This window comes from Condylostylus longicornis, unplaced genomic scaffold, assembly GCF_029603195.1.
Source record: "Condylostylus longicornis isolate FDR11 unplaced genomic scaffold, ASM2960319v2 ptg000077l, whole genome shotgun sequence".
Taxonomy (NCBI): domain Eukaryota; kingdom Metazoa; phylum Arthropoda; class Insecta; order Diptera; family Dolichopodidae; genus Condylostylus; species Condylostylus longicornis.
This window is the reverse complement of record NW_026578045.1, coordinates 106,741-211,068: the sequence shown is the minus strand read 5'-3', so window position 1 is coordinate 211,068 and position 104,328 is coordinate 106,741. Positions and strand designations below refer to the sequence as shown.

The 104,328-nt window shown below is 24.0% G+C and overlaps 4 protein-coding genes across 4 annotated transcripts; 3 read left to right on the top strand and 1 right to left on the bottom strand.

Annotated features, from left to right (window-relative positions):
• Positions 1 to 8,292: 8,292 nt before the first annotated feature.
• Positions 8,293 to 59,786, top strand: LOC129612820 (bestrophin-3). Its single transcript, XM_055526603.1, has 11 exons — positions 8,293 to 8,547; positions 8,720 to 8,946; positions 31,741 to 31,851; positions 32,098 to 32,278; positions 32,359 to 32,727; positions 33,436 to 33,549; positions 39,343 to 39,450; positions 57,006 to 57,245; positions 57,332 to 57,650; positions 57,782 to 58,207; positions 58,262 to 59,786. The coding sequence occupies exons 2-11, from the start codon at positions 8,876 to 8,878 to the stop codon at positions 58,885 to 58,887; spliced, it is 2,565 nt and encodes an 854-aa protein (XP_055382578.1). The 5' UTR covers positions 8,293 to 8,547; positions 8,720 to 8,875; the 3' UTR covers positions 58,888 to 59,786.
• Positions 59,787 to 65,977: 6,191 nt separating this feature from the next.
• Positions 65,978 to 77,055, top strand: LOC129612804 (multidrug resistance protein homolog 65-like). Its single transcript, XM_055526581.1, has 12 exons — positions 65,978 to 66,233; positions 71,583 to 71,840; positions 72,543 to 72,788; positions 72,866 to 73,037; positions 73,110 to 73,424; positions 73,478 to 73,934; positions 74,002 to 74,102; positions 74,187 to 75,019; positions 75,083 to 75,643; positions 75,865 to 76,225; positions 76,301 to 76,657; positions 76,724 to 77,055. Coding segments are annotated over exons 1-12 (3,864 nt in total). The 5' UTR covers positions 65,978 to 66,231; the 3' UTR covers positions 76,925 to 77,055.
• A 2,398-nt stretch (positions 77,056 to 79,453) lies between these two features.
• On the top strand, positions 79,454 to 87,180 carry LOC129612813 (multidrug resistance protein homolog 65). Its single transcript, XM_055526591.1, has 13 exons — positions 79,454 to 79,660; positions 82,369 to 82,647; positions 82,702 to 82,947; positions 83,039 to 83,210; positions 83,265 to 83,579; positions 83,647 to 84,103; positions 84,169 to 84,269; positions 84,329 to 84,701; positions 84,770 to 85,505; positions 85,574 to 85,870; positions 85,943 to 86,303; positions 86,369 to 86,725; positions 86,808 to 87,180. Coding segments are annotated over exons 1-13 (3,897 nt in total). The 5' UTR covers positions 79,454 to 79,658; the 3' UTR covers positions 87,009 to 87,180.
• An 855-nt stretch (positions 87,181 to 88,035) lies between these two features.
• On the bottom strand, positions 88,036 to 91,825 carry LOC129612841 (transmembrane 9 superfamily member 3). Its single transcript, XM_055526625.1, has 8 exons — positions 91,627 to 91,825; positions 91,186 to 91,381; positions 90,738 to 91,099; positions 90,535 to 90,666; positions 89,933 to 90,099; positions 89,434 to 89,868; positions 89,134 to 89,364; positions 88,036 to 89,055 (listed from the first exon to the last, which is right to left on the bottom strand). Exons 1-8 carry the CDS (start codon positions 91,702 to 91,704, stop codon positions 88,911 to 88,913), a joined length of 1,746 nt encoding a protein of 581 aa, XP_055382600.1. The 5' UTR covers positions 91,705 to 91,825; the 3' UTR covers positions 88,036 to 88,910.
• Between the last annotated feature and the right edge of the window lie 12,503 nt (positions 91,826 to 104,328).

Sequence of the window (104,328 nt, the reverse complement as noted above, 5' to 3'; positions counted from 1 at the left end):
TTTCTTTAAAGGAAATTAACATTAAGGTACAGTAAGCCTTTGGCATTAGTTACTCTACAATTTTTATTTAAATTTTTAAACAAGCTTGAGGATTATTGCGATGAATTATTCGAAAAATACTTTTACAATATTGATGCTTTCTCCTTACAGAAATATAACTAATTGTTTTCGGAGTAGTAATAGAGGATTTAGTTCGTAAAAAAATATAAAATTATTCGTGAAATTTGATGTGTCCAAATACATAGTACGAGCTCCGTGAAATTTAAAAATGTTGTTCCAATACGTAGTGCGCCATTTGAAAATTCTCTTTAAAAAGGTTGTAAAACACGATTATAAAATACGAATTTTTAACTCTGAGTGCTTTGTGATAATAAAAGGACATGAATCTATTTTTTGATAATACTGAATCAGCTGTGATGTAACAATCAAATATGGCCTTTGTTTAATCTGGTGTAGTATGCGTTTAAAGTATTTTTTTTTCGCACAAGATAAACACAGTAAATATATATACAAACTGCTAGAGGAAAGCTGTAGTAACTCAGTATCCAACGAGGAGTAATTGCAATTTTTAATTGGTATTATTCTTTTTATTATGCTGAGAAATTTATTTGGATTTTCCTGTTTTATATTGAATACACCTATATTAATTCATGAAAATAACATAATATTCTGAGAATTACGCTATATGAATAATTCAAAAAGCTAAAAAGATAGTCAAATATTTTTTTTAATAATTAAGATATTTTTCGCATATTATAGTAAATTGGAATTCTAATATGGTTCTAAATGCATATAATGGATAATAATGTAGGTACTTACGAATATTTTGTGCGGTTTGTGATTTTAACTTATTAAAAATTCATGTTTTTATTAATAAAATTGATTTACATTAAAAAATATAGCTATGACAATGCACAACATAAGGATTTAAAATTAAAATAAATTACAGTTGACAATCAATAGTAATAAAAATTAAAGTGTTGCCGCATAAATACAATAACAAGCAGTAAATTAAAGATGTAAATCAACAATAATTTTTTGATATGATTTGACATTAGAAACATTTAACTGTTATATTAAATGAAATATAAATTTATAAAAATTATTTAAGGATTTATTATAAAGACAAGCACGTTAGTGGATTAAAACAAAAATTTTCCTTATTTTATAATAAAATATTTTATTAATTTAATATTCAATTATGAAAATAAATATAATAATGAATAATTATAAATTAATAATGATTGACAGATTGAAGTATGTAGAGACTAATTTCTTTAACAGAATATTTAAGATTAAAAGCACGTACATACAATCATTATTTCTAGGTATGTTAATAAATTTTACAAGGGAGTGGACTTACCAAAAACTCATTTTATATCTCAATATTACACCTAAATATGAATGAAAAATTTAAATATTTTAATAGAAAAATTAAAAACAAATAGAGTATAAAAAATTTTTTAAAAAATTTATTCAGAAATTTTATTTTTATTATTATTTTTATTCTTTTCTTATTAAGGCGCTTAAGTCGACGCGTCAATCTTATTAAATTTCACTTAAAATCACGTATGTAATTTCATGATGTCAAAATAAGTTCTCGCATTTGCTCTAATATTGTGCGTATACTTATATTTATGTGTTTAAGTATATTATATAATACCAAATACTAATTATAAATTTAAATTAAAAAATTATATGGGTTAGCTGTTAATTCCATATTTTACCTATTATTTTTTTCTTTTTTTTACTTTTCAAATAGTTCAAAGTCTGTAGTCTATACTTTTTTTGGCGACATTATTAATTAATACTTTGAATAGCAGTGAAGTGAGAATTGAATATATTCATATATACATATAATCTTATATACATATATATTTTGATAGATAGTGCATAGCATATGAATGCGCTTTAAACGCATTTTTGACATCGCATAAAAAAAACGTGTTTTTAAATAATTTTTATGCAATAATAAGTTCTATAATTTCTTTATATAATACATTGCTTTACGGATATCTATTAATAACTAGGTGAGGTATTGCGTCAAACTTGACGCTTGACGAATAAAATTAAATTATAAGTTATATGCAAAGATAATAATGGGTGTGTTTCTTTCAGGGATATGTAATAATTCTAATGTATAACACTTTAAGAGCGTATAACCATTTTAAACATTTTCCCGAAATGTCTAATTAGCACAAATCACTTAATAATCATACTTTGATTGATGCTCTAATTAATCGATTAAAGGTTTTTAGTATAACAAACTTGAAAAACTAGATTGATAGACGTGAAAGTTAGATTTATAGACTTATTTTCTGTAAATATATTTGAAAAAAATTCTTAAATATATTTGAAAAAAATTCTTAAGTTATGAGTCAATATAACAGCTATTTTCAGGCTTGTATAATTAATTATAATCAAAGTGAATAAAATAAGTTATACGACATGTTTAAACACTTTTAAAATAACTTCAAATAAAATGTGTTAAGTAACAGAACTATTAACATTTTAACCTAAATTAATTTTACTATTTTAATTTAAAATTTCTTAGAAAATTATCAGTCATACAAATAGCTTGATGCAAAAATTTAAAATATCAAAATTACAAAAATAAAATGTATTTTTCTTAAAATGAAAACGTCATTAAAATGAAAATTATTACGAAACGGGTTTTACTCTTTCAAAACAAGTGAATTTTTTTTTATAAAGTTAAAAATTGTCACCTTATTTTAAAATTTATTAGTAAATTATTAAAAAAGCGTATTAATAATATTTTATAAATAAATTTGCTAAAAATAAATAATTCGTTTTTATGAACTAAGAAAAAAAGACCAATTAACACTAAAATTATTAACTCTAAATACATTTTTTGTAGTAATTAAAATGCTATATATAATATATTCATGTGAAAAAATATTTATTTGAATTATACTTGAAAAATTATCATAAATAATTTCATTTTAGCACTTCGTAATTGCTAAATTCTTTATTATCGCAAGGCATTGTTGTCAAAATATATTACGTCAAGGTAATATGATGGTTAACTGTCAAAATATGTTCCGTCACGTTAACGGAATTAATATTTAAACGGAAAGAATTTTTGCGTGTGTTCGGTTTTGTTTGTTATTTAAGGTGCAAATATCGTTTTTAACTTGAATTTGAGAAGCGTTTCTTATTCACAATAAATCATTAAATTTTTACTTAAATTTTTAATATTTTTTATAAAAGTCAAAAAAATTTCATTTCAAATTCTTTGTTTGATTCGTGGTTTACAGACCCATCATTCGTACATGTGAAATTTTGCATTAAAACTATTGGTTTGAATATTTTTAAAAGCCTTAATTTTCCTATGACAGCGTTTGAAATTATATTAAAGAATGATATTACGTAATATTATGTAAAAACAAAAAACATATTTTTTATTGTAATTATACTTGTAATCAATCTTTTAAATCTTTAAAATAATAGTTATATGGCATCATTTTAATAATATAATTATAAGAAATCTGTTCAAATGAATGAAATATATAAATATAATGTGATCATATTACATGCATACATGTTTCGTAAGTTTCATTCATCAAAAGAAAAAATAAAACACTGAAATAAAAGTGAGAATTAAAATATACTGTAGTGACGTTCAGTCTCTGTTTTATAAACAGCACATATTAAAATATATATGTGTATATGGATGTGTTGAGAATTGAGCTATTCATAATTTGATACAGTAGTGACGTTTTGTTTTCGTTGTATAAGATCACGGAATTATCCCAATTTTTATCTTGTACGGAATAAACGTGAAATTTATTTATTAATTGCAAAAAAAGCCATAAATGCACATGCATAGCCGATTTTTATTAAAAATAATTTTTTTTGCATATTAATTATTAATATTATTAATAATAATTATACTAGTTATTCAATTTTTAAATAATGACAATTAATAAAAATAATTTTTATAATGACGTCGTATAAAAGATTTGACAGATATTGTTAAAAATTTTGGTTTTACCATTTATGTATTAATTGCATATATTTAGGGGAAATTTTAGTTTCTTTTGCATTTTGAATACATTTTGTATGCACGTACATTTTGTATGTATTAATAATTCAGAACTGTGAGCAAAAAAAAAATGTACTATACACAAAATAGCGCAAAGAGTGGTATGTAAAAATTATTTGCTTACAACGCTTATAATGGATCTGTTATACGCTTTTTTATTATACGAAATAAGAATATTCTTATATGGAATTAAAATTAATCCAAATAATTCCAAGGGAAACCCAAATAATAATTTTTATTTTTTTAAATTTAATTATTTTTAAATTAATGATTCTTAAATTTTCAACATAATTTGATTCTGTATGTGTGTACCAACACTGTGATGTCGCTATTATCGATACTGTATAGTAAAAAACTAAAAGGGAAGATTTGTTTTCGTATCGAATTCGATATTTAATACGAACTCTTATTTTTGTATAACAAATAAAAATTCGTATCAAATATCTCGTAAAATCAAAGTTCTTTCATGCAGACAAAAAAGGCCCTCTTCTGGACCATATTCATTAGACCAAAGTTAAAATCTCTATGTTAGAAAATTTTCAATATGGTGGTCGACATTGTGTCGCTCACATCAAAATTTTTTTCCTCATTTTTCAGTTTTTAAAATAATTGTGAATTTTGTTTTTTTTAATTATCATGCGAATTTTTATATAGGTTTTTTCATTAACAAAAAAGCAAAAAAATCGAGATAAATATTACGTTGGAAATTTGTATTTAAAATATATTCTGAAATTACAATAAAAGTTTATAGATGAATCAAAAAAGTTGAATGTAAATACAAAAAAAAGAACACAATATGGAGACATAAAAAAACGAAAAAAAAAACGACTCTTAATTTAGCATTGAATTTGCATTTAATTGTGTTTCAATTGTTAATTAAAATCGTAAAAAAAAACCTTCTAAAAAGGTGCCATATTGTGTTCACGAAGTATTTACTATTTATTTACGGTTATCGTCATGTATTTTGCTTTTCGAAAACTTTTTATTTATTTATTGTAATTATTGTGAATAAAAAAAAAAGAAATTAAATCATCATACTTCTTGGAAAATTTTTATTTATTTTGCAAGTTTCCTAATTTTTATAATGTATAAAATAAGAAGGACGACCATACTGTTTTTGTATTTAAGGTAAATTTTTTACTTTACAATGTAAATTAACTCAAACGTAGTTTTTAATCCGGCTTTTAGCTACTCGTATTTTCTCAAAGTTTTAAACAGTATATTTCATTTAAATTCAGTAGAAATCGGTCCTGATATCCCCAAAATTGCAGTCATTTAGCATGGAAATTTGAAAATTTTGAAAATGCATCTTGAGTACTGTCATAAGAAACCTTTTTCATTTTGTTTAATCAACAGAAAATACACGAGAGCGTTCTATGGAAAGGAAACGGATATTCAAAAGCTTAACCAGCCTTGTATTCCTTATAAAAAATGTGATTTAACAAAATCATTAATAAAAATAATTAACTACAGTAATTGTAGTAAATAAATTTATTGTCAAATTTGCCAAAATTTTAAAGAGTAGTGTATGTAAGCATTTGTTGCGATAATAAATATTTGGATATAGAATATAAATGAATACTGAATAAAATTTTTATTATGTAATTTTAAAATTTAATCAATAAAACTTTTTAGCAGATTACAATTTTCATTCAAAATTTTTTCACCATCCCTTGTAAATGTACAACAATATTTAATTTCAAAACATATAATACTTTCTACAATTAATGCATCCGGTCAATATGTTTATATAGTGTTAATTTAATAAATAAGAAAATTAGAAAATATACATACATATTGAATTAAAATTCGAGATTTTACATACATAAATAATATTATAAAATATGCAAAAAATTTTTTTTAAAATAAATTTACACATTTTGAGAAAGTGTGAAAAGATAATAATAAATTTTGAAATAAATTTTCCTAAAACTTTTATGAGTTATGTAGGTTCATATTCTACCGTTACCAATATACCTTATATACTGAATCATTTCATTTCAATTATTTAATTATAGTAAAAATATTAATTAATTATTGTTGAGTAAAAATTTGAATCATTCAATTTTTCATACGAATAAATGTGAAAAGTTAAAAATAGAAAAAACAAAATTAAATTATTTACAAATTAATTAGAGTTTTTTTCTTTCTTTCTATTCAAAATAATACATTTGAAATAATTAAAAATTTCTTTATAAAAATTTTTATATTAATTTGTTAATTAAATTCAATAATTATCATTTAAACAATTATTGTTTAAACAATTCATATAAAATTTTAATTTTTAATATTTTTTTAATTGAATTTTTGTAATTTATGTTTATTGAGAATAATTTAAAATCAATTGGGAAATAAAATATAAAATAGAATGATTAATTAATATTTTAGGATAAATTTTTGCTGAAATTGACGTTGCAATTGTAAATTTTATGCTGGGATTTAAAAATCTACTGGAAATACTTAAATGCTGGCAAAATGTAGATTTGGAAAATCTAAAAAAAAATCATTGAATAATTCAAATTAAAGTAAATTTAATGAATTTTAGCAAACGACTCTTATTCATTTTAGTTATCCTGCATTATAATATGTTATTCAGTAAATTATTGGATTTTTCTGAATCTTTTTCGGAATTTCATTTAAATTTATAGGATATTCAAGGATTCTTCTTTGTCTTTTGTTTAAACTCTGCAAATAGTTAAGATACTCAATATTTAACTCCGTTTTCAAAATTTTGTTGGAATAATGAAGATGGTATAGATATTTTTTCAGAAATTGCAGTTTTAATCACAGCTCTCTTAATTTTTTTCTTTTTCAAAAACCATCATCCATTTTCAATACAGATAGATATGCATCCTCATTGTAAATCTAAAATTAATTAAAAACTTTAGTACAAAGTATAAATAATAATTAATAATAATGTTTTTGTAAAAAAATATTTGTAATTTCAATATTATTAAAAAATTTACATCCGTTTTTATGTCTCATTTCATAATTTTAATTACCCAAATAGATTGTTTACAGTCACGAATTCATTTTAATAATTTAATGGTGCGATAAATTGAAATTCATCAAAATTTATATGAAGAAATTTTATTAAATTAAAATTTTGTAATTTATATTTAAAATTATAATCAAAAAAATTTTCATTAGTTATTTTATGACGATATTGTATTATTAAATTTTCTCAAATTCCTTGATTATTCTGTAGCACAAAACTAATTCATTTTCTGAATTTTATCATATATAAGTCACATTTAATTCAAATTTTTTTATATAGAGGGGACAATTAACAGTATTAACCACATGAATATTCTTTGAATATCCACAATTAATGACAATATTCACCATGATAATTATTTAAAGAATTCACAATCACTAAAATAAAATTGTAATAAATCAAATTCTTCATTTTAATGGTTTTCTTTAAATATTGGAGTGCAGAATGAGCGTTTGTTCTTTAAAAAATGATTAATAATTTATTAAAAGCTTAATTATACATTTTATATTTTGTAATTATTTTGAAATTAAATAATAATTTATTTATTAATATTTTGTTTTTATATTTATTTATAGAACATTGACTTCATATATACACATATATTTATTTTGGAATTTTTTTGAATTAAAAATTGTAGATTATTCATTCATTTGAAATTTAAATTACAAAATGGGTATTTTGCTCTTAAAAAATATTTTTTATTTTTTTTTTTATTATATTGTATATTTAGTTAAGATTTTTATATATAGGACGGGAACAGTTTGTTTTATGAATACTTAAGCACGTATGCGAATAAAATATGAAATTATTACTCTTACAAAAATATAAATAATTAAGAAATACGGAAAGAAATGCGACTCCTATAATACTAATTAATATTCTGCTCATTAATTATATTATACTTTTTGTTTAAAAAATTGTTAAAAATTAAATAAATTTTAAAAAATTTTACGATTCATAATAATTTGTTTAATAATTTTTCTTATTATATTTTGCAGATGAATTTGCATATTTAATAATGAGATAACTAATATGAGAATTAAAAAAAATTTTAAAATGAAATTGTACTCATGACGAATTGAATTGAAAGAATTAAGCAAAAAATTAAAACAAAGTTAATTTTAAAATTAGTGAAATTTATTTAAAAAAAATTATAATAATAAATAATTTAATTTTTAAATAAAATAATTACTTTTTAAAATAAATAATAAAATTTTAAGTGAATTTTTAAATTGTGTAAATAATTCAAAAAATAAAAAACAAATTTAGTGATTTAAAAAAATAAAATTTTTTAATTATTTTACAAAAAAAAAAATTATTGTGATCTTTATTTTTTGTGAATTATTTTGTGAATTCAACAAAATTATAAATTGAAGAATATTTCCTTACCTCAATAAAATAAAATTGTAATAATGTCAACAAAAGGATTTGATACTCGATAATCGATCGAGAATGTGTTAAACATACTCAATTTATTTAAGTTGTAAAAAGCATTAAAATTATTCTGAAAAAAAAAAATATGAATTCTGATTTGAAAAACAAAATAAAATGTGATTTAGTTTAAATAAATTAAAATTAAAATATAATTAAAATTAACAATAATTAATTTTTGCAATAAAACAAAATTAAATTAATTTTTCAAATATATTTTTTAGGTGTTTATAATTTACCAAATTAGTAAAAAAATAAAATTAATTAAATCATTGAATTAATATAAAAAATAAAGAAAAAAATAATTGAATTTCAAAATTCTTAATTAATTTAATAAAAACCGTACTATATTGGGATTAAAGTACCTATATTAAAATAAAATGACAATTTCATATTCCTGTGAAGTACCAAATGGTAGTAGTTTTGGATGTTTTTGGAAAATATTATGGAAGTAAGTATAAAATTTATTTAATTATTAAAAAAAATGGGAAATATTTTATTAAGTCCGATATGATAAGTTATTGTGAATATAATAATTTATTAAAAATTTAGAGTGGAAATTGTGGACAATATTCTAAAATACGTGCATTATTTTAGACAATTTAGGCAATTTTTATATTTTAAATTTGAGCAATTAATAAAGTAGATTGAAGCCTCTTGAGTTTTTATATTTTAAATTTGAGCAGTTAATCAAAGTAGATTCAGGAGATTTTGAGTTCTATAATACGATGTAAACGGTTTTTATTTTTGGAAACTGATGCTTTCGAGCTGAAATGAAAATTATTAACAAGGATTAATTTAATTATTAAAGAGAAATTTTATTAATATTTATTGAAGAAATTTTATTAATATTAATTAATAAAATTTCTTTTAATTAATAAATTTTATTAATATTAATTTGAAAACTATTAATTGTCATAAGAGTCTCTCTTTACAGTCTCTATTTTATAAATTCCGAAGTATGTAAATGCAACACTGTAATTTGTTTTTTTTTACAATCTTATGCAATAAATGAATTTTTCCTTATAAATCACTACTTAATTTATGCAATTCAAAAATAAAAAATTATATCATAAAATATTTATCATAATTGTTGTAAATTTTGAAAATTTCTTCCGCATAAATTAAAAGAGTAACTAAATACTATATTTTGTAATTTATAGCAATAAGTGAGCCAAAAATTTGTTGATTTCTGCTCCAATTAATTTTATAATTTAATTGAAGTCTTAAAGCATACATAAAATGTCAATGCCAAAAATCAAGACTCTTTTGATATTTTTTTCTTGTTTTTTGCTTATAAAATAACAGGTTGTTTACATGATCTTCTTGAATTTCATTGAGTTCAAGTATAAATATATATATAAGTAATTATAGCTTTAAATTTAAGGATTAAAAATTTTTCAAAGACAACTTTATTTTCTTGCCTGTTGAGGTTCCAATAAAATATTGTTTAAATTATAAAAAATCATCAGTGCTCTACATATGATGGTTATTTGTGTAGATGAATATACCAAACTATATGAAGTATTAATACGTCATCATGCGTTAACAATGCAAGATAAAATTAAATTGAGATTTACAAAAAAAAAAAAAATCAATAAATTAAGCAATAAACTAGCACATTTTATGTATTTGTATAACAGGAAAAAAGAAATGATAAAAGTAACCATGAAAACCTGTGTACAATTTAAAAAAAAAACCGAGAAAAAAAACATGCTTCATGTCAAATAAATTTTAGGTTATGAATTTCTTAAAATTTATATTAAATAAATCCCGTTTTTTTTTTTTTCAGTTTTTGACGTTAACAAAATTTTTCAAGGTTTTGTTTAATCATAATTTTTTTTAATTGCTTTTGGGTAAAATTACTTTAGTATATATACCTGCACCTCTTATTTCTGATGAATTCCTGTTAAATTCTGATGAATTTCTAGGGGAAAAATTTTAAAAGATAAAAACTATTTATTATTTAAACTTGATTTATGAAAAATTGAATTAAACTTTGGCTTTTAAAAGCTGCAATCTAAAATAAAATTATTTTTTGTCCTTCAACTTTTGTGATTATCAATTTTTTACGAATTTTAAGTAGTTTACATTTATTTTTTATTTGAGAGTCTTGAATATAATTAATTTATATAATTTTGAAAAGCTTGTTCTTATATTTTTTCTGAAAAATGTTTTGGGTAAATTTATTCCGAATTTGACATATGTATGTAAATTTATAAAATCAATTAAAAATTCCCATATTAATGACGTATATATGTAATCATTAAATTATATTTACAAATTTTAATGAAATCATTCGGATGACGTAAATGTTGTGCATATTATATATTGTAAATATACATACATAAATAGATTATTAATTGACATTTCTTTGTGTACACGTTTAAAGATCATCGAAATTTAACAATTATAATTTAAATTTAAATTCAAAATAAATTGTTAAGTTTGCCAATTATGGCTAAATCATTTGATTACACTTATAAAACCACAGTAACTCAATTAGATATATTTGTGATGTGGGTTGCAAGGGTTAATAATTTTGTATGTAATTCGTAACAATAGGACTCTATTAAAATAACTCCCAAAATATGAATAATTATTTTGATAAAAGCACATTGTACGTATACAAATTTCGATTTCATGGTAAAAATATTAAAAAAAAAAATTCCTATTAAAAAACTCTCACCTTCCTTGATTTATTGCCACCTAAATTTAATTTTTTTTTTTGCGAGTTATGCGAGTTATTCACATTTTGTGCAAACCAACTGATTCCGGAAACTTTCATTTTTTAAGATGATTGTTTTTTTTTTTTGCTTACTTTGTTTTGCTATACGAAATCATCCATATTTCACGTTTATTTTGTATTTTTTTACCTTAAAATTTTTAGTTATATTTGCTAAACGATTACTTATTTGTTTTTTTTTTTCTTATTTAATTTATTAATTTTTAAAGATTCACTTGAGTTAAAAGTGTATAATGATTAAATTTTTATTGATTTTTAGCACATTTCAATTTATTACCTTGATTTGGATATTTTTTTTTTTTCTTATCGTAATTTGAATATTAAAATTTATATAAACTTTAAAAGCAATTGGAAACAAATTTAATTTTATATAAAAAATTTGTTATATTAAGTATTTGTTATATTAGGTATTTGTTTATTATTGCTATATTATAAAATAGGTAGAATTATTAAATTGTATTTAAAAAATTCAGTAAAATAATTATGAATTGTGCATATTTCAAATGTGTGAGTGCGTTTTGACTATAAAAGTTAAAATTTTTTAAAAAAAGAATAAGTAAAAATTATAAAAAACTTTTATATATTTTTAACTATAACAAAAAGTTTGGTGCCAATATTGTTGCATAATTAGCATAAAATTAAAATTTAATTTAAAATAAATTTGCTTATATTTCGAGTTTTATTTTATGAACTCCTGTTAAATGAAAGTTCAAGGTCTTGTTTCTTTACTACTCGTATAATGAAAACGAATGACATTCGAACAAAAATAATAATTACAATTTGATGAATTTTAACGTTAATAACTATAATAATTAACGATATTATTAACGAAATTTTTTAAAATATTTTAAACTTAAAATATTTGCTAGTGTTTTATGTTAACCTATTACTAAAAAGTTTTGAGTTTTTTTTTTTGTATTAAGTTTATTTTGAGTTTTAACTTTAAACGTACATGCAAAATTATTTTTGCAGAGAGAAAGTAGCTCAATACAAAAATTTTTCTCTGAAAAAGTTGATCACTTGACAATTTAAATTCTCTCAAAATATGATAACAGAGTATGAAAAATGAGTAAGAAATACGAGTTGTTTCAACACGCTCAACTCAATCAATTTCAACTTCATTTAATTATTATAATCAATTATCTTTATCATTAATTGATTATTTATGTAAAATATTTAAAAATAATCAGTGCATTCCTTTATTATAAAAAAATAATAAATAATTTGGTTTTGTTTTTAACATTTTGTACTTGCAGTATGACAAATTTAAACACCGGAACAAAAATTATGTAATATAATTGAATATTTACAAAAATTTATAATGACTCGTTGAATAATAATTATATTGATTGTTTGATTTATTTTAAGATAATAGGTAATTAATTTTATTCTCATAAAATTATTGTTTTGGAAGCATAAAATTCATTATTGGGTCCTATATTTGGGTGGTCAGTTTATTACTTATAATTAACTACTATAAAAAATTTATTTGACATATTAATATTGTCAAAAATGGAAATATTCAATTCTAAGTAAACATAAAAATTAAAGAGAGAATAATTATTAAAAAAAAACATTAAGAATTTTTATTTTGTACTTAAATTTTAAAGTAATTACAAATAAAACTTTTGCTATGGAAGCAAGAAGAGAAGAGAATCAAAAATAGGTTTATCAACTCGATTATCTGTCATATTTCATGATTTCTACGGAAAAATGACAAAGACGGAGAAATGACAAATTCAAAATATTTTTAAGAAGGAATGCAGTGTAAAATTTATATTAGTTTCTCATTCTGTTTACTGGTGTGTGCTACCTAGGCTGTTTAGCAAAGCTTACTGATTTTATAATAAATTTTTAAATTATTTCATGAAGACAGCGCTTGTGTATTATATAAAACAATATTGTTCATGTAATAAATTATTTAATGTCAAAAAAATCAACAAAAATTTCAAGATATTTTAACGAAATTCCTATTTCTTTTTTTTTTTTGTTTTATTTCTTTTTTTTAAATTCCATTCAATTAATTTCAATTTGTGATTTGAATAATTGATAAATTTTTAAATTTTATATCTTTATATAAGCACACAAAATAATTTTCTCTTTGACCGCAAGGTTCGCATTAACAATTTTTTTATATTTATGTATTTATTTTTTTTTTCGTGTTGTTCAGTTATTCATTTATAATCATAATATGTAGACATTTTTTAATATTATCAATAATAATATGTGAACATATTATATAAATTTTAAAGTGTAGATATAATATTTTTGAAATATATGCAAAATAAGTAATGTGGATACCTATACATAAATTTTTTATTTATATAAAACAATAAAAATCGATTGAATAAGAGAATAATTTATATATTTTGAATAATAAGTAACTGAAGATTGAAATTGAAAGTGAAAAAAAAAATGAAAATATTTTGTACTTACCATACTTCAATTATTTTCAGTTATAAATTGTGTAATGAGTTGTTCATTATGCGAGCACAACTACTAAAATGCACGTCTATAAAAGATGTATTAATAATGAATCCGACCGCAGTATAGTTGTGACGCCAGTGTGTAATAGTTGAACGAGAGCGTTACGAATGCTAATTCCGATTGGATGCAATAAAATTTGCAATAACCTCAACATTATCTATAAAAATTAATAATATTAGTAACAAATTATACGGGATTATAAATTATATATTCTTATTTTTATGGTTATTAATCTTAACCTTATAATCAACAATATTATAATTACTTTTTACCTTCAAAATATTAATTTGTTTAGGTTTACTTACAATTAATGTTTTAACTTAAAAATTTAAAGAACAGATAAATAATACAGAAAATGTTTGAAATGACATAAAATTGACATATAAATCACAACAATTATAATAGACTAAGGTTATGTTTTGATTTTCATGTCAAACATTTTTGTATATGACATGTAGGTAGAAAAATGATTGAAATACACATTTTTATACACTATTATAAGAAATGAATACCTACAATATTGTTAAATGATATTATTGTTAAACATTTAGTGTATTATGTAGTGTTTTATTAATGTTTTGTTGCAACAATAACAAAAAAACAAATGTTATACCTTTTTTATCTTTAATTTTTCTTTTTGAAAACGAAAAGTTATTTGTATTTATGTTAAACATTTTGTTAACTAACTACTTACTATCTACATACATACATACATATTTATAAATTTCTATTGTATTTCTAAAACAAAAATGCCCAGTAGCCAAACCAAAAAAATGAAAAAGTTTTTCAAAAGAAAATATATAAAAGGTATAAATTGAAAGTAATTATAAAAATTCATGTTGAGTGTTACCAACCTTTTTGTACAATTTAAATTATACTTGTTAAAAATAATAATGAGATTAATGTATACATAACGTTTACATATATATAAGTGATTACAGTATACAAAATAGTAAAAATGAAAGTATAATGTACTACAAATTACTTACTTAAGTTATTACGTATAAATCATATTGTAAGTTAAGTGATTACTTATTACAAATTTACAGTTTTGTAATATTATGTAGGTATTTGATTTTATTAATTAGGGTATTCAATTTTATATATGATATTAATGGATTTAAATTTAATTGTTTGCCATATTTTGACAAGTGTATTACTTCTATTTTAATAAAATTTGTTTGCGGAATTTTAAAGATGGTTTGCGGCGAAATCATGGACATTTATAAATGCGTTTCTTGAAATTCTTGTAGTGATTTTTCCGTCTCCCTGTTAAAGTTCATTTAATTTGAATTTTAGCACAAGAAAATTTTTACTTTTACTGAAATTTGGGAGAGAATCTAAATTAACTTAACATATTGAAACAGCAAGTTCCACTTATTTTCTCAATGCGGCATCCGACTTACGATAGTCAAATTTTTTTATAATCGTATAAGTACTGTATATTATATACCGGATCCATTTACGTGCTTTAGGTAATTTTATACAAGAATGTCATTTAAAAATATTAAACCCATAAATGTAAACGTGTTTGTATACTAGGATAATAACATTTTACAAGTGTCATATATTTATATCAAATGTACTATCACCATACTTCGAATGTTAAATTTCAAAAATCAAATTTTTTTTCCAAAGAAATGAAACCTAAATACCTATAATATAAATTATTACAAATTTAATATTGCATAAAAAATAATTTGATAATGTAATTCGATTTCTATAAATTTTTGTTACGCGAATCGCGATTATGTGATATTTTTATACAAAAAAATATTTAATAAGCGGTTTACCTGTATTACCGGGCAAATTAAGCTCACAATTATCTATACCGTAAAATTATACTTTCGTTATTTTTATTTTCTATGCACATTTTTGGGTTGAATTTTTAAATACATTGTAAATTAAACATCGATACCAGCTTATTACTTACTCCAGTATACAAGTATATAATCTAATCCACGTGTTCGATTGAAATATGAGAGTAAAATTTAAAAATTGTAAAAAAAAAAACGAATTTCTCTTAAATATTTCGGAATATTTCTTATTTTTTTTGTGTGTTTTGTATTTTAATTTACATAAAATTTTTTAATTTTGAATAAAGTATGTAAGGAAGCACTCTATACTATATACAGAAATGATAAAATAAAACGTGTTTGAAATTAAAAAAAAAAAAACAAATATTTCGAATTTAAATAGAGGAAAGAAAATTAACGTAACTCAAAATTTTGAATATTTGACAAAGTACACAACAACAACAAAAAAAAAATTAATCTTTCTTGTGACTTAACCATCAATTTTTATGTAAAATGCCAAAAATTATAATATTTTATTGCAGTATCGTGTCAAGTGATTATTTAATGACGTTTAAAGTGAGAAAAAAATGACTGGTTGCAATGCTTTGAATTTAAAAGAAATTATGATTTTTTTTTTCTTTTTCTTAATTGAAAACACTTTTGTACACTGTAATCGTGTTAAATTTTGACAAGAAAAAAAGTTGACCAAAAAAAAAAGATATTTTCGGACTACTCAAAAATATTTTTAGATACACCTTTATTTAAAGAAATGTACATGTGTTTCTCTTTGTAGATATATTTTTATCTACCTTGTCGATTTATTTTTAAATAGTCATTGAACCAGTTATATTTGGTGTGCACTTTGATTAAGCTTTTCAACATGTTATTTAAAATAAAAATAAAAGTAGTAATTCAATCATGTCGTGCTGTGAGTTCTTAAAGAAGGTATCAAACACCAATACAATGCATTTTAGTTATATATAGATCGACCTTTCAGCCTTTATGAATTTCGATTCTCGTAGTTTAACATAATAATGGATCTTACGCCTCCCAGGGTTAATTCTAATGTTCTCACGAGCACATTTCCCAATGATATATTTCTCTGTAGCGTTCGTCCTGTTACTGGTTTACTTTGTTTAAAAATATATTCGCGCAGGAGATCAAAACCAATGGAGACGACATGTTTAAACTCCTACCATTCCGGTAAATTAACAATACACATTCTCAGTGTGTATTCACTTTTTGGATCCAAATCTGACGTGTTCATTGTTTTGTGCAAGATTTCCAAGATGCGATAGATGTGATACTTCATACATGAACCGGAAAAAAGATCAGAACTGTCGAAAGTATTGGATGTGCTACATCTTTCTATGTAAATAGGTTTCTAAAAGTAAATAAAAAAGAAATTTATCATTCTTTTGTGTGATCATACATATTATCATAGATCATACATATTACGTTACATTTTACGTATGATTAAAGTAATTTTGAAAAAATAATGTAATACGTACCGTATGTGTATAATCTATTGTTATAATCATGTATAACAAAAATATCTGATTCCATATTATAATATATACGCACATATATTAATTATTTAATATGAACGTGGACTGTAATTTGTGTACATAGGTTTTAAAGAGAATATAAAAATCAGGAAAGAAAGAGAGAGTGGGAGATGAGAGATTAAAGTAGTAAAAATAACAGTAATAGAACAGTAGCACTAACAATTGCAATACATCATTAAAAATTTACATACGCACTGTAGTGCTACAAATTTATGAATACATATTATGTATATAACGATCACGATCATGATAATCATTATGATGTTAATAATAATAGTGATTACGATGAATATTGTTGATGATGGAATTGACTTTTCTTTAATGTATTTTTGTAAATAATAATGATAGTGATCATATTATTATTGAATTGTATTATACTTATGTATGTAGACGAGTTTACAGTTGAATGATTTTTGTATTTGCATTTGTATTAACGTATTTTATAGGAAAAAGATTAATAATAAACAAGAAATCTAACCTAAATTTTATCATAAATAAATTATATAAGCACGATTTTAACCTGTAATATTTTTATTGTGATTTTATGAATTTTTTTTTACCAAATTTTTTCTGCTACTGGTGATTGATTTCAATAATTTTGAATAAAAATGAGACACCTGTTTTTTTTTTATTTTTTGCTTAAAAAAGCTAATCAAATAAGAGTTTTTAAAAAATCATTTTGAAATTTGTAAGAAAAAATGTTAAACATAATTTATTTATTTTCTTTTTTTTTATTTTATTTATGAAAAAAGAACGTCTAGACAAATTATAATATCTTAAAAACATGATAACTTGTTTAGAAATCCATCATGTATTATGTAGATTTGAGAAACATAATATGTAATATTAAAAAATATATTTTGACCTCTGTTATTCTTGAGCATTAAAATTGAATGGTGTTGAATTTACTATATAAATTAATTTTTAATATCGTATAATATCGTATAATTCTTATTTCATTTGGTAAAATGACTGTAAAAATAACCAAGGTAAATTTGTACGTCTTTATTATTATTATTGTACGTCTGTAAATTTTGAATCACCATATACGCTATGCAGTTGTAATTACCTTATACGTTACGTACCTATTAGAATTTTTAAACATATCGTAATTGTCAATATGTTATATGAACGCGTTGCAATGCAAAATGAAAAGAGAAAACCACACTCTTTCACAGTATTTTGGAAATGAACCACTGAATTTCTTATGGAAAATCCTCTTAATTGCTTAATATAAGAGTAAAACCTGACCTATAGTTTAATATTTGTGTAACTTCAACATTTAGTTTAATATTTGTATAACGTTTCTTGTCATTTACTGTTTTACAACAACGATGGAGTTGATAGTGTTGCACGCAATGGGAGAGTGTTACATTGAGTGTAATACTAAACAGGATTAAGTGGAACTACGTGTTTTTGGGTTTTCGTTTAAAATAAGATTCTAATAAGTTTTAATAATTTTCGAATCAAAACATTTAAGTACCAAATTTTTGATATTCGCAAAATTAATATACCTTACAGGTGCTGTATCACTATAAACTTCTTGTTAACGTTGTTTATTTTTTTTTCTCTAAATAAATTTTAATTTTTTATTTTGTGTTTAAATATTATTTTAAATATATTTTTTCATTTCCTTATATTAATTAACAAAAAAAATTTCGGTTCAATGTAATCATTATACATTTAGAGAGTATATTTTTAATTACTATTTATAAAAAAAAAACCGAATAAAAAACATATGTGCAACATATTTTATTAATTATATAGAATAAAATCTAAATACAAAAACAATTGATCCGTTAATTACATGTGTGTATTTGTGTTGTATATAAATAAAATTTATGCAAAAAAATATATGTATATGTATAAGTGTGTATAATGCAAAAAATATTATAATTAATGTGTTTGTTTAGGTGAAAATTAATTTATTGAAATTTTGGTTTTATTTGCTATTTTTTTTTTGTTTGATTTTATTTCAAATTTTTATTTCAACTAATTTTATATACTATTGTTGAGGATTAATTTGATTAATTATGTAATTAATATTATTTGTTTTTTATTTGTTATACTACATTTTTTGTATGTTTAGTTTTGCGCAGTTTAGTTTACAACAAAGTCTAATATATTTTTTTTTTTCTAATAATGAAAAAAAAAATGATTAAAATTTAGAAAATATTGGAATTAAAATGACTAATAATTGTAAAAAACAAAAAAACTAAAACCATAGACTAAAAATGTTTTTTGATTAGTTCATTAATTTGAAAGTAAACAAAATAAAAAAAAATAAGAATATATCAATTTAAAAATTATAGTAAAATTAATGGTAAAAAATTAATAATGAATAGGCGCCATATTAATTTTAATTATGAATATTATAAAAGAGATTAATAATGTTTATTAATATAATTTTTATCGTTATATACTTTCGGGGATATTCCGTAAATATTTAATAAAGTGTTGCCATATTATTAATTTTTTATAAAATAAACAAGATTAAACGGCAAGGAAAGAAGATGAAAAATATTGTGTTAAGAGAAATTTTTTATCGAGAAGATTAAAGACAATTAAAGGAACAAAACTACACTCAAAAAAAAATAATTGTAATTTTTACTAAGTATTTGGTAAAAAACGCTGTACAATCATTTTTTGGTAATATTTACAATTTTTTTGTCAAATTTACCAAATTTTTCCACAATTTTGGTTATATTAACAAAAAAATTTGGTAAAAAAGTAAAAAAAACATGGTAAAATTATAATTTACGATTAGCTTAGTAAATTATGCAAAAAAAATTGGTAAAAATAAAATTTTTTTTGGTAAATGAAACAAATTTCTTAGTATAAACAACAAAAATTATTGGTAACGTACATACAAACGAATTTGTTAATTTCACAAAGTAATTTAGTAAAATATTACCATGTTTTTTTATTAGAGGAACAAAACTTTTGGTAAAATTTGCAAATGAAATTGGTAAAAATTACTTACAAAATAATTTCTACCATATTTGCTTTTGTAAATTCCACTAATTTTATAAGTTTTACCATGTCTTTAAGTAGATTTTACAAAAGCTTGGTAAGTATTACAAAACAAATTCCTAATAATTTTTGGTAAAGTAACGGCTTGTTGTATCACGTCATTTCGTTGTTCGTTCGTCAAAGAGAAAGAAGTGTTTTTTAACTTAATTATAAAAGTTTTAACTACAATAAAATTAAAAAATTTTTAGTTATAATAAAATTAAAAAAAATAAAACAAAGTGAAATTAATTGCCTTATTTATTTACCAATAAGTCTACAAATAAAATTTGAGAAGAAAATTACAGTTTGGCAACAAATAAATGTAAGGTTATTGTTTGAATATATTTGGTGGTGGTATCAATTAAATATAATTTTAGGGACTGTATTTAACTTAAAAAAACCGTGTTAATATTTGTGCTCAGATTTAGTTTAAAAATTTTAATGTGTTGTACATAATCTAAAGTATTTAAAATGTTTACTATAGAATGTTTTAAATGTAGGAAGAATTTCGATAATTTAGTAATTTTTTTGCGTCATTTAAAAACTTTCCATTACTTAAATAAAAATAGTGATTATAAATGTATATTTAAATGAATATTTAAAAATTTTAAAAGGTCCATCATTGACTCACACAGAGCTTGAAGAAATCTGGAAAAAATCTAGCAATTATAGGTTGACACAAATATCCGCCATGACCTCAACTAATGACATTTTGAAAGAATGGTTACAGTACAAAGATCCACTGGGATATAAACTGGTAAGGAATCATATATAACAATATTTATTATTTAATATTAGATACGTTATGTGATTGTATAATTTCTTATATTGCAGTTTGATATTGATTTTTTAAACTTGTTTCCCAATGCAAAAAATGCACTGCAAGATATTTCAAGTTTTCATTTGAAAATGAGAGAAATATTCACAGAGAGAATAAAAGACGAAAATTCAAAGGAACTAATCGAAGTTCTGCAAAATTACGAAAATTTTTCTGAAAGTAAGATTTAATTACATGACATAAAATTTAAACTTTACTCTAATACAATAAATTACACCTTAAACCGTAGTATTCAAATTTTTTAAATTGATTAACAAAATATTTACAATATTTCTATTTTAGATGGTATAACTCTCACAACGATGTATTTACTGCATAATATTGTCAGACCCTGTGGACAACTGTGGATAAAGGGAAAAAAAAATTTACCATTCGAGACTCACAAAATGCCTTCGTAATTATAGGAAGGACAGCTCAAAACGTTGAAGATTTAATTCAAGAAAAAATTCAATCTCAAGATTCTATTCAACCTCTGCTGCTTGCTCAAGGTTGTATCTCTAATCCAGAGGCAATATTAGTTTACTTCGATGGAATAAGATACAAAATGTATTCCATAGCAAAAGCAGTAGATACATGTTTTAAAATTTTTTACATTTTTAATTTAAAATTTCCAATTCAAGCCAATTTATTTTGGAGCTTCGTCGCCAATTTTTTTTATGGAATATGTAACAACACTAATCATTCATCAGTTAATATTCTAATTGATGAAATAAATCAAAGTAGTATTACTGAAAAATAATATTTTAGCATTATGTAATATCTGCTATGATTTTTGTTAAAATTTTCTAAACTTTTTTTTTGTATAGTTTATTTAAAACGTTATTTTTAAACACGAAAATGTTTCCTTTTGATATTAACTTTATATAATTAACATTAAAAAAAATTGAAGTGAATTAAATGTCTAAATAAAAATTTAAAATAGAAAAACAATTTATTAACAAGTTTTTTTTAAGTAATTTCAGATTCCATAAGTATCATCTCAGTTAATATTAAATGAATTGGTAAATGAAAAGAAAACTGAAATAAAAAGACGATTCTTGCCATATCACTTTTACTTGTACGTTTGGTAATAATTACAATTTCCAGTTTTATTATTACTATATATATTTGTGAAACTTACTAGTACCATTTCTTATTTTTACCAAAGCGTATTGGTAATAATTACCCTTCTCCTTTGTTATTGTTACCATATGTACTTGTAAAATTTACCAATGCCATTTTTTATTTTTACCAAAGTATATTGGTAATTATTACCATTTGTTTTTGTCACTTTTACCATGAATCCTCGTCATTCCTACCATTTTTATTAGTATAAGTGTCAATTTTAAATTTTAAGACTTTTACCAAAATATTTGGTAAAAGATTTGTCGTTTTTACCAAATTTACTTGTTAGCACAAAAGTACCATGAAAAATAGTAGTTTATACTCAGTTTTTGGTAATTATTACTAAGTTTTTTTTTTGTGTGTAGTATTAAATGGTATGGTATTCTCATATACGGATTATAGAAATATTCTTTATATGGTTGAATATGCTTCAAATTAGAATTTCAATGTTATTATACAATAGTATTGTATATTCGTATATACTATGTATATATAATATTGCGTACGTGCTATTCCAACAAAACTTTGCTAAATAATTTAATATTTTCTTTCTTTAATTTATTCGGATTAATTTCAATTCTTTTTTTTTAACTCGATTGAGGTTTATTAGTATTTTAAGGTAATTACTTTCTTCGCCATTGCTCACATGTTAATTTAGATAACTCTTCAAGAGATATCTAAATTCTTTAGATACTCACATCAAGCCCTAATGTAAGCTTGACTTGAAAATTTCGTTATAATATGATATCAGTACATATTGCAGTAACAATATGAAAATGTTCAAACCTAATATACATAATCCAATGAAATTGCTGCAAGTTTGAGACTATAAATCGTTAAATCGTAATTAAATTCTATTAAAATTTTAATTTATATATATGTATATTTGTACATATTGCAAGTATTATGTGTAAAGTAAAAGCTTTATCATATTTTTCTAATATCATACAATATATTATTATACAGTATATTATTATTATTAAAGGTCAATGAATCTCTAAAATTAATTAACTTGAAAAAGTAATAATATAAAAAAAGAAAAATAAATTTTCTCACACAAAAAATGATGAAATTTTATAGAAAAATTAAATATAGCTATAAATTGATTTGATTTTTGAATTCTATTACTTACTTGTAGTCCCCTTATCCAGAAATTCTAGTATCAAATATATTCTGAATGGCAGTATAGGTATATGAAATTTTTAATTAATTTTTGAAAACTTCATTTATGTTTAAAAATATTTTGAATTCTGTTCTTGTTCCAATAAAAATCTTGAGAATATTTTTGTTTTTGGGATTTTCCTTCAATTAAAATGCTTGTTTTTCGCAGAATTGCTTATCAATATATTAAAATATCTTTTCGCACAATCCATATTAAACAAAAGTTTTGGTTTTCCCATCAACAACCTAAAATTTTAAAAATAATAATAAATATTGCCTTGTGTATAAATTAATTTTAATAGCGTTTGATAATTTAGTTAAATATAAAATTTTACCCTAGGTTATGAACCAGAATTTTATCATTCATATATTATTTTGGATAGAATTATTTTACAAAATACCAATTTGAAAAAAATTTTAAACATTCTAATCTGTTTCACCACTCAATACTAATTTGTAAACTAAATCTTGTTTATTTTTTCGTTGTACATACATAATATATTGAAAAATTTTTTGTTTACAAATATTTAATTATTTGTACAATATTATTTAATGCTAAATTGAAAATTTAAAATCATTTAGCATGTGGTTATAATTTTAGTCAATTTAAAAATTTACAAAACAATATCCACAAAATTTTGATTTTTTAGTATAAAAACTTCTATTTTTTTAATAAAGCCTACTTATGTGAATGACAAAAATTATATAGACCAGACGGAAACAATCTTTATTTAATATTTTATTGCTAATTATAATGTAATTAAGGGTACTTAACACTTGTAACGTGTAATAAGCTTACATAAATGTATGAAGGAATAGAATAATATTTGCTCTCGCAGATGGTTTCACATTTTATATGCGAAACAAACGCCGAACCTTAAATTAAATTTATAGGTTAGTTTTTACTTCTATACAAGTAATATTCCTGCAATTCCTAAAAATGTTTCCATAAAACACAAAAACCCTGTACAACACATTTCATTTCTTTAAAACAATTCATTCTGCATAAATCATAATAAATTTATAGTAGCTATTTAGTTTTTAAAATATTTTACAGTTTTGTATACGTTTTTAAATTAGTTTTACTTAAATAAATTTTAATTTAATTAACAAGCATCTCAATTATCGAAATAAATCTTATTTTAATTATTTAAAATTAATGTTAATTTAGAATTTATTAAAATAAATTTGATAAATTCGTACATATGATATTGTCAGAAATATTATATGGTATGTACAAGTAAACAGTGTGACCATATTGAAAATTAATTTGATTTTTCCTGTTATTTTTAGTTATTGTTTACATATATGACAAAATCTATGATTTGCTTGATGAAAGTCGTATGTATACATAAATTCTGTTTGACTTCAGACTTTTTCTGACGGCAAATAATAGAAATTACTATATTCTCATCAGATTTTTTAGTAAAACGGTGACAATTAACAGTAACAACGAAACAGCGCAAATTTTCAGAGTGAAATATCATTCCTACCCAAACTTTAAAAACTGCAAAATTTAACAATATTTTTACATCTTTAATCAATAATGTATTAGAGTCAAATTTTAATTATTTTTTAGTGATTATTAAATTATATGTACTTTAATTTACCTAAACTTTGAAGAATATTAAGAGAAACTTCTGATTTTAAAAACACTTTATTACTTTTTGTTAGCATGCAAGTTAATGTTAAGTCATAAAATAAAACTCATAAATTTTAAATTTTCAATTAAAAATTGATTATTTTCAAGTAAAATTTGTTTTGTTTTTTTTTTTTTTTTGCTGCAATAATAATTATAAGCAATCATTAAATTTAAATTAGTTTCGGTAAAAAAAGTTAAAAAAATAAATTTTGTGTGAAAATTGCAATAAATTGAAAACGACAAAAGATGTTTAAAGAACACTTGCCATAGTGTATAGACTTGGTTAAAAAATTTTTATTTTTTTCAGTTTAAGGTAATTATAAAATTCTAATCATTTTCTATATTGAAGTAAGTGTTTTTGGTTAGGGCTTAAAAAATAAAATTCAGAATTTTAGATAAAAAAAATTATGTAATTATAATAAATATTTGAAAAACCATTAATATGTTTGAATGTGGTGGGAACTTAACAATTTGCTTAGCTGCTGTATTATTTATTAGAACATGATTGGTACTTAAATTATAATGTTGCTTGTTTTCGAAAATGAGATTTTTTCACTGATAAAATGTGGAATTTCGTGCCATTTTACAAGTATTTTAGTTAAATGCGCTTAATCTACAGCACGAAATTATAATAATATCAACTTTACAATATTTTGCATCACTATATGTTTTTAAAAATTCGACCTTATAAAATTTCTTCTAGTGGCAACACTTGACTTGTAATTAACAATAATTGTCATTTGTCACTTCTATTTAATTTTTTTGCTTTTTCAATATTGTACTGACAGTTCTCCAAACAAATCGCAATATTATACGAAAAGTAAGGCGGGAATGTAAGTTTTTTTTTCACTAAAAATTACAAAAAAAGATTCATGTTAAAATTGGTTAATGTAATCTTAAATATTAGTATTAGTATTAAAGGTTAAATTAAAATAAAGATCCTGACAAACTCTACAAATATGAGCTCCACAATTATACGAAATTAACAGATTCAGGTGTAATATTTAATGTACCGTTAAAAGAGTCATAACTTGAACTCAAGCTTGGATTTCGATTGAATTCAATTTCCTCCATTATAATCTCATCATATCATATCTAGTTATTGGTGGATTTCATACGAATTCAACGCTATCTCCAAGTTAAATTATGTTCTTTTGAAATTTTATTAATTTTATAAAAAATGTCGAATTTTTACGGTTTTCTCATCTATTATAATTTTTAATTACCAGTGACGTATTCAGAGTTTAAATAACCCATTATGGTGTATAACGTACGATTTTAAAAAAATTTCTAATGATTTTATTTTTTAGTATTTAAATTTTACATATAAATGTTTTTTATATAACAGATGTTTAATTATTAATAGGGCTTTGTTTTTAAAGTATTTTCACTAAATATTTTTCGGCATTCGAAATTCAAAAAAACAAGTTTGATAATTTTCATATGAAATATTTTAGAAACCTTGTTATTATCCATTTTTTTTTATTTTAAATTACAAATTATCTAATTTGTATAATTATAAAATTAATATTTTTTATTGTTATTATAAATTAATTATGTATAAGGTATTTACGCTCGTATGTTATATAATCAACTTATTTTTTGTTATCATAAATAATTTTAATAAATTTTTATATTATGAATTCTTTTCAAAACTTTTTATGTTATTGAAAAATTATGGAATTAAATTGATAAAATTCTTTGATGTAAAAATATTTTGTTTTTAAAGTCTCGGCGAGCATTAAAAAAAATAACTAAGTAATTATTTTTTTTTAGTAAATTCTGTGATTTCAAAGTAACACACAAATTCGAAAAAAGGTTTTTCAAGTGAAATATTAAATCATATTGTGTGAGGAATTGTAGATGACCTCAACGCACTATCTATTAAAGTGTGGAGCCAGTGAAGAAATAGGAAGTACCCAAACATATACTCACGGAGTACGGTCTGCTATACGCCTTGCATTTACAAATCTTATCGATACAAGGTTAAAATTTAGATTTTAATTTTCAAAAATTGTTATTTTTTATATATGTACACACCTTTATTCAAATTTTAAAATTAAACGCGGAGAATTATTTAAATTTATCACAATGTAGTTGAAAGTATAAAAAACTAAAACATTGAAATAATTTTCAAAAAATTGCTAATTCGAAATAATATCGGATTCCAGTAAATTAAATCTAAAATTTTGCTTTAATTTTTAAAAATGATAATAATAATTAGTTTGTTATTTAAGTTCAAATTTATGTTCACGGAATAGGTACCTATGCACATTGAAAGCTGTTACCAAATTCGACTTAGAATGCCGTTTTCTTTTAATAAAATTGTTCTACATAAATGATTTTATGATTGCTTTTTAAAACCACAAGTTGACTGGTGTGTGTAACTTACTGAAATATCAGTTGGAAAAGCGGAAGCAAATTTATGTGCTAATATTAAACACACATTTACATTTTAAGACCAATTCCCATCTGGAATTTAATTAAATTGTGAAAGTTTATAACATAATACAGGTTTACATTATAGCCTGATCCCAATGGGATTTAATACTACTTATTTAATTACTGAATTCCATAACAATTTGATACAAAATATAATATATGTATATATTTTAATATTCTTTTGATAAAATATTACATTCATTTCGTTGTCGCATATAACACGTTTCTCGTGATTTATTTTAAATAAATTATAAAAAAAAGTAAAGATAAGAATTTTAATATTATTTGTTTTTATATTGACAATAATTATTAATTTAAAAATAATATAATTCAAAAATGTATACTTATTATACTTAGTGTTTAAATTAATTTATAATGATTTTAATTTGATCATTACAGTCTAATGAAAGTAGAAATTAACAAGAAATTATTGTGTATACGAATTAATAAAAGTGGAAATAATTGCATGTACGTATTAAATATGTTATATATTTTAATTTATGATAGAAGATTTTTATCAAAAAATATCGTGACAAAATTGCAAAATCATATTGAAAACTATACTAATAATAACAATAACTAACATTGTGTGATTTTGTATTGTAACGGTATTTGATTGTTATGTTATTGTTAATATGTAGTAATAATAATTGCTAATCGAAAATTAATAGGGAAATTCAATTTGCATTCTTTCCTTATACTTAATGCTTAATTTTTATTAATAAACAATTGTTGTTATTTTAAACCCTGAGAGGATAAGCTAATTCTGTTACATTGGTTCTGGTAATTCTCGACATTAGGGTAAATAAAGTGCGCCAGACTCTTCATATAGCACATTTATTATTATTTAAAGGAACGAGTAAAGTATAATGTAGAATTAAAAATTTATTTTACATTTAAGTACTTAAGGTATACAAAATGTATAAAACTTTGAACTTTGATATTTTATTTATTTTTATATCAAAAGTGAGTAAAAATAATAAAAATTAAAATCTTATTTAGAATTCTAAATATGTACATACCTGTTTAATTGTTCATGACATTTTTAATTATACTAATAGTATTATGTATTTATGTATATAATTTTTATAAGTGCATTAACAAATAATTGTTATACTCGTAATATTCGCACTTTTACCTGTATAGTATACACATACATTATATCTTTGTTAATTTCTAAGTTAATTTTCAAAATCAGAGTTAAGTTAGGTTAAAGTTTTATGTTTACGAATTGTAATCACGTCAATATACATAAAATTTAGTATACAACAAATATTTACGTACGTATAATATATGCAATTGATAGCAATGAATAAATTTTATTGTATTTTTTTGGATATTATAGGAGTAAACTGCTTTACATGATGTTGCCTCAATGAAAATCATGATGTTGCCTCAGTGTTTTTAGTTTTGAAATAGTATCAAGTATAGCATTTAAATAATTAACTTTGATTTTAATTTTATAATGTATAACAGATTTTTTTTTTATTATGTAAAATATTTGAAAAATTTCTTAAATATGTATATATGCCATTTATTTAAGTTGTATGTATAAAAGTTGAAATTCTTAGAATGTATAACTGTTATACATTATTCTTTATGATATTATTTTGAAAGATAATTATGAAATATGTTTATTAGAGTTACTCGTATATATATAAATAAGAAGCTAAAATCATAATAACATAATGTTAATTGAATGAAATTCCAATTTGTCTGGGCTTGTTATTCCAATTTTATCAATAATAATATCGGAGTAAAATGATTTCTTTTAATATGAAATGACAACATTGTTCAAGTCCATTAAGCGTTGTCAAAAAGCTTTGTTGGTTTTTACTGTTTTAATTTTAATTTTGTTATTTGATTCATTTACTCTGTGTATTTTTATAATTCGCGTCATTTAAAGATATAAAATTTATTACAATTAAAAATGTATAACACTTTTATTGCTTTCGTAAACATTAAAAACAGTATGGATGAAATGCCACAAATATACATACATAATATAGTACATACATTTTATAACAATTACCTTTATAATAACAATAAAAAAAATTTAAATAGTTAGTACTCGTATAATAATAATCGTTTTGCAAAAACCGTTATATTTACGTATGTGTTGACATTTAATTGGATTTATAAAATATTTAATATGAAAAATAAGAACAAAAAATCATTTTTTATTTTTAATGAGAATGTAGTGTAGCGATTTTTTTGCCATTTTTAATTTTTTAGGTGAGTGAGTGAGTGCTTTTGTATCATAGTTTTTGTTATAATTTATTATGTGTTTTATTTTTTGCACTATGTTATGCATATTAATCTAAAAAGTCTAGCATTATATTATTCTTGCTTATTTTTTAATTGAAAAAATGGGATAGGTTGGCTTGAGAGGGTGATTCTATAAATAATTCTATTGTTATTAGTCATCATAAATCAGTGACCGCAAAATTATAATAATTGTAAGTGTTTTAGAAAATAAAATTTTATTCTATTTACAATGTAAATTAATAATTAGACTAATAGATTTTCATTTAAACCATTAGATTTTGTTTTTTATATCGGACAGAATTTGTAAAGAACAAAAAAAATCATATTTTAGGACACTTGAATAAAATTAAATTTAGGTTAAAATTTTATTTTTAAAATAATTGGTTGTAATTATAACTACTCGTATATTGTTATATATATTAGAAAAAATTTACTTTCTCTACTTTTTTTTGCCACTCTTGCTTTGAATGAAGTAATTTTAGTTTTTGCGAATAATTAGTGCGAAACGGTTGAAATTTAGTGTTCCTATCTAGAATGAATAATAAAAAATTCTAATTTAATTTTTTTTTTAATCTTATGATCTATATATATAAAAGTGTATTATAGAATTTCCATCTTCATATACATACCTATCAAAAAATGTGTATAGTTGCAAAATATATAACAAAGAAAGGGATGTTGAACGTTAATGTTTTAAATCTTAAATGATTCTGAGCGTCGTTCTAAAACTAGAAGAGTAATTTAGCAAATAACTAAAAAGGAAGCTGAAACGATGGGGATAGAGCTGGTCCTCCATTTTCTATTAAAGCCAGATTTGTGTATGAGACTAATTCTTGATATAAATTGTCAAAATGTGACGTTACGTAACATTGTCAAATTACGTTATGCCACATCAAGTAACATAAATAATTTTATGAATCATAACATAAATAAGATATTTACCAATATATTGGAATTTCAATAGAAATGCCCTTCATCGCGCAGACAAATACCATTTGATTTTAAATATTTATGTACCTAAAAAATTCAAGCCACCAGTAATAATTATTTCAAGCCAGAATATTTAATAATCGATTATTATGTAATTTAATTTAATTATTTTCGAAAAATAACTAAGTGGTGGCGCTCAATTATATTTTATTTATTTATAGCCATAAGTGGTTTCTTAATTATTGTGAAAAGTTTATAATATTTACACATAAGTAATATGTGATTCATATGTATTTTTCAATATTATAACATTATGTATTCGTATCTGTTTGTTCTATACAAATATTGACGAGTTCACTTTGAGTATACCAACACTTGAAATTCAAATAATGATGATAAGAATTTTTATTCGTTTATTCATCATAACAAAAAAAAAAATTTAAATTATAGTATCTATATTAATTTAAAAAATATATCATGCAGGTCGTGATTTTAATCTAACATAAATGATTACTATATTATTAACATGTTTAATTGGCTGTTAAAAAAAATAATAAATAAATGGAAAAAACATTCTTTTCATAAGCTTCCACATTATTAATTAATATGTACAATGTTTAAGAATATAAAATTTATATGGCATGTGACTCACAGCATAGATTATTATAAAAATTATTAAAATAGTACAATCATTAATAAAATATAATCTTATGTTATATTACATTTTAAGAAGATCATAATATTATTAATTTTAAAAGTTTTACGATTAAATTGAAGATTGATTGGAAACATTTAAATAGAAAGTAAATTTTCCGAGTTAAAGGCTGTAATATTTTGCAGCTTATGTAAAATTTTGATTTAATGTAACTGAACGCTTGGTGGCGTTTGAAGGCCATATTGAAAACATTGATGTTTTACGGACATTGCGAAAGATCTAATGTGTCGGCTCTGTTTGTGTGTGTAAATATAAAATATTGTAGAATTTACTATCCTATGGATGAATTAGAATCTTTTATAGATACCATTATACCAGCCCCTTTATTGATCAAAGAAAGGCAATTTTAAAAAATTTTATACCAATTTTTATTGTCAATATAATATTGTCAAATTAAGGTACTCGTAAGAATTGAATTTAGTGTTATTCATAATTGTTTGCAAATTATTAAAAATTAAAAAATTAAAATTAATATAAAGTGATTAATTAATTCTAATAATACTAATGTTTATTTATATTTCTCTATTTGATTTCAGATGGCGCGGTAGTGTTTATAAACTTGTATGGAGAGAATTAATAGCATATTTATGTTTATATTATACAATTAATTTAGTTTATAGATTTGCACTAACAGAACCTCAGCAAAGGTAAATACTTAAATAATCAATAATATTGAAATTTATAAAAAAATTTAGTTTTAAGTTGGCCATTTTGAAAATTCATTTCAAACAAATTTTGTATTAAAGAATTTTAATTGATTTTTAATTCATTTTTTTTTTTCTTATAAAATATGAATTCACAATTTCTAAGAAATTGAAAATTTTTACAAAATTAATTATTAATTTACTAATTTTCTTAATAAAAACTAATTTAATTTTTTTTTTTAATTTCAGAATATTTGAAAAAATAAAAAAATATTCAAGCAGTCAATTAGATTCATTACCATTATCATTTGTACTTGGTTTTTATGTTAGTCTTGTTGTTAATCGATGGTGGGAACAATATAGATTATTACCATGGCCAGATACATTAGCATTATTTATAACAACAGCAATTCCAAATAATACTGGAAATGTAAGTTGATTTTCAATTTCAAACTTCTTTAGATTAAGAAATTTTTAGACTCACTTATTATTCAATTATTTTTTTAATAGAATGAAACTGGTCGTTTAATGAGACGAAATATTATGAGATATATGGTTTTAGCATATGTTATAACATTACAAAGAATATCATTACGTGTTAAAAGACGTTTTCCAACACCACAACATTTAGTTGATGCCGGTTTAATGTTAGAAAGTGAAAGAAAAATATTTGAAGCAATGGATTCAAGAAGTCCAATGTCAAAATATTGGATGCCATTAGTATGGGCAACAAATATTATAAATCGTGCACGTAGAGAAAATTTAATAGCATCTGATCATATAGTACAAACAATATTACAAGAATTGTCAGATATAAGACGTCGTTTAGGTGGTTTAATTGGTTATGATACTGTTTGTGTACCATTAGTATATACACAGGTAAGAAGAATTTTTCAATAGTGGTAGTTTTGACCGAATAATTTATAATAAATTGTAGCTTTATTGAATTTAGCCCGGTTTATCAAAATTGTATTTCGATTCTGTTTTGATTTACACTCAAATTTACAGACGATGGACAATATTGCGTTATTTACTTTTTTATTTACTCTTTGCTTATGATAATGACTTTTTGACAATGTCAATGTCACAATATTATATTGTTGTGTATCTTAGTGACAGTTCAAAAATTTTATTATTTTTACCTATTCAATTAATTGTATAAAAACGTAAATCAATATTTGAATTTTAAAAAGAATAAAGAAGATGCTTGAAAGAAAAGCTTTTCAATATTTGAAGAATTATATTAATATTTTTATTTATTATTAAAAAATAATTCTGACAACGGAAAAAATTGACATTTAATTGATTATTTTTGTATTAAAATCAAATGATTGACTCTTTTCTAATTATGTGTATGTGTAATTTTGTGACAATATCTTCAAATTTTTTTGCTATTATAAGTTTAATAAAGACCATATACATATATCTTGCAAAAAAAAAATTAAATTTTATGAATATTAAAGAGTTTTGGGAATACTAAAAAATAAATAGAAAATATAGAGAAAATAATTATCGGTCATTAAAATTTCATTATTAAATATGAATTGCAAATTTTTAAAATATTTTTTTTTTCTTCAAAAATTATAGGTGGTAACACTTGTACTTTATACATATTTTACGGCATCATTAATGGGAAGACAAATGTTGCCAGGCCATAAAGATACTGATGATTTATATTTTCCAATTTTAACAGTATTACAAGTAAGTATAATTATGTTAAAAATAATGTTTAATTTTTTTTCTCTTGGGGTGTCCTAGTATTATTCAACCAATTTCTCATAAGTTCTTGATACTTTAACCCCATTTTGAGTTTACAATCAAAAATTCCTTTTAAACCTCTCTTAATTGTAGAAATAGAATATAGAATCCAGAACTTATTTGAAAAAAGATTCATTTGATTACTCAACTAAAAGCGAATTTGTGTAATTAAAATAAGGAATAAGGCATTATTAACTATATATAATCATTATTATAATTACAATAATGGAAATGATAGAACTTATAATAATAATGGCAGCATTTATTATACAACAAGCGTTAAAAATAAATTTAGTAATACATATTGCTATAATGGCAGAGAATATATATTTATCGCCATTTTTAATTTCTTTTTAGAGTTTTTGCTCATTAGTAGCGTTAAATACAATTTATATAACTTATATTTTGCGAAAATCATCAAAATTAAATTAAAAATCTTAATTTTCTTTTCTATTAATCATCATTTACATTATCTATATATTTTATCATTATCTTAATTCTTGAATCATACACGTGTTTCATAAATTATTTAAAATCAGACTGTTTTTGTTTTTTGCTATATTTACGAACGAATTAAAGCGTATAAAATATCGCGTCGCGTCGCAGTGTCTTGTTAAAAATTTGACATTTTGCTTTATTTTTTGCAAAATTTTTTATTTTTTGCTTATTTCATTGATCAAACAAAAAATAAAGTAGTATTTTTTTGCGGTATTTAAATTTTAATTCGCTTTTAAGATCAGAGAATAAATAAATAAAAAAAACAAAAACGAAATCATTTCTTGTGTAAATAAATTTTAAGAAATTTTTATTACGTTGCTAAAAGTTGTGATTTTAAAATTGTTTTTTTTTTTTTTTTGAAATGAATTCTGTTGAAATTTTTTTTTAGCGTAATAATAATTTCGCAGAATTTGTGAATAAATAATGTTTAAATAGTTAAATCACAATAGTTAAATAGTTAAAGCGTCGATTGATTTAAATAAAATTTTAAACACACTTGACATATTGAATTTCGGAAATCAAGCATTACTTTCTGTATTTTTCGAACAATGTTGATTTGCAAGACGTCGAATGTTACTTTAAGTGCTGATTCAATTAAATTGCGGGTCCATTGCTGGAAATCAGCCTATTGAATTCTGATTTTAACAAGTAAATAATAAGTTGGCAGACGTTAATCACATGGCACGCAGTGTAAATTTTTTAAAACTCCATCCCATCCGGATTGTTATCATCTATATATTCAGGGAAATCTTTATAAAAATGATTCCTTCAGTTATCCCCTCTTCGGGTACTTTGCAAGCAAAAACGAAAGCATTTTACGTTAAAATTTTAAATATTCTGATTTCAGCGTCACTTCTTTTAAATGCAATAGTAATTATGATTTAAAAATTTCTTTTGATATTTATGTAAATATTTTTTTTATGCATACTGTTTTATTTGCTTTGATCTTAAACAGTTCCGAAGAATTTAACTTTTGGTTTTTCTTCATAATATGTGTTAAGAAAATTTAAAATGCAAATTAACAGTAAAAAATAAATAAGTTTAAGCCAAATTTATGTACATGCGGTGTGTATATGGGGAATATTTTGTTAAAAGTGTGTTCTATAAAAATACGTAAGCAAGGAGATACTTTTTTCATTTTAAGTTTAATTTCAAGAACCGGATTTTAAAGATAAATTATTAATCTCTAGAAATAACATTTTTTTTCTAACGAAAAATTATAATAAATTATTAAAATTAATTTTGTTTATTTGGAATTAATTTAATTTAATCTAAAATATTGAGTTAAAATCAATTTTAATTTAAAATTTAATATTAACAAATTTGGAGTGGTGTTAGTATGATGTTATCAAAATATTTTGCAAAACTTAATTGTAGAAAAAAACTTATTTGGGAAAAATTTAATTGCTCATTTTACAACACGCTTAACATGCTTTACATGCTTATTGTCTTAATATTAAACTCTGACATCTTAATATTAGACGTCTTTCTCTTTCCCTTACGTACTGCACCATAATGTATTGCAAATAATTTGTGTTTGTCAAAAGAGTGATTCTCATACCCCGAAAGGAATACAATTTCCACTGAAAATCTCGGTCTTAAACAAAAGCGGTTAGAGACTCTCTTCTCTCTGAGAGGGTGCATTGGAATTACTTCACTACGTATGAGAAAACATACGAATTTTGTTGTTCGTGTTGTTATTATTCCTGAAGAGAACGCTTTTAAAAATATCTAAATTTTTTTTTTCGATTTGTCGGCTAATTATGTTTTCTTTAATTGAATTTATTTTAAAAATTTTTGCGCGTGCTTACTTTAGTATGCCGCACGTGTTTGACTACTGTACAATTTCACTACCCCAAAGTTATTTAAAATTTTTTCTTTTGTTAAATTAAATTATAACTAAAATGATCAGCTATATATCGTGATAAAAAAATCAAATAACAATAATTGATTTTATGTAAATTTTAAGTAAAAAAAAATCTTATTTTTATTGTATGTTTGAATTCGTGACTTTTAAGAAATTTAAAGCTTAAAATTTGATGTTAAAAAGCTTCTACCGTTTATGATTTTCTTTTTTATAGTGGAATATTTTTTAAGCGATTAACTTTAAATTGGTGTTGATCGTAAATTATTGGTAAATATTTTGGGCGAAAGAAGCATAAAAAAATTAAAATATTAATATTTGTGCAAAAATACTTAAAAAAAAATTAAGTTTTTAGCAAAATTTAAAAAAAAAATACTTAAATACTTGAGAATTTTTTGTTGTCGCCTTGTTTTTTTTGTGTCGAAAATAATTTATTAATTTTTTTGCTTAATTTTCCAGAAATAACCATAAAAAAATTTTATGTTCGATTTTTAATAATTTCAGAACTATGATTACACTCATAAGAACTATAGGACCCCCTTTATTATACTTACTATACTCTTATCCATTATACTTACTATAGCTCGTCCATTAAGTGATTACTCGTTCAGATTCACCTTTAATATAGTGTATAAAATTTAAATTCTATAAATTTAAATTGTATTTTGTACAATATTTAAAGCATTATTTTCATCAGACCACTAATCAGAACCTAGGCTTTGCAGTTTTTCGATGCCCGAAGGGGGTGATTCGCCTATTTTTCGTTGGGGAAGAGGTTATCAAATTCGAAGATTTCCAATGGCATAATGGTCAGTGATTAAGACTAACTACCGGATCAATTTTTAAAAACTTTTGGAACTCTTCAGAACGTTTTTATCATATTCAGAACGTTAATTATCATATGACTATATCTGATGTATTTGGTCGTCATAAATTTCAAGCAATTTATAATAATAAACAATCTAAATAAAATTTTTAATAAAAATGAACTTACATAATACAAAATGTATGAAACCGTGTAAAATATGTAAATAAAAATATTGTATAAAACTTAAACTCATAAATAAAAATATGTCAAAAGTTTCTTTTGAAATATCGGATTCTTTGAATAATTTAATAATATCAATAAATACGTTTCAAGTAATACAACAATGAATATTTAATGATTTAACCATTTTTTATTTACGCAAATAATAATAACAGTTGTAAATATATTTAAAATTGGTTATGCAACACGAAATAATATATATTTGCATTCATATTTCAATTTAAATATAATAATGTATTGAAGTAATATCTATTTTTTAAAGAATTTCAAGAAAAACTGGGAAAATAGTATTAGGTTGCCCGTCCGGACGTCCGTAAAAAAATTTATATGCAATAAGGACATAAGGTTTCTAAAAACCGGTGAAATACGCGCTTTGGTTCGAATCTGTGGTGCTAAAAACGAATTCGTGAATGGATTATACTTTGGTTGTTTCACGAAGAGAGGAAATAATTACGGAGGTTTATAAATGCGTAGGCGAATATTTGATCTATACCTAGGAGTTATTCAAGAATATCAAGAGATAGAGGGTGGGCGTGCTCTCTGTTAAAATACATTTAAATTGCCGATTATTTCAGGTGGAGACTCTGAAATTGCTATTAGCGGGAGAATTTAGTTCTGCTAGACCGTTAGCTAGATTGAAAATTTTATGTTATTAATATTTCTTTTGATAGGCATAATATATATGCTGCATAGAGTGTAATTTTATATTTTTTCGTACATCGAAAACTTTTATTGTATATCTTAAATAGAATTTGCATTATTTTTCAATTTTATTTAATTATTACACAATATTTCTGTTAAATAAGTCTCTTCTTTAGTTTCTCATATAATTTTTTTTTATATAATTTGGTTGTAATAACTATATGAATGCTCTAAAAAACGCGTTTTTCTTAGTACTTTTGTTCTTTAAACCACAAAGTCAAATTAAATACAAAAAAATTTATTTATTCATAGTGTATCTGCTAGCATAGACGATTGTGATTGATTTATTAATTTAAATTAAAAAAAAAATAACAAAAACAAATTTTTATAGGTAAATTGGACATAAAACGGTAAATAAATACTCGAATTTTTTAGATTGCGGTGTTATTGAAAGGTGAATCTTTGTATAATTTGTAGCACTAAGGTAGTTGGTAGGAATTTTTGACTGGTTTAGTTGACATGAACTGTAAACCAGGTTTGCTGGGAAGTCGGTTATTCTGCTTCGAAACACACCGGGAGAAATCCCACCACCCTCCTCGCAATTTTTGATTGAGAAATTTGAAAGATCTACTCTTATATTGGTAGCATGAAAATTAATGCTATCAATAATCAGAAACTCACATACTTTAAAAATACTATTGAAAAGCTATAATTATAATGTGAAGATTAAGGAATCAATGTTAATTAATATTTAATTTATGTTAATTAAATTTTAAAAGCAATATTTAGTTTTAAAAATTAATTGTCATTTATGCAGTGCTGTCACTGTCATGCAGTTTTTAAAAGTAGGGCTGACTCCTCCACTTTTTGATTTTCTGCTTAAGAATAGTGTCAGCACAGAAGTAAACACAGAATTAAGTTTTAAAATCTACAAACTTATTTTCAATAAGAATTCATTAAATTTTTAAAATTTCGTATAGAACTTTAAAACTTGTTGAACATACTGCGTTTAAATTATACGTGAGCGGGTAATTGAGTTATTTTATATCGTAATTTTGGCATATTTTCAATAGTTTATTTGTATTGTATTATTTATATTTTCGAATTTTTAAAATATAAAATTTCGAAATTTGACCACAAAAACCTCAATTACACCGAGACGTTATTCAATTTTTTTTTTTTTTTTGTGATTTTAATATAAAATTAAGTAAGCCTATTAATATGAATTAATAAGGTACTAATATTAACTATAATAATTAATAAATTATTTTAAAAAAATTTAATATTGCACCTTAAAACTTTAAGTTGATCATTAAATATCTTCTGTATCTGAGGGTATTCTCATTAATATGTATTTGGTAGACTATAGACTGCCATGAGTACACGCAGAAGATTTCAATCATTGGTTGTGTATCGCTGTACTAGCACGTTTGTACTATACAATTTAGTAATCGATTATATATTTCTGCCAAGCGTACACAAAGGTCGGGGTGACATTAAAGAATTACTCTGAAAATCTTAAATTTTCTAATTGAATGCAAAATGTATCGTTACTTTAAATACGTACGCATGGAATAATTATAGATTTGGGATTACTTTTGCTTTTAGGACCACAAAAAAAATTTGTTTTTGTAATAAATTTACTCAACATATAATTTTAATTTATTTTTTTTTTAATTTTCAGTTCGTATTCTATGTTGGATGGCTTAAAGTTGCCGAAGTTCTTATTAATCCATTTGGAGAAGATGATGATGACATCGAATTAAATTGGTTAATTGACAGACATATTAAGGTATATAATAGTTAAGCGTTCAGTTTTTTATTTTTTTATCCATTTATTTATTTAATGATTTATAACTGGTTAAATTGAATTTAGAAATTCATTATAAGTTAAATATTGTGTCACGACGATTGAATCAAATATTTGATGACACAGCTCTGATATTCTGAGCAGATTTGGTATACCATATCTGTCTACTTCCCTATTTTTTATAATGTTAATTTAAAATTTGATAATATCGTTGTTGACCATTAAATAGGTATGCAGACTAAATTTATAGACATTTATTAATTAATAAGTTTATAGGCAAAATATTGTGGTCTTTATGTATATGTCGAATTAAAGTTCCTATGCTGTAGCCGAAGATATTTTTTATAGCCTTGTTTTGCGTCACTTGTATCAGCTTTAAATTCTTGTTCTAAGCATTTCTGACACTCTTTATCTGAATACAGATATAGAATGTCAGTTTATGGTGCTCCATTCAGTCGTATATTATTTCTGCATGTATTTTCATAGAAGTAAATTTATTATATAAAATTTGTATTTAGATTCAGCGAACTATTTCTATAACACAGGAACAGTATCGGGCCCAAGGAGCTAAAATTTATTAAAATATATTTAATTTAATTAAATAAACTATAAATAAAATTAAATTACTTTTACAATAAACACCACTGAGAATATTTAATTAAATTTTTAATACCCTAGTCAGTGCAAGGGGGTCAAATTTAAATACACCTTTTTATGCAATAACACTAAAAAATTATAAACAAAACCGAATCTAAAGTATTATTCTACTCTTTTGTTTTAATTTTATTTATTATTTTAAATTAAATTACCGCACAACACGTAAAAATATTGAAAAATTTATTAAAATAATTAAAAATTATTAATTTATTAATTACCTAATTATTATACTGCTTTATTTTCCGAAAAGCTCCAATTGTTCTTTAATTATTAAATATGACCTTGAATAATTTATTAGACCTTTAATAACATTTAAATAAAGTGAATATAAATATTGCCTGTAAAATCGTAACCATTGATTATAGAACTGCCGTTTATCTAGAAAAATAATTCTTAAACTTTTACGAGTATTAACGCCTGAAAAAATTTATTAGCACATTATTCCTTGTCTTTAAATTGAAAAATTTTATTAATAAAATTTATTGCAAATACATCTATACTTAATTGCAGTCTGTCTAACTCCCCCTAGCCGAGTCTCGTCTAACTTGAATATCTTTTCGAATTAAAATTGTTGTTATTGGACAATCGCTCTTAAATATTTCATTTTGTTTTTTATATTAGAATTTTCATTGTTTCAAACACATTTACAGTAATATTTACAGTAATATACAGTGCTGTGACATAGTGGCAGCACTGTATATTTAATAAATTTTAAAAATATCCATCACACCTATAATAATTATTGAATGCTGTAATTTTGAACGGAATTAATTAATTAAAATTAAAAATTAAATTTTTTCCCTGACAGTAGTTTATAACACGAATGGTTTCACATTATATTTGTATAAAGAAGTTGCAAATTAATGATAATTATATAATTATAAGTTTTTAAAACAATTCAAATTAAAAGATAATTTATAAATAAAATTTATTTATTACATAATCATTTGTTATTTTATATTTGAATAACAAAATGAAAATGAAGAAGACACCAAAATATCACGATTTTTTTCCATTCGTACTATCTATAAATATGTAATTAAAATATTAAAATTTAAAATTATTTTTTATCATATTTTTATAATTTTTGAATAAACAATAAAGTTATCTGTTATACGAATATAATTTAATAGAATTTTAATATCAAATATAAGTTATTAAAAAACAACAAAAAAATATTAATTATACTTGTACATACATATATATGTCTTGGAAGGTGACAACTTGTTTATTTACCTTAAATATTTTATTTTTAATATAATTTAATTAATTGAAGTCGGTAACACTTTAAAACATGTAGTTTATAACACATAGAAGTTGTCATTTTTTATGGAAAAACTTAATAAATTTGTTCCTATGACATTTGACAATAAAAATGTCAGAATATGATGAATGTCATCTTTGATTTGTATACATGAAAGAAGATTACCGCTTTAAATTAATATGAAAAATTTTTCTTACGTAATTAAATTTCGAATTTAATTTTTAAATATAAAAATACATTACACGTTCGCATATATTTCATATTTTTCATTAGAAATCGAGTACTAAAATCTTTAGCAAGATTATTTATGCTGTTTTCCTTTTGTATTTTTTTTTAATTCTATTAGTTAAGAAAGTAGAAAATGTGAGTTATTGTGGTGAATAATTCTTCCTTGTTGGATTATTCTATTCCTTAAAGAAATTCGATTTCTTTTACGTAAATCATTCTTTACTGTGTGAGAATTATACAAAATTACCAATATGTGAAGAAGTTTTTCGCTCAAGTCTTCTGTTTATAACCTAGTAAATTACAGGGATCAATATTTACATAAAGAATTTGACAGGTTAAAAAGTTAAGCATCGTTGAGCAACATAATATTATGTAAAGATTTTTATATGCGCGTATAGATTTGTAAATTTGAGAATTACCTTTTCAATTCTGTTAAAAGGCAATTATTAAAATTGGATTTTGTGTTTTTAAAATGGCGTAATGTCACTTAATCAAAAAATAACATAACTTTTGTCAATTAGATTTTAAATTACCGTAATATTTTACCGCCATTTCATATAAATATAAAATTCCATAAATTTTAAAATGTTTTAATGAATGAACATATGCGGATGACATTTTACATAAACTTATTATATTTTTTTTTTCTTCTTATTTTAATAATTAACAATAAATTAATTATATAGTTTCCATTATTTTTTTTTTTTAACAAATTATTTATGTGTCAATCAAAAATCATTAAAAAGATTCTCAGAATTATTTATTGTTAAGCGTTTTAATAAATTTTTAGTTTTTTTATTTATTTGTTCATTTTCTTATATTGTTTTTGTTCTGTTTTTCTTTTATTTCATTCAGAAAAAATTTGAAATTTATTTTTAAATTTTCACAATAATGACTGATTTTTTTTTTCCCATTTTCGATTCAACAAGTGTTAAAATAAGCTTCTATATATGTACGTACTGAATATTCAAATGATTGATTTTTCCATTTTTAATTAGTTTTAATATGAAATGAATGGCAAGGACAGTAGAACACCAATTATAGAAGCCCAAAATAATAGTGAAGTTTGTTTCTAACATATTTTCGAATTAAAGTTTGTTTATAACAAACTTTCCAATTACTAAAAAATTTTAAATTCTCCATTAGATTAGATTAGATTAGATTGCAAATTAGCAGGGGTCAACCACAGACCACGTCACTGCAGCCTCAAAGACTTATTGTAACATCCCGCCACTTATACACGTCTCACAAGTCCGAAGATGCTACCACATATCCTCCCAAGTGAACCAATCACCTTCTAGCCAGTGCTTCACAAAAGTAGATAATATGCTCAGCCGTCTCATCTTCATCATGGAAAAATCTACGCAAACGATCTCTAGGTTGTCCCAATTTGTGCAAATAATAGCCAAGCCTGCAGTGCCCAGTGAAGAGGCTCACCACCAACCTGGCCTCCCCCCCTCCTAGACCCCAATAACTCTTTGGTCCTTCCAGGAGACGGAACAGTAATAAAGAGACTCACCTGCCTCATTTCCGACGTCCGATCCCAACATTCTCGTCAATACGTTCCACACTCTTCCACACTCTTATACTACATTTACACTCTTCGGTTTTATTTATATCAGGAATTCGATTTAGTAAATAAATTGATTTGTTACATATCTTAAAACCTTTCAACTATAACGGTCCCTTATTTAGTATTAAGTCACTATTTCAATTTTGGTTATTAAGTTCAAGATCAAATAGAAAAACGTGTATACAGCAAATAATGACGTTAACACTAATAAAACATTACCGTAAATAGATGAGCGCTAAAGTTTGTTTGTGCTCATTATAATTTACTTGCATATACATATTATGTGTTGTGATTTATTGCATGTACTAGAATTTTTACAAACTAAAATTAAACCATATTTAAAACTCTCATGTCCATTTGTGAGAAAAACAAAAAAAAATGAAAACATAAGTTAGAATTCTATGGGAGAAAATGAACTGAGCACAGCAACTAACTAGAAAAATTTTATGGTAATAAATTTAAAAATTAATTATCTAATAGTAAATAGTAATCAGTCATGTCATTCCGAATTGTTACAATGGAAAAATAAAAGAAAATTTATAATATTGTTATTTTACATTAAAATTTTAATCATTATACTAATGAAATAAATAAGAGAACATGAATGTAGTTAAGATGCTGTAATTATTGATAAAGTTAATTAGAAATTCAAAGAAATGACAAAAGGCTATGACTTTTTCCTCTATTGTTTTCAATTTCAGTTTCCTATAATTTTGCATCTTTCAAAACTGCGCGTTTTTTGTTTTGTACCATTAATTAAAACCGCATTTAAGTTTATAACAGTTTCAGAAAAACATAGTTGATGAATGACCAAAATAATATTTTGCTGTATCATTGTATAACAGTTATTGTTATTGCAATTGTATTACAGTTTCAGTTTTTCTATTTAGGAACTAGAATTTTCCATATCACGTTTTTAATCATAAGTATGTGTAAGATTATACAATAAAGTATAAAAGATTAAATAATGTATAACAGAATACATTTTATATAGAAAATGGCATTTCTCTCATTTTCTCAACTAAAAATATCGAGAATTTTGATTTGAAAAGAAAATTTTGAAAATAATTATAATTATTTTAATTTTTAAATAATTCTTAAATTAATTAATAATATATTTAAAATTATGTTTGTTTGTTAAAAACTTCAAGATGCCTAATTCAGTATCGAAATCGAGCGGAGTTATTGATACAGGAATCGAGGTGAGATTTTCTCTCAAATAGTTTCTGCACGATTGTTGTTTCTATTTTCTATACGAATTTTTAACATAAATGTCATTTGAATATGTGTGAGTGTGTCAAATGTCAAATTATTTTAATGATAAAAACTATTAAAATAATAAAATTATTTATTTTGTTTTAAAAATTAAATTCAAAATAAAAAATAATTAAAAAAACGAGAAATAAACTCAAAAATATTTCTTCAATGAAATAAAACACATACCTACATACTTAAAAATTAACTCAACATTGTTTGGTTTTGCTTTGATTGTTTTTTTATATTGCAAATTATATTTTGTTTACATAAATTTTTAATTTGAAGTTTTACACAAACAAACATAAAAAATTCATAAAAAATGAATAAAAATTAAAAAAAAAAAAATAATAAAATTGCACTTGTTAATTTCTGTTTCAATAAAAAGCAAAATAAATAATTTGTTTTTGTATAATTAAAATCTATAACTTCGAAATTGCAGTATTGCTACACAATTCAGCAATAACAAAATAATAAACTCAAAATGTGTATTAATTACTGCAATTTTGAACAGAACAAGAGCGGTTTACCGCAACGAAATGTTAAAATTCATATAGAATACACATAATATGGACAGTATAATGTTCCACGTGTGCGTCACGTTATATGCAAAATACTCAAAAGTAGGTTTTTGCCTTTCCGCTGTTGTTTTGTGTTAACAACAACAGGTTTTAGTTTTCCGCTTTGGTTTGGCTTTTGCACAACTAATTGGACTTCGAACTCAATCGTTAATTCAATGCAATCTTGACTATACGGTTGACAATTTGAACCGAAATATTTAATTCTCGAAATAGTTTGTTGAACTATCGTACAATTCACAATATGACGAACGGTATTTCTTATTATGTGTTTTTGGAATATTAACAAAAATTATTGTATTAAACAAAGAATTCCAATTATGTAAAGTTTTGAGTAAAATACTTTCTGATTCTGATAATCGTAGTCATTCTATATAACTGCCTAATTCATTATAAATGTGTAATAATTCAGTGTTACCATTGTTCTAAAGTCCGAACATCACTTATAATTAGGCGGAATCTGAGGCATAATGGCTAACCGTGGGCTTTCGAAGAGAATGTGTACCTTCGTCTCCCTCTCGTCAGGGTAGCGTTATTTTAATTATATGGCAGAATCCGTACCAGTAGTCTGTAGTAAGCCCTAGTTCGTGCATGTGTATGCTTGATGTACTCAATTTTAATGAGTGAAAAAATATTTAGGTATGAACCTGCATTTTATTTGTACACTAAAATTTTTAACCTACTGATACATAATTAAAAAAAAATTTTCAATGAAAACCAAATTGACATAAAAGAAGTTTTGTGTTTTTTTGTTATGCTTTTTAAATTTTGTAGTAAAATACAAGCAAAAATTTTTGCGAATTTTTTTATTTTTTGTTGCTTTATAACCAAAAATTTTTAATGATGAAATTTGCATTGAAAATATGCAAATAATTATTTATCTTCAATATCGAATTGATTGGAGGTTTATAAAAATTAAATTTTTGTTTTCGGTGTTTTATTATAATTAAAACAAAATTTAAGGTGAGACAAAAATTATGTAGTGTAGAATGGAGAAAGAAATCAGTAAATAAAATGTAGAGGGTGTTTTACAATGCTGAGAGAATTATTAATTAACGCATTCTATTTTAGATTAGATTATTTAGTGACTGCAGCTATAGGTTCTCTTAGGCTAGGTGTCTTATTTTAGTTGTCAAAAAATCTACGTATCAAAGAATCCAAACAAATTCTCCTAAAAAATGGTTAATAATTTTATTCTACTGTATAACTACTGCCAAATTTAATTATGATAAAAATAACTAGAAATCCGGAATTTAATTGTTCTTAAAAATAACAAAATTATTATATTTTCACGTTTCGATAATAATAATTATTGTGTTTTTGGAATAAATTCAAAAAAATCGATAACCTAAAAAAACAAACAATTAAAACTTGTAAAACAAACTTTTGTCAGTGTATTTTTTTTCGATTTTATATAATATTTTCGTAATTGATAATTAAGTTTAGTGTTATTTTTATAAAATATTTCCGAATGTTTTATAAGTTTTGTGAAAATTTTTAAAAAAAGTGTTATGAAAGTAAGATTAGAAATTTTTTGATAATAAATATGAAATATAATCACGTACTGCAGCATGTTTTTAGAATAATTTTGCACTTGTATTTCAATATCATTAAGTCAAATTTTATTTTTATTACCTAATAACAAAACAATGTCGGACAATTGATAAACTACTTTATACCACTTACTTTTAGAATATTTTCAATTCAATTGAAAATTTGAACAAAAAAAAAATCGTAATTTCAAAAGTAGTTTAAAATAAAAATTATAGTAACAGAGTTGAATTTAAGACATTTTCTTAATTAGCAAAACTACCGTGCGACGGTAAAATTAATAACTAAATAATTTTCCAATAACATATAGCAGCGGATCTCTTTGGCCCGGAGCCCTTCTTCGGAATCGAACCCCATACTATTCTTTGAGAATTAAAAAAGGAATAAGAGAGGATTTAATTTTTAGAAAGAGCGTTGTGTCTGTCCAAGGAGCTTCTAAGAGATTTTGACCAGAAGCGATTTAAGAGCCTCTAAAATAAAAACACTTCAAAAATGGGGGGGGGCAAAGCGAGGAAATCATAGTGTATGTGTTCTTTGAATATGTGTGTTCTCGTTCGAAGGAGGAGAGAAATACGAGTACTGAAAAGGAGCTCGAATTTATCTTGATCGAGCGCTGTAGAGTCATGGTCTCGTACGGAGAGAGAATGGGGCACAACGACTCCTTGCTTTGGTTCTTTGCAATTGACGACATTATTCACACACTTAACCCTTGCAGAAGTTGCTTCTTTTATTACTTATTTTCACTGTTACTTTTCTTTGTTCCCGCAAATTCGATTTAATTTATTATTTTTATTAAAATTTTTAAGTTAAATTTTTTTCTTTTTTAACTTTTAAATGCGACAAACATATTGTTAAATCTTAATAAATTCCGCATGTTAATTAAAAATCCATAATAATAATTTAATTATAATTTGTATATTTGATTGTGATAAGTAAAATTCGAGGATAGCAACCTTTCAAGTTCAATATCGCGGAATTATATTTGCGCATGTAAACATGTAATCGTACACGTACATACATACATACATATGTAGATATTTGTTAAAGATTACATACATACATACATAATACATATGTATATTATTTTTAATGAATATTATTGTCACCATTTAATTAATAATTTCAATTTTTAATTAACAAACAAAAAATTATCACATTTTTCTCTTATATCTCTTTCATTTTTTGACATTTTTTTGTTACCATTTTTAAATTTATGTCAAATAACACACATAACGTACAATGAAATATATATAAGTGATTTATATTTTATATTTGTAATTATAATTACTGTGCTATGATTATTTTAATTTACATGTTATTAAAAATATTATTGTTATTATTTTTTAATTTAAAAATGCAATATTAATAGTTTTGGAAGACCTAATTAAAACAGCTGTTCATTTATCAATAACAGATCAGTAAACTTATGTCAATATGTGTGCGTTCTCAATATGTGTTATATGTGGTAGTTTTTTTTGGAGGTCACACACATTTTATCTATGTATGTATATACGCACATAAATGAAAGAATCCGACTTTAAGTTTTATTACAAATATAACTTGGAATTTCCTATATATTATGAAATATATAAAAAAAATTAAAAAATATAAAGAATAATCGAAACAAATAAAACAAAAATAAAATTTAATTGGAGCAGTTTTCAAAATTTAATACGAAAACTGAAAACACCTGAATTACAATGCGTATAATGCATACATATATCATAGCCATATTTATTTATAGCTTTAAATAACAGTAATTGACAATACATGAGAGGAGGCATAACAAAAGAGAGTCATAAAAATTTTGTAAACAAGTTTTTTTTGTATAAAATTTATGAAATTTTTGCCCAAGAAACTAGCGAAGAATAAAAAGTGAGTAAATGCAATTACACTTGTTAAATAATAATGATAATTGTATAACAAATTTGATTAACATACATATATACTTATGTACACATACATGATTTATTGGAAAATCGGATTAATATTTGGTGTATACTTAAAAACTACCTGCCATAATAACTTCTAATCAATTATGATTATATATTTTCCAAGTTAAGCGATAACACATTCACTGATTTTGAATACTCATTGAATTATTGAAATAAGATGTCATCTTTATGTAACTATACACCCAACCTACACTACTGCACATTACGTAGTGCTATATTGCAGTAAATTTGTGAACACATTTAGTGTACATTCGATTTCAAAATTTTAAGTAGTTTTTATTAAATACTTTCATTTGAGAAATAAGTGATATTCAATGAGAAAGTAAGTGTGATAAAAATTAAACTTAAAATAGTATCGTTTAAAATGTCGTAATCTTATAACACTACCTATTGTGCTATATAAATTTAACATTTATATTACATATTTTGACACTTTTATATAGTCGTTTAATTGTAATATATCAGCAGTTATGTTGTTGTGTTGAATTAATGATATTTGTAGAAAATGTGGTTTAATAGTTCAATAATTTTCTTGCCAATTTTCAATGAGCTCATCATTTGTTAAGAGGACATTACTTCCGGAAGTTGGCGTTGACAAATAATCATTAGGGATGACAATGCACCGCAGTCATAAGTTGCATACAATACTGAATATTCTTTCTGGTCTTCAATTTATTATTAACTGAAAAATGAGTCAAGTTGCATGGAATACTGAAAATACTTTCTGGTTTTCAATTCATTATCAACGAAAAAAGAATTTATGCTTCAACCCTTTTTATTGTAGAAACGAAAAAATTTCAATATGGTTGAGTTCAAGTTTGCAGATCTTATGAAGTTCTACAAATGCAGTGCATTTTTGTATTTATACTGCAAAAAGTAGCGCGTTTTTGCTTTTAGAACTTGAAAAGAACTTCAGCAGCATTTGCAGCATTAAATTTGTGCTGTCATTAATAAGAAAAAAATATAACCTTAAATTTTAATAGTATGAAATAAGACCGCGTAATAAGACCGCTTAAAAATTTTTAATTTCTTTAAAAAAATTTAACTTTGTTCAAAAATTTTCATTGAATTTCAATAGTTTCTTCTAAAACAAAATTCAATAGTTTCTTCTTAAAAAAAACTTGCTAATTTTCAAAATTGTATAATGTCTGAAACACTCGAGACTGGTGAGGACATGTAAGTACATATCTACATTATCAAAATTAAATTTTTCAATAAATTTGAAATGGTTTTCTTATTATTGAGATTTAAGGATGAAGAAAATAGCATAAAAAGATGGTCCAGTGCAGAAACCAAACTCCTCATAAATGAAAGACTGAAATTAGAAAACGACTCCTGCTCGGGGCGTAGAAAGAGGAGTGTGATGTGGGGAGTAGTAAAAAATTTGGGAGGTAGTAAAAGTAGATTGTTGTAAAAAATTTCGATGTTTTTTTATTCTGTTAAGTTTTTTTTGGAAGCTGCTTAGTAAGATGTTGTTTAGGAGAAAATTACTTTCCTTTATCTTTTTTTTTTGCCATCCGTATCCATTTTTTATTAATTTTTTTTAAAAAATAAATTAATAATACCAAGGTTTAAAACTAAACTGACAAAATAAAATTGACATGTCAAAAACAGATGGTTGCAGTGGGACGTTTTTATTTTCAGAACTTTTTTTTCAGTTTTTGAATTTTCTTTTGCATAATAGCGCTGAAAACATAAGAACTACTTTTTAAGATTTGCAAACTTGAACTCAACCTATGTCAACAAACACCCTACAGCATTGCATTCACACTGCATAGTCATTTTAATATTCAAATGTCATTAGTGTATAAATTCTAAAATAATAAACTTAAAATAAAATTATCAGTATTTATTCAAATGTGCTGAATTTAATAAATATTTTAAGTCTTAAGCTATTTTTAATTTTATAATTTATGCATATTTTAATTAAAATCAAATAAAATATCAAAAAATTTTCGATGACAAGTTTATTGACGTCAACCGTCGCTATAACATGGTGTAGACAAAAAAATAAAAAGTAGATTTGAAGCTTAAAATTTTAAACGAACCTAAGTAAAGTATAAAAGAGACCGCTGAAAAATCAATAAAAATTCTTAAAGAAATAATATGATTTAGTTATAGGAACAAAAATTTCTAAGAAAAAATATTCAATTCAGTAAACTGTTGTTCAAAAATCTGAAATTTTAATTTTTCTAAGTTTTAATTATAAGAAGCCCTAATACAAAATGTAATTAATAGAAAGCATATGTAAGCAAATTTAAAAATTCACCTTTCCTGGAGACGCTTCTATCTTAGCCTAATGTTTGTAGAAAAAATTTGTTTTATTTCCCAGCGATTATTCAATAATAACCTGTTAATCGTTTTATTAGTTTTGATTTCGCACGCATAATAGCGAAAAAAATTTTTTTTGAACAAATCTTTGAAGAATTTAAATTACTAAGAAATCAATTTCACATTTTTAATATTTAAGGAGAGTTAGTATGTTAGATTTGCGCGTTATTTTCACAAAATTGATAATTTAATCAATCAAAATATTTTGACAAGTAATCATTGAATTAAATAAGACAAGATAATTTTAATTTTGAATGTGACAACTCTGGGATACTCATAACAATATCATAATGTAATTATGTCCTAGGTCTATAATATAAGCGTATTAAGAAAAATTTTAGTATAATTGAATATATTAAATTTTGAGGTTTTCATAAATAAATTGTACAAAGAAATTTTTTGCAGCAGAGCCATCTTGAATACATTTTAGGTATTGTTTTGCTATTTTGATATTATAATTCCGAAATCCGTTTTGGGGATTTCCCATATTATTACAATTTTCATATCATTTTTAGCAGTATCGTATGTACAGAACAGCTGTACCAATTGGTTATTTGAGAACATATTCTTAATTATTGGCATTCTTACCCCTATTTAAACCTTATAATACCCTGATTTATTTCAAATTATTACATGATTTTTGTAAAATTTATGAATTAAATCTTACAATTTTCTATTCTCAATTAAAAAATGATGAACAAATTTATAATACAGTGTCTATTGTCCCATCATATTACGGGTTAGTTTAAAAACAAAACATTAATAATTGTACAAAAATAACAATCATTCGCATATTTTGAACACCTTTAAAAGGTTAAAATGAAAAAAAAATTGCAAAAATAACAACAATAATAATAATAAACAATAATGATAATTTTTTCTTTTTTTGACCATAAATTCCACGAAATACCTACATTTACGGTGCTTTGCTCACCTAAAATTCAAGTAGACGACGCGTGCCTTCCAGTAAAAATAATATAAAAAGAGTTTAAAAAAGGCCACATGAAACTTAATAAATTTTCAAATAAAAAAAAATAAAAACGGCAAAAATACCAAAAAAAAAAATTTACCAATGTTTTTAAGACATTAACCATCATTTTTTTTTTTGCTTTCAATTTAACGTTCACCAAACACAGTAAATTCCTTAAATGGGTTTGGCCATTTACCTTTGTACACACATTTTTTGCTTTATTATATTGTTATTGTTTTTTTTTTCTTAGTTATTTTTAAAGATTTTTATGATAATTTTTAAATGTTTGAAATCTTATAGATTGTTTTTTTTCGTTATTTTATCGTAAAATAATTTGTATGTGTTCAAAGCTATTCGCTAATAACCATATATACATACCTTTATATGTAATTATACATAATTTTAGTAAATAGTCTAGTTACCTCAATCGGTTCATAACAGGTATTTAATTAGATGGACTTTGTTGTTAGTTTTTGTGTGTTTATTGAATGGTTCATTTGTCAGACCAGGTGGTGGTTATGGTAAAATAATGGGGAAAAAAAATTATCAAAAATTATTGTTGAAAGAGTTAAAATTTTTTTTTGTTTATACAAAATACTAATAAGAAGGAGGAGGAGGAAGACTCATGTCTACTGGCGTACAATACGGACAGAGAATGAAGAGGAAGGGAGACATATATAGAAAATTTATTGAAATGTAAAAATATTTGCAAAAAATAATATTTCATTTTGATTTTTTTTACTTTTTTAAATTTTTTTTAATGCTAATGGAATACAATGGGTGCTGGGGCACATGGGCATTGAAGAAAATGTATTGGAAACATGGGCATTGAAGTAAATGTACTGAAACTCCTTTTCTAAGTTCGGAATTTTCCATTTGTGGATTGGAACACATGTTGTTTCAGGAGAATTAACGACGAGAAAAACAACAAGGGGATGTTTGGAGTTCTGAAGGCGTGTTCCAATTTCGAACAAGTCAAAGACCATATTAAAGACTGGCCTTAAATTAGATTCCAGGAAGAATAGAGGCGCATCATGAGAATCCCGGATATTAACTGTAATTTTTAGACAATTACATGCACACGATGGCTCATTTTCGATTAAAGTCTTACAAGTTGTCCGAATTCATTACGGCGTTGAATTCTAGTGCGGTTTTATAAGAAAAATACATCCATATATTCGAAAGTTTTTTAAATAGTAATGTATTAGGATTTTAGAGGCCGTAAAGTTCCGAAAATTCGATCCGAATACTAGGCCATCACAAAAAATCAAAAGAGTTGCCAAATTTCAATTTGAAAGAGACCCACTATTTATTGAAGAACACAACAGAATTTGACCAGATAAGTTTTTCTTAAATTATTTAAATTTATGTAATTTTCAAAATTTGCAAAAATTTTAAAAGTAAACAAAAAAGAAGAAAATAACTTAAAAAGACAGAATTGAACAAAAATTGCAATAAATCTGAAAAACAGAAATGAAAAAAGTAGAAACTAAAAATTTATACTTTAGACCTTGCAAGGTTATTTAATACTACAGGTAAAAATTTTTTTCAAACAGTTTAAATTTGTTGAACAGAAAAAGGCAAAAAAAATACAACCACAAAAACACTGGAAATTTTTTTATTTTTGCAAAACTTCATAAAAAAAAAATGTCCAAGTTTATGTTGATAGAAAGAGAAACAAATAAATTAAGTGTTTTCTTCTTAGTTTCTTGTTTATGTTTATGCCCTCTTTTATTGGTATTTTGTTTTACTTTCTTAACTCTAAAATTATAGTTAGTAACCATTTAATTAAAATTTATATTTTTGCCAATTTAAAATAGAATCGGCATGCTATCTCTTTCTAAAATCGTTGGCTTATGTTAGGAAAATAATAATAATAATTTTTATGAGTGTTCATATGAGTGTTAAAATAGTTATAGTATAGGAATGGTAATAATGGTAATTCCTATCAGAATAATTACTGTTACTTGAACGTTGATATTGTGGTGTATAAAATTTTTATTTAAATTTATGTATATGTAGATTTTATAGGATTTGTTGTTCTTGAAGCAGTTCTTGCCGTTGTCGGTGCCAAATAAAGAAAGGAAGGCTAAAAATTCCTAAGCCATCAAATAGAATTCTTAGAAAAATTTGATCAAATTATTTTTTAAAAGTGACGTACAATGTATACCTTGATGTCGAAAATCTCATTCAATTTTAAAAGTTGCAAATAAAAGTTGATATCACATTTTCTATATCAGTTTTTAGTATCGTAGAGCCTAAAAAAGTGTGTTTCAAATTTGACTTGCTCGAAACCAGTGATTGTATTTTAGGATTTGTTGTTTTATTACAATTCATTTTAGCCCAGGGGATAACCTTAGTTAACCCTGAAGAATTAAATTCTAAACTATTGGTACACGTTCCCAAAAGTATGCAATTATTATTGTCAAACTATTCTTAATTGTTGTACTATAAATTTTCAAATATCATAGAAACAATAATATTTCCATCGAATTATGGGAATTTATCTGACAAATATTTAATAAAAATTGATTGAATAAAATTAACTGGTATCAATACTATCAACAGCATCATAAATTTAATTATGCCTGTTAGCACAATCGCAGCGTTTAATAGAGTCAACAACTGTAATGACTTTCTTTTCTATTTATAGTTGGAAAAAGTCTATATTTAAAATATTTTTTCTTGTTTTTTCTTCGATTTCATTTATATGAATTTTTTTTTTGATCCTAAGAGCTATTTTTAGATTTCTGCATTTATAAATATGCATTTTATCTCTATCCATACATAAATCGCATTCGTATATGCGATCGCATTCTTAATTTTTTATTAGGTTTATAAAAGTAAATAACTATATATATTAAAATTTCATATTATTTTCTTCAATAAACTTGTATAATAAAAATCTATAAAAATATTTTAATATATATTTATGAATTTATGAATCTATATGCATATTATTATAAGTGAAGACCATTCTGAATATCTAATAAAATTTTGTTAACTATATCGCGTAATTAATTAAATGTGACTATAACGTGGCGTTTTTAAAATATTTTTTTAGATAAAAATAAAACTATTAACCAATATTAAAGATATGAGATAGCTATATAAGTAAAGTATTATAAATAAGAAAAAGAAGACTTACAAAAAAAAACAAACAAGAAAAAAAATAAGAAATATGTATAATCAATATAGTCATTAGACATGATCAGACGCATAAAATTAAAAAGAAAAATGAAAGAAAAATGGTTTAAAAGTAGAAAAAAGAAAAATACCAAAGATTAGTTATAGTTAGATGGCTCCTATATTAGATGGTTAGCGCCAGTGAATAATTTAAAATTGAAATCAAAAAAGAAAGAGAAGCAGAGAAAAAAAAATAAAATCTATTTTTATAATGTAGGTATATTCAAAAGTCTTCAATTTGTCATAATTGTATAAAATGTCAAAATTGTTCCTTCATTTGTAACGCAACTACAGTAATTGTAAAAACATACTAAAGCGGTGAACGGCAGCGGCGGACGATTCCCGTTGTTGACACAGAACGGCCAAATTTTTTGTACATTATTTTGAATTATAATATCACATATACATGGTAATAACCGGCAGTTAAATTCGTGGCTGTAATGTGTATTCTATATGAATTTTGACATTTCGCCGCGAAAAATCGCTCTTGTTTTGTTTTTAACTAAATTAATTTAATTTTGTTGCTAACTTAAACAGGACGCCGTACTGCGGTGAAATTTGTTTTTTTTTTCTTATTAGGTAGAGTTCGTAATATTTTTCAATTAATTAGTTTTGGAAAACAACCGCTAAGATGAGTTGGCTCTGTGTGAGTGAGTAATTTTGTATAAAATAAAATAAATTCTCTCATGAATTTTTCTTTTAGCTCTTTAACCCTTTATAACTCAATTCTTGTTTGCTCCTAGTTTTTGTTTGGGTCTTTCGAATATTTGCTCACTTGGTATTTTATTGTTTAGTTTTACATATCTGAAGAAGTCTTAGTTAATCAATTTCGATACAGTTTTAATTGCCGAGTAAAAGTAGATTAAAATTCACATATGTTTTCGTGTTTCGAATTGTTACCAATGTCCATTTTGTACACATTGTCGTGTTTTTCGAACTATTACCAATAAGTGTGAAATAGAGAAATATTGAGCTTTTATTGTAATATCTTAGAATGGATTTGATTAACTCTATATTTTAATAATTTCCTGATTTTCTATACAAATATAGGAATACAATAATTTTCATATATGAATTTGATCGCATCTTCTATATAATTTTTATGAAAAAAAAACAAAAATTTTATGATTTGAATTTAATTATATGTGATGGAAATGATACCCATATACATAGATAGAAAACAAAATCTTTCATAAACTATTAAAAATGAAAACTTGATTTTAACTCTCCCATATCCTATAAAGACGTTCTGTACTTTGGATGTTGTTGTTATTGTTTTTGTTATATAATTGATTAAGACAAGTTATGAATTCCTCTTTTTCTTTTATTTTTATGGAATTTTTAATGACAAATAATATGTAAAATGTATTTTTATGCAAAGGTATATGATGCATATGGCTGTTTGCAAATATACACACTATATTAATATAATCTTATATATGATAAAAAAAACCGACAAGATTATGTGTTTGTCCTGAATTTCATGTTGTATTTTGTCCTAAATTTTATTCGAAGAATTTTTTTAAAAGGCTTGATGTGTTCAGCTTTCATTTTAAATTTTGTAAATATTTTTGTACCTAAGATATTAGGTACAATTTAAAAAGAAGTAGAAACTAATTCTAACAAGCAAAATTTAAGCAAATCTCAGGGTTTTCCTTTGTTGTTAGAACATATTTTGAAAAAATAAAGAGAAATGCAATTGAATGGTGCAATTAAATTGCCTTTATCAAAAATGAATATAAGGGGCCAAAAGGGTTAATAACACGCTTTCTTAATCCAATCAAATTGTATTTGAAAGTAATACTATTTTTACTCACAATACCAATGTTGGCACAGAAACCTTAACTGCATCAAACCATATTAAAAATGTTTTAGAAATTTTTTTAGAAATTTTTGTAAATATTTTGATACCCCGGAAAATAAAGGGTTAATTACCAAAGTATGAAAAAAATTCTTAACTAATTATAAATTTGTTTCTTTTTATTTACAGGCTGCCTATATGATAGTAGATGAAATGCATGCAGAACATCCTGAACTATTAAAAGATCAATATTGGGAAGAAGTTGTGCCAAAAGATTTACCATATACTGTTGCATCAGAACATTATCGTCGTACAGAACCAAAAGGTTCAGCTGAACACTTTAAAGTCAAACAATCAGATGCAGTTTATGCTAATATAATACCAAATACAAAACGTAGTAATTTACCAGAAGAAGTTTATGCTGATTATGTAAGTATCGAGAATTCAATTTTTCTTACTCATATCAATTTCAGATAAAATTTGTAATTTTTCTTTTTTATTTTTGTTTTATTTAGGAAAGCGTCGATACACCAATGGTTGAACGTCGGAAAAATTGGTTTAGTCGTCAAATAACACGTATGGGATCAGCACGAAGTTCATCAACTGCTTATTCATCTGGCGGTTTATTTAATAGAAATCGAATTAATTCAGTTTATTCAAATCCAGAAGCTGGTATTCCATTACCAAATCAAACAAATAATAATAATAGTGGAAATGGTGGTGGTGGTGGTAGTTCACAAGCAGATGGTCCACCTCCGACACGTAAAATGAGTTTATATGATAAATTTGTAAATCGTAAATCGTTAAGAACTCAACGACAATTAACTAAGCAAAGTAAGAAAAAAAAATTTTATTAAAAAACAGAATGAAAACCAAAAGAAACGGATGGGAATTGAAACGAAACAAAATATGTAATTAATTTCTTTGAAAATATTTAATTTCGTTTTTTCTCTCTTTTCTTGTAGATACAAAGCTTAATATGAATGGTGGATCAGGAAATGCTATTTCAAAGGGACGACCACGAATTCCAACACCTGATGTAACTAAAGAAGGTAGTAGTGGTTTTGGTAATAGTAATACAAGTGTCGGTGGTAATGAAAAACCTGGTGGTCGTTTTAATTTATCATTAACAACAAGTTCAGGATTACCAGTTTCACCAGTTGCTTCTGGTGTTGCGCTAATGACATCACAATTAGCTAATACACCGACAATGTATCAGCAGGCATCTGATGTTCCAGTTGTTGGTACACTATTATTATCACCAATTAGTGAAATGGATAGTAATTCAACACATAATACATTACAAGCTGGTCATCCAGCAACTGCTGCACTAGCACAAGCTGTTCTACCAAAACAATTACAAAATGCTCAATTTGGTACTGTTTCAACTTGTAAGTCCATTTTTGCTATGAAGATGAAAGTTTTTCAAATATTTTTATTTTTAGCTATAGCAAATTCAAATGGTATATCAACTTTATCATTTCCATTTACTGTAACATCAACATCTGATTCAATACCGGGGACATTATCAATTGTACCAATAACATCACCAGCAATTATAACAACATCAACTGATTTAGATTTAAACACAACAAAAAATTCATCTATTGAATATAATAATAAAAATAATACGATACCAATAACAACTATATCATTATCAATACCAAAAGTTGCATCTCAAACATCATTAAAAGATTTATTATCAGATACATCATCAAATGATAATTTCTTAACAGTTGTAAATAATAGTAATAATATAAATAATAAAGATAATAATATTTTATCATTATCAAGAAAATCAAGTAATCAATCAATTAAAGATAGTTATATACTTGAGAAAAAATATTCTGATATTATAATTAATGATAATATTGATAAAATTGATTCATCATTAGTTAATTTAAATAATAACAATAATAATAATAATAGTAATGGTAGTAATAATTCTAATATTATTAATAATGATGATAATAATGATAATAAAGAATTAAATATAAATACAACATCAACAACACCATCAACATTAACTAAACGTAATCCACAACCACAAAAAGGTGAAGTTTATGTATAAAATGTTAAAGTAGTTAAGACACAAACCATATATTAAAATTTTCATAATTTTTCACCACACAAACACAGAATTTTTTTCTACTGTTTTGAAAGTTTAAAATTATTGTGTTGAATATCTATTATTATTTTTGTATGAATTTGTGTGGAAAATTTGAATATTTGAAACAGCAAAAGCTCTGCTTACGAGTATTATTGGATTAATTAGAGTTTTGTTATTCTACTGATTAATTAGTATACAAAAAACATTTAGCAAAAAATATTTGTGTTTGTGATTTATAATAAAATTCTTTTTATATTCCTGATATTAGAGAATATTTTATATTTGCTTTTTCTCCCAATATTCTAATATGTTGTATAATTCAAACCGTTTGTAAATATAAAACCCAATAATTCCATGTAAACCTAAATCATGTAGTAGTTCTAGAACAAAGAGGTTTCCAAAATTCAATTATTTTTAAATCATACAAGTTTATTTTAAAAGTAATTAAAATCTCTTACTTAAATAAAACCTAGCCATGGGTTGGTTACCACCTAAAGTAATTAATAAAAAATGTGAATAAATGAAATTATCGCGTTTATAAGACGTTTCATATCAAAAGCCATTTTCGTATTAGATCTGCATTAAGTATAAACTCCCACAGTAATGACAATAGAAACTTGCATGGTTACGACACTGACGGCTTACGACACAGACAATGAAGAAAATTCTTAAAATTTTGATATTTTAATAAATAAATCAATTTAATTTAATTTCAATTTTTTTTTTTTAAATAATATACGAGGTATTAAATATGTTTTTAATATTATAAATTTTAATAGTAATACTATGTAATTAGAAAATATTTTTTATTTTAATAAATAAAATTAAGTATTTTTAATAAAATAGATTTTTAAATTCAATGTTGCCAGAATTTATAGATATTATTAGAGTTATGAAAATTAAATACATATGTATATATATATGTACAATAATGTTCGAAAAATTAATGTAATTAATTAAATTTGATTTAATAATAATATAATAATTATGTTATTGAAAATATTTTTTTCATAATTATGTGATATTTAAATAAGTAGAAAAAAACGCGAAAGTAATATTTTTTTTTTTTTGTTGTATAAATTTTTGTTTTTCTTTTTCTGTATGGCTACTTTTAAATTTTCTCATATTTTATGTGTTAATTTTGATCTATATTGTAAATTTTATTATGAAAATTTCTAAAAAAAATTTCTAAAAAATTTTAGTAGATTTGGAGGCGATTTTAAAATGTTTACAAAAAGAGTTTTTTGTACAAAAAATTTCTATATACTTATAGCTCGAATAAAATTTTTTATTTAATTTTAGAAAAAGTTTTTAACAAATTATAAATAATTAGAATTTTGAAAAATTTGTTTTGTAAAAATCATTATAGTCATAGATATGAAATTAAATTAAATTTTAAATATGTAGGGGCAATATGCAAAAATAATTTCTTATTTAAATTGTAATTCTGTAAACTTATTCCTAAATTATGATCTATTATAATTTAATTTTTTTCCCCTCTATATATGCTTCTATTTTAATGAAATGCTTTTGTAGTATGTTCAAAATTTAAATTTTATACCTTAATAACTATAACTATATTAAATAGTTAACTATAATAGTTAACTTAATAGTTAACTATAACTATTATAAAAAATTTTTTATTAGTTTGTAATTATTCAGTGAAAACTATTGTACAATAGTTGTAGAAATCTCAATATTTTTGTTATTTAAAATGCTTCTCTATTAGAAAAACACTCTTAAAAGCTTTTAATTTTTTATATTGTAAATGTATAAAACTATTAATTGAAACGCTCAGAAGTCAATCAGTGCAAGTAACTTTAAAAGCTAAAATTAGTTATTTTAAATGGAAATTTTGCTTTCATGTTAAACCCTTTGGTTGACGAAGGCACTAAATGCCATTATTTTTTGTGATTTTTTAATTAATCTCAGAATTAACATTAATTGGCTTACAATGATTGACTTCTGAACCCTGTAGTTATTAATTAGATATGATAGATAATATATACCTATTAGATTATATAATAGATAGAACAGTATAAATTTCATTTTTAATTATTTTTGAAATTCAATTTCAAATACAATAGTAAATAAAAAATGTGGGTTTATAAAAGCTAATTTAAAAAATAAGCCTTTCGAATATTTTTATCATAATTTTATTATTATAAGTACTTAAAATTTGTTTTAAAACTTAAGTAGTTAATTTGATTTTAAAAAAATTTATATAGTTAATTTTAAAAATTTTTTTGAAATTTCGAATCATTCCTGATTTTAATTTTCTAGGTATATTTTTAGGTGTAATAACTTTATGTTGTCGAATTGTTTGTTTAAAAATTAACGAAATATTAAAAGTAATTATTAATAATTTTTTTTATCATAAAATTGTATAAATACTAAATAAATAATTTTAAATATTTTTAGAAAAAAACAGAAAATTTAAATAAAAAAATACAACATTATTTTTTACATGTCAACGCACATATTATTGTACTTATATACATAACAATTGTACTTATATATAAATGGAATATTTATTTTTTAGAATTTTTAATTTAGTATAAATATATATAAATTATATATGTATACATATCATAAATGTATTTTAAAAACAAATCGAGATTGAGTTTTATTAATTTTGAATATTAAAATTAGGATTAATGTCTTTATTTCTACTGTTATAGCAGTACTACTAGGCATTTCTGGAATAATTTAATTTTTGTGAGAGGCTAAGATTCAAAACTCAAAAATAATAGTAATAATTCTGTCAGATGCGAGTGTCTTGTATATTAATATGATCAGTGGTAAATGTAATAACAAGAATTAAACTGAACTATTGATATCTATATGATAGGGCTGCGTCTATTAACAGGAGATTTCACGATTTTGTTTTGCCTAACTTAAGTTGCAATTGTTGGTATAGCTTTTATTCATTTACTAAATTTTAGAACCTCATTCTGAATTTATTGGATTATTCTTTCTGTAGTCTACCTTTTTTTAAGGAAATTTGGAATTCGAGGAATGGATTTAATTATTTTATTATTTTAGTTGATTATTTTAGTTTTGATTCTTTTGTTTCTGACTGTATTAATGATGCTTATAATCCCAGGAGATAATTATAACTTAGTATTTTTGCTAATTTACTCATAAAATTGTACCCTGAATAATTTCTGTCATACTTTACATTTTCTAATTTCTATTAAAAGCTATTCATGCTCCGTTGTTTTTTTCTATTTTAAAAAGTAACGAATTCTCGGCTGTCAATTTGACAGTCGCATTTTGCCTCTAAATTCAAAATAAGTATGTACATAATTCAAAAATTATTTTCGCCAAAACATATGCAATTTTAATAAGTTTTAACAACAGGAATAAAAGTATTTACAAATTCATAATAATTTGAATGGCAATACTAAATTAATAATTGATTCAGATTATATTTATTTGGCAATAAATTAAATAATTTCTAATTTTATATAAATTTCCAGGAGAAAGAATCCGCAGTTTTCTTAAATTAATAAAATTTTACTTGTATGCTTAATATATAAGAAAAAGTTAAATTTGTACATAATCACGTTATAATTTTGTAATCAATTTTGAACAAACATAAGGAAGTTATATAGAGGGAAAAAAACTCAACATAACAATAATCTTCATTTTATACTGACACAATAACAACTCTTAAACTAATAAAACTTAAGTCAATATAACAATAATAAAAATTATAAATGCATGTTTGAGCATTAAAGTAAATAAATAAACAAAATGAGCTTTTATTTTGATAGTAACGTAGAATTCATTAATGTTTGGATTTTTAGTTTATTACCATCTAATTTGCAATATTTATTTTCTAAATAATCATTTAAATTTTTGAAAATTAGTCTTAGTCTGGCACTTAAGAATATTTTATTGAGCTTTATGAATTTATTTTACTGAAAGGATATTGTCGAATATATTTCTCAAAATTACGTGCATACAGTTGATCTTAAAATTATTTGTAATGTCAAGATCTAAGAACCATCAAATGCTAATATCACTGATTTAAGAAATGTTCAAGTGATTTTAAAGTTTATAACACTGGCAGCTATATGGTATTGGTCTAATTAATGACACAAGATTTTAATTCCATTATTGCTCTTAACAAAAAATTAGGTCTTTGTACTACTTACAATAAATTAAAAGTCATTGAATGAGGGAACTATGCATTTCTATTTTTCTTAAGATCCAAAAACTTCTACGTCTGAATAATTACAAAATAATTATGAAATCGAATAAACATACTATATATATATATATATATATTTACTATATATATTTTGGAATATCTATCACATATATATGTATGTATATTGGCTGAGTGAATCTTAGCACCGCACTATAGAAATGAACCGTTTTTATAACAAAATATATGTAAGTAAAAATTTCCTAGAATTATTAACAACAATTGTGCAATCAGTTTACATTCATAACATTAAGTGTTATGACGAGTATAAATGATAGAGTCTATGTTCTGTAAAATTACCTATACGTAAATATTATAAAAGATGCATGGTCATTAATGGGCATTTTTTTATGTAAAATTTACTGTATACCAATTAGAAATTGATAGCACTTCATTTGATGAGCTGGCACTTCAATTTTTACTGTCAATATTATTTTTCTATATTCAGTAAATATATTTTATATAAATTACATATAATTGCATAATTAATAGATGCACAAATATAAAATTTATGATATTCGCATATGATTTTTTTTTTTAAAAGTATTAGAAATTTACATTTTCATTTATAATATTGTAAAATTTATTAATGGAGCGAGAAAGTGTTAAAATTTATGTGCAAAATATGTTCACATAATCCACATTGATAAAGTTTTCTCTTAAGCTGAGCTCCGGAATCAGCCATTCAATTCCTGTAAAATGTTTGTGCTCATACATTAATTTAGATTAGATAAAAATTTATTAACGTTTCCAAAAACTCATTCAACCAACATTTTTCAACTATAGTACACATTAAACCTATAGATATTTTGTACAACGATTGATATAAACTACTAATTTTTATCGTTATTATTTAATTATAATAACTTTTATCATAATGTTAATAAAATTTTTATTTATTTATTCAAAGTTTTAATAATTATAAAGGTATAGTTATGTATTTAACAGCTTTTAAATGCATGTTGCCGTATAGATAAAATTTTCATTATTAATTAAATAAATTTACATATGTACATAAATCTTATCAAATATTTTATTATCATGATAAAATATGCTTATGTAAATACACACTTACAATTCAGTTTGATAATTCAAATAATAATTTCATTATTATCACAATTAAATTAATACGAGTGGACGTAATAACGTAGTACGGTACTCGTATAATGATAAAGGTGGCTATTATCGCAGTCTTGTATTTCAATAAGATATCAATGTCTACATTTCAATTAAAAATACAATATTACTTCGTTTAGCTTTAAAGTATTCGAAAATTTTTATGCAATATGCGGCGACTATTAGATTGTAGCGGGGCCAACAACAGTGCACCGCGACCGCATATAAGGATCTATTGTAGATTTTGGTGTATGCCCTACAAGGGATGCACCAAGTAGCTCCTAGGTGTGTCCCACAGGAGTTCCTTGACCTGCCTCAGTCCCGGAAGACTAGTTCAGCGCTCTGACCGCCCCCTCCCTGATTTTTTCCTTAATTACCGAATTGTATGTGGTCCGATTCCGCAGAAGGGCTCCGGCACAGGAAGAGGCGTGTTTGCCCTCTCCACGCCAGCGCATTATCTGCCTCATTTCCTTCCACATCATTGGTCCGGCACCCAGCAAAAAATGAAACTATTGCGCCTGCCCTTAGTTAATTCATTGAGCCTCTCAAGTCATCAAGACAGCGCCATACTGTCGCGGACGATACGGAAAACGAGTTGAGCGATGGCAGCCCGGCTATCTAACATATTCATTATCATTATCATTATAGGTAATAATAGTTATGCGGTGACTATTTAAATAACAATAATAAAAACTTAATCGAATTGATTACCGTAGGTCTTCATAAATTTTATTATATTTGAAATAAATTAAATTCAAAATTTATATAAATAAACCCTCAATCACACGAGGGCTTGATTATTCAATAAATGCAATAAATTATCAAGTCCTTTTCTGGATACACTATGCAAGACTTATAATATTTTGCAAAATTCAATGTCAAGGTCAAATTAATTGTTTTATATCTCTTTGGCATTCATATTTATTCTAAACAACATTATAATTACATTAAAAAAAACATAATTTTTAAATTTTGCATCACCTCTTTACTATCATGCATATTAAAATTAAATATTATTCTCTAGATAGAGTTGTCGATTTCCTATTACACATATACATATATACTCCTTTACTTTAATATTTTGATGTCATCATTACTTATTATCGTAACACTTTTCTTCTTAGAAATTATTGTAAATCAAAAATATATTATAAGAGCGTGCGCACAATATTATTATTGTACAAGTAACACTCCTATTATGAAGTTTATTCAAATATATGTACATATGTATAACAAATTTTAATTTTATTATTACTATACAATGTACATATAAATGTAAACAATGTTATCATTTATGTAGTTCAAGTTCAAAATAGTTTTAAAGTAAAATTCTCTAAAGGTATCCCATAAATTTTTGCAAAATTATTTTTTATACGTATATGCATACAAAACAAAAAAAATATTGAAAAAAAAAATAAGGAAACAAAAAAATCGCTTTTATGCTACTAGTAAGAAATTTTTTCTATACAAGGAACAAAATAACAGCAAAAAGAGAAAGAGAGAGTGTAACAGAAATATTTCATTCATAAAATTTATTTTTTTGTTATGTTTTCTTTCTCTAGTTCTTCTAAGCGGTAATTAATTGATCGAAATTTTACGAGTATTATTAGAAAAAGCAAAAAAATCATAAAATTTTTTAAATTAGAAAATTTCATATTTTTTTTTTTTTAATAATAAAAATGCTCTTCTCATTAATTTTTAGTTCAGTTCAATTTTGAATCTCAGTGCGTTCACATCGTTTAACAGAAGGAATTGTTTGTGGAATAAAAGAGGAAAAATATAAGAAAATAATAACAAAAAAAAAAAGAGCGGCGTATTGCAAAAAATCAGAGTTATTAACGTTTTGATAAAAATTTTTAAATATCGAGTTATTATTTCCGTGTCTCTTGACGTGTTCAGTTGGGGCACTATATTCTAATTATTATTATTACTGTTGCGGTTATTTATTAAAAATATTGGAATAAGATAACAAAATGTAAATTAAATTTTTTTATTTTTTTAAATTAAAAGTGATTTTTTTTCTATTTTTATTTTTTATTAAATTAATTAAATATTTATTTTTTCTCTTGCAATTAAAAATATAGTTATGTATAGTTTAATTACCCCATATATACTTTTATTAAATATTTAATTAGAATTAAGAAAATATTATTAAAAAATGCAATTATTATACTAGTATTAAGTACTTTATGCACTTAGAATATGTGATAAGACTTTGAAAATGTGAACGTTTTGTGATAAAAATTTTTAAGTGCAATTGTTTTTGGCATTAGATTTTGGATTTGAATTCTTGATCTAGAATATCATAATTTTTTTATTATGTGAATTTATATTTAACATGGATATGAGGAATTTCAAAAAGGACGAAAATATATTTATTTTTATTTATGGAATTTTATTGACTTACATTGTATAATTGCAGTTCCATGTATGATTTTGATTCTATGAATAATTTTAGAAACGAATACTTTGCTTTAATAAGCTGAAGGAAGCTCTAAAATCCGTGTTTTAAACAAAAAATAATTAAAAAACATTTAATTATAAAAATATTTCACTTACAATGTGCAAAAATTAATTGAGTCTCAAGACAAATTCACAAAATTTAAAAATTACTCCACAAGTACGAGCTAAATTGGAGTTTTTTCAACTTGTATAAGAAAGGACTCAAGTGTCGGGAATGAACAAAAATTTGAATCTTATATAGACGATTTAATAGTCAAACAGTCAACAGAATTCAAAGGATCCCGGAAATATTTTACTGATAATAAAAGTTTTCCTCTTTCTCATAGGTTTATTTTAATAATTTTAACGAATTTTGAATTTTTTTTTTTGTAATTTTTGAATGTTTAGGCATTTTGAAACCTTACCGTCTTAATCTCAATATGTTTTTTTTACCGTCAACATGATTTGCGGTGAAAAATATTTGATTTGAGTTGGAAAATGTTTGATTTAAGGTGAAAATGATTAAATTTGTATTGAACAGTATTAAAAATTTTTGATTTAAAAAATAATATTCCTATTTGCTATAGGAATATTCCATTTGTTATAAAAGACTGCAGTTTTTTTTTTTTTGCGAATATAGTTTGCGAATAATTCTGAGTATATTTTCTACGTACATACACACAAGCATAAACACACAGGCATAATACACGTGTTTTATTTGGAAATCAAAATTTTATGGAAATATAATAGAATATTGATTGTACTCGTATCATTATAACAGTTTAAGTACTTATAATAAAAATTGTTCTATTGCAAAAACAAAATTTGATTTTGTGCTATGAAAAGGATCTTTTTAATTAATAAAACATAGGAGTAGAAATTTGTATAAACATGTTATTCAAATATAACAAAATAAAAATAAACTGTTATACTATATGATAATGTTATATTATGAAGAATATATGAAAATTTTAGAATTGCACATTTAAAATATTTTAATTATTTATTTTTTCAAAATTTTTTTAATTAAATTATTCAATTATATTAGTTTATTACTAAACAATTTCTCATTCTTATTGCTGAGAACGTTTTTAAGGAAAAAACAGTGCAGAATAATTTATGGAATTTTTAAATGTAATTAAAGAATTTTGTTTTTACATTTATATATAGAAAATTAAATAATTTTGGCTCTAAAAATCAGAAAATTTTCATCATAAAATGCTTATTCTGCTAATTTTGCAGTTTTTAAAATATATGAACTGTGCTTAATGCAGTAAATTCTTGATCTTTGATTGTGTTTATAACTAATATATTAAATAATTAAATATTATTTAATTATTTAATATACCCAATGCAAATTTACTATATTAAAAGGAATTGTTGATTATAAAGAGCATGTACACATCAGCAATATATATACTTTTAACTTACATTATTTAACAGTTATATAGTTAAAATTTTTCAATATATTACTTAATTAATTGGAGTACACGTTCCACAAAAGTATAAAATATTGTAATAAATATTAATTACTTATTGTAATTTTTTTTGTAATATAATTTGATTCTGGGTATTTTGATTATTCTTATTTAAATACTCGATACATTTGTATATTACAGTAAATTACTAATATAAACGAGAAAAAAAGTAGAGTTGACTTTGTCAACTCTGTGATACCCGTACGAATTTGTTGTCCTATGTGCGAATAACTAATGTGCCATAACTAACTATGGGGCAGACTATGACTTTAAGTTGCCGTATTACCATATTAATTTATGCAAAATTTCAGTACTATGTGTTTTTCAAAATACTGGTTGTGCCAAACTACTATTGAAGTTGTATGGCAGCTACCAGAAAGAGCCAAGAAATTTCAGCGAATTTTATCAAGCACATCGGCCCTACTAATATATTCACTTGTGTGAAATCTCAATATCACAGCTTTTATAGTTTCTGAGATATAGCCAAATAACTTTTGAAGTTGTATGGCAGGTACAAGAAGGAGCCAAGTAATTTCAACGACTTTTATGAGACACATTGGCCCTACTAATATATTCGTTCGTGTGAAATGTCAATACCATAGCTTTAATACTTTCTGAAATATAGTTAAATAACTTTTGAAGTTGTTTGGCAGGTAGCAGAAGGAGCCAAGTAATTTCAACGACTTTTATGAGACCCATTGGCCCTATTAATATATTCGTTTGTGTGAAATTTCAATACCATAGCTTTAATAGTTTCTGAAATATAGTCAAATAACTTTTGAAGTTGTATGGCAGGTACCAGAAGGAGCCAAGTAATTTCAACGACTTTTATGAGACACGTTGGCCCTATTAATATATTCGTTTGTGTGAAATTTCAATACCACAACTTTTATAGTTTCTGAGATATAGCCAAATAAATTTTGAAGTTGTATGGCAGTTACCCGAACCGGTACCCCAATCACGTCCAATTTGAATAGGATTCTGGCACTTACTACAATAAATCATTTGTGAAAATTTGGTGAACTTAGCTCAATTAGTTTTTGAGTTATCGTTCGGACGGACGGACGGACGGACGGACAGACAAAGCTAAATCAACTCAGAATTTGACGCTGATCAAAAACATACACTTGAGTCTATATCTAACACCGTTATTTCTTAGCGTTACAAACGGTAAGGCAAATTTAGTATACCCTTCGAACATACGTTCGTACGGGTATAAATATATATGAATAGGGTTTTACAAAATGAAAGTGCGTTAACTCAAAATATTTTTACAAACTATGATTTAAAAAAAAAAATTCCCTTCTAATTATATTTTAACATTTATATTTAATAAAAAATTGTTATAATGGAATATAAAAAGAAATTAGCATATTTTATAACCTTGATAAATTTTCCATGTACATGAAATATACATATAATGTCCCCTATAATTATGCAATTTTTCCCAATAGTATATAATATGTACGTTTCTCACTCTTACACCTTTTATTCAATTCCTTTAACGTATTAAAAATTTATGTATACTTAAATTTAATTTACTAACTATAATATATAATTTTTATCATTGTTGCCATATACACATAGACAGAGTGAGAATAAAACGACAATAATTTTAAATTATATTTTAAGGTCAAGGTGTGCCTTTATTTCTGTGAAATTCTTGTGAAGCAACACATGCAATTAAATATTAGAAAATTCATTTTATTATTTTTTATTATTTTTTAATTAAATTCCTTTATAATATTGGTTATTCGGCCATTTAATAAATATAATATATACAAAGTTGCAAAATTGTGAAAATTCACTTCTAAATTTACTTATGCTGTGTACTAAAATTATATCACTTTAAAAAATTCTTTATTAAATACTACAAGTATTTGAAAAGAGTTAAAAGAACAATTTTTTTTTCTGTTTTAATTTAACGGTGTATCAATTAAATTGCAAAAAAATTCATGAAGATACAAGGAAAATATTATTATTTAAATCTGAAGGTCTTTTCTATATACTTAATATAATAAAAATTTAACTATATTATACTTGGAGAAAGAAGAACAAAAAAAAAATTATATTAGACTTTCTAAGTTCATAATCGGTCAATTGATGATCGGTCATTTTGTTATACGAGCTGTATATCAGATATACATGTATGTATATTGTATGTTATTAGAATATTAGATGAGAAGAATTAATTGAGAAAACATTTTATATGGTCACGTTTTTATTGTATATTATTTTAATAATAAAAAAATTTACATAAAATCTAATTAAAATGGCGATTTTTTTAAGTTGCCTTGGAAATTATTTAAAATATTTACAAAAATATAAAGTATTCAGGATATATGAGAAATGTAGGGAAAGAATTTGGAGTAAAGTGTAAAAAATACTGTTTATAATAATAGGAAATTTTCATATTTGTAACAACAATAATTTGAGGCATAAATCCTAGTACGTTCGCCATTAATATTTATTTAAAATTTTACGAAATGGCTTTAATCAACTTTGACAAAATGAATTAGAAATACTGTATGTATTTTAGATTAGTCAGAAAATGTATATATATAAATATTTCCTAAATCTTTAGTATGATGCAGTGAATTTTTCTGTTAAAAATACCAAAGCTACTGAATATTTCAGAATTCATGATTTGATTAAAGATTTTAGAAATTTGAATCAGAAGATTATATAACAAACTTGGTTATAACTCCTCCAAATCAGTGGAAAAACGCATTGAATATTGAGAATTCCGCAGAGTAGAAAATTGGTAAATGGTTGGAATAGAATAGCCTTATTCCCCTAAACAAGTTCGACTAACGCCTGTAGACACTCTCACACCGAATTCGAATTGATTTAGTAGAAGTAGTAGCAGTAGTAGTTTTCTAATAATGTGGAATATTACTTATATAATATTAAAACTGATAATGTGGAATATTACCTTAGTTTTTTTAAAATGTTGTATATTATGCACTTATACTACTATGTTTTAATACACTCTTACATTCTGTACACATACGATATGTTATTGTACATATAATAACAAAAACATGGAATAAAAATCTTGGCAACGTACATACTATGTTTTTATTTTGTTACTATGTTTTCTTTGAAAAAAACAGGAGATGACCTTTAGTAATAATATTTCAGAGCCTTATAAAAGTGCGTATAAATTATGTTTACTGGAACAAAAATCAATAATATTTAAATAGCAATAAAATATAAAATTTAATTGACAAATTAAACCACTGATTTACTTGTGTACTCCGATAAATCTATAGTTGAAAATTACTTAGAATATGTGGTACAAAAATGAAATTTTTCTCAATTATATTTAAAAATAAATTTTAAAAAAAATTTTATAAATTAATTTATTTTTTTAAAAAATTTTTTTCATTTTCTAATTTTAGGACAGCATACGATGTATCAAATAAAGATGAACAAAAATCAAAATCAATCAGTTACTTTAGTTTATTTCGTTTTGCAACATCAACAGAAATTTTCTTATTATTTTTAGCATTTTTTGTAACAATTATAAAAGCATTAACATTACCAATTATGATTATTGTTTATAGTGAATTTACATCAATGTTAGTTGATCGAACATATGGTAGTGGTACATCATCAAAAACATATTTATTACCATTATTAGGAGGTGGACAAATTTTGTAAGTGAAAAATTGAAAATTTAATATGGGATTTCTGTTTAGATATCCTTAATTAATAGATTATTAAAGAAATATGATTTAGGACGCAATATGTATGGAATTTTAATCATATATGTGACTCATTATGTGCAGAAATGCGCTCTTGAATTCGTAAATTTTCTTGATCATTTGAATTTAATCCAAGTCAATGTTGTTACTGAGGGTATAGATTGCTTGGAGTATATAGAATTTCTATTCATATTTATATTATGGAAACGATTCTTTCGGTATTATTGAAATTATTTCTTATATAGGTTCCAATATAATAAATTTTAATTTAATCTTAGCTTTTAAATTAATTTTTCAATTATAACAATATTATGGTTATTTTATTTTTAAATAATTCTCATTTCATAAATTCCTATTAAAATTGAATGATAAAATAGAAATTCTATATTCCAAATACATGTAAAATGAAAAATCGATTACAGTGGCGCCTTGCATCTTAAGGTGTACATTTATATAAAGTTCAAGTTTATTTTGTAAAGAGTCTTGTCTCCTTATTCTTCGATTATTTCTTAATTTAATTCTTAATCGATTTTAAAATTTAAAATAATAGAGAAAAATTTTATTTCTGTGTAGTTGAAATTTACTTTCCAAAATCTTTTAATATTAAATTTTAATATTCAAATTCTTATACAATATTATTTTTTGTTTTTGTAGAACAAATGCAACAGCTGAAGAAAATGACGATGCATTATATTATGATTCAATGGCATATGGTGGTCTTTTTTTTATATTTTCAACAATAATGTTTTTAACTGGTATTGCTGGTGTTGATTTATTTAATTATGTTGCATTAAAACAAGTTGTACGTATACGTATAAAATTATTTCAATCAGCTATAAGACAAGATATTGGATGGCATGATATGACAAAAGATCAAAATTTTGCACAAAAAATTACAGAGTAAGTACAGAACAATTAATAGTTTTACAAAATATTTATACTAAATTAATTTTAATTATTTTTCATATTTGTTTTAGTGATATTGAAAAAATAAGAGAAGGTATTGCTGAAAAATTATCACATTTTATAAATTTAATTGGTGGTACATTAATAACAATGATTATATCATATATTTATGGTTGGAAATTGGCATTATCATTAAGTATTTATATTCCAATAGTTATTTTAACACATTATTATGTATTAAAGGTAATTAATAGATTAGTTTTGAGATCATTGAGTATGCAATTAAAAATTTTATTCTTATTATATTTTTTGTAGTATCAAAGTATTTTAACATCACGTGAATTAAATTCATTTGCAAAAGCTGGAAATTTATTAGAAGAAATTTTGAGTTCAGTACGTACAGTTGTTGCATTTGGTGGTGAAAAAAAAGAGGTTGAACATTATGGTACACTATTGGTATCGGCAAGAAAAGCTAGTGAAAGAAAAGGAGCATTTAGTGGATTTGGTGAAGGTGTATCACGTTTATTAATGTTTATATGTTGTTCTGGTGCAATATGGTATGGAATACATTTAATAATTGATGATCGTGATAAAACAGTAAAAGAATATACACCAGCTACAATGCTTATTGTAAGAACTTTAAGAATATCTTTTGTTTTATATTAATATAATATTTTTTTAAGGCATTCTTTGGTATTGTTGTTGGTGCTGATAATATTGCAAAAAGTTCACCATTTTTAGAAGCATTTGGTACAGCAAGAGGTGCTGCAATTGAAGTATTTAAAATGATTGATTTAAAATCAAAAATTGATCCGTTATCAACTACCGGAAAAATTTCTAATATTGAATCAAAAGGTATTATTGAATTTGAAGATGTATTCTTTCGTTATCCATCCAGGCAAGATATTATAATATTAAGAGGAATATCAATAAATATTGAAAGTGGTCAAACTGTTGCATTAGTTGGTTCATCTGGTTGTGGAAAATCAACATGTATACAATTAATTCAAAGATTTTATGATCCAGATTTTGGACAAATAAAATTAGATGGTTTAGATATTAGAAAATATAATTTAAATTGGTTACGTTCAAATATTGCTATTGTTGGACAAGAACCTGTATTATTTTTTGGAACAATAGGTGGCACAATTAACAATTTATTATGTTCCAGAATTTAATTAAAATTAGAAATTTTATTATTTTTTAGTTGACAATATTAGAAGTGGTAAAACATCTGCAACTGATAAAGAAGTTGAAGAGGCTGCAAAATCTGCTGGTGCTCATAATTTTATAATTAATTTACCACATGTAATTTTTATTTCACATATATAACTTTATAAAAATTTAAAAAAAATATTACTGAATTTAAATTATGATGCTTTCCTTTTTTAGGGTTATCAAACGAAAATTGGTGAAAAAGGTACACAATTATCTGGTGGACAAAAACAAAGAATTGCAATTGCACGCGCTCTTATACAAAATCCAAAAATATTATTATTAGATGAAGCAACATCAGCACTTGATTATGAATCTGAAAAATTAGTACAACAAGCATTAGATTTGGCAAGTAAAGGACGTACAACAATTGTTGTATCACATAGATTATCAGCAATTAAAGGTGCCGATAAAATCGTATATATTGATCATGGCAAAGTTTTAGAAGAAGGAACCCATGATGAATTAATGCAATTAAATGGTCATTATAATAAAATGGTTTCATCAATTGATTTGGATATAAAAAATAATGAAAATGTTGATAATATTGAAGATGATTTAGATTTATATAAAAAAACATTTGATTTAGATACAAAAAATTTAAATTATAATATTATGAATAAAAAGAAAAGTATAATATCAAATTCATCTAGCTTAAAAAATTTCGAAGCAATACAAAATTATCAATCTACTGATGATCTTGAAAATATAAAACGTGCAAATGTATCAAAAGTTTTTCAAAGAATATTAAGTATATCAAAACCAGAATGGGGTTATTTATTTTTAGGAATAATTGGAGCTGCTGGTGTCGGTTCCTCATATCCATGTATGACACTATTAATGGCTGAATTTTATAAAACATTAGCAAATCCAGATCCAGATGATGCTATCAATCATATTAGAATATTATCAATATTATTTTTAGTATTAGGTTTTGTATTCGGTTTAACATGTTTTATGCAAACTTATTTATTTAATTTATCTGGTTGTAGATTATCATCAAGATTAAGGTATATATGAAAACTATAAATAATTTATTTTATAAAATTAATAATTTCTTTCTTTAATTTTAGATTAGAGACTTTTAAATCAATTATAAAACAAGAAATGAGTTGGTTTGATAAAGATGAAAATAGTGCTGCATCATTATCGGCACGTTTATCTGGTGATGCATCAAGTGTACAAGGTGCATTAGGTTTTCCATTAAGTGGTATTATACAAGCAGTAACAACATTTACAATAAGTGTTACAATTGCATTTTATTTCTCATGGAATTTAACATTATTATGTTTAGTTTGTACACCATTTATTGTTGGATCTGTTATTGTTGAATATCGGATTAATGAGAAAACAGCAATTAAATCAAAAAAAATTTTAGAAGATGCAAGTCGTGTTGCAACTGAAGCAATTATTAATATTAGAACAGTTGCTGGTTTAAGACGTGAAAAATATGTTATTGAAAAATTTGAAAATGAAATGTATAATGTACAAAATATTTTAAGAAAAAAATTACGTTTTCGCGGTCTTATCAATTCATTTGGTCAAACAATAATGTTTTTTGGTTATACATTTGCTTTAGCATATGGTGGAATATTAGTATCAAAAAGAGAAATTGATTTTCAAAATATTTTAAAGTAATTATTAAACTATAAAAAATAATTGAACAATTTGTTTTGAAGGTGGTGTAAATCCAATTCCAAAATTTTATTATAAATTTTAATATATATTAATTATATAAATTTTAATGTGTAAAAAATTGGGCTTGCACCATTTTTAAAGAAAATGGTTAACTACTTGCATTTACATAAAAAATATGTCAAAAAAAATTTGCTAATTTTAATAATTTTTCAAAAAGAGTTTCAGAAACCCTACTGTATGGTTCAATGATGTTAGCACAATCATTAGCATTTTCACCAGCATTTGGTGCAGCATTATTTGCTGGTAATCGTCTATTTAAATTAATTGATAGAACACCAAAAATAAGATCACCGATACCAATTGATAAAAATCGTGCAATATCAAATAGTTTTCAAGGTGTTGAATATAAAAATATCAATTTTCGTTATCCAACCAGACCGGAAGCACAAATTTTAAAAAATCTTAATTTACAAATATTTAAAGGTAGAACAGTAGCATTTGTTGGTCATTCTGGTTGTGGTAAATCAACATGTATACAATTATTACAAAGATTTTATGAACCAGAAACTGGTAAAATTGTAAGTTTTAAAAAGAAAATTTTAAATTAAAAAAAAAATTTAATTATAAAAATTTTTTTTTTTTCTTTGTAATAGAATATCGAACATGGTAATATATCAACTGATATGACATTAGAAAAATTACGTTCAAATCTTGGTATTGTATCACAAGAACCAATATTATTTGAAAGATCAATTGCTCAAAATATTGCATATGGTGATAATTCACGTATTGTAACAATGGATGAAATTATTGATGCTGCAAAACAAGCAAATGCACATAATTTTATAACATCATTACCAAATGGTTATGAAACAAATTTAGGATCACGTGGTACACAATTATCTGGTGGTCAAAAACAAAGAATTGCTATTGCTAGAGCATTAGTTAGAAATCCAAATATATTATTGTTAGATGAAGCAACATCAGCTTTAGATTTACAAAGTGAAAAGGTTTTTACATATTTAGGATTTATTCAAAATTCAAATATTTTAAATTAATTTTTTTAATTATTTTAGATTGTTCAATCAGCTCTAGACTCAGCATGTAGTGGTAGAACATGTATTATTATTGCTCATCGTTTATCAACTGTACAAAATGCTGATTTAATATGTGTTTTCGAAAATGGTAAAATTGCTGAATTGGGCAATCATCAACAATTGTTGGCAGAAAATGGTTTATATTATAAGTTATATACAACGCAGCCAAATTTATCATAAAAATAAGAGAAAAAATATGTATATATATGATAAATATATATAAGAGTGTGTGATACACGTGTATTGTATATGCTTGTATGTATATTTTAAAAAGAAAGTATTATTATTATAGAATTTCAATTTTGAACAAATATTTTTTAAGTTTATTTTTTTTTTGCTGTTATACATAAAAAATGAAGGCGAAAGATCAATTTGATTACAAAATTAAAATTAAACAATTGAAGGATTTTTAATTTTTAGTTTTCCGAATTTTAATGGTACTTATTTCGAATTTTAGAACTGTTCTCCTAATTCCAATGATTCTCATTTCAAATTCTAAAGCTGTTCACCGGATTCTAATGGTACTTATTCCGAATTTTAAAGGATGTTCTCCAAATTGTAATGGTGATTAGATTTTCCAAAAGAAAAATTAAGTTTTCATTAATTCGGAATCTAGAATTCGAAATCAAATTAATCCCAGAAAATTTGTGTTTCAGTTAGAATATAAATGTTTATATCGGTTTCTAATTTTATCAGTGCAATTTGCTAGTCAATTAGCAGCTAATTATGTAACAACTACTCAATAATTTGCATACATTCAATTTTTGGTTTTATTTTCTTATAAATTTTTAATTATGTTTCAAGCAGATTTCAAAAATTTTGAGTAAAATGTAATTCGTAGTCTTATTATTCGCTTACACAAAAATTTGCAATTCTCATAAAGTTTATGAAAAAATCTTCTACTATTAATATAAGATTTCTAACTTATTTCCCTGCTTTTAACAAGTTCTCAGTTAATGGTCAATTTCAATACCATTAACCTTGAACACCTGTTAATTTCAGACACAAATTAAGTTAAAAATGTACTTACTATTATACGTCGTCCAATTAATTATTTTTCAATTTCTCCTGGAAGTATGCAATAATATTTTATTAAATAGGACTCCTGTTTAAACTTTAATTTTTTACAATTATTTATTTTGTTGAATTGTACAGAGCTGAATCTAGGAACGAAATTTTGTTATTATTTATATAATTTTAAGTTTTTTTAAATAACCCGGTTTTATTTTCAGTAAGTAACACTTATATTAATGCTTAACAAACAAAATTAACTTTAATCACATTCACTAGAACTAAAAAACTTCCTTCAATCGCTACAAAAGCCAAAGGCTTTTCTAATTCTGATTCGATGATATATTATTAGCTATTAAATACGGCTAATTTTATTAGGCTAAACAAATATTCTATAAATAACAATATGTGCACACATTTTTTACCTAAATTTCAGAGTGTGTTTAACCAAAATGGAAACTAGATAAAATTAGCACATGTGTTAATCCTTTTTTATTTGATTTTACGAAAAATCGTAATAAACAATATAGGCGTGTATATTTTATGAATCAGAAATAAATTTTTTAATATTTATAAATGTTTGAAACAATTTAGAATGTGACTGTCTCATATTTAATTGTATATACTTACATATGTATACAAGGTCATGTACGCACATATGCTAATATTGAGATTTTAAGAAAATTTAAATTCATATTTTGCTTATCTTATCTTCTTTTAGATCTTAACAATAGTGTTGTGTTTATTTCGTTGATCTTTAAGTTAATAATTATCTATAGGTCACTTATTTTAAAATTTTAGCTATTGCTCATAATTCATTATTCTCACGGGAACTGATTAACAAATTTCTCATAGTGGAATTCCGATCAGATTAGAATTCTTTGTGTATTATCTTTGTACATTAAAAGTATTCATAATCTGCTTATAATATACAGAAACCAGAATTATACAGCAACATAGAATTTCATATTGCAAAAATTATTGCCTCTTTTTCTTTTAAGAATTAAATGAATTGCGTGAAAATATATATATTGTATTTGCTGCATGGTATTCTTATCACAAGCCAATATAATCAATTACAGCAAATATCAGTAACGGTTTACCATATTACCATACGTGTACTCAAATTTCCAACTCAAAATACATTTAATTGAGAAATCGTAAATCGTTATGGCAATAAAATTTTAAATTGAGAAAAAATCTCTTAAAAATCAAAAAAAAAAATTATCTCACCATAATAATAGGAATGGGATGGTAATAATAAAATATTTTGAGTAATTAAATTATACTCAAAAAAGAAAAATGAATACTATATAAGGAGAAGATCACTAAAAGAAAATTCTTAGTCTGGCTTCAGTTTCAAAACGGTTCGGATAAAAAATTGAAATAAAAAATTAAAAGTGAAATTTTTGGTGTTTCTTTTTTCTCGTTTTTGTTTTGTTTAATTACATTTGTACAATTAAATTTTCATTGTTTTATTATTTGATTTTCATCAATTAATAGAAAATTTTATTGACTCTGTTAACATTTACTGTCATAATAGTAAATTTTTTTTGTACATAGGTATATATGTACGCAAAGTGTGAATTTAAATAAATTAAAATTAATTTATAAATTTTTATTTAATTAATGATTTTTTGTTTTTTATTTTATTTTTAATTAGATAAGAATTAAAATTAAATATTATCGTAAATTGTTTATATTTGTTTTAGAAGGGAATTATAAGAAAAAGAGAAAAAAAATTTTTAATTTCTATTTTATCACAGTAATTGTCATAATAATTTTAATGTAAATGAAAAAATACTTAAGTCATGGTTATATAAAAATTAAAAACTGCAGTAAAGTAAATAAAATAATTAAAGGATTAAAATAATTTTTAAATTTAAATTAAAATAATTTGAAAATGTAAGTAATATAAGTAATGTAAATAATTAATAAATGTAAGTATAATAATATAATATAATTAACTGTTATATTATAAAAATTAATATAAAAAATAACAGCGAATATTTAATTAATTTTAATTTATTTATTTTTTTTGTTTTTAAATATTATTTAATTGTTCAAAACATATTTCGAATAACTATTGTACTGATGTGATTTTTTTTAATAAGAATTATAACCCTTTAGGTTACTTAAGGCTAAATCAATTCTTATATTATGATTGTGATCATGATTTTATTTTATTGATTTCTTTTTTTTTTTTTTTGATGAAATTAGCATAAAATATTTTTATGCTATGTCATTCTAATGTATTTTATTAATATACAGTGGACTGCTCTTATTTTGCATTGTAATATAAATTTGTGAGTTCGAGATCAGTGAAGATGTCAATAATGATGTATAACAAGGATAAGATTGCTCAAAAATGTTTTCTAAATTGTGTCTAAGTTCATATTGCTTTCTTACATGTTTGATGTGATATTTAAGGAACTAAAAGTGATAAATTCAAATATATTAGCTAAATGTTCAGGCAAGCCTGGTTTTGAACGCTATGCTTTTCGTCTAATGTAATTATTTGTTGAAATGCTTTGGAGGTAATGCTTTTGTTAGTTAATATGGTTTTCGAAATTAAGTTTTAAAAATTTAAAACTTTTAAAACTTAATATTATCAAAAATTTGGACTTCACGAAACGGCCCCGGCAGATACTTTTCACCATACAATATTAAAAAGTGTAAACACAATATCACAATTTAGCATTCTTTTTCTATATGGTACAGCAATAAGTACTGTGCATCTTCTAAACTGCATAGTGGCTAGGCCAATCCTGCATACAGCAAAAATGCAAAAATTAATATAATAGCAAAATACTAATATAATATTTAGTTTACGTTATAACTGTTGTATTAATATGTCAAAGAATATTTACCGTTATACCGCTATTATAAATAAATATTTAACATAAACATATACATACATATTATGTGTGCCTTAATATATAGAAAATCAATATGTATGGCCTGTACTGTGAAATTCAATCATTTTCAATTGATCTTTTTGAACTTTCTCGTTTAGACACCAGATAAATATATTCCGCGAATATCATATATGTACATATACGAGTATATTGTTCTACTTTTTTTTTTCATTTACAATATAAGAAAATATTGTTAGAATAAATTAAAAAGAAATGAAAATTAGATAATCGATTTGATTTTTCGTTTAGAAATATTAAAAGTTATTTTAACAATATTGTGCAATATTATTATTACAGTAGGGAAAACGTAAGGGAACTGTAAGTAATAAGCACTTAAATAGTATAATTTTTTAAAAGTATTTAGATAATTCAATAAATTTATAAGAAATAATTCGAATTTTTGAATATTTTTTATAAATTTATTGAATAGAACTCTGTGTTTTAAGTTAGATCTGCTCCGTACGTGAAATTATTATACAAGCGGCCTTTAATATAACAGTTTGCTTTTAAGCTAATATAATATATTTTGCGTTCCTAGCTCTTAGTTGAAAACGGTAAACATTTATGCAATTTGTAGAATGAAGAAAGTATCTTAGAGTTTAATAAAACAACTCTTTAATTTGGTATACCTATTGTTATATTGTATGATATACTTATAATAAAGCGCCTTTGAAAATATATAGAAAATTTGATTTATGGTTAATAATAAATGACGCGATAATCAATTTTCATTGAGTAAAAGAAAAAAAAATAAGAAGAAAAATCTTGTAAATTAATTAAAATAAGAATTTTCTTTTTTACACACTAACCTTATATATTGCATAGTTTTACTTTTAATATTTATGCAAAAATTATTAGTTTTTCACAAATGAATTCATTTCGTATACAACAATAATATTTAGTATTTAAACGCAAGTATCTCATGTACGAATAAATTATATTTGTATTGATATTAAATTGTAATATAAGTTTGTAATATAGAAATTTTTATCACGAGAATAATATTAAAAATTTTATGACATTCCTCTTGCGTGTTATTATTAACCCGCATATAGTTATGTAAGGTTAATTAATAGTATGTGAGACATGTGAGAATTAAAAATGATAACTATATATGTATGTATGTATGTACAAATAACTTTATTATTTGATCATAAAAATCAATTGTTTTCAATGTGTATTTGCTCCATTATTTCAAAATTATTTAACTGAATAAAATATTTACATTTTAATTAAATTAGTCTTTAATATTTAGAATTTTAAACTTACGAATTGTTAAATAATGCCACGAATTCTGTAAAAACTACAGTAACGGAAAATTGGAATTACAAAAAACCAAATTCGATACTCGAATTGAATTGAATCAAGAGCTTCTGTACGTTATAAATGAGGCAATAATAAAAACATTAATGGTTAAAAACATAAAATTAAGCTATGTGAATAATCTCGAAAGATCTCACAAATTGCTACTTCTTCGCCTGGAGTAGACATTTTTAACTAAGATATAGAATAAAATTATGCACAAATTCTCATATTTAACTAGAAAATGACAGTTTATGAATTGTTGTAGCGTTGTGACAATGACAAGTTTCTCTTTTATTCTCTCATTCGATTCTCAGTTATTATAAATAATACTTATATGCGATAAATTGTAATTATCGTTAAATATTTAAAAAAAATATTCTATATTTTTAGGGCAACTCAAATTGATGAAATGGATGACAATGCCGTTAAAGAAAAAAGAGCACCAGAAATTGAACCAGTAAAATTTTTTCAATTATTTCGTTTTATAACACCATGGGAAATTTTTTTACTTTTTATTGGTTTAATATTGGCCGTAATAAAAGCATTTGCTATGCCGGCTGTTGTTATTATATACAGTGAATTTACTGCAATGTTAGTTGATCGAACATACGGTATTGGAACAAGTTCAAAAACATATCTTTTACCTTTATTTAATGGCGGCAGACAATTGTAAGTAGTAGTTATTTTATAAAATTTTCAAATTATAAAAAGTTTATTTTTTAGAACTAATGCAACACGTGAAGAAAATTATGAAGAATTATATTATGATTCAATGTCTTATGGAGCTTTATTAACAATTGCATCTGTAATATTATTTATATGTGGAATTTTCACAGTAGATTTATTCAATTTGGTTGCTTTAAAACAAGTGACAAGAATGAGAATTGAATTTTTTAAAGCAACAATTCGTCAGGACATTGGATGGCATGATGTTACAAATGATCAAAATTTTGGACTTAGAATTACAGAGTACCTACTTACTTAAATTTTAAAATATCAATCATATTAGTAATCATTAATAAATATTTTAAAATATATTTTCTCTGTTTTTTTGTTTTAGTGAAATTGAAAAAATACGTGATGGAATAGCTGAGAAAGTTTCACATTTTATTAATTTAATTGCCGGATTTGTAATAACAGTAATAATATCATTTATTTATGGTTGGAAATTAACTTTAGCTGTTAGTGTTTATATACCAATTGTAATGGTTACCAATTATTATGTTGGAATGGTAAAGTAGATAACAAGTTTTAAAAATATAAATTAATTTTGATTTAATTTTTAGATTCAAAGTAAATTAACAACAAGAGAATTAGAATCTTATGCTAGCGCTGGGAGTTTAGTTGAAGAAGTACTTGCAGCAATAAGAACTATTGCTGCATTTGGTGGTGAAAAAACTGAAGCAGAACGTTATGATAAATTTTTAGTTCCGGCAAGAAAAGCTGCTGTTCGAAAAGGTGCTTTCACTGGTTTCAGTGATGGTGTATTAAAAAGTTTATTATTTATATCATGTTCCGGTGCATTTTGGTATGGAGTGAATTTAATTTTAGCTGATCGTGATAAAGAAGAAAAAGAATATACACCGGCAATATTAATGATTGTAAGTCGATTTTAATTTGACATTAATTTGAAAGATGAATCGAAGTTTTAATTTTTCATGTGAATAGGCATTTTTTGGAATTGTTGTTGGCGCTGATAATGTTGCAAGATGTGCACCATTTTTAGAAGCATTTGCAATTGCAAGAGGTGCAGCATCAACAATTTTCAAAACAATTAATAGTACAACAAAAATAGATCCGTTATCAAAAGATGGTCATATTTTAAAGGATGGATTAAAAGGAAATGTAGAATTTCAAGATGTTTTCTTTACATATCCGTCCAGGCAAGATGTAACAATATTAAGAGGTTTAAATATTAAAATAGAAAGCGGAAAAACTGTTGCTTTAGTTGGCCATTCTGGTTGTGGAAAATCAACTTGTATACAATTGTTACAAAGATTTTATGATCCAATTTTCGGACAGATTCTACTAGACGATTTTGATATTCGAAAATACAATATTAAATGGTTAAGAACAAATATCGCTATTGTAGGGCAAGAGCCAGTTCTATTTCAGGGGACTATTGGTAGATTTTATTTATTTTTGTTTTAAGAAGTTTTTTTTACCTTCTTGATTTCTGCTTCCCTGCAGGTGAGAATATTAGATTTGGAAAACCAGAAGCAACACAAAAAGAAATTGAGGAAGCTTCAAAAGCAGCTGGATCTCATGATTTTATTACAGAATTTCCTGATGTAAATTTGGAATCAGTTACATTTTTATACATTGTACTACTGTGTATATTTTCTTTCAGTGTTATAATACTTTTATTGGAGAAAAAGGCGCTCAATTATCTGGTGGCCAAAAACAAAGAATTGCTATTGCAAGAGCTTTAGTACAAAATCCAAAAATTTTGTTATTAGATGAAGCTACCTCAGCTTTAGATTATCAGTCTGAAAAATTAGTTCAAGAAGCATTGGATAGAGCGTCAAAAGGTCGAACTACAATTGTTGTTTCGCATAGGTTATCAGCAATTAAAAGTGCCGATAAAATCATTTATATTGATCATGGAAAAGTTTTAGAAGAAGGAACACATGAAGAATTAATGAAATTAAATGGCCGATATTATCAAATGGTTACAGCATCTGAATTAAAATCTGATGAAGATATTGAAGTAGTTACAAGAAGTACACATACATACGTTATTATATTTGTTAATAAATATTAAAGAAGAAAATTATATTTCTAATTTTAGAAAAAAGTTTGGCAATGTATGAGAAATCATTTGAGCTTGATGTTCATAATTTGAAATCAGAATTAGGAGAAAAAAATGCAACAACTTCTCGTTTGAACAGCATTACTTCTGAAACACTAAAAATGGCTAATACAAATGCGACTAAAGATAAAACATTACTTGAGAATAGCGATCAACAAATTAAATATTGGCAATCTTTTGTACGAATTCTTAAAATGAGTAAACCAGAATGGGATACCTTAATTTGTGGAGTTTTTTTCTCTTCAATATTTGGTTTAACTTATCCTGCTTTTGCAGTTGTTTTTGGAGAATTCTATGCAGCATTAGCCGAATCTGAAGAAAATAATGTTTTAGAGCGAACACGTATTTTATCATTGGTTTGTCTAGGTATTGGAGCAGCCACTGGTTTAATTTGTTTCTTTCAAATGTATATTTTTAATAGCTCTGGTGCATGGTTAACAACTAGAATTAGATCTATAACATTTCGTTCAATTTTAAAACAAGAAATCAGTTGGTTCGATGAAGAACAAAACAGTGTTGGTGCATTATCGGCTAGATTAGCTGGTGATGCTGCCAATATACAAGGAGCTGTTGGTTATCCATTGAGTGGCATAATACAATCATTGTCAAATTTTATTTTCAGTACTTCAGTTGGTTTTTACTATTCGTGGAAGTTGGCATTATTATGTCTCTCAATGGTACCTTTCATTGTTGGTTCAGTTGTACTAGAAGCCAAGTAAAATTTTTTCTATATAAGGGTGCGCTCATATTGTTGATTTGAATAATTTTTTGATTTTTTTTTAGGTTTATTGCAAAAACAATGATGGAAGAAAAAGAAATTTTAGAAGATGCTAGTCGTATTGCAACAGAAGCAATTACATACATTCGAACTGTAGCTGGACTACGACGAGAACAAGCCATTATTGATCAGTATACTGTCAGTGTATTAAAAGTTGAAGCTTTATTACAGAAAAAATTAAGATATAGGGGTCTAGTAAATTCTTGTGGCCAGTCATTGATGTTCTTTGGTTATGCCATTGCATTATGTTACGGAGGTGTTCTGGTTTCATGGGGATTAGTTCCGTTTCAGGATATAATTAAGTAAACCATTTCCTTTTTAAAACCTACATATATCTTATTATTGAATGAAATCATTTCTTTTTTTATTTACAGAGTTTCTGAAACCTTACTTTATGGTGCTATGATGTTGGCACAATCATTAGCTTTTACACCAGCTTTTTCAGCTGCTCTATTAGCTGGTCATCGTTTGTTCCAAATAATTGATAGAGAACCTCGCATTAAATCTCCACCACCAGCCGATAAAAATAAAACAGTTATGAATCAATTCATGGGAGTTAAATATCAAGATATTGAATTTAGATATCCAACCAGACCAAATATACCAGTATTACAGGGATTAGATTTAGATATATTACATGGTAAAACAGTTGCTTTGGTAGGACATTCGGGTTGTGGAAAATCTACATGTATTCAGTTACTTCAAAGATTTTATGATCCAGATAAAGGAAGAATAGTAATTAAACTTTCCAAAAATGCAATTTTTTATATTATAATCAATTTAAAATAATTTCGTTTAAGTTTATTGAACAAGGAAATATCAAAAGTGATTTATCAATAGAAAATTTACGTTCTAAGCTTGGTATAGTGTCACAAGAACCAGTTTTGTTTGAAAGGACAATTGCTGAAAATATTGCATATGGTGATAATACTAGAGAAGTAACAATGATTGAAATTATAGATGCTGCTAAACAAGCAAATGCGCATAATTTTATTTTATCATTGCCAAATGGATATGAGACAAGATTAGGCTCAAGAGGTACACAACTTTCTGGTGGACAAAAACAACGTATAGCTATTGCTAGGGCATTAGTTAGAAATCCAAAAATTTTATTATTAGATGAAGCAACTTCAGCTTTAGATTTACAAAGTGAAAAGGTAATTTACTAAAAAAAAAAAATGATTTTACAAAATTTTAGGAGTTTTGTCAAAAAAAATTGTACAACTTTTTGTGTTGTAGCTTGTTCAATCCGCTTTAGATGCAGCATGTTCTGGTAGAACAAGCATTGTTATCGCACATCGTTTGTCTACTGTACAAAATGCTGATGTTATATGCGTCTTTGAAGACGGAAAAATTGTTGAAATGGGTAATCATCAAAAATTAATGTCTAAAGCTGGCATTTATTATCAATTATATAAAACTCAACCAGCTTTGAATTAAATTTTTCTTTTTCGAATTCATTTTTTATCTGAACAATTTGTAGTTTTAAGTTGATTTGAATCAAGTATTTTGCCATATTTTATATATTATTTTTACATATTAAAATTTGTTAGATCTACAGTATTATTTTTATTTTTTATTAAATAAAATTTTTTCTTATTTATGCTTTTAATTTATTGAAAAATTTATTAGGCTATGATTTCGTCGCACGTGAAAAAAATGTGATCCCTACAATTTATTAATTTGGCATAATAAATTGTAAACTTTCTTATATTGCAAATTCTTTTAGCTTTTACTGCAATTTTTCTTTATGTTGATCGATTCCCAATCGAACTGTACCTTTTATTGTTCTAATTTCGTTTTTAGAAATTTCTGCACTTCCAGAAGCAAGTGTGTAATTATATTCATTCAAATTATTCGATATGACGGAATGATAGGAAAGTATTTAGACAATGTCCATTACTCAATAATTCAAAATGTTAAATGAGGCACCAACATTGCTTATTTTCATAATATTAACACTTTTAAATTTCATTCACGCACTAAAATTTTTGCCATATTTGCGCATTGAACGTAAGAGCTATGATTGCGTGGGTATTGAACGTGTTTTTAGATTTTAAAAATTTAAAAAAGAAATTTAAATTTTCATCAAACTCATTGTTTGTATCTAAATCGAAGTTAATACTATACATAACTTATGGTTAATTTTAAATTAATGGTGAAAATTACATTTATTAGCTAAGTTTGAAGTTTGTTATGAAGTTATGAAGTGAAGCATCAGTTAAGTTTCCCTATTAAACTACCAACGCCCTCAATGTTGATCATTGTAAAATTTAATACTCTGTTAAAACTTGATGGAAATTCAAATTATGAATGTATATCAAAAAAAATAAAACAGAAAAATTAATTTATTAAATTTATTAATTATTACTTAAAATCTAATTTGGTTTTTTTTTTTGTAAATCATTTTTTTCTTTAATTAATAATTCGTTATAGAATTTATTTTACTCTCTTTTTTTTTGCATTTCTATAAATATTATATTTGTTTTAGTTGTTACTTTTATTTAACTTTTTATACATTAATTTCCATTTCTTGCTGTAATTTAATTTTTGAACTTTTGCTTTTTTAACTACTATCTGGAAATGAAAATTTGTTTTGCATGTTTCAAGAAGAAAATTAAAATTTTGCATTTTGTTTTATTTTTTTTTGTGTTTTTCTTTTAAATCACTTGGTTAAAAATTCTTTTATTTTTTATACTAAATTATAATGATAATTTTTTTATATACTTTTATTCTTTTATAATTTATTCTAAGAGTTAAAAATAAATGTTAAGGTATATAAGGAGTTCTTGTGATATTCAAAACATTTCTAGTACACTTTTCTTATTAAAAAAAAAAATTTACAAAAAAAAATTTTTTATTTAATTATTTTCTATGTGATAAATTATGAGAAATCAATATAATAATAGAAATTTACATATTTCTTATAATTATATTGTAATTTTTGATTAAAAATATTTTACATGTTTTTACTGTAATTTATTTAAAAAAAATAAAAAAAAAAAAAAAACAGATCACATTGCAAAAAAAAATTGTATTCCTTTTTCAGAATTTGATAATAAAATACAAATAGAACCCACACTTGATAAATAAATGATCAGATCAGATCAGATCAAAAAAAAATTTATTATTTTTTATTAAAAATTTTATCATAATTTCCGTACTTAATATATTTATGAGATTTTAAAAAATACTTAAATACAGACAAATTATAAAATTGTTTGATATTAAAGGAAGAAATACAATTTATTTTTTATTACAAATACGACGTTAACTTATTTGCGAAAAAATGTATTTTACCACAATTTTTTATTTTTGTATTTCTATTCGTTATTTGTATTTTTAATCTATTTTAACATTTGAATATATTTTTCGCACAAATATGCTCGTTCCAACATAACCGACTGTACCGCATATGATACCTAAACCGCCACTAAATAGCGCCATATATCCGAAATAAAATGTTGTTTGAAATAGACCATACATTCTAAAAAATATATATATATATATATTTAATGTAAATTATATCAATTTTATTTAAAAAAAAAAAAGAAAATATTCTTACTTTGTTTTGAAAAAGAAATAATAAAATGAATAAGCGTAAACATATAATGAAGTTGATGCTGCGGACAGAAAACTTGTCCATTGCCATCTATAATCTTCTGCATTTAATAAGAAATATGTACAAACGATTGTTACACATATTGTAACAACCATTAATATCGAGAATACAAGTAACATAAATCCATATACGTAATATATTTTATATGCCCAAAATGACGTAAATATAAAGTACCTAAAAAAAACCAAAATAATCAAACTTGAAAAACTAACTTAAAAATTTGAAAAATTGAAAATAATTTACATCTCAATAAATATTGAACCAAATGGTAAAACACCCCCTAATAATATTATAATGCCTGGTTCCATAAACCATTTTTTTTCAGGTATTGGTCTTGGCACAGCATTTACACGACATGGAAAATCTGGTTGACCATCTAAATTACGTCCAACAACTGTTCCGACAACAGTTAATGGTAATATGATAAATATACATATACATGTAACAGCAACCATTGTACCAAATGGTATAGCTCTTGATGCATGATAATAAATAGCTATGAAATTTATGAAAAATGCTGTTCCGCATACAAACACTGGTACCATAAAAGCTGAAACTAACATTTGTCTTATCCAAACTTTACCACCTAAACGTGCATATAATGAACCACCAAAATAACCATTAATTGGAGATGTTGCAGCATATACAAATATTGCTGTTGATAACATTGAACCACGCCTAAAATCACACAAAAATATAAATTTCGATAATACCATAATTAAAAAATATTAAACGACATTACTCAGTATATAATTCTCCAATGATTGCAAATAATATTACAGAAAAAACAACTGAAGTTAGTTGATAACCTGCACCAATCATTGCTGAAAATATTAAAGCATGTGGTGGTGAACGGAAAACATCCCCGTGAACTTGTTTCCAACCATATTCATCTCCTAAATCTCGCTCCTATAAATAAAATTTAACAATAAATCGGATAAAACCTAATATAACTATATATAATTGCAAGACAAAATTTTTACAATCAATTTATTTCCAATTTCTTTTTTCATTATAATGAAAGCGGAACAGAATTATCAGTATGTTTTTAATAGATAAGAACATTCCCAATAGTTTTTAAGTGAAGATAAAAATAATAAGTTTTGAAAGAAAAATAAAATGTTAACGTGATAAAAAATTTACGTGTTACAAAATTAAATAGAAAATTTATTCAAAGGCACGTTAACAAAAGTTTTCAATTCAAAATATTGAAAATATTAACAGATTTGATCTATGTATACATTTTCACTACTTACAGAAATACTTGTATTAGAAATCTTGATTTTGGCATATTGCCAATTATAAGAGTATTCTTTATAATAAAAATAATGTTAATAAAATTACCATATCATCCATTTCTTCATCCTTACTGTATCTGGCATAATCCTTTCTTAAAGTTCTCATTAAAATCATAGAAACTAATCCTACTAAAAATATGACCATCATGAAACTATTAAAAATGCTAAACCAATGAATCTAAGGGAAAAAAATTTAAGGTATTTTGTTATAAAAAATCAAATAAATATTAAATAGAACAGTGAACTTACTCTGTGTTGGAAAAAATTTGGATCTAAATATTTATCAAATCGATTTTCAAATTTTACTGTACTAGGTTTCCAATTTACTTCATATGTAAATTTAATTTTTTTTCCAGGTGCTAGTAATTCTTTACTTTCAGGTGTTAAATTAATATCAACAATTTGTTTACCATTATAACCTATATCGAATTTCTTGTGCGTATATATATAATATTTTTTATCTTTTTCATCTTTCTCTCCAACTTTACCCCATATTGGTAAACCATCAATATACATTTGATACCAATAATCATTTCTTACAGCATACGTAAATGCATTCACTTTATCATCATTTAATTCAACCATACAAACTTCTTGTTTTGGAACGTTAACTAAAAAAAAATTATGTATTTGATTAGAAAGTATTTTATTTAATATGATTCATAAGAAACTACTTATAACAATTTTTTATACTTACTTGTAAAATCTATTTCGTATCCACTGAATTCTAGTTCAACTCCTTGGAGGGCCTCGCTTAATGTTTCATGATAATGGCTAATGCTTTGTTTATTTCCAGCACAGAACGGAAGTGAAAAATATGCATAAGTTTCTTGCCGATTTGCATATGGCCCTACTGTATTCATCCATAATACAACCTCTTCACGATCATTATACTAAGTAAATAAAAAAAAATTCTTTTCATAATGTTTAAATTTAATTCTTTTGTAAAAAAAGAAAAATTCTAATACAATTGTACAAATAAAGCCGGCAAATAAACTGCTCGAGTGGCTGTTTTGACGTAGTTAAAAATTAAAACAATAATTTTTAAAAAAACATGAATTTTTTTTTATAGATAGGTACTTGAATTCTAGATTAGAATAGTTTTTAATGTTTTAAAGCTTTGATTTATTTTTCTTACCACATGATTATGTTCATCAGCTTTGATACCAAATTGTAATAAACATAAACAAAATATTGCTAAATGTGCGATAAACATTTTAAATTTATTCTGATTAGTGAAAATTGATATTAATAAATCTTAATTATATATTTTTTTAACTAGAATAATTCATCTTCCTTTGAAGTTTACTTTATTTTCTTTCCCCTTCTGTCTAACAACTAAACACGTCACTTAAGTAAATTTTGACAATTAAATAATATGAAAAATATCAAAACATTAGACATTTTATTTGACAATAAAACTGCTGTAAACACAATATTATTCCGCGACCCAAATGAAACGTGTTTTATAGAATGTCAAGTCGATAAAATTTTTGGATTAAGAAAAAGTTTCGAGTACAAATACATACCAGTATGCAATGTTATGCCTACTTTCATAATATTTCTTTAAAACAATTTTAAAATTAATAATAGTAAATTTCGAAATTCTTTATTTGATTTCTTACAATTTTTTTATTAAAAGAATTAACAAAGCAAGTAGAAATTTCTCTTTTTTTCACGGCTATGCGCTTCTACGTGTTCGCTATAATTTACTGTTACTATTTTATCGTTAGTCTACACCGCTATCATTTTATGGTTTTTGTCTATAATAAAAATAAAAATAATATAAAAATGACATGAAGTGCGACATCTACAAAATAATAGAAAAGTTTTTGAAAACATGTAACTTACTAGTGTTTTCAAAAGAATAAATTAACCGTTAATACATATTAAGTTTTTTCCTTGATTTTAATTACAGAAACACTCAATTTTTTAGTATTTTTTATTAGTTGCTAAAAAAATTGCTTTTCGAAATATGGCACGTAATGACTTTTAAAGTACGCGAATTTTTATGACTAAACGATTTATGCAATATTGGTCATGTATTTTTTATTAATATTTTGTTATTTTTCCATCTTGAGGTTGAAATATGTACTAATATTTTTTTTTACCTCTTCCTTGATCCATATTGAAGATATGGGATGTATGTACGCATTCATAAATGTTCTATTTTAGATTTAGGTTAATTTAACTCAAGTTTCGAATATTTTACTGTCCCAAAAAGCTTTAGTGTACACAATCGTTGAAAGATCCCCTACTAAATATGCTGTAAACCACTTTTGACCGTATAATTTAGTAGATTAAAGTTTATTATATAAATTATAATATTAAAATTACTTAAAAATTATGGTTATCTACTGAATTAAATTTTCATTGTCCTTGAAATATCATTTTGGAAAATGCGGTTTAAAGCGTTATTATAATCTAATTATTTACTTTTTAATATTTTTGAATTTCAGTTCGTTTTATGTGTAGCATTAAATAAAATAATATTTTTTTTAAAATAAATAAATATTAATATCCTTTTATCACTTTATCATCAAAAATATAATTCAAAATCTATTTATGACATTTTAAAAGTATTTTATCCCATTTCATTACAAGATTCTTCTGTTTTGTTGTTTTTACTCTCATAAAAAAAAAAATATTGAAAAAAAACAAGAAAAACACTTTCAATCCAATTTACATATGTAAATATGAAGTGGATAGTGAGAGAGAGGGGAAAAACAAAAGCAATAAAACAAATGAAAAATATGAAAAATTTAAAAAGGATAACGGTATTATCTAAATATTTTAAAACACTTATATATATATTCTTACTATTGCACTCTTCTACATATTTAAATTCGAATATTTAAATAATAGCTATGTGTGTATGTCAGAAGATATATAAATTAATGTTTGAGTGTATGTATAGGTATAGGTATTGTCATAAATCGTTCTTTTGATATTTCTTTATTATTTTTAATCTGTTGTATAGAAATATTTTCATTCGCTTATTCTGAATAGTTGATTTATATAATATAAGCACAAAATGTTTAATAAAATAGTAGAAATGTAATTTTACAAGAAGTGTAATTTCGTACATATAACAAATATTGAGTTGAATAGAGAAAAATTTTAATAGCAAGACGGGTACAATAACGAATATTGAATTACAGATTATATGTAGAATGTATACCCGTATTTATTTGAGATGATTTTGACATAATAAAGAAATGGATCATTAAGTCAAGGTTATAAACCACGGAAATTGTTTTAAAACGTCAATTATGTATTTTATATATAAAAATAATTATATACCATATTTGCCAAAATATATAACAATAAAAAATCTGATCTTCTAAATCTAAAGGAACCGTTACCTGCCAACAAACTTTATCGGTAAGAGGAATGAGACGCTTGTCAACCATTGATATAAAAGTCGTCGTGTAAACACAATGAATAAACCATAAACAGAAAAATTAGTTCGACTTGAAATAACTCAGCTTAAAAGTCACCTTTAATTAATGGTATTGCCAGGTCCTAGAATATTTTATAAAATTTAAATTTATTTCAATTGTAAATTATTAGACAATTCTCATTTTTTGTCTTACTTTTTTTTTACCTCTACCTATTTACCTTTGCATATAAAGTGAACTATAATATCTCTAGTGTTTTTATAATAAAATTTCAATAAAATTTCTTATACAATAAGTTAAAATGGAAATTCATTATTTTAATTAAATTTCAAGAAAAGAGAGAGGGAGAGAAAAACAAAGAAAATCTATAGAAGGAATTATTTTTTAATTATTTTCTTACTTATATCAGTATTAATAAAATGTCACACGTACATACCTATATATTTATGTTCAATGGTTTTGTTTTTAGAATTTTCAATTTTCAAACACTGTTCTTCTAAAAAATTTCAGTGAACAAAACTAACATAATAGCTAGAAAGAGAGAGATCGGAAGAGAAAAAGGAGAGAAAGTGAGGAGACTTTATATGTGAATTGAATCATTCAAGCAAGAAATTGAAAAGTTCTTGTCTTTCTTCCTAGTTCTTTAGCTTTTTTTTTTTTAATTTTCGTGCCTTTTTTGTCCCGTTTGGTCCACTGTATGACAGACAAGGATAATATTTAAATAATTTTCAATTTGTTCGTTTTTTTTTTTAAATTATTTTTTTTTTGTAATTTTTTAGTTTTTTTTTTTAGATTTTATTACGTTTCTCTACCATGAATCATAAATTTTCTGGGATTTACTTTTTAAGTTCGTTCACTTGAATTTTCTTTATTATTATGAATATTTTTTTTATATACATAACTATATTTTTTGTTTCAAATATATGTGTATATGAATTGGCGAGAACGTGTAGGTGTTATATTATTTTATATAGAGGTGATATCCGTATTTGTATGTTGGCTATTAAAATAATATTAGAAAAATTTTTTTAACATTCAAGATTTTTATGCCTTATACTGCAAGTTTAGTAACTTACTGTATGGAACCTATCTATTCTCCATTATACTATTTAAGAAAATATATATTTATTGTATGTATGTATGTATTATGTAAATTAATACATATTTGGGACTATGGTATGTAATTTAGTTGACAATTGTATGGATGTTGATTTCATTTTAGAAATTTTGTGGTAGGTATAGTTATAGATATATGGCAAGACTATTATAATATGGTAAGCAATTTTAGAGAATTGTTTTTTGCAATCATAATGTTCTTTACTATTTTTTTTTTCAAGAAAATACAATTTGAGTGAAATGCGATAAATTTCATTGTTGGTTTAGAATGTGTTATGTAAAAATTGTGATTGAATATTTGGGCATCACTGGTATTTAAAAACTGACATAAATGTAATCTGTTTCTAGTTACTGTTGCGTTTTATTTCAAATTAAGTATTTCTGGAAAAAAAATTATTCTAAATAAATTATTAACAAACATTAGCAAGAATTTGTGTTATAGAACAAATTTTGCAACATGAAGTTTGAAATTATTTTATTGATGTACAAATTAGTTGCAATTGCAAAAAAATTTTGAGGACAGCGTCCCTTTGGTGTTGAAGAGTAGTACGAAAGAAAGGTTTGTTGTGAATTCCATAATAAATTTAATTTTTGTTTTCATTATAGAGTCTCAGTCCCAAATTGGTACGGTACCTGCTTTTATGTCTTGGAGTTCAATGGTATTTTATTAAAAGCTGCATTTAAACATTTATTGAATTCAAGAAATATTTTTATTACAATTGATTTTAGTTTTCTATACAAAGTAAGGAATTGCAAGCGGCGTATTAAGACCGTAAAAATCATGATTTTCAAGTGGAGCTCCTTATGGGATAATAAAATGGGTAATAACAGTAGCAGCGAAATCAAAGTTAGGCAACCCTAGTCGTGATATCATGATAGAATAAAAATGCTGATAGAATTGGCTTAAACAAATTTCGGAAAAATTTTATTATTTTGGATTCTTGCAATGATATTTTCTTAGCAATAATAGATTGATTGTTTTATCCAAAAAACCAGTATGCAAATAAAGGTCTCATTTAGTTCATAACCTCACTTTGTATTTGCTAAAATGAAGAATGGCACCACAACAACTTTTTGAATTTTTTTAAACAAAAAAATTGCATTTTCTGTGTCCTATATCTTATGAATGGAAATTGGATTTCTTATTTAGCATTCATTTATTTTTTGTGCCGGGTGATCGTTATGCTAAAAAGTCCTTTATAATTTTTTCTTTTAATATTTATTCTGCTTTCTTTTTGATTTTTATGTGTAAGAGAACATAATATTCACTTAGTATATAGTAGAAGTAGAGTTCATTCAAATAAAATTTACGAGTTGTGAATGGTTAAAATAATAACAGTAGTTAAAAAAGCAAGTTATATATAGGAAAAAAATTACTGTTAAAAAGTTTCGATTTAATGTTTTTCTGGTTCTGGAGTTTTTTTTTGCTGATACGGCAAGAAAGAGTAGTGGTTTTTTGCTGTAGAAATGCAAAGTAAAATAAAATGTGAAATTAATTACTTGGCATTATTGTTGTTGTTATTATTATTGTTACTGTTATAACATTTTTGCTGTTGTTATTGTCGTCGGTTACGTTGTATCCTTTCTACTGTATTCCCTTTTGGTTTACAATTTAATTAAATGTTATTTTGATTGTTTTTTTTTGATATTTTTTTTAAATTAAGTCCTTTGTGTAGTTTTTTTGTTAAAAGTAGACATCTTTGAAAAAATTTTTTATTTTCCAGATTTTAACGATATTTTTTTTACATATTTGGATTTTTTTTTATTTTAAAGAAATCTATTGTAGGTTTTATTATGAGGATTTTGGTTGTTCTATATTTTAATTTTTAAAGGTATTTAAAGGCTTCAGTTGTCCTACGGAGATTTTCAAAAAAAAAAAAAAACGCATAAACAGGTTGCATCTCCAATACGTAGTTTAGTGAAAAAACAAGAGAAAATATTTAATTTTAAAAATTTTAAAAATGTTTTCTTATTGACAATAGCAAAGACTTGCTAAGTAGACTAAAGAAAATACTACAAACCTTAATAAATAAAATTTTTTAAATTTTATATTACTTTCAGGCAATGACTTCTACAAAGAAGAAAGTGTATATGAGTATCGATGGGCAATCCACTTTCACCATTTATCGCAGAATTATTTATGTCCAAATTGGAAAAAAGAATGGAGGAGGATTCTCTGATGCCTAGAATGGATGCGGTATGTTGATGACGTCTTCGCGATAGTGACAAGGAAGAACTGGAGAATATAAACAGATGCATCAACAAATTACATAGAAACATCGAATTTACATTCGAAATTGAGGAAAATGGAGTGTTGCCTTTTTTGGACATACTGGTGAAAAGAAAATCTGAAAAAATTGGATTCAAGATATATAGGAAGTAAACAACAACACAAAGATGCATTCCAAAGGACTCGTACCATTCAACGAAACATAAAATGGCGGCGTTCAACTGTATGATCCATAGAATGCTAACCACACCGATGGACAGACACGACTATAGATCAGAAGTAAACTTCATTTTGGACACGACTATGAAGAACGGTTATTCTACTGAACGTATTAACAAACTCATTAGGAAGAAAAAACGAAAAATTGAGCAGGAGAATATGAGCACATTGTTTAAACAGAACAGGATATTGGAAGAACAAAGAACAACATTGGCATCTTTAAGTTATGATCATCGCTGTACAAACTTGATAAATAAACAACTAAGGAAATACAATATTCGGACATCGGAAACCAATAGTAAATATCAACTTAGGAGTTTGTTAAATTCGGCTAAGGATAAATTGAAGATACATGAAAGATGCGTAATAATTGCGATAAATTTTACATAGGACAAACGAAGAGACCCGTTACAACAAAACTTAAGGAACATTTAAGTGAAATAAAACGTGCAAGGAGAGTAGGATTTAACCGGATTTTCGATTCTATGGTTGCAAAACACATTTATGAAACGGATCACACAATCACGGAAGATAACTTAAAGGTATTAAAAGAGGAAAAAGGAAAACACAGGAGAGAAGTTCATGAAAGCATGCAGATATACAAATCAAACAAGGACTGCCTACTGAACACGGACGAAGGTAACGCGGCTACTTGGCTCTTTAAATTAATTATTTGACCAGCTTTAAGGTTTAAAACAGGTATAAATTTAGTTTGTAAATAATAACAAAAAAAAAATAAATAATCAAATTCTAGATTAAGTCAGGTAGATTATATTAAGTCAGGTATAATATTCCTAATTTTAATAGATTTAAATTTTTATTGTTTGTTGTCTTAATTAGAAGAAAATCAGCTTTGATAAAGTGCGTATGTAGGGCACGAAATATATTAGCGAAAAATAAAAAAAAAGTATTTTATTCCGAATAAAAGGAAGTTTTGTTTTCATATCAATAAAAAAAAAAAAAAAGAATTATATTTCGGAAAAATTATCAACCATTGAAAAAAAATTTTTTGAAGTGTATGTATATGAATTTTGTGCTAGTCAAGAAAATTGAAAAAAAGAAAAAAAGGATTAATTTTGCAATTTTCTGTACCTGAACATAGCTTCGAAGAAAACATAGCCACAACTTCATTTTATAACTTAAATTGCATTAAGGATCTCTCAAGAACAACTTGTTTTCAATATTTTATTAATTTTATTTGTTTCATAATGAGATTAATAACTCGCACAGTACATATTTACATAATTTATATAATTATAAAAATCAGGTACCATTCTTAATTTTAACTGGTATATTGTTATATAGATATTGAACGCATTATTATAAATTGTATTTAAGTTATTAAATCTGGATTTAGATGAGATAATTCAAATATTCTGAATGTTTCGTGTATTGTAGGCATTCACATTTCTGTTGTGAGTATATTATTCTTACGTTAGTATTGATGCCGTCTGTACATGTGAGATATATTTGTGTGATCAGCTTTGAATTAATCAAGAGATTAATTGGCAAAGGGTGCAAAAGACATTTTTAATCGTCTTATTCAGAACGATTGGAAGCATTTTTAAAATTTTTGCTAAAGAAATTTCCCCAAATTTAAATCGCATAGTCACCGGATGTGCGCCTATTTATTATATGAATATTATTTTGTAACACTTATTTAATATCAATTAACAATATTAATAGTTGAAAACAAAAATATTAGCAATTTTAATTAAAAAATGTAAATAATTTCTTATATTACTTTTAATTTAAATTCTTATTAATATTTTTTTTTTCAAAGCAAAACTCTTCGGCACAATTTTCTCGTCTTAAATGTTAAGGCAATATTATAAAGGGTTCAATGATTTTATGCGATCTTTTCCAATATTATTTTTTCTATATGCAAAAAAAAAATTTTTTTTTTTTCAATAATTTTAAAGTACATAACATATTCAATTTTCATATTTCCTTTTAGATAGCTTAACGGCTTATAATAAAAGGAACTATATGCTTTCCTTTTTTTTAGATTATCCAATTTCAAAGAGAATTTAAAATATTATTGAAACAAAATGTATGTAGCTATAATATCTTCGGGATAAAAAAAAAATTTATTGATTAAAGGCATAAATATAGTAAAGAGTTTGAACTATTTGAGGAAACTCCTTCTTAGCCAATAAAAATTTTCAATAAAGTTTTTATTAAAAATTTTCAATATTTGAACAGAATGTGAACATTTTAACATTACAGCTATTGTAGAATGTTAATAACAGTGATTTGATATTAATAGTTAATAATTTTTTCTTTCTTGAGAAAAGTCTCGAAAAATTTTGGGTGATAATTTGGGCTCTGGGTAAGATGGGTGTCAAACGCTAAGATATTCGGTTTGGATATTAAATAAATTGTGATGGGCCAATACAATCGGGTATTTTTTTTAATTTTAAAATAAAACGAGAAGTAATTTCTTGTTCAGGGGGAAAGGAAGGGGCTTTATTAAAGGGGGAATATTCTTTTAAAATCTTCACTAAATTTAAAATAAATTTAGGGGTAGTCCAAAAATTAGAATTGATAAGCAATATACTAAACAATTCTAATCTGGTTGAATTAGATTTTCAATTTTTTATTGGAACATTACATATTTTCCACCATATTGTATTATAAAATATGAATAAAAAATGCAAAAAAATAAGTAGTTTTTCTAATAAAATGTCGAATAGGACAATTTTTTCCTCCTTTTACTCGATGCAAAAAAAAAATAAAAATTCTAAAACTTCATAGTTTTAAATCAATTTATTAAGCTGCTCTTCTTTTATTATTTTATTTTTTTTTTCTAAGATATTTGGTTCGTCCTTTCAACAAAATTCATAGAAATATTAAAATTTCTATATAAGTATATAGTGTATATTAAAACAACGAGAGAGAGAAAGAGGAAAAGAGAGAAGAATGCGAAAAAAATATTAATACATATTGCAATTTTTAAATCCTAAATAAACAAAAACTTTTAATACTTAATATTTCTCCTTTTTCTCTAATAACTTGTAATGTATGTGTATGGTTAAAATATTCCTTTAATATATTGAAAAAAAGGCAGGGGTGGGGAGGGAGGAGGAATTTAAGAGAAAATTATGAGATAAATTGTAATATTTCAAAAGAAAAGACAGAGCAAGAGAGAAGGGTTTGGTATGGGAAACGTGAAACGAGATAAAGGAAAAGTTAAAGATAGTTGAGAGAAAAGTTAAAAATTATAAGCGGTCCACTGTCTTTTATGTTAATATTCTAAAGGGCTCTCTCAATTTGATTCGTGAATAAAGTACATTACTTGATTTTTTTTCCAGAAAAGTATTGATATTAGTGTTAAAACCAATAATAATTTACCAATTAAAATAATTTTAGTTAAAAAGGCTAACCTAATTCTGTATTCGTAAATCCTTCAGTCGCCATAATTATAGACGGCGTTAAATAAGACACTTAATAACAACTGAATAAGACACTTAAATTAAGTTTTTTAATTAATTACGGCAATAATATTACTACTGTTTCAGTAAATGCTACAAAGACTTGACGATTATAAGTATGTGAATAACGTCATTTATCGGAAATTAAGTAATTTTTGCAATTGACATTTTACATATTATTTCAATCACTTGTGTATTAACTAATATTTACTAATTATTGGGTAATTAATATAAAAACAATAATCAGTTAGCAATTTATGACGCGTGTCATAGGTTGCGTTGGAAATTATGATTAAAGTCAGCTGCACGCATTTGATATACTGAGAAAGCGCCGTTGTCAGAACTTTTCCACTATAGTCGGCCACAATGATGCATATCGCAATGTATGCAATTAACAGCTCTAATGTATAGGTACGTTATATCTGCTATGATTTTCAGAAAACGAACATCCATTTTTTTTATATTAAAGTTAAGAAAAAAAAATGTTACTCTTTTTCTATTTTAAGTATTGCTTTTTTTGAGTGAAGTTTATTTTTGCAATATATTGGTTAATATTACGTAATTTGTTGTGGTTATTTTTTTGTTATTTTCAGTTCAATGACTTCATTTTATGAGTTTAATTTATAATGAATATAGTGGAAGAGATCATCGATCTATAGTATCTGAAAATTCATCTACACTCTCCCATATTACCGTTTATCATTGTATTAAATTTCCTTTAATATTAGAAAATTTTCAATCACTTAATCATAAGACCTATAAATTAAAATGTTATTGATTGTGTGTATGTTTGTCTCGGAATAAATATAAATTTATATAATCAATATCCGTATATTGCATATATGTACATAAATATGTGTGTTGTATGCATTAATAATATTCAGGTAAAATTTTTTATTTCATCCTTTCTTTATTTCATAGGTTTTATAAATATTTTTTTTTGTAATTTTTTTTAATAAATTTTCAATAATATTTGAGAAAAAAAAAATAGGGAGTAAATGTAAGCAATAAAGAGAAAAATCTCTCTTTTAAAATGTTTATACACTGAGAAAAATGGATACAACATCAAGTAATATATTGCTGTCAAGACAACCTTTACTAGTCCCTTCAGAAACTGTTGATTTGAAGCTTCTTTCTTTTTCGGAAAGGAACTTATAAGTAAAAAAGTTTGGGCAAATAGAAATTTTGTAAAAATTTCTTAAAATCCCTGTAATTCGGAAACTGTTGAGACTTTTAATGCCCTAAACGTTGATATATATTATTGTATTCTTTACTGAATCACCCTATTAATCATCCTGTTAGAATATTATTGTTTAATAATTTCTTAATCTTTTGAACACTTATTTCTTTAAGTTTCATAATCATGGAAGAAATTGGAAATGAAAACGAATTCTATTTATTTTTGATATAGGGAATTATAAATTGATATAGGGAAAAAAATGAACAAACAAAGCTACTAATAATTTTTTTGAACGTTTAAAAATGAAGTATTGTTTTAAGTAATATGTTTCGTGTCGAAATTTGTAAAAAGTTCCGAAAATTAATACGCAAGTTTTTATTATTAAAAATGAATTCTGTAGGTTGTTTAGATATCACACTACATTGTGTTGTAGCTTAGTTGTAGTACAACGGTTGAACTGATATGCATACATCATACTTATTTTTGCAGATACTCGTACGATACTCTACTCACATACGTCATTCGTTTGAATATTTAGTTAAAATATTTTTCAGCTTATTTTCCGCATTAATTTTTAAAATAATTTTTTTACAGTGTATATAGTTTAAATAAATTATTAATATTCATAAAATTATTAAATACATACATAAATATATATTTGAGTAGCAGTAATATAATGTGAGTAAATAAACATTTTACTATAGGGAAATATTTATTAGTGAAAAATTTTTAAGAGGATATGAAAATTTTAAAGGTACATAGCCATCAGCTACATATTATATATTTGCAAGTATATAAATTAAAATTATAGCAGGAAAATAAATTTGTAATTTTAATTAATTTTATGAACTGATTCAATATAATATGTAGTTTAAAATTAATTTTAAAATTAATAAGAATTTTATTCAGAGAAATTGTATATATAATATATTATATATATAGGAACTTATGTATTCTTGCATTAAATATGAGAATATTAATACATATGTTATGATGATACTAAATTTTTTTTTAAACTCTAAACTTGTTGCACAGTTTAATGACCTTAAAATCCTTAAAGTACCGTTGTTAAATTTTGTATTATCCTTGTTTCTAACTATAATATCTTTGTATTATTCTCGCTCTTATTTTCAAATATAATGTTTATGTCAAATTGGTAGGAGAAGAAGAATTACAAAAGTGCAAAATCTAATATCAAAATCGGCATTGTTTACATAAGTATATTTAGAATTTGTTGTACTCACAATTCTCTTAATATCTCATAAAATTTAAATATTATATATTTTTAGGAAGCAATATTCCTCTTAACGTTATGCAAATCGAAATTATGCCGCTTACGCAAGAAGCTGCTGGAAAACACGTTTATAAAACTATTCTCGTAAGAAAACGTTTCTTAATTTTTGTTTATTTTAATATTTTCCTTTAATTTCGATAAAAAATGGACCTAGCACAGTTAAATCACTTTAAAAAGCTCATTTGAGTTCAGCTCTTTAATCGACTTAATTTACAACTGTATAGAGCAACTGGATACATTTTAAAAGTTACTGTCATAACAGTAAATGATGCAATGATTCTTCGTTTTAACCAGAATTTTTTCGTGAACAATGTTATTTTGCCTTCTTGTTTTTTTTAAGATTAACTTTATTTTATTGCAATTTTACATTATGCATAATAACAATATTTTTTTTTTGTGCTAATAAAACTACAATAATTTTCCCGTTAAAATTTTATATAAAAAAAAAAAATATATGGGAAGAAATGGTGCTCATGGTGCTCATAACTTGTTTTTTTTTTATAATTTTTTTATAATCAACTATTTTTATAATAATACAAGTAAAAGCAAACATTATTATTTTTTCTTTTCTAAAATTTTACATTTTCTTAAAAAAAAAAAAACAAATTTTTTTTTTCCATAACGGTAATAAAAATATTATGAAAATCAAAAAACAAGAAAATGGGGAAAAACTTGAAAAGTTGAAAAAAAATTTTTTTTTGCTCTTTTTATTTATTTTATGTGCATATGTATAATTTTTAAGGATAATATTTTTATAATCCTTATGTTAAATATGAATTTATTACTATGTTTTATAGGGTTAATCAGTAGAATGTTGGATATTCCAAGCTTATGCAGTTGAAATGAATTTGCTTTTAAGGAAAATTAAAGGAAATTAAGGGAAATTTACTAATCGGATCGGAAGTGAGAGATTGAGAGACAAGTAGTCCTTTAGAATTTTGGATATTTTGATCAGTTAGTAAGTGG

Coding starts and splice junctions, on each gene's coding strand:
- LOC129612813 (XM_055526591.1), top strand. Junction 82,648..82,701: donor TTTAATGGCGGCAGACAATT/GTAAGTAGTAGT, acceptor TTTATTTTTTAG/AACTAATGCAACACGTGAAG. Junction 83,580..83,646: donor CACCGGCAATATTAATGATT/GTAAGTCGATTT, acceptor TCATGTGAATAG/GCATTTTTTGGAATTGTTGT.
- LOC129612804 (XM_055526581.1), top strand. Junction 73,038..73,109: donor CACATTATTATGTATTAAAG/GTAATTAATAGA, acceptor TATTTTTTGTAG/TATCAAAGTATTTTAACATC. Junction 73,935..74,001: donor ATTATTTTTTGGAACAATAG/GTGGCACAATTA, acceptor ATTATTTTTTAG/TTGACAATATTAGAAGTGGT.
- LOC129612841 (XM_055526625.1), bottom strand. CDS start 91,704: ATGTTTATCGCACATTTAGCAATATTTTGTTTATGTTTATTACAATTT. Junction 91,382..91,626: donor CTGATGAACATAATCATGTG/GTAAGAAAAATA, acceptor TTATTTACTTAG/TATAATGATCGTGAAGAGGT. Junction 90,667..90,737: donor CAAATTTTTTCCAACACAGA/GTAAGTTCACTG, acceptor TTTTTCCCTTAG/ATTCATTGGTTTAGCATTTT.
- LOC129612820 (XM_055526603.1), top strand. CDS start 8,876: ATGACAATTTCATATTCCTGTGAAGTACCAAATGGTAGTAGTTTTGGA. Junction 39,451..57,005: donor TAATTGACAGACATATTAAG/GTATATAATAGT, acceptor TTTTATTTACAG/GCTGCCTATATGATAGTAGA. Junction 58,208..58,261: donor ATTTGGTACTGTTTCAACTT/GTAAGTCCATTT, acceptor TTTTATTTTTAG/CTATAGCAAATTCAAATGGT.